This window comes from Calidris pugnax, unplaced genomic scaffold (genome assembly GCF_001431845.1).
Source record: "Calidris pugnax isolate Ruff unplaced genomic scaffold, ASM143184v1 scaffold118, whole genome shotgun sequence".
NCBI classification, from domain to species: Eukaryota; Metazoa; Chordata; class Aves; order Charadriiformes; family Scolopacidae; genus Calidris; species Calidris pugnax.
Genome location: NW_015090855.1, coordinates 3,580,294 through 3,709,280, shown reverse-complemented (window position 1 = coordinate 3,709,280; position 128,987 = coordinate 3,580,294). Strand labels below are relative to the sequence as shown.

General features: G+C 40.7%; 2 protein-coding genes and 1 long non-coding RNA gene across 7 annotated transcripts; all 3 read left to right on the top strand.

Annotated features, from left to right (window-relative positions):
* Positions 1-1,723: 1,723 nt before the first annotated feature.
* On the top strand, positions 1,724-7,811 carry LOC106889049 (1,25-dihydroxyvitamin D(3) 24-hydroxylase, mitochondrial). Its single transcript, XM_014943699.1, has 9 exons — positions 1,724-1,830; positions 2,521-2,617; positions 3,774-3,865; positions 4,559-4,670; positions 6,067-6,212; positions 6,551-6,717; positions 6,896-6,974; positions 7,394-7,588; positions 7,691-7,811. Exons 1-9 carry the CDS (start codon positions 1,786-1,788, stop codon positions 7,799-7,801), a joined length of 1,044 nt encoding a protein of 347 aa, XP_014799185.1. The 5' UTR covers positions 1,724-1,785; the 3' UTR covers positions 7,802-7,811.
* A 115-nt stretch (positions 7,812-7,926) lies between these two features.
* Positions 7,927-10,317, top strand: LOC106889048. Its single transcript, XR_001412246.1, has 3 exons — positions 7,927-8,007; positions 8,117-8,228; positions 9,031-10,317. It is a non-coding gene; the product is annotated as an uncharacterized LOC106889048 (long non-coding RNA).
* Positions 10,318-42,060: 31,743 nt separating this feature from the next.
* On the top strand, positions 42,061-98,816 carry BCAS1 (breast carcinoma amplified sequence 1). 5 transcript variants are annotated; one of them, XM_014943855.1, is made up of 14 exons: positions 42,061-42,178; positions 42,737-42,843; positions 47,000-47,073; positions 47,179-47,260; positions 55,977-56,389; positions 61,958-62,113; positions 62,684-62,728; positions 68,522-68,662; positions 71,863-71,898; positions 72,233-72,436; positions 80,718-80,885; positions 87,762-87,827; positions 92,088-92,354; positions 97,741-98,816. In XM_014943855.1, the coding sequence occupies exons 3-14, from the start codon at positions 47,005-47,007 to the stop codon at positions 97,813-97,815; spliced, it is 1,722 nt and encodes a 573-aa protein (XP_014799341.1). In that variant the 5' UTR covers positions 42,061-42,178; positions 42,737-42,843; positions 47,000-47,004; the 3' UTR covers positions 97,816-98,816. The 5 variants fall into 5 exon arrangements, with proteins under 5 accessions (XP_014799341.1, XP_014799338.1, XP_014799340.1 ...); XM_014943852.1 differs by having other exon boundaries at positions 55,806-56,389; XM_014943854.1 differs by lacking the exon at positions 68,522-68,662 and having other exon boundaries at positions 55,806-56,389.
* Positions 98,817-128,987: the final 30,171 nt, after the last annotated feature.

The window sequence follows — 128,987 nt, the reverse complement described above, 5'->3', positions numbered from 1 at the left end:
CCCCCCCCCCCCCCAAGCTCCACACGGGATGTGCCCCGGCTGCTCGCTCCTTTAAAAAGCTTAGTTTAAAATAAAAAAAATTAGAAATTGCTTAATGAGAGCGTGGTCACGAACGCCACGGAGCGAGTGCCGCTACCTGCCGCGCTGGCCACCGCCCGCCTCCCGCTTGCCCGCCGGTAGCCCCGGGGGAAGCTCCGCGGGCGGCGGGGCCAGGATCCGCGGTAGCCCCCGGGGAAGCTCCGCGGGCGGTGTCGCGGCCGGTGCTGGCGCGGTGCCCTCCTGCCTCGCCTGAACCCTTTCATGAACCGCTTGCCCCGCAGCCTCCCCGGGCCGGGCCGGGCCGGGCCAACCGGCCCCACCTCACCCCACCCCGGGCTCCCATTGGCCCCCGATGAAAGTCCAGCGAGCCTCCCGGCTGCTATATCTATATATACATATATGCGGATGGTTGTCTGTCGGCTCGGCTATGGGAGGCTGCAGCATCTTCCTCCGGCATCCCGCCCTCACCTGCGCCCGCCCCGCCATGAGGCGCGCAGCCCCCGCGCAGCGTTTGCTCGCCTCCTCCCTCAGCGCCCTGCGGCCGGCGGCCACCCCAGCTCCGCGGGGCCGCGGACACCCCCTGGCCGCCCTGCCCGGCCCCCCAAGCTGGCCGCTGATGGGCAGCCTCCCCGACGTGCTCTGGAAGGGGGGGCTGAAGCGGCAGCATGAGACGCTGGTGAGGCGGGATGGAGGGATGGGGATGCTGCGGCCGCGGGGGGCGGTAGCCCCCGGGGAAGCTCCGCGGGCGGCGGAACCGGGATCCGCGGTAGCCCCCGGGGAAGCTCCGCGGGCGGTGTCGCGGCCGGTGCTGGCGCGGTGCCCTCCTGCCTCGCCTGAACCCTTTCATGAACCGCTTGCCCCGCAGCCTCCCCGGGCCGGGCCGGGCCGGGCCAACCGGCCCCACCTCACCCCACCCCGGGCTCCCATTGGCCCCCGATGAAAGTCCAGCGAGCCTCCCGGCTGCTATATCTATATATACATATATGCGGATGGTTGTCTGTCGGCTCGGCTATGGGAGGCTGCAGCATCTTCCTCCGGCATCCCGCCCTCACCTGCGCCCGCCCCGCCATGAGGCGCGCAGCCCCCGCGCAGCGTTTGCTCGCCTCCTCCCTCAGCGCCCTGCGGCCGGCGGCCACCCCAGCTCCGCGGGGCCGCGGACACCCCCTGGCCGCCCTGCCCGGCCCCCCAAGCTGGCCGCTGATGGGCAGCCTCCCCGACGTGCTCTGGAAGGGGGGGCTGAAGCGGCAGCATGAGACGCTGGTGAGGCGGGATGGAGGGATGGGGATGCTGCGGCCGCGGGGGGAGCCAGGGGAGCGCCTGGCACTCACCGGAGCATGTGGGGGGGGGTGTTTCTTTTCTGCGCCCCCCAGGCTGAGTACCACAGGAGGTTCGGCAAGATTTTCCGCATGAAGCTGGGGGCTTTCGACTCGGTGCACATCGCAGCCCCCTGCCTCCTGGAAGCCCTGTACCGCCGGGAGAGCGCCTGTCCCCAGCGCCTAGCACCCGCAGCCCCCGGGGGGGGGTCCTGGGGAGTTGCGGGGGGAGCCGGTGCGGGACAGGCTGGTTTCCGAGGGTCCCGGGAGATGCTGGTTTTGTTGCACACGCTGCTGGTTTGGTTTTTTTCTTCTTTAAGCCTTTCTCTTTTCAACCTGGCTTTTTTTTTTTTTTTTTTTTTTTTTTTTTTTTATTCAATCTAGAGAAGGAAAGGACTGGCAGAGGGTAAGAAGTGCCTTTCAAAAGAAATTAATGAAACCCCGGGAAGTTGCAAAACTGGATACCACCATCAATGAGGTACGGTGCTTTGAGAAACTTTCTCTCTCTCTCCTCACTCCCCTGGGAACCTGGGCAATAAAAGCAGATGAAGTGATCCGGTTTACCTGGATAGCTGCTGATCTCCTATGCAGGGGTAAAACCATGAGTTAACACTCTGAAATCATTCAGGGAACAATAAGTAAGGGTCTGACCAAAAGGGAGACCACACAGAAACCTTTAGTTGGGATTGTCTGTCTCCACAGAACAATATGGGCTCTAGCAAACAGAGCTTTTGCTTATTTTTCTTGCATTCAGTGTTTTTTGCCTTTACTGCTTCATTCTTATGTTCCTCCTGTCAGGGAACACCTCCCTCTAGCTTCTGTGCTCCTCATTGAGTTTGAGGAGCATCTGTGATAAACAGTTTAATCCTCTTCATTGTGAAATGCCAGTTTTATCCCAGTGTCAGACTGAAGCATTTCATCCCTGTGGAGGAAAGCTCAGTTTGTCAGAATACAAGCAGTGATAGCATGAGAGTCATGTAAAAACCAAACACATGTTAACACAGGGGGAAATTGAATCTTGTTCAAAGATCAGGAAATGAAAGTCTTCCTCTATTAGGTGAGATTGTTACCTATTTAAAAGACAGTTGAAGTGTTAAATTACACAGGACTTTTATTAGTTGATGTCATTTTATTGACTTCTTTTCTCCCTCTTCTCTCCACCACTTAGGTCCTGGAGGACTTCATGCACAGAATAGATGATGTTTGTAACCACAAAGGACAAATGGAAGATATCTATTCAGAATTCAACAAATGGTCATTTGAAAGTAAGTTGGGTTTTTTTCTGAGAATGGTATGCACTTTATACCTGCCGTGGCATTTCAGTTAAGGTACAATCAGTGGTGGCTGTAAGCTCATTAGTTCCAAACTATCAGCTACAATACCATGGAAGGTGGGTTGTAGAGAAGCCAGGGGACTGTCAGTAGTCCCCTGCAAAATTCATCAGCAGCTATACAAACTCTTCTGTCTTGTTATCTATGTCTTGTAAAAAAAAATTCAAAAATAGTCATAAATCCAAAACCATTGCATTTATCTACAATGGGATCAGATAGCACATGACCATTTTTGTCCACCTCATATTTGTTAATTATCAGCAGCACAAGTTCAATTAAATAATCCAGTAACAGTGAAAAAGTGCTCAATGTAGACAAGGGTTGGAAAATCCCATTTAAAATGTTTACATTGGGATTGAGAAGCACTGGAATAAGTTACCAAGACAGGAGCCTCCATCTTTAGAAACATTTCAGAGGAACCATCTGCCAGGAATGACTTAGGGCAGAAGAAACTGCATCAGTGGTTCCCAACGAGGAGGAATGGTTGAGTGTAGAGTTCTGCCAGACCTGGCTGCTCATGGCTGACATGACACCAACCTGTGTACTGAGTTCCTTAAAGTGTTTTTTTTTCCACTGTCAGTGGTGATGGCTGCTTATGGAAAGTGAGAAATAAGAAGTGACAGCTTTAAAAAAAAAAAAAAAGAGAAATGGAAAGAGGTGGAAACTTGTGGAGTGTGGGATGCTGCCAGTGTTTGCAAGTGTTTTCTCGCTGTGGAAAGGGCTAGGAGATGCTGGACTAGATGGCCTCTTCAGGACCTGTTTTCCTGCAACTCAGTTCTCTTCAGCAGCTTTGCCAAACAACTTGCTTGCCAGCCCTGCTTGGCAGAAAGACCTTCTGCTCATGTGAGGGTGATCAGTGGTGATTCTTACTTGTGAAGTGCTACTGTAAGGGCATCTAAGCTTGATATACTGCTACTTGGGTCTGAGGCAAACCTGCAGGAGGTGTTTTAAAGGGCTGTTCTCACAGGTGTGTGTCATAGAACAGAGACCATTTTTAGAAGGATAATCCAAGCCATTCTTTGACAATAAATGGTGGACACCATGAACCCTTTTGTTTGTATCGTTTAATGATAATATTGCTTAACAACAGGTATCTGCCTGGTGCTGTATGGAAAGAGATTTGGACTCCTGCAGCAGGATGTAGAAGGAGAAAGTTTGAACTTCATCAAGGCTGTAAAAACGGTATGGAAGAGTCTTTACTGGGGCCCCATCCAAGGTGACACTTCAATGTGCAATGCTAGTACTGACCATCTGACTGTCCCATTATGAAATGCCTAATCTGTAGGGGAAAAAGTCTGTATGGACAGTAGGGTAATCCTGGAAATAGAGTTGTTGGGTTGGTTGGTTAACTTTCTTCTCCCTCTGAGACACCTGTTGTGCAACTCTGCTGTTTCTTGGGAGTGTCTCTTGGAGTTGTGTGAGATTATGCAAATACTCTGGATTTGGAGGTTAGTCATTCCTGCAAGCACACCTGCTCTGTATTTTGCTGCAACTTGGATGCCGATGATGTGTATCTGCCTAATTTTAGCCATCAAAAAGATAAGCATCTAGCCTGGCCTAGTTTTTTAGCTCCATCTTTTGTCAAGGCAGAGAGAGGCACTGCCAAAGGGTGGCTTGTCCCACTCTAAAACAGGTGCCTAAAATAGATAGAATGAATCACCCACTGGAGAAGCCGCCTGTCCTCCATTGGCTGTCCCTAATTTTCAGCTGGATGAGGTCTACGCAGGTTGAGATCCATCCTTTCTGTCCGGGATGGAAAATCTGCCAGAATCTTGATGTCCTGAAAATTATATCCTGCTTTACAGTCTAATTTTGTTCAGAGATTGCAAATACATAGATTAAAGAAAGACTTCAAAAACTCTTTCTCCACCACAGATGATGGCTACCTTTGGAATGATGATGGTGACCCCCGTGGAACTTCACAAGGGTCTGAACACAAAAGTCTGGCAAGCTCATACTAAAGCATGGGATGATATATTTAAAACAGGTTATTGTTTTAAACTCAATTTGTCTCCTTTCCCTTCATCTCTGTTTCCTACTTGGTGGAATTAACTTTCTTTATACTTGCTGCTGCCCTGCGCTGCTGTTAATTGCTGCCTCCAGCACAGATTGAGACACCTTTGCTGCAGCTAACCACAAACCTATTCCAAGCATGGGTGCACTGTTTTCTTATGACTAACACTTAGGTCTGGTTGTGGGGCAATAACCAATCCCTAGGGAAGACCCAGAAATTTGGAAGCCAGCAATATGATGAGTCCACTTTAATCTATCATAAAAGTAAACAGCCAGAAAGTGTATAATCTCTTTAAAGGCAAGGTATGCCAATGAGCAAAGGAACCTCCCTCAAAAGGACCTCAAAGGGAGTTGTTTTCTTGAAACAAGAATATTACGTGCAACAAAAGCCTGTTTGCTAAAAAAAAAAAGAAACGACAGGTGTTTTTTTAACAACCTGGAATATAGTCATAATTCTTAAAAACAGAAGCAATTTAAATGATAAGGTACAGTTTGGCTTTTTGACAAAATTTCCTGTCTACTTAAGATGAATTGGCCTTCAAGGCTGTAAAAATTACTCCAACTCTGGATATGAAGTAAATGTTATATTTTTCAATATTTTCCCAGACAGTGACAGTTGTAGCTAAAGATTAAGGAAGGTTTTGACACTTGGATGATTGTACCACTGAGTGATATATTTCTCTTAGGTATTTGAGTACTTGATACTTCAGAACCTTAGGTCATGCCAGCCACACGTGCACTTATTTTATTGCTTCATAGTTTATGGGTTTTAGGAAAGACCCTTTAGACCAGTTTTGTTCAGAAAAACCAGTTTGACACCTTCACTTGACATGAATATCTCCTTACTAGGAACTGGTCTTAACAATTGGGATATTCATGAGAAAGGGTGGGGAAATATCTAGTCCTTTCTATTTAAAAAAAAAAAGTAGAAATTTGGCATCTATTTCTGTATTTCCCTAGTAAATCAAAGGCTTAAATTTCCCCTCGGGGAGTCTGAGTGTTAAGACTTTGATATTTTTTTTTTAACACCTTGATCCCTTTTGAAAATACAACCTAATAAATTTTACACACTTGTATTTCTGTTTGCTAAATATTTCACTCAATGCATCACTGATTTCCTTTCCTGGTTTAAGAAGACAGAGTTCCTAATAGTTTGCAGAAGCTCCTTCTGTTCAGAAGTGATTTTTGTGACTAAGTTTTCTGTCTAAAAAGTGAAAATACCATTATATATTCAGTATAATGCTCATTGCTTGAAAAAAAGAGCACAGCTTGGTATCTTTTTTCAAAATCCTGCATGTGAGAGATCTTTTTATTTTTATAGTATTTTTAGTGATTTTTCCATTAATTACCTCCTGCTCCTCCCTCCTCAGCCAAGCACTCAATTGACTGTCGACTGGAAAAACACGCTGCAAACCCTCAGGAGGATTTCCTGTGTGACATCTATTCTGGAGGACAACTTTCCAAGAAGGAGCTGTACGCTGCCATCGCAGAGCTCCAGATTGCCGGAGTTGAAACGGTAAACCTGACTTTCCCAGAGCCTTTTAAAATTAGCATCCTTCCAACTCCCTGCTTTCTTCCATAACCTAACCATCACAACATCTGGGAGTGAGCTAATCCCATCGTTGATTCAGTGGCCTAATTGCGAGTGAATTTTTACCTGAAATCACTAGATTCTTTCTTCTGTTCATTACTCCTAGAGAACAACTGGGGTGGCTCATGATCCCTTAGGTTTATGAAATACCATAAGGCAGTGACCAACTGTCACTTTGAACTTGTGTCGCTTTGAACTTTTGGCAACTTCTTGTTTCTGTCACCACAAAAGGAGGTCTTACGTTTCTTTTTGGTTTGTTTCAGACGGCCAATAGTTTACTGTGGGCTTTGTATAACATTTCACGCAATCCACATGTTCAGCAGAAGCTTTTCCAGGAAATACAAAATGTTTTGGCTGCTAATGAGACTCCAAGTGCTGAGAGCTTGAAGAATATGCCTTACCTAAAAGCATGCCTGAAAGAATCCATGAGGTAAAATTCTCAAATAATTTGCAAAAAGCAAAATGATCACAAAGTTTTTTACCACCTAGTGGTAAAAAAATGCTCCAGTATATATAATTTTGTTCACCTTGTTGTTTAAAGTAAACTATGACAGATAGAGGAAGAAAAAATGCTGGAAATTTAACCCATTTTGTTTCTTTCACTGTAGATTAACACCATCGGTACCATTTACCACTCGCACCATTGACACAGAAATGGTTCTTGGAGACTATGTACTACCCGAAGGGGTAAGTCAATTAATTAACTTAGTACAATATTTTGTCATTAATTAACCATCCTGTAAACCATTGAAGTTGGTCATATTTCAGTCTCAAAATGACTTTACCAAAGGACAAGTCCCAGGATATGGAATGAGGAATTCTCATCAAGAATTCCCATAAACTGAAACCCATACCTGCCTGCACTGCTGTTGGATTTAGACAGAAATATTTTGGTGTGCTATTTTAAAAAATTTTTCAAACTTTCCCATGATTTTCTGAGGAAACTGACCTTTTCTATGTATGAATTAATCTTCAGAGAATTACACATTTTCTGAAGAAGCTGCCTCGCCTTTACTGTTGTGTTATTTTTTTCCGTCAACAAGCTGATTCACTTGGTAGCTCGAAGCCAATTTGTAACGAGACTCTTTCTAATGCTTTGTTTATAGACTGTACTAATGATAAACAGCCATGCCCTGGGTTGCAATGAAGAGTACTTTAATGACTGGACTCAATTTAAACCGGAGCGCTGGTTTCAGAAGAACTCAATAAATCCTTTCGCTCACGTTCCATTCGGCATTGGGAAGAGGATGTGCATCGGGCGCCGCGTCGCAGAGCTACAGCTTCACTTGGCCCTTTGCTGGGTAAATACTCTAAAATGGCATTCTGTGCACAACGGCTGGTTGTTCAGCACAATGGGAAGATCTAGAAACCAAAGCATGTTAACTGAAATGTTTGTGTTTCAGCTCATTCGCAAGTACCAAATTGTAGCAACTGACAACAAACCAGTAGAAACACTCCATTCGGGAATACTGATTCCCAGCAGGGAGCTTCCCATTGCGTTTCACAGACGATAAGGTACGTGCATAAGGGCCTCCTGAGTACGAGATTTTTCTCTGAACCTCATTTAGAATTTTCATAGAACTGTGAGTGCAAAAGAACAGGTGTTTTCCTAAGCTTTGACCTCACAACGTGATGCGCTCACGTTCCATTCGGCATTGGGAAGAGGATGTGCATCGGGCGCCGCGTCGCAGAGCTACAGCTTCACTTGGCCCTTTGCTGGGTAAATACTCTAAAATGGCATTCTGTGCACAACGGCTGGTTGTTCAGCACTTATACCAATGGGAAGATCTAGAAACCAAAGCATGTTAACTGAAATGTTTGTGTTTCAGCTCATTCGCAAGTACCAAATTGTAGCAACTGACAACAAACCAGTAGAAACACTCCATTCGGGAATACTGATTCCCAGCAGGGAGCTTCCCATTGCGTTTCACAGACGATAAGGTACGTGCATAAGGGCCTCCTGAGTACGAGATTTTTCTCTGAACCTCATTTAGAATTTTCATAGAACTGTGAGTGCAAAAGAACAGGTGTTTTCCTAAGCTTTGACCTCACAACGTGATGCAGATCAGAAATGGGGAAGTCAAAAAGTGTATACTCTTGGAGAATATAATAGCTGTTATTTTCTTATAACTTCTCCACTGCATTTCTAGAAGGTATTTCTTGAAAAATACCATTTGATTTTGAGCATCAATGTACAGCATTAAAAAGAAAGTGCCCCAGTGAAGGAACAGTACACTGGTAGACTACAGAGTTTAGATAAGAAAACTTGATTTTAGGCAGAAGGACAAAGAAAAGAAATATCTACATGTAAATAGTCATGCTGTTGCAACTTATTTAACATTTTTGGTTCAAAAACATCGAATGTAAGATTTTCGCTTCTCAGAAGCTTATACAAATAAGCTAACGAAATAGATTATTTATATCAAAATTTAATTTGGAAAACTGATTCTTTGGGTTCAAAAACATCGAATGTAAGATTTTCGCTTCTCGGAAGCTTATACAAATAAGTTAACGAAATAGATTATTTGTATCAAAATTTAAATTGGAAAATCTAGAATTAAATCCTTAAATTAGTGACATTTAAATACGGTGAGAGAGATTTTTTTGCTGGCCAACAGCACAGCAAAAATGTCACTCAATGTAATCTGAGTAAGGATATTAACTCCTTTATCTGAAGTTTGTTCAGTGCTATTTGCTTTTAAATAACCAATCACTCTATAGATTCTTTTTCTCTTTAATACAGCTTGCAGAAAATAAATGACAACCCTGCTGCTTCCTTGTCTGAAAAAATATACATCGATTGGGAAAGCCAAAGCCTAGGGTAACCAGTGGAGAAACTGCAACACGTGTCCCTTGAACAACTGCGGAGCCAGAAATAGTACCAAGAAAAGCTCCCATACTGTTTTATTGGAAAAATGTGGTTAGTTCAGCTGTACTTAGCAATGTTAAAAGGAAAGAAAAATACCATGCACATTTATATACCTATGCAAATATACTGATTTAGTGCAGCTGAGGGACTGTACAGGATAGAGCTTGGTAATGAGCTGTGGAGTGTTCTGTACAGTTCTTGTTAGTGCACAGGGAAATTATTACAGCCTCAAGCTGTTCAACAGGCTGCCTTGGAAAGAGCTGTTTTCCAGTTTGTGGGGATTGTAGAGGACACCTGAGGGAACGACAGTCACGGCTGAACTGGCCCAGTTGGCTCAGAGTTGAATCACTCTGAAAAGTCAGTTTAAGGGAAAAGAAACTCGCTTAGTCCTTATCAAATTGCTAATGTCATTAATTAAATTGAGAAGTAAGATGGCAGTCTGTAATAAAGCTAATAACGGGGTTTAAAAATTAGGATACTTAAAGAAGTATATTTTCCCTGACGCTGCTCACTCCCTTAATAAAAGGGAAATAAGGACAAAGGTAGCTAACAGGATTTATTTGTCATGCCTGCACAGTACTTTGATTTGAACTGTGCGGTTCAAATCAATATACTGTTGCAATACTGTGCCTGCCACATACTCTGCTCATATCCATAAAGTTTCATGCCTTCAACTCCCACACAAGCCATTTTATCACACCTTTATTGTCAAACCTTAGTGGTCTTTTATTACATGAAAGGCCTTCTCCATAAATGGAATCATTGGAATCCTATGGGTTCTGCCACTATTTAATGATGGTTATCCTAACAGGATAGTTACTTCATCATATGAGTAACATAAAATGTATGTTTCACAGAACCACAGGAAATAAGGATCATAAACATTTCGAAGAGGTCTATTTCCTGTGGAGATTTCAATACCTGTATCTAAGGGTTAAAGCTGTCACTGCCCTGCACGCAACACCGTATGTTAGCTATTATGGTCACTAGTCTATTTGTCCCATTGATGCAGTTTCAAGTACAGGTTTATATATACAGCCATGAATGGTTATTTTTATTTTTTTTACATTCTGAAATGATACATGTTTTTAGCATTTGTTAGTCTGTCTCCTGAATTCTTTTTTATTTGTTTTCCTCTGCTGTTATATTCAGACATGTACATGTAACTACATTACAATGTGTAAAGCAGTTGTGCATTAGCTGATTCTTTCTAGTCACTTTGGTAGTAGTCAATTTTGTAATAAAGATTTCTATTTTTTTTTCTATAAACAGTCTTCTGTAGTTTATTATAAAGTCTTTGTAGCATTACAAAAACCTTGTCTTTCATGATAGCGTCTTGCAAAAATCTTGCTGTGGAGCTTTCATCCCTCTGCTTAATATCCTCAGTGGGCTTGAACTGGAAATTCTCGAAAACCAAATTACTTTAATTCACTAATGAAAAACTTCTGCTTTATGGTGCCCCCACCCCAAGTTGCTCGATTGTGTGCTATAATGACACCCTGCCTGGGGAATGGTTTGCAAAGCCCAGGTCCCCATGGGAGGGAAGGATGTGCACTGCCCAGCCAGCCCCAGTGAGGTGGACCCTGGCTTGGCAAGTGGAGGGGAGCTGAGCCCTGCAGCTCAGGGCGTTGATGCCAAACTCCCTTTGTGCAGTTGATCTCACCATTCCCTCAATCCAGGCTAGCCCTACTATTCAGGAATGTGCTAAATCCACACCTCCAGCCCCTTTCCCTCTGTATAATCCTATCACACCTCAGTGAATGCTACTTTTAGGAGGCTTTCTGCATCCGAAGCACAGTCAGAACACGTTTCTCCCCAACATGCACAGTACTGAGATCTCCAGGGATGGGACTGTTACATTTGTCTGCCATTAGGACAAGATAAAATCAATATAAAGTTTTGAGGAAGAATGAAGATAGTTTGAACCTTTGCAGAGTCAAAAGAAATGATGTCTATTAAAAAAACCCATCGTCCCAAGCGCTGTGACTGACATCCTGACGGTTAAGCAAAGAGCAAATTTGACAGTTATCAAAACCGCGCTCTGTGCCAAGTCAAGGCTGCCTCCGGCTGAGTGAACGATGGTGTATGAAAACCTGTACAGCACTATGCGAGAATTTTGCTTTTCTGAAAATCATATTGCAATGTGTACTTTAGAGTGACTGGTGTTTGCGCTGCTGAAGCTGCTCTGGCAGCCCGGAGCCCGGGAAGGGTGGGCTGGGAGACCGTAGGTGCTCACTCCTCTGAGTGATCCCCAGGGAGCTCTGGCAGTTCATGCTAAGTGCAAGACTGTGAGGGGAAATTTACCCAACCTGTTACAACTATAATACACACTAAGTCTCTTCTTATAGTATCATAAACTACTATTACTCCATTAGAGCGAATGGAGTTGTGCCAATATGGAACAAATGCTAACAGAAAGTCAGAACTATTCAATTCCAGGCATATCATGTTGCTCACAAATGTTCTGATGATTTAACTTTTAAAGACAACCAAAGAGAAGAGGTGTTATCTGGTTGAACTGACCTTGACAGCCTAGATATCAGCTATTTCGAAATCCTTTATTGCTTCTGTATCACAGGTTATGCTTGCTGGACTGCTTATTATTTTCGCTATTTAAATTTAGGGGACTCAAAGATCTGTACAAGCGTTGCTCTGAGTAAGGTTTTGACCAACTCTGTACAAGCTGAGGTACAAATGTCTGCTCTCTTCTGGATTTCTGAATGTACAATAACCACTGACCTGGAAAATTTTGTTCCGGAAGCTTTGAAGATTTTCAAGTTCCTGAAGTTTTCAAAGAACTTCATTAATCTGCTACCTCAAAGTACATGTCCAAAGCAATTTACCTAGGAAACAGATAATTATCAAACTACAAAGATAATGAGTGACCAAGCCAGACTTGCACATTAAGAAACCCAGATGGCTTTCTTTTTCTCGCATTTGAGAAGTATGAAAAAGAGCATGATGCTTCTGAGATTAATAAATATATATGAAACCTTTCACCTATGGTCAGCTGGATAAATTCAGTTCAGTTCTTTGCTTTTTTGAAATGATTTGCACATTCAGAATTACTTATTAAAAAGACAATGACAGCACTAGTTCCCTGTTATCATTTCCTACAGTCACTCCTCAGAGGAAGATAGATGGATCGTAAAATGAATGGAATTAATTGGCCTCCACATTAACTTTCTCAACAAGGAAGTGAAAAAGGTTCACATATCCAAAAGGAAGTTAATTCTGCTCAGGCTTTAGGCATGTTAGTGCGAGTGATATAGGAAAAGTTGGAGCCAACTAATCTGCGCCTTTTTTTATGAATAAAGTGTGCCAGTTTTCAGGACTGACAATCTGGCATTTTTCATGCATGTTCTGTTCATTACAAGCTGGCTGTGAGATAGGATGCTCTGAGTCACTCTCTACATACTCCTTCCAGTGCCCTGATTAGATGACAGATAATGTGTTCTCGTTTGTCTTCTTCCACACTGAGAAGGATCTTTGTTTACAACAACTAGAGGCAGAATTCACATCTGTGTCAGTGCTGACTTTAACTGATGGGGAGAAATAAACCAAGCTCTGAAAAACTAATTCTGCACAATGTTCATAGCTAAAGTTCATTTCAGAATAAATTTTCTGAGAACAACTCAGCATGTGCTTAATTTAAATATGTAAAACATCAAATTGACCTCAGTGGGACTGCATGTGTATGTGTGGAGTTTGGAATGCATTACCACTTTTTATAAAAGGAGAAAGTTTAACAATTCCCAGCATGTCTTTTGTGGCACACATATCCAAAATTCATGTAAGGGTTGTAGCTTTAGAAGAAAAAGATGCCTTTTTCTTCAGCTAATTGAAACAAAGGGCCTATTGAGGATGAAACTACAAGCAGCCTCATTAATCTCTTACCCTGGATGCGTGTGTTGTTCTGAGAACTTGTGGATTGATATACCGTAGTGTGGGTGGCTGCATTCAAATATTTTTGATGTGTCCTGCCAGGCATGGCTTGGGAAAAACTATGAATATTACATTATGAAACTGAGCATTGTGCTTATCCACGTACATGTATTCTTGGGTATTTCTGGGTATCAGCTTTCAAGAGAGTCAAAAACCACAAAGATGCTAGTTTGTTTTGTGCCAGGGACAGCACAGGTCCTGACCTTTCTGGAGATACTGCCAACTCTCTGCTCTCTTGTACTGCAGCTCAGGGCTGCTCCGCCGCTGCCTTAAATCCCTTCCACACACTGAGGTATAAACCAGGAATACATTTGTTGACACTGAGAAATGTAAACTAACACAAAATTGGTATCGACAACTAGAGAATCAGTACAATTCTTTGGGCAGGGAGGTGTGACTGGTATGGATGAAGACCACACTTGGAACCTGGTTCAATGTTACAGTGTACATTTTTCAAGACAGTGCAACTCTCCCTGTGAAAATTACTGTTCACTTTCTTGTTTGTTTATCCAAAAGTAAATTAACACCTCATACAATACCTATCTTGACCCTATCTTCTGTATTCCGATATTCTTCTTTGCTGGCAGAGACAAGACTACATTGACTTCCATCTCCTGTCCACTGTTTTTGTCTCACCATCAGGACCCTGTGGCTTTGGAACAACATAAAAAGTTAAACATAAGCTATAGTATTTGGATACAGAAGATGTTTTAGAAAGATTTTCATTGTGGGGTTTGGATGGAGCTGAACACTTATGGAGCAATCCTCCTCCTGACAACGAAAGCAACAACAAGACTTCTTTATGAGACAAAATATTTTTCTCCAAGGGACAATGTCAAAACAAGTGTGGAATGGAATGCATTTTATAATCAGGGTAAATTATACTTTGCTTTCTTGGGCATGTTCCTCTTGACAAGTTTGAACTCTTTGCCTCTAATTGTTAAGTGTGTTGAATGAACTCCAGGCACCTCAAGTCAGAGGAGTGAAGGCGGTGGAGGCAGCAGCTGGCAGGGACCACAACAGGGCAATAAAGGGCAACTCAGTGCAAGAGTAACCCCTCATCTTCCCAAATTGGTATGCACGTGTGTGATACTTTACCCTCCGCTATCAACCTAGGTGCCCAGAAACTTGATAGTAAATCAAACAATTCACATCTGATTCATCCTGCTGTTGAACTGTGTTCCACATAAAATCAGGAGATAGGAGAGAAGCAGGGAATAGTGCGGGTCTTGCTCACCTTGAACCCTCACTGCCAGATGGACTTCCAGCACCATGGAGTTGGCTCAAGCTGAAGAAAAGCGTTCTCCAAATTTGATGAAAAACTCAGCCTCGGGCTGCATGGGTTACACTTACCTAGACTTTCAAGTTCCCATATAAATACACTTGTTATCTCAGTTATACCAATGGAAATCACAAATAGTTTTGCAGATGAGGTCAACGCCTGAATCAAGCTCAATCCCATTTGGTTCAGGGCAAAGGTACCCACGTATCTGATCAGCGGTCAGCCAAGAGCCAGCTCAATCCATGGGCAAAGGCCAGCCTCGTCCTAAAACTGGGAGCTGCTTTGATGGCTTTGCAGGAGCGTTCAATCACAGGCTGCAGGTGCCCAACTGCGCTTTGTCAACACAATCATTATGTTGAGGTTGCAAGTTGATAGGATTTAACTGGCTGTCCTACCATAAAGCACAGGAGAAGCCCTCAGCTAGGATCCAAGTTTTAAACAGGACCTGCAGAGCATAAGTAGAATAAGGAAGACCTTGGAAGCAAGATTCTGGGCAGGAAGACCTGAAGATAGTTGGGTTCACACACATCTTTTTCTCGGTTCAGGAGATGCCAAGTTTTGGTACTCCAGAACCACCCTTTCTTCCCTCTGACTATGTTTAAAAGTCAGAGCAATAGAAGAGAAAAGCTTTAAGTATACATTGCTGTTTGTGACACACACATTCAGTATCTCATTTCAATGCAAGCGAAAGCTCCAAAGCACAGTCCACTGAAAAAATAAGCAAAAACCAACCAATAACAAAACAGGAGATATCTTGTATGCAGTCACTGAACACACTGATAAAAATTTCTCAATTAATTGGACACCCTGGACATATTATTAAATTCCTATTGGGAGCTTCCACTGTAGCTTTTCCCTTTTAATGCAGTACAAGAGGTTGGAATACCACAGAAAGTTGGTTTTAGTCATTAAACACTAAAACCTGTAGCATCTTGGATTTTCTACCTGATGGAAGCAGGTTGTGTAGCTTGCAAATTGTGAATAATGCAAAATAATGGTGGGTTGTCATCAAGAAAGGTATAAAAAAGTCACAATTTGCTACAGATCAAAAGTACATCTCCCTAAAGAGAAGTCTTAGAATAAAAATTGGATTTTTTACAAAGAAAAAGATAATATCTGGCCGTTAATGATTTATTTAGGGAAAAGATGTTACCATTCTAAATAACAAGCATCCAAGTACACTTTGCTATTAATGGCAACCAGGTCAATTCAAAACAGTACTCCATACAAATGTTTAGTAAACATGATTTATCCATCCCAAAGCTTGAAAGAAATACAAATTAGACTAAGAATAACAATATTAGCTTTTCTCACCAACTCCCAGAAAATTGAAAGATATGTTACTCAGGATAGATGATGGGAAATTTGGCTCCTTAAGATATCATGCATTTGCTTTTCCTAAGAATATTTAATATTTCAAAGTTCACACCGAAGTGCTTTCTTTTGAAAGGACTGATAACAAGTGCAGGCTGAAGGAGACATATGCCGTGAAGTGAAATATTGTTTTATCAGCTTTATTAAAACCAGAAGCAGTGCAGCATTTTTGTGGAAGCTTCTGTTCAACATACCCGTCTATTAAACACTATTTACATGCAGATTGAAAAAACCTTTTCAGGGAAAGGAAGTGCAGTAGAGTTATAAGCAGAATGCAGGCCCATATTTGTAAGAATTTAATTTTTTTTGAGGCCTCTTCAGAAAGGAAGCTTTCATCATTGATTTAGACATCTAGGCCTTCAATGACATTCACTAGCTGTCGATGAGACTTAAACTCTGTAGCCTCTTCTGAAAATGGAAAGGGCTTGCCATAGAAGCCATTCACACCAATTCAGAAGAATAGATCGCGTAGTTGTGTGAATTTTTTGGGGTGTGGTTAGTTAACCTGCAATAAAAGAGATTGCACCCCAAGGGAACTTTGTGGGTTCACAGACTAATTGTGAGCTGTTGTCCTCCACCCCTCGCATGGTCATGTAGCCTGATCTCTCTCAGCCATGAGACTTTGATCCAGACAAAAACCTTTTTTGCAGGGTTGGTTTTAGTAGGATCAGAGAGCTGCTCTGACTCACCTCTTGGCTACAAAATTGCTGGAGTCAACAGTAGGGAAAATGGCATGAACACGTATCTGGGGGACACCCTGAGACCATGGAGCTAGAAAGGGCAAGATCCCCCTTTTCTGAGCTGCAGCATGGCTTTATGTTTGTCAAAGGAACCACATAACTCTACCTGTAGCTGCACAGCTCAACCCAGGGAGTGATTCCCAAGATCACTGTTGAGAGAAATATGGGTGCTAAATCATTTAGTTTGAGATGCAGACACTCAGGGTCTTAAATATTTAGGTGAAATTAAGGCATCTAAATCCATGGTGATTTCTTTTTTTTTTTTTCACTTTGGATATGCAAGAACCTCTCAGGAACTTTCCTTCTGTTTTGAACAAGTAGAAAAGAAGAATGAATTGCAAAAGATGTCCTTGTTGCTGAACCATGGCTAAACAGATTTCCAGCAAAGGGGCACACTCAGAGGGAAGTCTGGCAACCAACGCATGGGAAGACATGCTTGAGAACATATTCCAGGACGCGGGGTAGCTTCAAATAGAGTTGATTCATAACTCTTGCAAAGTTTTTTTTTTTTGCCCAAAGGCAGAATTGAAAGAGAAACTAGAGAAACTAGGCTCATTGCTTGAGGAATCAAAGAGTTAGCTGTGAGCCAACGGTGCTCAGATATTCACTGCTCACTGAGGGGTGGGGAAGTTTAATTTATATGTGGATACGACTGAATGGAATAAACATTTAAAAATAGCATATTATACTACCTCCAGGTGGAGATGTTCAGGGAGGGATACGGCTGATGCCAAATATTTGATCTGTGCTTTGATCCAACAACAGGGTTCTGGCAGGTGCCCTTAGGAAAACAGAGTACACATTTTTCTGCATATTCAATAGCCCCTCGGGAAGCCACTGTTTCCTCCAAGCCCCTCTTGGGTTGTGATTGGCACCCAGTGTCCTTCACTGGAAAAAGTAAAAGATTTTTGAGGATATGAGGAATATTATACTATATATAGAAGTCAATGGGATCCACGGAAAAACAATAGAAGAAGAAACTGGCAGTTCTGGGGAAAATCAGAGCTCCTGGGCAAATAAAGATGTAAATTCTGTGTAATGGAAATAACATGCTCATGAGGGAAGTTAAAGTAGAGGGTGTTCAGACAGATCACACAGCAATCACTAACACGCCTGTCTCAACAGACAGAAACCAGGTAGAAGAATGATGGGGATTGTGAAAGGAAGTGGATATTGTGTTTGGCTGCCCCAGCCCTCGTGTCGGGGCACAGCCGGTGAGTGGGGCAGCCTCGATCGGGCACGTGTGAAGGGACATGGGTGCAGGACCTGCATGGCACAGACACGTGGGGACAGATAAGCTGCCAAGAAACATGCTTCTATGGTCATAATGAAATGCACTATTCAAAGCATGACCATCTGCTATCTTCTCACCCCTTCCCCAACAGTCTCACGGGATGCTCAAAATTTTACAACAAAGTGGCTGTGCAGCCCTGTGAAGCCACGTGCCTAACACTGGTGCCATCCTCAAGCTCCTTCACTTGTTATTCTTCTTTCTGGGAGGATGTTGTACTTCTGTGCTATGAGTGTTGAAGCTGACAGCTCCTGGTCTTGACACCTGGCATAGGGCTGGTGCCTTTTATGGCTGCTGAAAGAGAATGGGAACTAGGTTTGCTATTTTTTTGAACAATCCTGAAATTTCAAATTGTTTTGTGTTTGGAAAATGAAATTAAATGAAATGACATGAAATGAAAATGAAATTTCTTTCAAAATCAAGTTTGGGAGAGAGAAAATACTTTGGGATGAATGCAAATATTATGCTTTGAGAAAAAGAATCTTCTAGAAAACTTGTTTTTAAAAAAATAGCAGGGCTGTTCAAAGGAATTATGCCAGGACAAGGATTTTTCTTTTAGTCACGCTCCTAACTGGTAGCTTTCAACACTATCATGTCAACAACTCTTCATTTTCATTTTGAAAAAGCATTTCAGGAAAGCTGCCTTAATCTCATGGCATGTTTTGATTTTAAAAAAAGTAGTTCCATCTTCAAACATCTTCAGGCACAGCATCATCAAGCACATTTCAGCAACAGTAAATTGTGTAAAAACTTCGGCCTAAGTCACTCTGAGTAGAAAGTGGCCAAGAAACTCCTGAGCCTGCTTTTAAACCACACCCTTTCCCCTAAAGACTTGTAAATCTCTGTGAGCTATATGGTAAACACTCCTTTACTCCTTGATTAATGATTGCAGCATGAATGATAGCCATCTAAAATTTTGCAGAAGGTGATCGAACTATTGATATTTTGTATGTGAAAGGACTAGGTACGTTATACACCTCCACAGATATATGGTGTGGTATACTTGGTATACTTAGTTCCTTCGGCGCCAAAATTCTGATTGGATAGACAACCTGCCCCCTGAAACCTTTCTCTGTTCATACCATTGAGAAGACCCAGTGAAACAGTCTGTGATCAGATGCAGAGAAGTTTATTAACCATGCCTTTCAGACATATGCGAGGCTGGACACAAACACTGGTTGAGTTAGCAGGAAAAAAACATTCATTGACCTGAGTAAAGGTATTCATCAGAGAACTTTACACTGGACTTGTGTCAAAGGTTGCACCTTTTTTTTTTGGTGTGTGGATAACACTTAAGTCTTCAGAAATATGCAACCATTGCTCCCTTTCCTGCATGCTCTTGGCATGCTTTTGTTTTAGCATGTGCATACAGAGGCAACTAGTTTATTTTCAGTTGCTAATCCAGAGCTTGAGTTTTGCTTATATGATCATAGAATCATAGAATCTTAGAATTGTCTAGGCCAGAAGGGACCTCCAAAGGTCATCTAGTCCGGCCTCCCCACAGTCAGCAGGGACACCCCCAACTAGACCAGGTTACCCAGGGCCTTGTCGAGCCTCACCTTGAATATCTCCAGGGATGGGGCCTCAACCACCTCCCTGGGCAACCTGTTCCAGTGCTCCACCACCCTCACAGTGAAGAACCCTCTCCTAATCTCCAATCTAAATCTGCTCCCCTCCAGTTTAAAGCCATTTCCCCTCGTCCTGTCACAGCAGGCCGCTGTAAACAGGTTCTCCCCAGCCTTCCTGTAGGCCCCCCTCAGGTACTGGAAGGCCGCTATTAGGTCTCCCCGGAGCCTCCTCTTCTTCAGGCTGAACAACCCCAGTGCCCTCAGCCCTCCCTCCCCTCAGCCACTCCCTTTGAGTATGTGTGACACCCTGGATGGAGGACCATACTTTAATTAGGCAGTGTCATTCATGGGGAAAACGTGCCCTCTGAACCATTTCTGACAGTGTGTGTAAAACTTGGTAATATTCTTAGCTTCCATAGAAATCATAAATACTTTATTACTAGTGACTTACAGCAGGCAGATCTTTTAAAATCCCACATAGCAGCATTTGACTCAAAGTTACTTCTCTACTTGCTCAAAAGCAGGCAGACTCTGTCTCCTTTGATTCCTCTCAGAGTACTCTCCTCTCATTTCCCGCTGCACATTTCCAGATTTATCTTGTACAATTGGATAGAAATCGAGGATCCATCAATTCTCACCCTCAGTGCTTATCTCAGCCTGTCAGACGCCTTTCTCCTTCGCTCCTGGATAATCCCCACATGTGTATCTCGCCTAACTACCTACTTTCTAGCATTCCCCAGGCAGTTTTCTCAGCCTGTACCATATCTTCCTTGAGACAAGCTGAGCAAAACCAGGCAGGGCAATGAAGATAACACATTCTGCCCATGTCCATGACTGGACTATCAAATTGTGGCCAGAAGGCTTGTTTTAGCACAGTTATTGCCCAAGCAAGCTTGTGTAGAGGGTGACTGCAAAAGAATATGGACCTGTTGCCATTGATGAATGACATCCAGTAGCTGAGATTAAAAAAAAAAAAAAAAAAAAAAAAAAAAAAGGGAATGTGCCACATAGCATCTCTTTTGATCTTTTTCAAGGAGAGGAAAAATTTACAGAATGTGTCTAGACAAAGTGATGATTCATAATCTCTGCAAAGTCTTGCAACTGCTGGGGGGAGACAGGCTATAGCCAGTATGACTTCTTTCTTCTAGTCCCTTTCTGCTTTTTGTTTTTGTCACTGTTTCTTCCTGAGGAAAGGCATGGGGAAAAATTAGTCATGAGTGTCTGGAGGGATCTGAAGCAGCTCTTACAGCAAGTATTTGTGCTGTTCAGCACATCCCAGAAACAGGAGATTTAACTACTTCACTGTTAATCCCTGAAAGTTCAGACAATAATGAATCAGTTGTAAGTGAACTATAATGTAGCCTGTTTCTTATTAGATTTGGGTCCCGTGGTTGACTGAATTTTAAGATAAGAGAGGCATGACTCCAGGAGTAAGTATTGCTATTGAGATCAAATACCTTTGTATGGCCTATGACTGAATAAACACGGAAGGTGCTGTAGTGGCATTAATTATTGGGTGAAAGTCTAACTATCACAGATTCTTATTTACAGGAGATAAGGGCTGCCGACTGGAAAGCCAGAAAATGACCTGTGCATCTCAGCTGCGAGGAGAAGTCATGAGACTTTATACTCTTAATTTTGAGGTTGTTGTGATGTTTCTAGTGATACATGTGGCAGCTCCTTTGTAATTCCCATGTGATAAGGCTCAGTTGAATCAGCTGGGGCAGCGTATTTTTCCTCTCCAGCAAAAATCCCCACATCTTTTAGGTTTTCCTCACTAAACTGGTTTGACTTGTGCTAAATGTTTTCCTAAAATAAACTGTGGCACTGCTTAGTGTCACCTCCTGAATTCTTTTGTCCTAAAAGGCTTATTTCAAAACTCTCATACTGAGTGAGTCAACCTCAGAGTCAACTGCAAAGGAATACCTGCAGGAAGGTATGGCTGGCCATGCCGTGTCTAAAACATTTTCTGCAGCCACTTTGAGCTCCAGCTGGAGAAAGAATTTCCCTCATGTCAACAATTTGCTACTTACTTGCACTTTGCTAATTGGCTTTAGAGTTTTATGGCAATTTCTCTTTCATTTATCTGATATTGTTTCCCCTGTGCTGACGGTGAACAGTTCTTCAGGCAGAGAGAACAACTTTTGGTTAGTCGTTATATGCTGCAGTGTTCAATCCTGTCTTTCTTGAATGCTGAGAATGTTTGTCAACTTTCTTGTAAGTTGGGAAGCGTCCAAGAAATGTAGTTTTGAGTGGGATATCTTCCAGAATGGGTAGGTTCTCAGCTCCATCAGAACAGACCAAACTAGGGATTACTGCAGTCACAGGATTAATACTGGCAGCTTCATAACATTGAAACTGAAACCTAATACTTTTTTTAAAATTTATTTAGAATTGACTTAACTGTTGCTTTGTATTCATTTTTACTATTGTTAATAAAATACAGTAAAAAACCCTTGAACTTCATTTAAACTCATAAACTGAAAATTAAAAGAAACATTTGCTATATATTAATTTGGAAATACTACCAAAAGAGACATTACAAATTAAGTAGGTGACGCTCACCTGCTTTATTTAACGCGATGTTTATTCTATAGCTTCTGAGGAACTAGCGAGTATCAGGGATCATTGCCTCCAGGGATCACAGAGTTAGTATAGTATGTGTTTTCTACTAAAAAAAATTAAAGTTTTATCAGGATTGGACTTTTGTGTGTCTATTTTTGGCATCCTTCAGTTGAAAAACGCACCGGCTGAACTTGCTCTCCCGACCCTTCCACGGCGTTTTACTATTAATAGAAAAAGCGTTTACTGAGTAACCAGTCTCACAGTGCCTGAGAATACATTCCCACTTTTTTGCAATCAGCTTGTGTGAACTTTCTGACTTAGGATACCCACTTAAAAAACAATAGAGGGCTCTGCCAGGACACCCCAGCACGAAGGAGCAGGTGCCCGTGGTGCTGCTCAGCCCCACGCCACCTGCGGGACCACAGCCTGGGCTGGCTGCTCCTGGGGGCACAAACATCCTGCAGACACAGCCTGAATATGCAGAACCGGGGCCAAATTGCCACAAGATTCCTGCCTCGACGTGTCTGTTGATACAGGAGAGAAGCAGCTCGGGGCTGTCGGGAGGATGGCTCCCAGAGCTGGGGATGCAGGGACAAGTGGCAGATGCAGGCTCACAAGTCTCAACTGCAGACTTCCCCCAGACTCTCTGAGAATCACAGAACAATAAAATTGCTTTGGTTGGGAGACCTTTAAGATCATCAAATCCAACCATTAACCTGGCACTGTCAAACTACCTCTAAACCATGTCCTTCAGCACTACATCTACATGTCTTTAAATACCTCCAGGGATGGTGACTCCACCACTCGCCTTTGCACCCTGTTCCAATGCTTGACAACCCTTTCAGTGAAGAATTTTCTCCTAATATCCAACCTACACCTCCCTGGGGCAACTTGAGGCCATTTCCTCTTGTCCTAACACCTGTTTCTTGGGAAAAGAGACTGACTCCCACCTAGCCACAACCTCCTTTCATCATATTACGAACTGGTTTGGGTCTGAAAAGCAGGGTGGAGTTCATGATTTAAGAGGAAATAAAAGATCCAGGCCATTTTAAAATGCCTTGTTGCACAATGATAATGTGGGTCATGTGTATACACCAAAAAACACCACCATGGGTTATGGTGCAGAAAGTGGGAGTCAGTGTCAGCGTGTGGGTAACTGCCCCATTATAGCCATCTGAACTTAGAAGAGAGGAGGAAAAACAGCAGGAAAACCAGGCCAGGAGAGCTGCATTTATTTCAGAGCAATATATGACACTCTTCTGTCTACTGGTATTTTTACTTGAAAGGTTAAGTGAGAAACAGAAACAGAGTATTTGCTACTCTGTTCCAAGAACAATATTTGAACTAATCCAGCAACTTTGATCACCCGACTACACACAATGTTTATTTGTAAAAAACGCTAACATTTTTCTAAGCCCGTTGGATTTCCCCTTCTTTTGATCTCTACACCCCCAGTTTTCCTGTAAGGGATCAATCCATATTTATGTTCGCATAAGAAATAAGGTATCGTTTGTTTTTAAATTTTCCAAACTGGACCGGATTAAGACATAAATAATAAAAACATATAGAATAACTTGTTGCTCTCCCCTGCTCTTACAAGTTAAACATTCCTTCTTACGGGCACTCTTGGAGCAAGATTTCCACCAGCTCTTATCAGTTCAGAGCACACAGATACCATTCCTTGGGTAAAGGTGAAAAGGCTCTTACAGCCAGAATAGTGGGAGCAGAAGGTTTGGAGTGGCCATGTCTCAGGGCTAGGCTGGAGCCAGAATGAGTTGGCTGATAGCATAATAAACACATGTAGATTATGACTTTCATTTGCTAGACCATATGAACTCCTCTGGCTCTGATCAGTGAAGCAGGAGCCAATTTAACCCTCACCCAGAGGACTGACAGGAGCCCCTGCCTGTTTTGAGCCAGCCCAGAGGACCCCAACTCTCAGTGAGAAAGTCACTGCCAGCTATTTATTAGTGGTGTGTGAAAAAAGGAATGTAGCTACGTGCTGTTCTTTCAAAAGTGGTTTTTTTTTTCAGCTATTTTCTCTGTTTTCCACTTATGGTTTAGTTGATGGCTTATTATTAAAGAAAACTGATCAAGCACAAGGAAATGCACGTGGTCATTGTCACTAGCACCGGCAGGAGGAGGTTTAAGTTACTTTATTTGCTCCACAAGATTCTTTACATTTACTTTGATTGGAAGCTTATGTCTCCATTAATTGTATACCTCCATCTTACGACAACACGCAATATCCCAGATGCACATTACTTTCCAGTTTTTGATGGTAAAAAGGATATGGCTGTCTGTGCTGGAAACAACCATTTCCATTTTCTAGACAGACATCATTAACGCCACAGTAGCCTTTACCTCAAGAGTCTTGTTCTGGAAGCAAGACTATCATTAATTTTGCATGTTAATTCCTTGTTTTTTCAGCTTTCTTTTCAGTTTTCTGCCAATAAAGACAGTTGTGGATGTCTTGTCAAGTGAGCCTTGAATCCAGATCACTTCCTTATTGCACACAGGATTCCAAAAATATTCAGAATCTCACTAGCAACAAAGACATGAAAATCTTTACAGGCACTGTTTTTCCTTTGCCATGCCAATGTTTTGAGAACTGTTATAAAAGTTATCTGCTACAGCCATTTCCTCCTGAATTCCCTACAGTTTCACTGAGAATTTTCTGCTAGAACTGGTTCTGTGTCAAACTTCTTTCTCTTTCACCCTTTCACTCTCACTCAAAGCAGAAGCATCTTGAATCCCCCATCCTAAACCCTGCATTTGGTTTTTCAGTTATGAAAATGCATTTGAATTTTCAGTTATTCTCCCCACCGCCTATTCCATCTACATGTTGCACAAAGTCTTCCAAGTCCAGGTTGTTGCAGCCAACGAAACCATTGGGCAGACAGTGATGTGCAAAAGTCTAGTTGGGGTTTTCTTTAACTTTCTTGGGAAACCTGTTAGAAAAAAGCTAGTATAAAGTGATGATCAGCTCATAGGAACTTATTGCAAAAGTTTGTTCCTCCTTACCAGCAATGAACTTCATGATCTGAAATGGAATATGTTCATTTCAGAGAATGGATGAGTGAGTTTGCCGGCATTATCAGGCTTGCTTATGAGTAAGAGCACTGCCCTTGCTTTCAGCAATCGTTGATCTAAAGAAAAACAGTTTGCTTCTCATTGTTTATCTTTTATTAGACACTATTAAGGGTGGAAAAAGAACATTGGAATTTGAGGCCTCAGAAACCCTGTGCTAATTCCTTGGTAGTGTAACAGTCCATTTTACCAGCTGGGCAGCCCGTAATAGCTGTCGAAAGTACACAAGGAATTTATCTTTTATTAATCAACACATGGCTTTTCCAAACAAACAACATTTTCAGTGGAATTGTCTTTTATAACCAGTCTCAACCTTCAGGTATGCAACAGCTCAGCCTACAACTTGCAAGCAGTATCTAGACCATCAAGACAATCAAAAGAGTACTTGGCCAAGCCTTGGAAATGCCTTTCCTTGGGGGCAATCCGGGAACACAGAGACAGCAGGTTGCAGGCAGGCTTGATTGCGTGGGCAGCAGCAACAGCCCAGTCCTGGCTGCTCCCTTCTCAAGCCTTTTCCCAGCATGTCCTTAAGAATTTGCTGAGTGAATTAACTGCACATCCACGGCGCATCCAGTGCTTCCAGGAAAGCATTGAGTCTTGGGAAAACACGAAATATAGTCATGTAATGTATGCACAGCAAACCTAGCTCACACTGGGTCTACTCTGTGCATGTAGAACAAACACAGAGCACGAATCCCTTACGCGATAAGGGAAAGGCCAAAGAGTGCAGCCCATCCCAACGCTGACATGAGTACGTGACCCACTCTGCCCCACCGGAAAACAGGGGCACTACTGAGTGAGGTATGAAACATACCTGGACTTTTCCTGTGAACTTCAACGCTAGTCATCAGTTAAAGGAAAACTCTTACATTTTTCAGGGATTTTTTTTTTCCTTTTAATTGGAAATTTGGAGAAGAATAAATATAACAGAGGGTTTTTTTTTTTCCCGAAAGTGGCCCCAAACTGTGTAAACTTGCAGGTTAAGTGCTCAATTAAAAGGTCAAATTATCCAAATAGAAAACTGAAGTGTCAGGCAATAATTGTCTACTGGACTCCGTTACCTGAAGAGTTCATTGCACACTGACCTCGTTTAAATATTATACAAACTAGTGGTACGTGGGGTACTTCCTACCAGTTATTTATAACTCTTAAAAATCTGGAGTTAGGAAACTATCAAGATCACTCTTCCGAAGTACTTTAATATGAAATTGCAGGAACCATGGACACAATAAAGATGCTCTTAGAATTCCCAACCAAAATTTATCTAGAAAGAAAGTAGTCCTTGTCACCAAAGACTTATATTTATTTAACACAATACGTAAGCTATTACTAATACTTACTAAAGAAGTCCCATTTTATGAGCCCCCCCCAGCTCTGTGCCCATACTTTTCCTGTGTGGTATCTATTATGACTCAACATTTCAAGCTCATTCTTGTCTTTTGACCAAAAACTCAACTTCTATTTATACTACCTCTGTCTCTGGCAAATCAACAGGGATGGTGATATGTGGTAATCACATCTACTGTAATCCCTGATCAGAACTATTTCAAAAATTAATTCAATTCAATGCTTCATAACCAAGTTTTCACTTTGTAGCTCTTGCTAAAAAAAAAAAAAAAAAAAAGAAAAAGTGGAAAGAAAACTTTCAGTGTCTGGTGGCAGCATTCAATAGCCTTTTGGTTATGTCCACAATAAGATATTGTAGCTCATTTCTCATTTTCACAAATGAAGAAGGAAATATAGATGAAAGTATTCTACTGAATACATTTTCCTCCAATTAACTAGGAGTTCTTGTTGGCTACATCTAAACTGCAGGGTAAGACTGGTGACTACATTCACCTGGAACATCCTGTGGCTATAAAAAAATACCATCCTATGGTGTTTTTTACCGTACCCCAGGGAAACCAGGAAAACAGTGAAAAGAGTTGGCAAAAGTGTCATCCTGGCATGGACCTGGGATGCGCTCGTACATCTAAGAGGGGACTGTTCTTCTCTTTGAGCACAAATCTGAGTGCCAAGGTTGCGCAAACCATCACCTAAAAAACACAACAGCATTTCTATAATGTTATAGTTATTACTATTCATGCACATTAGAGGTGGTCTCTAAAGCTTACTAAAATTTGTGGGTTCCTTTCTGTTGGGTTGGAACATGATTAGACGATGCCTGAAATGATTCTGTCTTTTGCACTCAGCAACCCTGACGGTGCCACATGATACACAGATCCCTTTCTCTTCTTACTTGTGTGTCCCCTCTGGCTGAAGTCACATGCTAACTGCAAAAACATTAACCACTATGTCCTCTTTAAACCCAACTCACTATCAGCAGCAGTGAGGCCATATGCCAGTGTTTTCTGGGAGATGTGGCCTATTTCTGATAAGGGCTATCTAATCACTTCACAAAGTTGAAAAGAGATAGTAGGAACAAAAAACCTGCCAAATATATATTACTTCTCTTTCTTTTAGAAATCTTGGGCACTGTAAGAACACATCATTTAAATACAATGATAAAAAGGCATCCTGAGTCATCGGTTGTATTTGTTGTGAGACCTGAGTGAGTTACCACTGACATATGAGTCACATTAAATCATTAACCCCACCTGAAAATGTCAGCATGGACTCTATGACCCCAGGGAACAAATTTAACAACACAAAAACTTGATGTGAAAAAGCTGGCTTTAGAATGAGGCTGGTTGAGACCAAACATAGCCAGTCCTGTGGCTTGAGAGACAACCTGAGTCATGTCATGGTTTACACATAGCAGGGCCTGGGCTGGACAAGAAGGGGAGGTAGATGCATCTTCAGAAAGTTTCTTGGGCCTAAATCGGACTTTTTGTCCAAAATGAGAACAAAATAATAAAGCTAGAATAGGAAATATTTTGGATGTCCAAGGAGTTATAACAGCCAGTACAGTCATGTCCTGTCCAGTCCATGCTAAAGAGAGACATTTGATAGTTAAAGAAATGTTTAAGTTACTCTTAATTAGCCAACTGTCAAAGAAAAGTCTTAGCTTCTCCTGGATTTTGGTTGTATTTCTTTATTTAAAAGGCAATTAAAATGATAACATGCTAATTATTTTTTAGCTATGTATGTGTACGTCCTTGACCTGATGATACCTACATATTATTTTCACAGCTGTGACTTATGGTTTTACTACAGATGCTAAAAACAGACCTGGCCATGAGTATGTCATGACAAGAACAGCTCTTTTGCAGCCACACTCTCCATTCAGTCACCACAGTCTGTCTATTTTAATAACACAAGGGAAACAGTGTTCATTGTAGCAATGTGAATTAAAAGCAGAGTGTTTAAAAAGATTACCCTTTTTCAGGGGTTGGGAATTAAATAGTAGAAATGCCACTTCCAGTTTGAGTTGTGCAAACATGCACATGCATGCGGTTAATCCGACAAGTTTGTCCTTGGTTGAAGGCAAAATTGAACAGATAAAAAATTCTTTTGCAGGAGGGAGGAAATGGTTGGAAGCACCTGGGAAGGGTTACAAGGCATGAGATTGTATGAGAGTACCCCATTTTGAGTCACAGAAATGTTCAGAAAATTAACAATGAGGTTGATTACCTTGTGACACTTGCTGTCAGCAAGGAAAAGGCAAGGCAAGGGATGGTGTCTTTTCTGTCAATGGAAGTTGCAGGACACATATCATAAACAGTTGTGTAAAGCATGTCCTGAACCTCAGCCCCTTGCTGACACTCAGGATTACAGAATCACAGAATCATGGAATGGTATGGGGTTGGAAGGGACCTCTGGAGATCATCTAGTCCACCCCCCCAGCCAAAGCAGGGTCACCCAGAGCAGGTTGCACAGAAACATGTCCAGGCAGGTTTTGAATGTCTCCAGAGACAGAAATTTTGCCACCTCTCTGGGCAGCCTGACTGAGGACACATTAGGCAAACTCAGTTTCAGACTACCCTATAGCAGTTGCCAAATGAGTCAAAATCCCCTGGTAAGGCGAACTCTGCCAAATTCCCAGATAGTCCAAACCTTAGGTTTGACATTTCAGATGGCCCTTAGCTTGGTGTCAAGGACAGCATATGGCTGAAAGGTGGTTTCTGTTGGGGAAATTATGCAAATTGTACTGGCTTGGAAAAAATGTGTTGGTTTTAACAGGATTTCACTTGAGGCAATGAGTTCTTTCTAGTCCAGAATTCATAAACTCACTGCAAAACAATTATGCAAAGATAAACATGGTGGACAGCTACAAACCAGACCAAACAGGTTTGGAAAGGCAAACTTCCAAAGTCATACCTGTAGGATGAGTTGAGAAGGCCAGAAGTCCACATGCTCTGATTGTAACCACTGTAATGTCCTCCAGGAACTGGAATCTGGATTGGAAGAAAATAATGGACCAAATAATGGACAAAACTGAAGCTTGCTCTAACAGTGGAAGCTTTTGGTGGATACAATAATCTCTTTTGGTGGAAATAATATGAAAGAAAATGGCTTGTTGCTAGGAATGTCCTTCTTCGCTATAGTTTCTAGATGCCAATTATTGAACAATTAGACCACAGAACCATGGGAATGACTATTTCAGGTGAGACCTGATCCCACCCAATGTGGGAGTCAATGACCCCACTGTCTCCAGGAGTGATCCAAGACCTTCAAAGCAAAGCAGGAGAAAGATGATTTTAGCTATGTACCAAACACATTTTTCCTCATTAGAAGTCCCTCAATATCTAGCAAGAGATTGTCATAAATCCTAAAATGTTTTATTAAACACTATTTCAACAGCACATCAGCAGTAAACAAAGTTATCCTGCTTTTTTCTTTTTCTCATGCGGCAGCCAATATCCTTTGAAAGTTTCTGAAATTTTAGCTTCACGTGTGCTGTGGTTCAGCCCTTGCCATTTGTAATGGTCACTGTGTTCACCAACAGAGCAGCATCTGAAAAAAGAAGATGCTAAGCCTAAAAGTGCAAGGTGTGAGGTCACGAAGGAGACAGGTGCGGCAGGAGAAACGGCATTTACCAAACTGATAAACTCTACAGTTTATCAGGGATATCAAAGAGCCAAATGACGACACAGTTATTTATATCTGAAGTATTGCCGTAATGATTAAATCAAAAAAATCCCCAAGTCCGTAAGAAATGCTAGTTGTGATGGCTCAGCTCATGACATATATAACTGACCTTATTAATGAGATTGATGGGGAAAGTGAAATGCAAATCAGACAGTGTTCCAGGCACTCCCCTGTGAGTCACTGTTGCAGCAGATAACATCAGTGAGAAATGCTGATTGCCAGTTTTCCATTCTTTCCCCAGATATTGCTTCCTTAACATTGCCCTTCATGTATTTCCCTCTCTTACCCTGCTGAATGTACTCCTCTGAAGAGCTCCCTCCTGTCAATCATGTGCCTGCAGATCTCACCAGCTTTTGGAGTGAGAAATGCAAGCGTGCGACACAAGTGAGAGTCTGCCCTCTGAGAATCCTCATTTGTAATTCAGAAACCACGCTCCTTCCAGCTGCCTACATCATTCACTTGTAATTAGCAAAGCACATAGTTTCCCAAATCCATTTGCAGAATTTGCAGTAGCGGCACTTAATAAGGGCATTGCCAGACAACAGGCTCCCACTGATTTAGGGCATTCTTTCTGTAAGTACCAATAGTGTTACGTATCTGTCATCACAGCAGTGGAAATAGGGAACGACCTTCTGTTGGGCTCAAATGTTTGGGTCTTGTGCTGCAACGCGTGGGCTCAGTCCATTTGGAAACAGACGAAGGCAAAGGGATTCAGGAAAGGTTACACAGGCAAAAGTGTATTGAGCATGAGCATCTAGCCAAAATCATCCTATCTTAAATAAGCATTAAGGCAAATTATTTTCATCAGGTAAGTCTTACATTGGCAAACACAGTGGGAGGGGAATTGTTCTTAGATGTGAATGAAATTACTTAAATCCTGTGAACAATTTTGGCAAGGAAAAAAAAGTAGGGAAAAGTATTCCCATAAATTTAGAAGTTTTACTTTCATTTTGTAAATTCTTGACACCTGGGTTTTTTTAAATGAATTAGAGTGGGTTATGTAACGCATAGTTTCTGACCAAATAAGATTTTCCAGATGACCTCGCTCATTTGAGGATTTCTTTTTCACTTTTTTGAGAAGTATTTTCATTTTGAGTCACCCCTGAGTAATTTTTTCACTCTTTGAACTGCAGTGCTCATTGTTAAGAGATGTTTCCCAGATCATCTGGTGAATGGGAAAAAGACAAAGGGGTTCCCATCTTTTAGTCTAATATCCCAAATGGAAAACTTTGCTGTCTGAAGGCGTTTTACTGGAAACATCTCTGATTGCTCACAATAGTTCTGAATAGGTTGAACTACTCAGAAATGAGTGTTTGCAACCCAAAGCATCAGCACCCGAGTGCGGTTTTACCTTTTCAGGAAGGTTGGGACCATTCCACAGTGCTGAGGTTCAGCTCCAAAACAGATGCCAGACTCTAGCACGTCTCATGTTGCTTTTTAAATCACAGGGACAGTTTCATTTCTGCCTCTTTTGGTCCAAAACGCTGAGCTCAGTGAGAGACTCCCCGTCGAATGCGATTGAAGGCTGCCATCTGCCGTCAAGCTGCTGAGGGCCAGACCCGCCGCCGCAGGCAGCAGCATCCCTGGGCTTTTCCTGTCAAAAAGAGGAAAACGTTTCTATCAGGGTGAATTATGCCTGGTTTTACATTTCAGAATCATTGCAGCATGGAAGTTATGGAGTTTTATATATTTTTAATTTGTCTCGTGCATAAGAGTTGCCATCATCTCCCTGATTCATAATTTAAAAAAAGCCAAACAAAACCCAAACAAAACAACCAAAAACCCAAACCACTACATCACTGCAAAAGTAGTGTGGGTAGTTTGATAATTTCATGATAGTTTTCAAATAAAATCTATAAGGTAAATTAGCTCGTATACGTGAATGAATGATTTCAGTTGCAGTAACAGCCTCATCTGTGCTCATTCTTTGGTTAAAAAAAAAAAAAAAAAAGTGCTGCTAGGAGAAGTTACAATTTTCAGTGTTGTAGCACCTTCAAACTACAGTTTTGGACTTGCATTCCCCTGCACTTTGTGCCATATAAACACCAGCCCACGTTGTTTCCTACCCTGTTCAATTTTAAGGTGGGACTTAAGGCAATAGAAGAACTGAGCAGAGAGGAATAAAAGGTGCAAAGAAGGCAACAGGCCCCTTATACTTGTGAAAAGAGGTGCTAAAAGTTACCAACTCCTGTAAGTAAGTATTCTTACTAACAGCTGGAGAAGCTTACTGGCAGGAAGATGCTTAAGCCTCTGTAATGGAAGAGGTATTATTTAGTGAAGAATTCATTTCTTCTTGTCTATTTCTCAGCAGAAATCCCAGGTGATATCTTGGCTCTTTCAGAAGGCTGCCTGAGCTTGTAAATACCCAGAAGGCAAAAATTAGAGCGCCTTGGTGCACAAAGACCTTTTTTCCTGTTTGTCACAATGGAGTTATAGAAAGCCTGGCCTCAGTGTTAGTTTTCTTTAATTCATGTGATTTCTCACTAGCCCTGACTCACCTGACAATGACTCAGCTTGTTCAAGGTAAACTTTCATTTTATTGAATTAGCAGGAAAAAAATGATGTGGAGAGCAGCCACCGTTTATTGTACTGCTGTAAAAAGCCTATGAAGTAGCGGTTTAGAGGATAAAGAATAGTTCACATTAGAAAAAAACAAAACAGACCTAACTATGACCAAAAAATGCTTCAAAGTAGAGACCTATGGGGAAGAAGAAAAGCAGGATACAACCAATATGAAAAGGCACAAGTAGCAAAGAATAAGAAATTCATCATTTGATTTATAGCATAAATCCATAAAAGGCTTTTAAGTATATATCAAGCTGCATTCATAAAAACAAGTTAACCTTCTTGTGATCTTTTTGGAATTAAGGTGACATTTATGCTTTTAGTCTTTATGCAACATGTCCAAATGGGCAAAGAAGAGAAAGGCCCAAGAATACTTGAAATGAACTGTAGCTGGGCAGAAAAAGACATCTTGAAAGAAGTCTTAACTCTCTGTTAGAAGCAATAAGAGAAAGGTGTTGACAAAACAATCTCTTACACATCTCTTGTCCTTAAGCTAATCTTACAAGGGCTAGTTTGAGAGAAAGAAAAAATGGTAGGTGGGTCAAGTATTTGCAGTCTGTATTTCATATTTTTAAGGTATGTAAGGCAATCTTCTTAATTGAATATTTTAAAGCTGGACTGCCTGTTTTTTACTGTAAAATGGGCAAAATTCCAGGAATTGTTCAAGAGGATTTTGAGTCTCCTGCAAGAGCACGCTGTGCAGGTTCCCAGTACCACATCCAGGCCCACACTCCCTGTTCCCTTGGTGTGAAACACACACTGGGGCTACCTGGGAGCCACTGAAGGACCTCTGGTCTGTGTGGGGACACAGCACAGTGCCACCCAGCTTAGTCACAACCAGAGGCAGGGCTGGATGCTGGCACACAACGACTGCCAGCTCTGCAAACAGCCCCATCTGACAGTAGCCTCGATAGAAGCTGCCCGACTGTGTGGGCAAGAACTGGAGAGGAATAGACTCTTGTACATTTGAGATCACTGTGCTTTGACCACACCGTCTCACACATCTACTTTTGTATAGTTCCTATTGGGCTGAAGTTCTCTGGCAACCACCCACCCTGTTCTGCTGTGGGGTTTTTTAAAGTACAGTTACTTTCACGAAGTTATATCTTTACTTAGCCCTAATTAGCAGTGTGAGCACCCAGGTGCAGCCACATACACATCGGGGTTCACAGGAAGGTAGGAAGATGTCCCATCCTGTGCTCACACAGACTGATTTGATGTATGCGGTGTTGCTGGCCAAGACATTTCAGCTATTTCCAGGTACTGGTCAGTGTTTTTTTTGCCAGGGGAGGGCTAACTCACATTTCTTTTAATGAGCTGTGCCTAGATCTGTGCTGCACAGCTGACATTTCACCTCCCCGCCGAAGGATTAAACTGGTGGAGGCATTCACTGTGTAGTCTCAACCCAAGCCTGCACTGAAGCTCACCAGGAGACATGCTTTTCCACCCAGAAGGCATTCCCTTTGGCACTGTTCCCAAAGGCAAAGTGCAATCACTCTGTACTAACAAGACCGATAGGTGCTTTCACCCAACCCACATTTGCTTCTGGGCTTTGTTTATCGGATCTATAATGTGCTTGCTTTTGTGAGCGTTACTCATTCAGCAATCACCTGGATGGTTTTGTTGTATGTCCTCAATGTTGATTTTTAGAGGCATGCACAACTTTGTGGTAACTATACCAAGGCACTAGGGATCTGGATAATATTGGCTAGAGAAATGTAATGGGAGAGAATCTTAACGTTTATGACTTTACAAGTCCATGAAATTGAAGGGAATGTTATTTTGGTCCTCCATCTGTACAATGAGCTGGTTCCAAAGAGCCTGACTGCAAAAAGTGTATTTTCAAAATACCAGCAGTCACCTATTCTGCATTAGAAAAACCTCTGTCACAATGATATCAGCACCTCAAATTCAGTTGTTAATATACTCTAGAATATGTTGACAGATTAATGCAACATCCAAAGTCAAACAAATCCTCTGATGCCTAGAAGAGAGGGTAGGAAGGAGTCCCCACCATTTGCCCCTGGAGGAATACCTGCTGGGGTTTTTAACTGGCAGTCAGAACATGACCTCTGCCCTCCAAACCTTGTCTGGGGACTGAATTTTGGGTGTTGGGAGGACTGCAGTGGGGCAACAAATAGGAGAATGTAATTATAACCAGTCCTGAAGGACAGGGAAGGAAAGACTTGGTATTAAGTTCTCATCTTAAAAAAACTGCATCCTAGACATTTTCAGGTTAATTTGTGAAGAAGCACAATTTAACTAGCTATTGAAGAGCGAGCAATCAACAGTGTTTGGCGACGTATGTCTGAAATGGGGAAAGAACGAAAGTTTTTGCATTTCTTCAAGAGTCTGTATGTCTTTTTCTTGAAGCCCAAGAGTAAGAACTTGAGGTTTGGCTTCTCTTTGGACACTTGGAAGTCCTTTTGCAGTAACACTTTAGTGTTCCTTATTGCTCCCCACTACAAACTTAATATCAGAGAGATCTCATGCAGCACTGATCACCTGTGGGAGGAATCACACTGGGAGGTTAGAGCTGAACTGCAGTGTCGGAACTGTGGATGGGAGAAATCTGTACAGCTGCCAGCTTTCTTATGCATAGCTCTCGCTTTTGCTTTTGAGAATTTACAGTATTAAATATTAAATTTAATTATTAAGTTACTATCTGGTAATATCATCCCCTTTGAAAATTAATAATTTTACTGTATTTGAGTATTACTGATTTTACTGATAATGAGTTACAGTTAGACTGTAGATCTCTTGAATTGCAGTGTTAATTCTGAATATTTGATAACCCTTTTTGCCTCTTTTTTACATATTGACAATTTTTACATGTCAATAATTAATTTTAAAAAAAACAACAAACAACCCTATCAATATGTTTCTAAGTGCATTCAAACACAAGCACCACTGCATCAATAAAATTCTGAAATCCCAAGATGCATGCCATATTTTTTTGTACATGAAACAACTGGTTTCCTGAACCAGGAGGATTTACAAGAAGTTCTTCTGTGTTGCCTGAAATTCCTGCTTTGTTTCTCCCAGCTGACTCGTGTCATGTTTGTTATCTGCTGAGCTAATCTGCTGGTGTAATGTCACTGACTTCTGTGGAGCCGTGCTGAAGGACAGGCCTGTTCTGCTAAAGCTGGAAGTTGTCCTGAAATCGAGCTTTAGCTCAAAACAGTCAAGAACTTGCTGAGTAATACAGCGGGGTCACAGGGTTTAACTGGAGTGGTGAGACGGTGGTTTCCGAAAGGGAAAGGGACAGCACAGGAGCTGGCAGGGGTCACATCTGACATTTCAGTGAAAGCTCATCTCCAGTGGTAGCAATACAATTGTATAATATTATCATACTTCACAGCAATTCACTGAAATTAATGTTTCCTTGCATAGTTTAAAGTTTTTATTCCTTCGGTGTACTAAAGTTAGGACTATCCATGCTTATGTTTTCACTTGACAGAAGTTTAACAAATGATATTTTTCCAGGAAGAAAAATTGGCTCCAGCTGTCCTAATCCTGCCGTGACCTAAGGGACTTCTCCTGCGCTGAAGAGGAATATTAACTCTGCACACCGCGGCAGCTGCAGGAATTCACAACCGGAGATGTACGGACTTTTCCCAGATTGTGCCCTGTGAGCATGAAGAATCAAAACAAGGTGCCTAAGAGGACAGTCAAAAATGTTTTTTTAGAAGGCCAAAGAAAAGAAAAGAAAGGAAAATTTGGACATTTTCCTCAGCTCGAAGCCATGAAGGCAACTGGTGGTGAAATAAAGTTTTAAAATCAACACCACGACAGAAAGGCAGGAGCGCAGCCACCACTTCACCTTCACAGCAGTCGGCACCGGGCGTTTGCCAGCCAAAGCCCTCTGCCTGAAAGCTGAGCCCATCCCATCGCCTGGTGGTACAGTTCTGGCTCCTCCTCAGGACAGAAAAGCATCATAGACATGATCCACACGGATCAAGCACGCTCTTAAATATAATTACTTCTCTTACTGCCAATGCTGCTGCAGGTTCATGCTGATCGTGACCTGGCTAGTTTCTGACTTAAGCAAAGAATCAAACATATGGTCTACAATAAGCCTTTTTCCCCTACTTTTTTCTTTTTAGTAAACCAAGCTCCTCACATTTTATATTTCAGGCTTGGGAAGGGGAAGGGTGATGGACTGATGGGGGGAAAGTACAGCCAGCAGGCTTCAAAGCCTGTGACAGCTGGTGAAAACCGTGACCCAGCCTTTGCAGAAGCTGTATTAATGAGGTGAAATATTTAACATAGTATTGTTATCATCAGTGCATATTTGATGGAAACATAAAATGCTCATACAGGAGAACAATTGTGGTCCAAATGCCTGTCCCACCCACTAAAGCACTATGTACACAATAACTCTCTGTTTCAATCCTGACACAGTAACCTTTTATCTGTTCTAGAAGCTCCCACATGAAGAAATAGCTGGTATATACTTTGTAATTCTTACTCTTTAAAAAAAATATAGTGACAGCAGGAACCTGGTTTTTTCTGTGATGGGGGAGGGAGAGACAATAACAGATCACCAGGTTTTTTTCCTGCATCAACACTGTGAACCACTGTCAGCATCTGGATAAATTAGAGGCTGCAATACGTAGTTTGAAAAACCATGTTCATGCTCTTTCTGGTAAGCAGCACGAGCGAATGTTTCTCATTCAGGGTGATGTTTCAGCTGAAGTGAGTGAGCCAAACTCTGCTTTCCCATTAGCGTGAGTCTGGAGGGATTCCATGGGGTTTGGGGGGGTTATTTCAGAGCAAGACCACAGCAACCAAGGCTGCAGCCTCGCTCGCGGTCCCCGCTGAGAGGTTTGGGGAGCATGGTAGTAATTACTGATGATTCTGCTTCCCTGGAGCTCCCCGCACTGAAGCAATTATTCTCTGCTTTTCATTACCCATTCAGACCGCATTGGTTAAATACAAGACAGATTCAACAATTACTATGGACTCCATAAGAGACAGTGGGGAAAATCTACTTGCTGAAAACATAATTCTTCAGTAATCACTAGGAATTGCAAACTGTGAGGGATCCAGATCCAATAAAGTTTAAAACTTAGGCAGAACTTAAGCAGAAACAGTTTTCCCTGTAACTCTGAGTCAGGCATTCCAGTTTTGGAGGCGTGTGAGTTTAGATGTTGATTTTCTTTGTCTAGTGCGAAACAGCACCTGCTCTCTGAAAGATGGGGATGTTTGAGTTGCTGATGTGAAGTGTCTGTCTCTACCTGCACACCAGCTTTTAAGCCCACTTCTGTCCCTGGATTTCACTCCAGGGATCTAGTGTACAGGAATGCCAGCATCTTATTTTGGGGTACATCAATTGTTGAAGCTCCAGTTCTGTAACACCTTCAGTCATTACACTGCCTCGGAGTTTCTGAAAAACCTACTTGATGGTGCGTTACTGAGGTGACTTAGATCAATCTGCTAGATCTGAACCTCAGAGGTCTCATTTAAAGTTTCCTCGAAACACAAGGTTACATCTGAAGACTACGAGTTGCTGTGTCGTTTGCCATCTGCCATCTGCACTGAACTTTTTGACAGGACAGAGTCTCTCCCTTTCTTCTGAAATGACCATGTCAGTGTGCAAAAGCTCTCTCCACCAGGACAGCCTTCCTGGGTACATGGTACCAAAGGATGCATTTGGCCAACATTTTCATCGGGGAAAATTTCTACTGGGATATTCAGATACTATGAAATGTGGTTTGGATGTTCAGGTTAAGCTGAAACCACAGGACGGTGGAAAGCAAGGTGCTTCCGTGGCTCCTGATTGATTTACTGAGTTTCCATGAGAAACAGATCTACGTCACCAACTCCATTTACTTTGGTGTCTGCTTCCTTCCAAGGGTGGCTGGAGCCAAATCACCTATTTCAGACTTGCAACACTGTTGGGTTTCTCATACCTCGGCCTGTTTCTCTGACCAAAGAAGGCAGAAACATCCCCAATTTGCCCTTTCCATGGTCTTCTTGGACAGGAATGAAATTGAACTCAACGAACTTGGAATTTTTCACTATAAACGAAACATCTTTTATTTCACAACTCCTGCCTGTTTATGGCTGTTACTCAACCATCAGCACAGGGCAAACCCTGCAGACCTCAGAGGCTGGTGTGTCCCTTGGGCAGTCGTTCCAAGCCAGCCTGGGTGCCAAGGGCAGGTGGGTCCTGCCAGGGGCTGGCCCGGCTCTGGGATTTAGGTGGCTCCCACGGCTCTCCCTGCTTGGGATCCAGGGTAAATTTAGCAATACAAATGTTGGCTGCTCCTCCCTCATCTGAAAGAAGTAGGAAGTCCATGACTCACTTCATCCATCCTCTCGGGACTGAAACAGGAAAGGCTGAGTCAAAGTTTCATTTGTATTTTGTCTGAAACTGTCGGAATTTGACTGGAGTTATGCCTATTTTTTTTTTTCTTCAACTCTTCTCCTGCAGGTTCCTTCTCTGAGCTCTCACTGGTGCTGCTAAGGGTGTGTTGCTGCTCATCCCTCCTGCTCCACTAAATAAACCTTGACCGTAACAGCCAGATGGAAGTCTTCACCTTAAATTCACACGTCAGCCCTTTTCAAGATTACACATAGCAAAAGGAGATGCAAATATAGACCAATATTAATCCGCTCTTCAATTGTCAGTATTTGAATGGTGTTGGCTCTCATTCTGGACAGTAATAAAAGAAACTGGCTAATCATATATAATCGTTTGGAGCTCTGTGCCATTAATTAACAGGAAGTTTTATGCAGCTGCCAGATGCACAACTGAGTATTTCCTGCAGGGGAGAAAGATTTATTTGGTGACAGTTTCATTACAGATTTTGGATAGAAAAAAATAGCATTTTGATCACTGACAAATTATGAAAGAAGCACACAGTTTCCTCCGCTTTAGGGAGGATTCTCCTCTGCACTGACCATGCTCCTTCCACTGCCATCCAGATAAATAATTCCTGAGCACGAGGCAAACAAAACTCAGTGTGTGCACCTCTGGTCTGTCCTTGGTGAATACATGGGATGTCAAAGAATAATAAAACCAGAGCTGAAATATGCCTCAAAGAATGGATAATTGTCCATTAGGATCACATAACTGGGAAAAATTAAATCGGTATAAACCTCACTCTGATCCCTCTAATTTAATAAGGTTAAACCAGTGTAATCAAAAGAGCATCTCAGTGACTGCACATCAAATTAGCTCTCAGTATAATTGCACTGATGTTGGAGGAGTCACAGCAAAAAAGATATTTCCTCTGATATTTGCTGTAGTTATTTCTGTTGTTGCAAGCGCTGCCAAGCCAGGTCAGGGAAGGATGAGCTACGGGGAGGAGGGGAAGGAGGAACGGCTTTGATCTCAACACAAATAGCCTTGGAACTGTGGAAAGACACATGGGGACACTGAGAGCATTCACATTGCCTGCTCGCAGTAATCCAACTCCGTTGCCAAAATTCAGGGATCAGACTTGAGACAGAAAGCACAGCCCATGCACCATCCAAAGGAGATTTGTCCCCTCATTTAAGCACTTAATGTTAAATGCCCCAAACTAGGCAACAACCTCTTCTTTTTAAAGTATCTACATTTTTCTTCTGCAATTCAAGTCATGAAGGGGAAAAAATGCCTGGATGAATAATGGGAAACACGATCCTGTGGAAAATAAAGGAAAGTGTGCAAATGTCCTTCAGCAATTCTACCATCTGTTTGGGCTCAATTCTAATAGCCTATTTGAGGAAAATGAGTATTTTTATTCTTCTATTCACAGCACATGCCATAAGGTGAAATATATGATAATCCAAATTATTGTTTCCATGATGCACATTAAGTTTTTAAGGTTGAATTTGATTACTTTTTAGGAGCAAATAAATCCATGAAAAGCAAAATATGGTGCAAAATTATACTGAATCTTAATGACATTTTCTTAAAGAAATAAAGTGTTTCTGGGATTAAATATTTACATCTTGCATTTCAAAATTACTTCATGATAATATTTAAGCCCAAGGAGAAAGACCAAAAAATAAATTTAAAAAAAAAAAAGTGAATGAAAACTAGTCCAGAATGGGTGACTGGTTTCACAGCCAGGTTGGTATTTTATGCCTTAACCCACAGATAAGTTTTGTTGCCACCACCACCTGTGCCATCCAGAGACCGTTCCCAAAATCAAATTCCCTGGACAGGATTATGAGACTGAACTTATCGGGCATCATCTGAGTTTACAGGCAAGGATTTGTGATATTGGAGGTGATAAATTAAGGGGAAAATGATAAAAATGCTTGACCCAGCGCTTGAAGACCCAAGGGAATCAGAATGTCCACTCATCCTGCCAGGCACTTTGGGTGTAATTTGAAGCTCTGTTTTCATCTTATAGCTTCTTCATCATCCTCTGAAGCATCTGAGAGCATTCACAGCCACCATTCTTGTTACAAATCTGTTTCTTTTTTCCTGGCTAATAACAGAATTATATTCAAAACCATAAAACAGCACAGAAGTAAAAGTGCCATCCAGATGATGTAAGCAAGTCAATAGGGAAGAAGGTCGTAGGAATTGCAATGGTATTTCAGTTTATTTGAATCTTGAGACACGCACTGTGCAGACAACACACTAGAAACAAGCTTATTAATATATTTGAACACTTGAAGCTGACAGTTGAGTGATCTATGTACACCAGGCTTGGATGAAAGGAAGCCTAAAGAGAACTTCTGGGAACCCCTGGCCTCGGGATATTGAATTAATAATTAAGAAGAAGTTGACAATGTGCTTTTAGTATCTTCACATGGTGGCAGTGTTAACAGCAATGCTGCTGTCACACGCTGAGCGTGGTCTCTCTCGGAGCCTTGTGGCAGCAGCTCCAGCCAGTCCCCAAACTGGTTGCTGGTATCACCCTGTGTGAGCCTTTCACAACTCTTTGCTATCGCTTTCTTGAACTATAAAATAAGGAATTTTTCTGTTGGTATTACAACAGCCTGTGGGAACCCCAGCTGCTGAAACCAAGTTTTATTGGCTGAGGTGGTGTGAAAACTCAGAACAAAAAGCTTTTCCATGCTCCAAACACCCCCAGTCTGAGCGTGGGCTTAGTGACTCACGTCAGGGAGCAGTAAATTGTGACAATAGGTTTAAAATATAAGCAGTTAGTCAGTTAGCACATTAGGGAAGGGTATTAAGATCCACTTCGACTATCACAAACAGTTATGACACTAAATGTACTTCGTTTTTTCCTGCCATTTTGGGAAAAAATCGTATTTGGAAGGGATTTTTAGGTGTTCAGTCAATGCTACAGCTTTCAACAACACAATGTTCATGTTGGGCTGCCCCAAACTCATAAAGTCGAGTGTGCGTTTGAACAGGTTTGGGTGGCCAGGAGGCTGAAGAACAGAAAGTATGTTGAGAAGGGCTTGGAAAGGTAGACTACTCCACCCCTATGTGTGTTTGCACCCAGTGTTTGTGACCACTCCTTGGGCTGATTACAGGAGGCAGGGGCAGGGACAGGGACACGGGCAGGGACAGAGCCACCGGGGCTGGGTGAGCAGCACCTCACCCTGACCAGCTCCGGCTCCCAGGGCGCTGGGTGCCCTGGCCACCCTCCCCCAGGTAACTCCTGCTGCTGCTGCTGGTTTGGCTCTTCTTGGGTTTTGCTTTTGCTCTTCCTCTGCTGCCACTTCTGTCCCACGCTTGAGTTTAGTCCTGCACGTTCTCTCATGCTAAATGACCTTGGTAGGTCCTATAAGTGCTCGGCTTATTTTTGGGGGGCTTTAAAGTACCTAATATAAATTTTCCCTTTGGGTGCACTGGCTTTTTCTGCAAAAGAACAGAAGATTACAAAGATCGGTTTCTACCAGTGGAGTCGGTATTGTTCACCTTCATGGCATTGTTGAACTGTTCCCTCCCTGGAAGACTAGGGAGTGAATGTTTGAATTATTTTGCTTTTCCCATTTGACTACAATGCAGAATGGCTGAAAGAACTGTGTTAAAAACTGCCCCTAGAGCCTTAAGGACTATAATTCTGCATGTCCTGGATGCACAGCCAGCTGCCAGGTGCTATTCAAATTGTTCTTGGGTGTTTCTTGTTTGCCCTGGGTGAGTCATCTCAATCCCTCCTTCTCTTGTCCCTTCACTACTGTCTATTGTGTGTCCATTTCTCCTCTTTAGCCACTGACAATGCTCAGATGTGTTTGTCCCCTGGTTTCATCACACCCAACACGTGCCTGAGTTACCTTTTCCTGCAGAAGAGCAATTGAGAGCTGCACTGAAGGAAGGTAAGGAGACTTTCTAAAACCCTATCCTATTATGAGTCCTTCCTTGGCTCCACAGGAACCACAGCAGGAGCTCTGTCTTTCTAGCTGGACACTGACATGTCCCCACATTCACCTGTTTTCCAAGAGGCAAGATAAAGGGCAGGGATGTACTAAAGGGCTTAGGATCCAGTCCTTGCCCTGTGGCCACGATGCAGGATGCTTTTTGCATGAATTAATGCATGCAAGGTTCTTTCTCTGTCTCTGGAATGTGAGTTTATTCAAGTCTTTCTCCAGCTCCTGCAGAGTGGACGTATCAATCGTGAAATGAGATGCAAAGAGAACTAAGTAAAGTTGATTATTTTTTCTGACATTTAAGTACAACATATGGCAAGCTTTAGTGAGGAATTAATTGTGTTCTTTTTTAATTAATATACGCTACGATGCAGGTGATTGTAATATTGTATGTTACTCAATACATTAGAAAGGTTGGGCTTATCTGGCTTTAGCCAGAGTACACAGTAGATCATAGATTTTGTTGTAATTTTCTCCCATAGTGTTCAAAGCTTTTACCACTCTGCCAGAACGAACACAATTATTTTTGAGAGTGAGAGAAAAAGGAGAATTTCACCAAGCCTTGAGCTCATGCTCAGGGCACATAAGGCTTCATATAAAGTTAAGAAAAAATCTGAAAAATACAACTTTCTTTTGGATTATTTTCTGTATTACAATAGGGGCAGTGAAGCATAATTTGAGAAAGGAACTGTTTGAGAGCTGTGTCTGATCTGGAGGCTGGTAGTTCATGTTCCTTTTTAAACCAGTCGGGCTGCATTCCAGCTGGTCTGAATGAGCCCCCCTCGAGGATAATATCCTTGAAACTTAATCAAAAAATCTGTATCTAGAAAGAGTCTAGTGATGAGAATGAGCGTACTCCAGTTCCTCTCGACTTCTAAGGGGTTTCTTCCCATTTTGAAAAGAAAAAACTTTTGTATCAGGGTCATCTCTTTTCCCTTCTCAATCCCCCAAAATTGTCCTGTCTCTGTAAATGTTGTCAAATCGCCTGTCATAAAATAGACAACTTTACCAACAACACCTCCCAGGTCTAGTGGAGGTTTGCTCCATACTCACAGTTTACTACAGAGAGGAGCTTTGTGCTTCTCAGACATAGAACAAGGCACAAATAGGTCCTGCCTGGTCACTGTATCACTAATAAATAACCATGATTAATAACCAAGACAGAGCAAAAACACCCAATGGAGAGACGAAGTCAGCATCCCAAGGACCAAGAGGTCCTCAGTGGTTGACAATGGCTGATTCTGCCCACCAGGAGCAAGTGCGTGGCCAGATCCTGAGAGCTCCCCAAGACTTGTGGTTCTCAGGAAAGTCACTGCACCCTGGGAGTCCTCTGCACCTTTTGAAAACCCATTCACTTGGGTGGAGATTTTAGCTGGGTGCCAAAATGGGGCTTGGTGCTTAGCTTTTGGCAGCCCATGTTCAAAATGGTGGTCTTCAAAACTGATTGGTGAAAAAAGACACCAAATGAGAGCCTTGTGGGAGCCCCTTATTTTTCCTAAAACGTTCTTTGCTCCATATTTAATAACTTCAGCTTCAAGAGCAGGTGTTTCAAATGAGAGAAAAATGGATTTATTAGTATAAATTAGAGTCCTGAGCACTTTGGGGAAGACGTAACTGTTTCATGTGTTTCATGTTAATGATGGAGCAGGAGTAGAGCTCGTTTACATAAATCTAGAGCCACAGATGGGTGCGATAACACGCAATAGCCTCTGCAGCAGCAATTTCTAGATGCGATGGCAGAAGCGAATAGCTGTGACATTACTTGCTTGGAAACTTGAAACTCTGCAAATCGGATACCATTTTGTATGTGTATATTATTGCTTTTGCTGATACTCAGTTTTGTCTATAGGTGGCAGTGACCTTTCATTTTTTCTGTAAAATAGGGCAGAAGCTTACATACATACATACCTTCCTAATTTTACTAAAGGATCTGGGCCAGGGCTGTGAGGCTGTGTCATTGACTGAACTCTGCACCCAGAGGAATGACCACAGACTTGTCACCTTTCTTCTGTAGCCACTTGACCTCAGCATGACAAATGTGTAGTTGTCATACTGCACATAATGCAAACATCAGTGCAATACAGTAATCAACTACTGTTACAAGGAGGGAAAAGGTCTGAAAACATCTTATATATGGGCATGGTGGAAAACTGCATTTGGTGTTTTGGGATCATATTCCTGAGAGGGTTATGTAGCAGGTTTGTCCCATTTTTAGCAAAAATAGCCTCCGAGTTTTGTCCAGCTTTCTATGAGAGGGAGGGTTCTGGCCAGTGAAAATCTTTAAAAATACTGCATAACTACTATGTGTGTTCTATTTCAGTGAGAATTATAAATTTGATTTTAGAGAATGGGTAATGTCTCTAGAGCAAAATATTCCAGAGGTCAGAGCCCGTGATCTCTGTTCTGTATCAGTTAAAGATAACTTATCTGACGAGAGTAGAGCTGCATCAACAAGAAACCGGAGAATCAAGCTACAAACCATTGCCAAAATAAAATAAAAAATGAATAAAATAGGAATTTGGTTCTCTCACTCCCCACAAATATCTACTGATTTTATAGCACATGTGAAAAAGGAAGCACATAACCTGCAAATATTCCATGCTCTGCTTAAGTTGTCTCCTGGCATAAACCAGGCAGCCTTGTGAATGGAAAACAAAGGTAAATCCTCCAGATTCAACCAGATACTAAATTTACCATTGACACTAAGCAGTAGGATTTGAATCTTGTTTTCTTCTCTTCCGATAGGATAACGCTTAAAGTTGCTAGGAAACAGAATTACATAGCAAGGACAAGAGGCCATTGTACATCCATGGGGAAACGCTGGCTGTTTTCCACCATAAATCAGAAGTTCTGATTTATAGTGGAAATATCAGCTGAGAAGATAAAACCCCTGTAAAATAGCTCTGCACTCTGAAATCAAGACTCAGTCCTACAGCCACTGTTTCTGCAGCGATTCCCAGCAGTGCAGGGCTGCAGTTCATGTTCCAGATTTCAGTCTGCTTTGCTCTTCAACATGTTGCAAGAAATATGTTTGGCCTCAAAGAATTTACTACAGCACAGCAAGCTTGGAAGATCCATAAATGTGTTTTAAGTTTAGGGGAAAATAAAATAAAAAACCAACCCAAACAAACAAACAAACAAAAACTGCAACAGGTTTATGTGTGCTTGTACGTAGGAAGGAGGCTAAAATTGAACCAAACACATTGCTCCTGAAACAAAATTTAAAGAAATCAGTACAGTTTCACTAAGTGTTGAATTATCTAATGGACTAATAGAAACTAACTAGCTGGGGTTGTAGTCAGAGCTATGACTCCACTAGGTATGAACATAAGAAAGCCATTTTAAACTATCTTAGGTCTCAGTAGTGCTGCACCTGTGGCAACACAAGATGCTCCAAAAACACATCCAGGACCACAGATGAATGCTGCGGTGGCTGGTTCAGGTTTTCTTTGACTTGCTGCAGTCACAGAGCTTGAACTACTCAAGGAAACACAGCTCAGTTACTTCTGTGAGCTGTAGCCGACCGGTGAAGCTGTCTAGAGCAAGGCAAATACTTCCACAGCCAGAGAAAATTCTACTATAACTAAAATTCTACATAACTGCAGGACATGCAGTGCCTAATTTTCAGAGTTTACATGCATGATGTCTTTACATGCTGTCTCTTTTCTCTCTTCTTTTTTTTTTTTTAATGAAAGTCAAATAAAAATATAAAACTCCACCAAGCTGCTGTAATTTATTCATATATTTTGGTCTTTTTCACTTTATTCTGCTGCTAACCCCAAGTTACTATTTGCTGAGTCCTAATGAATGCTGCAGGTGTGATTGCATCCAGTTTTCCTCAACAAACAAGAAAAGTTTGTTAGCTTGTACCATTTTTAGTGAGCAGCTGTGAGCCACTATACATAGTTGGGTTTGAGTAAGACTGGTTGGTGCAGACTGATGACTAGGACAGGTGCCTTTGGGAAAGCAGGTGGGGTTGATTAGGAATTTAAAAAGCCTGTCAAAGTCCATCACCATTGGCTGTCTCTTAATTTGAATTAGGCAGTAAATTCCTATAAATGACAAAGAGAGGGTTATATAGGCTTTTTTTTCCTCCACCTTGCAGGAACCATGGGGAATACAATGAGCCTCCCAGAGGAAGCTGAAGAAGACAATGCATGTACAGTGAAGAGCTATCAGGTGAGAAAGAGCTGCCTGCTCTCATCTTCCCTGGTTATTGCATATTGTAGTTTTCAAATGCCATGATGCACCCAGTCCTAAGAACTGTGTTATTTGCTATTTCAGGCTCTATCTGACCCTCCTGACAATATTAAAAATGGATCTGTTGCTTTTGTTCAGACTCATTCTCCTGTAATGAATGGTGAAGGTATGTACTGGGCATATTTCTACTTCTTTTGCCATCAGACAGGCAGAGAGAGGGTTATACTGGAGCAGCAATAAATATTGGTGCACAGTCTCAACATAAAAGATAAGCCTGTGCTTTAGCTCTTACTTGTGAATTAGTATGTGTGGTTTTTCGGAAGCTTAAAAGTTTAAAGCTAACAAAGAGTGAAATAGGAAAATATTTCCAAAGTCCTCTGCAAGCTGTTTGTTTAATCATTCTAAGAATTTGGTTCCGTATCTGGCCAACAAAAAGTTGTTTTATAGACTGAAGACTTTGGTCAGCATGAAGTTTTATAGGACAGGAGTGGTTTGGTGCTGGTCCCTTTCAGGTTACTCCACAAACCTCAAGGTGTTCAGTGATAAACTGTCTCTGCTTGGGCTTGGTGGAGGTGCCTCTAACGGCCTGTTGGTGAGGTTTTGTGTTTGGAGGGGGACACTGAAATGGTGTTTGGTGGACTGCAATAAGAGAGCAGTTCGTGCAGGGGAAAGGAGAGCGAGTTGTCTTTAAATAATAGGGTATCCTTGTGGCTAGCAGGGAGTCACCAAGTGATGTGGAAACTGATAGTCTCTAGGGGATGGAGGAGACTATTAAAAAAAATTACCAAAACCAGAACCAAAACCACCAAGAGGACTGAATGCATTGAAAAAAGTAAACTGGAAAAAGTACCATGAGGTGGTAGACATTATACCTGCAGTAATGTTGTTATAACATAACTGCCTCTGGACTGGAGGTTTTGCAGTGAAATGCCACTTTTGATCCTGAGCTGGGCCTAAGTGGTACCTCCCATATCTGGAAACCTCCCTTGCTCTTTTTAGATGTAGCAGACCTTCTTGAAGACAGCAGAGTACGTCTAATCTGCAGTGAGATATTTGTAAACAAAATTTTACTGTGTCAACATGCGTGTGTTTGAATTCTAGAGAATTTAGGGTATAGCACAGTAATTTATAGAGGTTGATAAGTGACAGCTGGGAATGCAGCATGGCTGACAGCATTATTACCAACAGGTCATAATTTGGTCCTGTTTACCAGAATTACTCAAACTGTGTCACAAGGCTGATGATGTAACCCTGACCACTTCTCTCCTGTTACTGTTATAGGATGTATTTGATATTGCTCAACTACTGTCAGGGCAAAAAGAGCATGCTGCCAGGGGAGACAGCAACTTGCTTCTCTTTGCACACTAATGAAATAAAAGCAGTATGTCCTTTTTACGTGTAAACTGTGGGTGTTAGTGTAGAAGTTGAATAATTGGTAGGGCTATGAGTAAATCACTGCTCAGTAAGCGCATCCCATTTCAGACCTATCTGGGTGGTGGTCACATCAGGACAGCAACTGGGTTTTCCAGTGATCACACCAGTGGCAGGTTGGACCCTGGGCTCCCCATGGAAAGGTGTCTGTCAGCAGCTGAGCCTCGCTGACAGTGGTGACATCTTGAAAATCTGGTGTGAGCTACATGGCTCGAGCATTAAAAATTTGGCTCTGAGTAGTCTTCAAAAATTATCTCCATGTATCCACACACAGTAGTTCTTATCCACAGACATGTGGCTCCCTCCTCACCTTTCAGCACCTCACTAATTTTTCCTTCCACCTCTTGTTGGCTTTGGAGCCTTCTTGAGTGTCATCTGGGCAGCGCTCATTTGGAGCGGCATTCCTTCAGTTCAAGTCTCTGCAGATTGAGTCATGTTAATTTTGCCAGTGTTTTCCTTGCATTGGATTTCTTTCTGTTTTCAGAATACAAAAGAAGAAAAAAAAGAAACAGTTCTCTCCAATCTCTGTGAGGAAATAAAATATTATTTTATTATTCATTGTTAAGAGAACCCTCTCAGCCTGTGACATCCAGTTGAAAAAACTAAGATTAGGCAAAAATAATCAAAGACTGGTATGGCAATATGCAGAGGGTGCTGATTATGGTGCAGAATCTCTGTTCCATGGCTAATTCCTAATGCCATCTAGCTATAATGAGTCAGTATAAACGATTGCCTACTAGAAAACAAAAGCCTGTAACTGAGTGTTTGTGCTGGTGTAAACCAACAGAGTTCTGGGAAGTAAATAAATGCCAGATGATTTACACTGTCTGAAGACCTAAAATATAAGTGTACATTTTAGTCTTGATATATAAAATGAAGCATATGGCATTGTGTTACTTAAATGGATTACCTAATTAATGTAATTACTAAATCAGTTTAAGTAGCAAGCTGAAAAATTGGACTGTTATGTGTTGATATTAACTTTATGAATGTTTAAAAAAAAGAGTTAAAATCATTAACTACTTATATACCACTGAAGTCTCACTGGTTTGTCTAATGTAATCAAGGTCTTGGTGAAATAAAACTGCAAGTGCTGTTTGGAGATAGAAGCTATTCCTATAGAAAATGTAGTGGTTAGTTTTTCTAAGATGAAATAATGCAAGAAATAGTACTGTAATCTATTTTATGGTCATAAAGTGAGCACTTCTGGAGAAGACAAAAGAACTGCAAAAAAGGCAAGTGAAGCAAGAGGATTTTATTAATAGTGTTAGATGTATGTTTGTGGTCTTTGTCTTGTTAGTTTGCATTTCTGTGATTGCCAGTGATCTGACCATGTGCTGTGCATTAAAGGGTATAGTTGATAAATGAGTCTATGAAATCTATATCTCCTAATATAATGAAAAAAAGAACCCAGAGAGTTAACTTAATATGACCAGAGGAAGTAATGTTATTTGGAAGAGCCCTGTCACCATCTGCTTCACATCTGGGTGAGCAGATTGGTGACTGATTCCCTACATTTGCTGCTTCTGCTCAAAGAGGCTGACAGATGTGTGGACCTAGGGATTCTTTCCATGACTTGCCTTTCCTGCTCCTATTGATTACCAGGGCTACAGACACTGCACAGAGTGCCAGCATCCACCTTCTCCTCCTCTAATGCCTTTAAATAATAATGCTGTCCTTACTGCCACTTCATGATGTGTTTTACAAGAAAAAGGATAACAAATTTGATCCTGACTTTTCCTAGTGTTTTGTCTTAGCCTTTTTGAACTAGTGAAAGTACTTGGTGGACAACAGGGAAAGGGAAGAAGGTTAGAACTAGAAGCCATATATCTCAGATTTGCACTACGTCGAGCAGAAATGTATCAGGAGGACAAAATGGGGGAAATGTTCTTTGTATTTGGATGGTAATTACATGCAGATTAAAACAATGACCTGTTCATAAAAAGAAAGATTACACAAGGAAGAAAAGTTCAGTTAAGATGCAACTCCATTGTTCTAGAGGATAAATCTGGTTCAGCAAATTCTGCTTCTAGATGGTGTCTAACAGAAATGCGTGCACTGCAATAACTCTGCGTGCCTGTAAGGTGTGAAACAATGCAGTTTAGTTATTTTTTAAAGAATTATCATTATTATTCTTGCTGCTAGCTTCTTTTCCCCTGTTTCCATTAATTTTGGTAAATCTGTTAGTCAAATAACAATGCTAGTTAACATAGTGAAACAAAATTATTCTTAGAGCATAAATGTACTGTCAACTTCAGTTGCACAGAATAGTCAAACAAGATTGTAAAAGGATATTAGTATTTTTTTCTTTTTTAAAGAAAGGGTGAAAATGTCTTTTTTGGGGATTCTCTAATGCTTCTGAAAACTCAGTCATTTAGTCATCACAACAGTTTTTTGGGGTCTCCCTCAAAAATGTAAGGTATACGTGAGGATCTGAAAATTCCACACCTACTGTAGCATTATGATAGTAACCCAGTTCTAAATAACGGAAGGGGAAATTAACCTACATAACATCTATAAAAATACATTAGAAATGTAAATTAGAAAATTTGTTCTTTGTTGCTAGGTATTTAGATTTTTAAATATTTGCTGCAGTAATTTATTCAGGGCTATCATAATCCATTGTGCTGGCCTACACTGATGGGCTTCTTAGTGCCAAATGTTGCCTTGTAGCCCTTAATGGTTCCTTCACGGCCATTAAAATCTATTGTTTCCATGATTATCTGAACTCCAGGGAACAAGATAATGCTTCAGTAGTATAAATGCATTCTTAAGCAAAATATCTATTTGTAACTGGCTTGTATTCAAAATAGTCAAAGATACTAAAACCATATTTGTAGCTAATGGCTTGCTCAGTTCAGTTGCAAAAAAACCCTCATTTTTTTCTACTGTCAAAAGCAACAACATTAGAAAACATTTTCTCCTACCATTTATTATATGGCATGTTCACATGTTAGTAGCCTACAGAAGAGATGTCTATGCTGAAGACCTTGCCAACTCAAGTTGTTCCTCATTCAACAGCTGAAAGCCAATGGCACTATGAAAGAGTCAGCAAGATAAATGGCAGGAGATGAGAAGCTGCCAATGTAAGACAGCACAGGGACTTATTTCTGATGTTCCCGGAGTGTAAGCATTACCCAGGAGGGTGCATATAACTGCTGAAGGCAGACTAGCAATGGAAGGCTGAGAAAAAGGAGTGTGCTTTAAGAAAGAATCTGAAGGACTTCATTTGGGCAAACCGAGCCTTAAAAATAGATGCCTACCTAGTACATGGCTTAGGCTCCTGCCAGGAGTAAAAGAGCAAACTAAGCTTCAGAGACAATCAGGTTATGGTGGAGGAGGGGGGAAGGCAATCTGGAAATGCTGGACAGAATTGCTTTTGGTCCCACATGAGGGAGTTTGGCTGCCATCTGTTATGTGCCCCGGGATGAGGTCTGGTTATATTCCCACTGATTAGCAAAAGCAAATCAGCTGACAAAAGCTCGGGCAGCCTTTTCATTTATGTTGGACTTGCAGCTCTGAACTTCCTTTCATGTCAGTCGCATCCTCAGGATTCCTGCCTGTTACCTCTGAACAAGTGCTGCATCTTGGTCCCAAACACACATGAAGTAGGTGCTTCACCACAGGCACTCCACACCGATGGCTTCTGAGCTCTGCTGCCTTCCCGTGAGGTTCTGGGTGTGCCAGGCCCCATAACAAATGGAAATAATTCCATTCCTATGTGGTCAGTTCTGCAGCTGGCATGGTCTGCTTAAAGCCTGTGCTCACCTTAAGGCTTTGTCCCTTATAATATTTTATTTGCTCGTTCTGTCTATTAAAACAAAAGCATTTGCTTTTTAAGATTCAGTGCTAGTTTGGCAGACTTGGTCCCTTTGTGTTAGGAAATGTTGTGTTGCTCTTCATCCTCAGCCTATGGAAGTGCTTGAAATGCTAAAGTCAAGGATGTGAAAGGGAGAAAGTCTGTCAGCAATTACTTCTGAGCAGGGAATGTTATTGGCATAACATTGTACTAACCATTACTCTTCTTTGTACAGTTTTTCTTATAAGTCACGGGGAAAAAATGTCAGTCTAATTTAGTAAATTTCAGAAAAAATATCCTTGAGTGTGTTCTTGCAGAAGAGTGACTTGGTGCAGCTATAGTATTGCCTTTCTAACATCCTGATGAAGGGAAAGGAAGGACAAATCTTCTGTAGTGTGACTGTTTTTTGTTAAATACTTGAAAGGAAAGAGCCTGTGTAGTAGTAGTATGAAATGCAATCTCAGAGCAGTGCTGTAAATTCTATATTGATCTTAGTTTCAGAGCAGTTATTAATCTCATTCAGAGCGAGCAGCTTTGATCTACTTGCAGGCCTGGCCTAGAATTTGGGAGGTTTTGCTTCTATTCCTAATTGTGCCTCTGGATTGTGGAATAATCTTGGTGGCACTTCTGTGTCTCTTTAGAAACAAAAATATCGTGCACTTTCCATCCAAATACTGCAATTTCAAAGCCTTCCTCCTTTGGTTTGCTGTGAATATGGCATGAGTCAAACTCTTCTGCTCAGCCCACCACAGCAGTGTCTCCTCTCCAGTGGTGGGATCTGCTTTGCCTGGTGTCTGAGCAGACTTTCCCTAAAACAGTTTGAACTGTTTTGACACACAAGACACGCTGCAGAGCTCATGCTGGTGATATTTTCCAGGTCTTTCATTCCTTCCATGATAATTAGAGATAAAAGGAGCTTGATAGGTTCATGAGCTACTTTTTGCTTGCTTGGTTTTCTTAATGATGAGCTTCTATTCCTATTTTTATACTAAAGGCAGTTTTCCTGTGTTTCATTTTTTATCTGTTATATAAAGCAGAAGTTCAGCATCTATTACAATTATTTTCCAATGGATATTGTTTCTGCTTTCTTTAGCTGAGGAAGTGTTTGCTTTTTTGCTTCCCTCCCAAGTTTCCACCTATAATTAGAAGTGCTTCAGTTCTTTTTTCATATAGTACTACAGGAGGCTTAGGAAACTGTAACTGACACTTAGTGGCCCTGACTGAATAGTTGAATAGGTGGCTGAGTTGCTAGTTATTTTTACCTTTTCTTTGCATGTTGGTATGTTGAAATAGGTGCTCATGAAATATTGCAGAAGAATATTACTGGCAAAGGATTCCTTGCCAGAGTGAGTTATTTTCTTATATGTATAGTAACAGAACACAGGGAAAGAATTTTCTCTATTAGAGTGCACACAAAAGTCAAAATGTCTTTATCTGGATGGAATTGAGGTGCTCTGGCCCCTCCGCATGCCTGCCTATGCCCAAAACACAATAAGAAAGCAAATTTCAGATTAAAAATATTAGAAGTAGAGAAGTTAGGAGCCAGCTCCCTGACAGCTGGTAAAATGCTGGCTGCAGTTGTGAATCTGCCACCACAGTCCTTACTTTGCCAGCTGTTACTTCCACTGCTGGCAAGTATTTAAGTCAAGTCACTTGAGATTCAGGTCGGCATGCTCCGGCTCTTCTTGTCTCTCAGGTTTATGGAAGTTCCCACCTCCTGCTGACCAGGACCAATCCTGAAACCAGGGCCCAGCAAGGACCTGCAATCCCTGAGTTAAGGCTGTGGGGAAGGGGATGTCAGGGCTGGATGTGACCATGGTCCCTGGCCACTGCCACAGGAGGACAGTATCAGCTGGATACAGACCCCTCTTGCACAGTATCTGTTGATGCTTGTGGGGTGTTATGCAAAATCCTTGCAGGAGTGGAAAGATTAGGGTAATTTGGGGGTAATTGGAGTAAATAGTCAAAATCTGGGATAATTTTGCTGTGCAAAGCTAAGGGGTAGCTTTGAAAGATCTAAAAATCTTCTGCTTTCCTTAAAGGATTTAAAAGATGAGAGAGAACACTGGAGGGAGGGTCTGTACTGTGGAAGACAGGCTTCTTGGGTTGTGTTGGTATCTGAGGTTTTATTTCTGTTTAAGTAAAATGTGAAGGGCATAATATTGACAAGACTATTACAATTATCGTCTGAAATAATTTCAATTTTACACTGAAACTGACAATTTTAAAATTCTAATTTAGCAAGCCAGTTTGAGACTGTCAGTTTTTCACAGTTATAATTAAGTAGATCTAAATTCATCCTTGAAATCTGTGGTGATGATTGACAGGGAAATCTGAGAGATATATATATTCTAGCCGAAGTAGGGAAGAGGAGCTCAAGCTGAGAGGGAGCTGTAAGGTTTACCTCTTGACAAGCCTCCTCTTGTTTCCTGGGGTTTCACACCACATAATCTGTGATTCAGTTTCCCAGCCACAAAACAGACACAAGAAAGATTTAATTTTTTTTTGTTTCTTTTGTCTCTTGTTTTTTGTCTTCTGCAAAGCAGGAGCCTCCTCCTGTCTGCATATGCAGTATTAGGGATTTTCACCATCATAATATAAGATCATATCATATCATAATATAAAATCAAAGTGCCATCATAATATAAAATCATCAAATATACTTTAAAGATGAAAGATTTTTTCACATCTAAAGTGTGATGGTCATGTATGTACACAAGGGGGAATTATTTGTGAGAATTTTGAGGGGGGAGAATGTGATTAAGAGCCATATTGTTTGTGGGTAAAAAGAGTCAGAAACATAAGGACAAGAAGCCTGGCTCTGATGTGATTTATAAGTATTCAAATCAGGCTTAGACTAACCTGCAGACAATGGAGGAGGAGTGAAAGTAAAAATTACACTGTGGAGAGTAGGCAGCAAGGCAAGGAACAGCGCTGGAAAAATGAATGAATTAAGTTTTGACTGCAAAGCCCTTTGGAGAGTTTGAGAAGTCAGGAAATTCAATCAGTCCTCACAGTTTCCATTCTTTTTCCCACTTAGCTCTGAGAGGAAAGCATAATATACTAATACATAACTTTGTCTCAAGTTTTATTCATTTTTTTTTTTGCATATCACTTTACTTTTAATGGGAAGGTAAAATATCCTTGGCACATCCACTGGGCTAAACAGTCAAAAACCTGGGCAACTCTCTGGCTTTGGCAGCTGCGAGGGGACTGTGGAGATCATAAAATTTGCACCAACTTCACTGAGGAATGACAGGAAAGAAAATCAGACGGGCAGGTCTGATAGATGAGTGGCAGCTTGTGTTTTGCACAGGACAGCAACAGGGTCCCTGAACAAGCTGCGCTCTGTGTGGTCCTCCTCGAGGCTCCACGTTTCAGAATTAGTTTATTAAAGAGCAAGGTCGCCGTGATTAATTGTACAACCAGTATAACTTCTTTGCTGTGCTGGATAATTGCTGTTTTATGCTTCTGTTCGTAGTGGATGCAAAGGCAAGTGTTGCACGGGATAATGTGGCCGTTTCTTCCCCGAAGACAATGGAGCAGAGCCCCGCTCCCGATGCGGGCGGGCAGAGCCTCGGGAGCGCTGCCAGGAAAGCTCTGCCATCTGCTAAACCCCGCTCTGTCTTCGCGTTTTCATGGTCTGTACCAGGGCGTACTGAAGATCCAGCTACGGATTCATCAGTTGGATCGACGAAACTTGATGTCAGCTCGGAGGCGCCCGGGGTGAACAAAGCACCGAGTGAGAGCGCGGAGGTGCCCGGGGCAGCTGCGCGGGAGGAAGGCACAGATAAAAACCTGAGCCAGGCCCCGCCGGCAGCATCGCTTCACGACATCGATCTCACAGCGTCGGTGACACCTGAGGGAGAGGATGCGGCCGCCTCCAAGCCCAAACAAGTAACCTTCTTTGACAGGATCTTCAAACTGGAGAAGGGAAAGGAAAGGAGCAAAACGCAAATTGGTACCCAGGAGGAAAGTGTGACTCCAGACCTTCCTGACGGACGCATCCCAGGGAAAGAGGCTGCTGGATTACAGAGCACAGCAAACACTGTCCCGCAGGGGAAGGCAAGTGCTTGAGTAGGAATATCCATTTCACTCTTAATGAAACCTCTTAGGAATATTAATAGTGCAGGGCAACTTGATGGTTGCGTGAATGAGTCTTAAAATGATCGCAGGTAACCCACCGTAGGGTGGCTGAATAGAAGTATGGGAGAAGGACCTATGGTGGAGTGGTAGCAGCTCTGATACCTGCCTCGTGACTAAATGCTGGCATCTGCCCTTGAGCTTAAATTCACTTGTATTTTCTCTGAAAGGTTTGGCCAAGGTAGCTGTGTTTGTTCTCCAATTGCTGGGATGATGAACGGCAGCCAACTACAAATGAAAGCAAAAATACTTGAAAGTAAAATTGTTTCTTATGCTTTAGGAGCTTGGAGTTTCGCGCTGGATGGTTTTAAAGAAGTTCTTTAGCATGTTTTCTGCCATCCTTAAAACAGTCACTCTTCTTGAACAATAGCTGCTTGTTGCATACTCTGCATACCAGAATTACGCAGTAGCAATTTTTGCACTCTTAGCTACTTTGATATTTTTTTCTTTCAGTCAAGGAAGAATTGACTTTACAGGATGAGACTGTGATATAAGAATTTAAGTAACTCATCTGAGAGAGTGTGCTAATCAAAGAAAGGAGACGAAAACAGGTGTGAGTTTAGATTCTACACTTCCTACAAAGTTTCATACCAACAAATATACTATAGGAATAATTTTCAGGTAATTAACCACTGAAAAAGTCCATCCCCTGGTTGGGAATAAGTGGCATAACTCTTATTAGTTTCACTGGAGAAGTGCCAGTACACGCTACCCCAGTGATCTAGTTCAAATCCTGTCCAATGTCAGGAGCTGAAGGGAGAAACTAGCTTCAGGGCCCCCTCAACAGAATCTATGTATAAATGCAATTTTAATAGTAACTGCTTTTATTGGCCTAGTTCAGGTTTACAAATTAGGCTGCTGTATGATGCCATTCTTCTAATAATGTAGAACATGGTTCACAAGATACCCAGTGTTTGCACTGACAGCATTGCAGATTATCTCAAAGCCTCTTCAATCTCTATTGTTCTACCTTGTCTTCTCTAATTTATAGCTCCTCACTTTTGAAGATCATGTTTCTTGTATAAACTTATAAATTCTAATATTTTCCTGAAGGTTCATTTGTAAGACTAAGCAGTTGCATTTTTGACTGTTGCTCTTCAAAAGCGTCACCAATCACTAGCAATTCAGAGAGCTATATATGTGCATTTAAAGAATCTGTAGTCTCAACCTAGCAGAATATCAAGGCATTTGCCATGTAAACAGAACAGGGTGAATAATTCAGCATGAATAATCTGTTCAGTGTGTACTGGCACTTTTGTTTGTAACTTATAAGACTGAAGCTTTTCAACAGTTTAAATTCCTGCAGATATTTTTGACTAATATGCACAAAGAGTCAGTGTTGCTTCCCAAGAATTGTTACTTTTACAATCAAATGCAAAATTCATAGTTTCCTATTTTGCTGTGACTGCGAAATACAGCATGTGAATGGTCACAGTTTGTGCTCTTGAAGTAGTACAGTGTGAAATTCTCTAATGAAGTAACAATCTGAAATAGTTTTAACCAGAAGTCAGAGTTAAACATTCGCTGGTTGCAAATAATCATATTGGGAAAGCTCAAGTAAACAAGTGTTTGCAATAAGCAACTACCAGGGGACAGGGCAAGACAATCTATATCTCATTCTGCCAGTTCAAACAGGTACCAGAAGCATTGTTCACTCAGATCAAGCTTTTTTTATATCAATAATACTTAGTTTGTTTATTAATTTTGCGTTCTGCTCCAGTCTTCATATTATACCTCCCCACATCCTGAACCTCAGTAATGGGAATAATCTGGAAATCCCAGACACTCATCAGCTGTAGGTTATGTTTGGTATGTGTGTAAGTGTTTGCAGGATCCTAGCCCACACAACAGCTTTTTGGCGCCTGGGGGCCTGCTTGAGGACAGGTCTTCTCTTTAACAGAAGTGCCTCTACATCTTTTACACGTGTGCTTAAAGCTGTACCACTGAAAATCTTTGAGGGCTCACAAAATCAGGGTTCAAGTTGCTCAGTGTACAGGGGAGAGTGAAATTTTAACCTTCCCAGTGAATTTCTGGACTGTAACTTTTGTCTTTTATTCTTAAAATGTGAAAAGGATGTTGGGGGGAGAGAGAGGTGTTACGGAACTTTCCTGGGAAAAATATATCAACTAAACACTTTTGATATGTTGCCAAACTTGCTTTAACTCAATTTCTAAAACAAAGGCCATGTCTGCCTTAGAGCACAGTTGTCTTCTGTTCCCTCTAAAGTCGCTAGTTTTCATGTAGGATGGGAGAATGACCAAGTCTAATTTAATTGCTGTTACTGTAGTAACTACAAACTGTTACCAAATAATCGTACTAAAAATCCAGATATTGCTGCCAGCAGTTTCTTTTTTTTTTTTTTGGTGGATTATGACTTGTAGTATCTGTAAAAACCAAAAGCAAAGCGAAGTTTCCCTGAATTGAGTGCCAACACAAAACAAACAGCGTTGCTGGTAAGTAAGAGAGAGGCTCCACAGTTGTAGCTTAAGAGCTGCACAAACATTCTGTGTTTGGTGAACCACTCTTTATTTTTGTGGTCTACAAAACTACATTCAGAACACAGCATAATTAAAACAAGGACAGAATTCATGAATTCATGAAGCATTTACTATGTAAGCCAAAGAAAAGATAAATTATATGCCTGAAATGTTTCACTGAGCCATGATTCATACAAACAAAAGTGCTGGCAGGAATACATTCTTTTGATATGTTTTCTAATGACTGAACTGAAAGTACAGTATAAGTATTTAAGGTGTTTATTACCCCTAAATTTGGCTCCTCAAAGAAATGAATTGAACATTTAGATGTATCTGTTAACTTCTCGAAATAACAGCAGAAAGTCAGTATTAGAATTTTTCTTTCATTATTTGCCTCTGGGGCTTTGCACAGCATACGATGCAGTGAACTGCTACAGAGGTTTTTGTGGTTATTTGACTATGGCTCTGAAAATGGTGATGATGTAGGATTCCACATTATCTCTCCCGAATTTATATGCTGATGGCCTGAGTCTGGGCTCTTTCCTACAGCAGTATTCCCACCAAAGTGCAAGATGGATCACAGCACCTATCAAAGTCCAGATCCAAGTTGTATCTCGGTAGCTAATGGCAGCCTGGGCTTGGGAATCTTGGAGTAGGGTTCCTTGTGCAGTAATGGGTCATTATGGGGCCCATTTGTGCTCTGCAAATCAGAGTTTGGGGATTTTTGGGTGGTGGTGGTATGCCTCAAGCTCTGCACAGCCTGCAGCAGCTTTCCCATCTGCTGGGTAACGTGTGGCTTTAGCAGGGACATACCCTGGAAGAGTTAGTGCTGGTAGTGGTGGTACCTGTCATCTCTGCAGCTGTCCCAGGTGGTATCTGATGCTGGTAAGAGCAGATAAGTTCCCTCAGAGCTTAGCAAAAAGATATCTTCCTCCTAAACAAAGTGGGGCAGCCTGAGGCCAGAGCTTGGGCTTGTGCGTGTAAAAATAAAGTTTATTTTTGTTTGATAACATCAAGTAGTGAAGAGTTTGCTACCATCAAGTGCTTCAAGAAGCTAGTTTTGCTTAGCAACATATCTTCTGCCTCCTGCTGCTTTGGACTCTTGCCTCATGTCTTTGTTGCCCCTTTAATATCTGAAATAGAGCCAGCATTCTTCATGTGACCAGAGGTCTTTAGATGGCATCCCTGGAAGCAGGGCTGCTGAAGCTGCCGTGGCCACGCATGTTCTGCATGGGACATATTGTTCTTGGAGCCACTCTGGCCTGTAACTGGCAGCTGGACAAAGTGGTGTGTTGGAGCCTTGTAAAAAACTTCTAAATAGCCTGTTGAAACACTCTGAACTACTGTGCTGTGCTTCTTCCTGGGTAAACTTGGAAAACAGTGGGTGGAGAATCAGACAGAAGTCTGTTCTTGCAAGTAAAACCTTGTGTATTTTAACTCCTTAAATACTGCATGGAGACTGGCCACTCCGTGCTCATCTTTCCCAACGTCAATTTGATCCTCTGAAGTTTTAACTCATTTGTGCATCTTTAGTCTGCTCCTACCATTAGTGACCTACAGAAATGTATATCCTCTGCAAAACCTGCACAAATACTGTTTGCAAATCTCCTGCTACAGGGAAAGGTTCTCAAGAGCACAATTTAAAATTTTCCTGGTATAAATTGCATTGAACAAGTATGTCTAATTGGCACATCAGGAAAATATGCTTGGTGTTCCTTAGACCTCCAGGCAGTCTTTGAGAGGCAGTGATTCAAAGATGCTTTTTACTGGAGACACCTAGATGGGTCCATCTGTTTTATTTCTTCTCCTTTATTTCCCTCTGGAGTAATCTGGGTATCTAGTGTCTTAACTATTAACTTAAATATCTAAACACTATTTCCTAAGTGACCAGATGTCTTAATAGTTGGGAATGATAACTTCTGCTAAAGAAATGTGGCATTGTTATGATTGTCCATTCAATACTGTCTCAAATCCCCTACCAAAGTCGAGGCCACCACTGTGCTAGTCCCAATATACTGCAATAATAATTGACAGATCCAGCCCTGCACTTAAAATGTAAATAGGTACACAAAAGGGAGGAGAATTATTGGGAACTGACTTGGCTATTACTTGCCAGATGTAGAGCTGTTTAAAGATTTAAAAAGGAAATGCTGAATGGGACATGAGGACTTGTCTCAAGCTGCTCTCATGAACAATGGGACATGAGGACTTGTCTCAAGCTGCTCTCATGAGCAACGTTTGTGTTGGCTTTACCTGTGCAGGCTCAAGGCAAAAGTGGCCAGAATGGCAGGTAAATTCAGTGTAAAAGGGTACCAAGCTCTCCAAAACTGGTCTAAGAGGAGGGTTTGTTCTTTTCTCTTTAGAACAGGCCCATGCTTAGATGTCTAAACAGAAACTGAGTATATTACATGCTTGTGAGTGTTTGAGCACTGGAAAACTATTTTTGGGCTCTGGGAACTGTAATTCCAGGAAGAGAGGAGGCTGCTCCATCTGGCTCAGAAGAATTACTTTGGGTTGGTTGCTTTTGCCATTCTTTTAATCTATAACATGCTTGTGTTTGCTAGATAAAAATTATTTCTGGAATTGCAGAATACAGAGTATCGGAAGCAATCTTTGTATAGTACAATCAGACACTGAGCCATCAAAGGCCAAAATCTCAACATTTGTTCCTATTCACAAGTTCAGCCTTGAAAAGAGAAAAGCAGTGTTGTTTGGGATGCCGTGTGCAACTTTACTTGTGTTTGTTATACTTGGTAGCTGAGAACAATGTTCCTCCAACCAATGGCAAATGCTGAATATATTAGAAAAGAGAGAAAAGAGATGTATAAATGCTCCATTGTTCTGAATATGTAGGCTGGAGAAGTATGGTTGGAATTAGGGTTGTGACTCTCAGAGTAACATAATGCAAGTCACAAATGTTACTTTTGCATTCCACTGGAAATTAAGCAAGCTAGGACTGAGGAAATTCTGCCCTCTCTTTTTTGTGCGTGTGTGATTTGTTGGGTTTTTTTAGGAGATAGATGCCTGCAACCAAAAAGACCTACAGCAGGACTCGGCAGGTATCAACGGTCTCACTGTTGAGCAACCTGAAAAGGCAGAGGTAAAAGAAGACAACCCCCAACCAGTTGCTGCAGCAGAAAACTCCGTCATGAGCTTCCTCAAAACATTGGTAAGCTTTTGTCTTTTTGTTCCTAGGCTATGCTTTAAATTGTTTATAAAAATCCTATGTTGGACATGTTGAACTAAATTTACCACGTCCACTGCTATGGGCACTGAGAAGTAATGAAGCTAAATGGGTGCCTTGGAGGATGTCTTGAGAGTGATAGGGATGTGTAGGTACAGTGCAGTTACCATCAAATGATGATGACCTACTCTGGAAACTTCCTCTTTTGCAGAGATACTTGTAGACTTGGAGATATTTAGCTGTCTTAAATATTTTCTGCACGTTGAAACTTTTTGTAAAAGTCTCTAAAAGTTCATTTTTATTGATTAATTGGATGTATAAGCTTGAATAATACATCTTTTGTCTAGATATTTTTCATTGTAGCTGTTGACTTTAAGTTGCCATCAAGAAACATTTATAATATAAACTTTCCCACATGGGGCAGAAAAGTAATATTTGTACTTCTTTCACCTTTGTGCTAGAAAAACCTTCTAGTTTCAAAAGATGAGCTTTCAGATCTTTTCAAAGACTGAGTTGGGTGTGACTGATATTTTTTTTTTCTCAAATATATTTAAGGTCTCCCCAAGCAAAGCTGAAGCCAAAAGTGATTCTGAGGACAAGGTAGGCAGACTTCTCATTCTGTCACTGATCACTAGATGGTTTTGACAGAGGTATTTCCTCTTTGTTGTGTTGCTTTTTCCCCAATTGATGACATAATTTGAAGGAATTTAAAATATTTTTCCCCTGAATAAATTTGAAAGAAAGATGAGCATAAACAGTGCAATTCTTCATAACATGTGTTACAATCAAGATCTGACCTGTAGCATTTTTTGTAAGGTTGATGATGACCTGGTAACGCTTTTGGTTGATTTGAGTAAAATCCTTTGAGTCCACAGAAAACTCCATTTGTTCGTAGAGCTGTGCAAAGCTTCTGGTTTTTCATTTCCAGTAGTGTATATGCACGTCTCCTTTATCTCTCTTAACACCAGCTGGAGCTCCTGGGGGGGACAAGTGAGGTCCCTCTGCTTGTGGCAGCTCTGTGCCTTGGTGGACCCTGCTCCCACTCTCCTGCCCTGTGGTGCACCCACAGCTACTGCTGGGTCCCCCCTTAGGGTGCAGGAGGATGGGCACGGATCAGCTTCCCTAAAATCAAAAAGCAGGAGGAGTTCCCAACAGTTATTCTGTGGGATGCTCCCAGCTGAAGCCCCCCTGTATGGGCTGTGCTGTGCCCAGGGCTGATGGGGAGATAATGGAGCTGCTCTGGGCAGGCTGGGGACTCACAGGGAGGGTTGTCCTTCACTCACCACTCAGGAGTCTTCCTTTCGCATGCAAAGAGGAGAATCAGTGGTTTTCTTAAGCAGGGTGAATTGAACACTCAAGTTGTTCTAATAGAGAGTGTCAGGCTGACTGCATGTGTGTGGTGGTCCCACCAGGAGGTGAAACCCATTGGCTGGACAGGTACAGAACCAGCCTGAGAAACGCTTCTCCATGTAACAGGCAGTTGTGGCCCCTTGCTTTCCTTTTATCAAAACATTTGTTCTTGGTTTCCACTGGCAAGAGGAAACATTTTAGCATCCATGAGCTGTGATGATTCTTTATTTGCCAATTCAGAAAATCTTCATTATTACATCTTTTATTTGTTATTAGAAATATTGAAAATATCAGATTTATCCAATGTATTTTCCAGACTTTAAAAAAAACCCACTGGGGAAAAAGATAAACTGTAAAAACATGAAGTTTAAAACACAGTATTTTAAAATGGAAAAATGTAGGTGTTTGAAGTCTTCTCCTTTCCCCCTTTTTTTTTTCCTGTTAAGTTAGTGCCAAAACTTACAATAGCTTCAACAGGAGCACAGCTGAGATGATTTGTATTAAGCTGCCTTCTGTCTTCTGATGTTTCAGTGGACTACAGGCATATCACTGTCTGAACAACAGGGAACTTCCAGATTAAATGTCCTTAGACATTCTTACAAGTAAAATAACTACAGCTTTTCTTGCAATGTCTGTGATAAATTTCAATTAATGCATCAAGAATGAAACCCTGAAAAACGAAGTAGTCTTTCCATGCAGCTATTAGCCAAAATCACAATTGTCATTGACATTTTTGGTTTCATCCCATTTTTTTAATCCCTTTCATCCAATTCAATTTTTCTGTAGCCTGGTACTAAAATGGTGAAGCCAGTCTTTCCAGAATGTCTGATGAGTACACGGGGGGACACAAATCACTCCCCAATTATAGCTCTGGAACTGAGGTCTTCTAAGGTATCCAGAGGAGGTAGCTATCACATTGCACCATTTCAGTGAGACTTGTAGCCCTTTCAACAACTTGTGAAAAATCCAGTTGTTCAGTCCCGTTTGCATACCTGGCTTTATCAAACACACCCATGTGCTGCTATAGCAGGTGACTGTTGGAGCAGGTGTGCTGTAATTTGGAAACAAATATGCTGTTTGGGTTTGGTTTGCTATCACACCTCTGAGGGTAAACAAATCCAGATGACTAGCAGGATATGCAAACTCATTATACAGGAGTTAAACGGGAGTTGCTTTTTACAAAGAATTTCTTCACCTTCACTATTGTTTTCTTGATATAAAGACTATTTTCACTATATTAAAAGAAAAACATGAAAAAGGTTAACTCGACAACTACTACATAGAAAAGCTGCAGCTTTTAAAGCTGATGTAAATAATTAAACAATGACAATTTCCCCCCTGAGAAATAAGTGAGGCTTCCCCTTTGTGCATTTGGAGCCCTCCTGAGTGCGTGGAGCTGTGCCGTGGTCCAGCTGACACAGGGACCCCTGTGTCTTTGGCTCCTGGTCCCACTATCATTTCGGCTGCTCAGGCAGTTCCTTTGCAGGGAGGAGCTGGGTTTTATCTCACAAGGGCTGGGAGGTTCCCAGTGCCTCTCAGCAGTGCTCTCCCATGGCAAATAGATGAGCTTTCTCATGAATCTGAGAAACAGCTACAGCCCACCAGGGCAGTGTGATCCTTCCCACTGAGATGCGGAGGTGTGCAGCATCAGTGAAGCTGACCTTGGGGTTTTTGCAGCAATATGCTGTCATCAGCGATGGTGGAGACATTAATCAGCTGGCTCAAGACATGTATGCTTTCAGCAGCCTGGGCACACCCTTAATGATTGTCACTCCATCCATGTAAACACAAGAGTTTAATGGGTGTTGAGTCATGCTTCCTTGGATTCATTGATCCTTTCCAAGTTCATACTAACCCAACACAACAGTTGGATCAGATCTGCCCTGGACCATCTATTTGATCCTTCTCCAGCAGATCCTGACTTGTTCCCTCATCACTGTATGGTTGGGAATACTGGGAATAGAACACAGTAGAAAGAAAAATGGCCAATTTTGATGTAACTGGCCACAGCCTCTTCGTAGTACAAAGCCCTTTGTAGGAAGTGTGTAATTGCACTGAATGAAACAATCCCGAGACCAAGATCTTGACTTAATGTCCTCATACGTGTTACATTCTGTACTCTGGACCTTTCCTCCTCACATATTAGTTGTGGGCAGCCACTGTGCTTGATACTTCACATTGTGAATACTGTAGGCTGATTGTTTCTTTGGAGTTTGGGTCTCTACATGTTTTCGTAGTTCCTGGAAATATTTGTCAACTCATTTAGAAGCATTTTACTAAGATGGAAGGTTTTATTTTTGCTTTGTTGAAGTGTAAAAGAAATCAGACTGAAGCTTGTGAAGGGGCAAGCTAATTACCCAGAGGGTGAGCACTTGAGTCATTTTTCATTGAAACAGAACTTCAAAAATTTGTATTTCTCCACTATATATTGGTCTGATTCTTAATTAAATTGGGAACTAAATTGCCTAAGGGAGATCAGAATTGAAGGCCAGGATAGTAGCAAGTAAAAGAAATACTGCATTCTCCTTTGTAGTAGGTAATCAAAGGCATCGTACTGCTTTAAAACCTGACACAGACACTGGAGAGTGAATAATGCTACCCCATATTATTTGTGATTAGTCACATATTATGGGCATTTGTACACTGCTGTTACCATAGAACAGACTCTTGTGTGAACTTGTTTGTATGCTGAAGCTCAGTTAAGCAACCCTGGAAATTTGTGGTTTTGTCCCCTTCCTTTTTTATTATTGAAAAGATTAAAATGGTAAGGAAGGAAGGGAAAAAATTCCTATTGTTCACTAACATAAAAATGTAACCATTTTTCCCTCCACTGATAAATCCAGAGGGTTGGTTGAAGATTAGAAGGTGGGGGGGGCAGCAACAGCAGATTGAGGAGTGATGTTTTCATTGAAGAGGTACTTCAATTATGATTAAAAAAAAATTCCAATGTTGTGAAAAGAATGTAACCATTTTTCCCTCCACTGATAAATGCAGAGGGTTGGTTGAAGATTAGAAGGTGTGGAGGGGGGGCAGCAACAGCAGGTTGAGGAGTGATGTTTTGAAGAGGTACTTCAATTATGATTAAGAAAAAAAAAATTCCAATGTTGTGAAAAAGTAAGGAAGGGAAAAAATTCCTATTGTTCACTAACATAAAAATGTAACCATTTTTCCCTCCACTGATAAATGCAGAGGGTTGGTTGAAGATTAGAAGGTGTGGAGGGGGGGCAGCAACAGCAGGTTGAGGAGTGATGTTTTGAAGAGGTACTTCAATTATGATTAAGAAAAAAAAAATTCCAATGTTGTGAAAAAGTAAATGGAACATTTTAGCAAATGTTACTCAAGTTTTTCCAAGACTTGTAGAAAAGCTATGTATTTGAATAGGCCCACCTCTACCCTATGCAGTGTAATTCAGTCTGCATTGAGCTGCAGGGAGTCTGCTACCACTTCTTAAAAATAGCCTGATATATATTTTTTTTCCCCACATAAACATCTATCAGTGTTACTGTATTTTATACCCCTTTGTTGTGGATTTTTCAATGTGCTGCCTAGTTTCTTAGTTTTAGTCTCTAACACCAGTAGGCAATGATTCCCAAAACAAGTGCCTCCTGCAAATATTCAGAATTAAATTAAAAGGAAGCAGCACTTTTTGTTTCATCACTTTTAGTATCAGTCTCTCACTACTATTTTTCTGATACTTTCATTTCTAACTAATTTCATGAACATTATTGCAAAGTTGAAATATTGTATGTACCATGTATTGTGAATATTCATACCCCTATTTTCCTAAATAATGCATTATGCAAAACATTTTAAAGTTCCTATAACACTGCAATAAAAAGGATGCAAATATTTTCAAAGTTTTATACATCTGCCAAGGTTTTTTTTTTTTTTTCCCCCACATAGACATCTATCAGTGTTTCTGTATTTTATATCCCTTTGTTGTGGATTATTCAATGTGGTGCCTAGTTTCTTAGTTTTAGTCTCTAACACCAGTAGGCAATGATTCCCAAAACAAGTGCCTCCTGCAAATATTCAGAATTAAATTAAAAGGAAGCAGCACTTTTTGTTTCATCACTTTTAGTATCAGTCTCTCACTACTATTTAGGCAATGATTCCCAAAACAAGTGCCTCCTGTAAATATTCAGAATGAAATTAAAAGGAAGCAGCACTTTCTGTTTCACCACTTTTAGAATCCGTCTCTACTATTCTTCTGATACTTTCATTTCTAACTAATTTCATGAACATTATTGCAAAGTTGAAATATTGTATGTACCATGTATTGTGAATATTCATACCCCTATTTTCCTAAATGCATTATGCAAAACATTTTTTGTGAATATTCATACCCCTATTTTCCTAAATAATGCATTATGCAAAACATTTTAGCTGCCTAGTTTCTTAGTTTTAGTCTCTAACACCAGTAGGCAATGATTCCCAAAACAAGTGCCTCCTGCAAATATTCAGAATTAAATTAAAAGGAAGCAGCACTTTTTGTTTCATCACTTTTAGTATCAGTCTCTCACTACTATTTTTCTGATACTTTCATTTCTAACTAATTTCATGAACATTATTGCAAAGTTGAAATATTGTATGTACCATGTATTGTGAATATTCATACCCCTATTTTCCTAAATAATGCATTATGCAAAACATTTTAAAGTTCCTATAACACTGCAATAAAAAGGATGCAAATATTTTCAAAGTTTTATACATCTGCCAATTTTAAACTTACAAGTCACAAATTTAGTTGACTACTCATGAATTTAAATTCATAAGTCTCAGCCTTTGTGGGATTTGGGTTTCAACTTAAGGATATTGTGGTTTAATTGAGTTAACTGGATTGCCCTAGCTTTTATAGTTATTTCACTACTTGTGTGAAAGAAGGTCAGAGGAGAACTGCGTAATTGCAGGAAAACATAATTTGTTGTCCAGGGCAAAAAGGAAATATTTGGTTTTAATATGACATGTATGAGGGTTTGTTTTTCATGAAATTAATAAGAACTTTGTGGTAAGTACTCAACTTGACATGGTGTTGTACAAAAGGGATCAAAAGCGGACAAAGGCCATGGTGGGCAGCCTGCTCCGAAGACAGCGGCAGAATCCCAAACTAAAGGAGCCAAGAAAAAGAAGGCGGAGAGTCCCAAGCTAGGACACAGTACATTTAGCAAACTCTTTAGGCATAAGGTCTGTATGAAACGCGAGCAAGAGCAGAACCCTGAGCAGTAACAGATGGCTCCTGTCACAAAGTTATTTCATTGGCGACTGAAATCAGCATCTGGCCAGCTGTGCAGGGCTCTGAAACTACTGCTGTGAGCGTTTCTGTGCCACACGTTGTGAAAACAATCTTCATCTGCAATGTTTCTCTCCTCATGCCATCTGTGAATTCAGGGTTCTGAAACAATTCCTCTAACCTTCCCCACTACGGGCTTCCCAGTGACACTTACTAATGCTGACTAAACTTCCCTGGCCACTTCAGAATAAAATAAAAGGTACTGACAAACAATGAATTATGCAAATATGAGCAGTGCCTGCAATTGTAGGACAGGTTGAAGAGCTCAGTCCAACTGTAGTTAAGGCTTTATGAGCCACATTGCCTCAACACCTACTGTCATGTGTTCAAAATCAGTGATTTGTTGAACTGCCGCATCGGATATGGCAGAGAAGGTTCCTTCAGAAATAGTTACTTCTAACTGAAAACAAGAAAAGTAATTGTTGATTGAATTCTAAGTTTAGTTTGGATGGAAAAAATTTGGGTTTTCAAGGCTATTTTAAAGTTGTTCAAAAAGCACACGTTTTGTGCAAATGATTGTTTAAAGTATGTTAGCTTTTATCTTAAAAATCCACTGAAAACTTCATCAGCTTTAGTCTCAAATTCCATATTTGGGCATTTCTGCATTCTCTGAAGATTATCTGCCGTGATGTTCTGCGGCAGAGAAGCAGAGAATTGTAGCTTTTCCAGCCCAAAGAATGCAGAGACCCTTCCACTGGGGGAGGAAAGTAATTAATATTTAACGTTCACTCAAAACACCCACGTGGAATTTCTGGTGAGTAGGGGGCTTTATAATCAAGGGCACAAGGCAAAGGGAGTCCTTTAAGATATTTTTTGAAACAAAAATGTTCTTTCCACTGTCTCATATTGAGATAAAAATGTCAGCTGTGTACTACTGAAGGAATAATAATCTTCCCAATGGTTTTAAGTCTACAGTTCTTGCCAACAGCTTAAGGTTAAGATCTCATCTTGTATATACTACATTGATAGTTAATAGTTTTGATACTTAATGCAATTAAAATATGAATCATTGCTCATAATGAATTAGGGCTTTCTGGTAAAAAACAGACCTGGCTAGCACTTTTTAAGAGGCTATTTCTCCAATAAGTCTCTTCTCCAGTAGTTCAAAATCTCACAATGAATTGTTGGGAGAGATAATTGGATTTCATTAAGGTATTTGACAGAACTTTAAAGACTTTTGGTCTGGAATGAAAGCAGTTACCTTGAAGGAATGCAGCAGCACTAAATTTTAACACCAATAAAATCTGTCTCGTAAATTTTTTTCATTTTATACTTTTAAAATGTTTTTCTTGTTTCTACATCTATTTTCACAGCTTTCTTTCCATATACAAAATATGAAAGCAGTAAGTGGGGTATCATTTATAACATATTAAGAATAAAGGAGGTGGATCAAAATGGTGCCAACAGTTTGCTTGTAAGGCTGATTGAAAGGGAAAATTCAAATCAGAGCAGTGATATGACAGGCAATCTCTGAAGTTATCACCTGTAGTTTTAAAAAAAAAAGTAGTTCTGTTCCTCTTTTTTCATTTGAAATGCTTTAGCATGATGTCAACTAGATGAACAGGTAATGAATTCCTTTATTTGAAATGATCATTTTAATATAGTAGTCATATTTAATTTTAAGAACTTCAATCTCCCCTCTGAAAGTTCTGTCTCTGCAAGTCTTCCAAAATGTGTTTCTCAGTGCCTTAGTTAAGAAAAGATTTCCTATTAAGTTAACATTGTCTTTCAGTACTAACTTTAAAGCAGCTTGGGAATGTTGTTTTCAAACAGCAAGGCGCATCCTAATAGAAAGCCGTAACATAAGCTGATGGGATGGGATTTGGCCATTTGACCTCAAAGACTGAGTTTAGATGGCATTTTGGTTCATTTATTCCCTTGCATTGCATGTCAGTTTTGCAGTGTAACTGTACTTATTTATGGAATTCTGACTTGGAAGGGTTAATCGCTTATTTTCAGCATTAATATTGAAGCCAGCTCATGGCATTACATTACTTTTTACCACTTGCTCTGGATCTTGTTCATTAGAGCTAACCGCAAAAAGAAGTTCTTGGCTCCTGCAAAACACCTCTCACCTATTCATTGAAGGAATCTGCAGAGCGTGTGGCAGGCTGCCTGAACCCGGGGATGCCGGGCTCCTGTTTGAGTGTGTGACTTGCTGCTCCTCTCTTTGTACAGCTCAGATATTCATCTTCAGCCTAAGCTATGCTGACTGTTAGGCTCAATAGATACTGCTCCATATCACTGGCCAGAAGAGTTTAGCAAACTGGATCCCTCCTGGCTTTGTGTATTTTAACGAAACCAGTAGATTCAACACTAAGGATTGTTTTTACAAAAGAGTAAATCCCCCCCAATGCACAAAAATGAGTGGATGGACTAAACCAATCTCCAGCACCCTCAGATCTTCTCTCTGTAGAGCTGCATCTCCCATTTCCAAGTTACAAAGCCACTGCTGTTCTGTTCCCTTCACTTCCAGGTAGTCATTTGCCTGTCTTGCATCTCAGAAAGCTAAACCTCATGTTTTGAAGGTGATGTTAGTAAGTCCTTGACGGGTATGTAATTCCCCCAGCAGGAAAGACCCAGCTCTGGCTTGTACGTGTGCACTGAAAGTTACACATGCAGATCCAGCTTAGGGGGAAAAAAAAAATCTCAGCAAGTATCTTAAAACCCTGTGAGCTCTGGCTTGTACGTGTGCACTGAAAGTTGCACATGCAGATCCAGCTTAGGGAAAAAAAAATCTCAGCTACTATCTTAAAACCCTGTATAATTTCTTACCTGAAGAAACTGGGAATTCATATGTAAATCCATATATTTTTAAAGAACAATTTGAGGACTGCAAGCACAGTAGTGTGAGCACAAAGCAATTTAACACAGGGCTGCAACTCTGCTGCAGGTAGAAGGATGGGAGCCGGGAGTCCCTTCAGGCAGCCGTGTCTCTGCCAGAGATCAGTTTCCATGGTTGCAGGAGCCAGGACTTTCACAAACATTCACTAAAAATAAAATAATTTGTGACACAGACAATTCCTGAACTGTGTAACTGTGAGCGCTGACATTGCCAGAGACAGACTTGTCTTTGTGTTTTGTTTCCCTTCAGGCTGCAAAAGAGACCCAACAGACAACCAATACCAAAGTGAGTAGGATGATTCAAGTGATCTGTATGAATAATGCAGTTAAAGGGTAATTATTCTTGCTGTCGTTTTCAGTCTCAAAGACACTGTTTTAATTTCTTAATCAATTAATCATCTCTGTTATGAAGGGTGGGTTGCTATGTAACTTGCTTCCCCTGTTCAAGACATTACTTCATTTGGAAGCATGAGGTGATGCAGCTTGGGAGCTGCACCTTGTTGCTTGCGATAGTGGCCCATTGCACACTTATCTCCTGTACCAGGTGATGCTTGAAACCACTGCAAACATCTCATCCTTCGCACGTTTCCAACAGCCTGTGTGTCTGTGTTTCTTTCTAGAGCACTGAACAGCAGCCTGTTATCTCTGTAAAATCAGACAAAAACATCCCTCCTTCTCAAGAGCCACAGCCAGCCAAGCAGAATATAAAAGCCCCCGAGCCTGTAGCCCAACAGCCGGCAGTGGCCACCGAAGCCCCCAAAGAGGTGACAAAGGAGAAAGCAGCATCCACCCCTATACCACTGAGCAAGCTCTTCCGGAAAAAGGTATGTCTGGATTTGGGAGCTGGTCCATCCCACAGCTCCATCTTCATGCAGCCTCTGGAGTTATTGCTAAGCAGAGAGTTACAGCAGAGCAGTCAAGGCTGTGAGGCTGAGTGTGTCCCACGTGCTACGTGCACGAGGGGTGTAAATACTGTATGCAGTTACGAACACACACGTGAGCTCTGGGTCACATACACACAACTGTGGCCGTTAGACTCCTGCAGAAGAATCTTATAAAACTGCAGTCTTTTAAACCTCTCTCTACTATTTTTGAATGATATCATGGAAGAAGGGGTATTACTCTGTCAACTCAAGATACTTGTTAAAAATCCTTCACAGATTATAGTATTTTACTAAATTGTATCATTAATAGATATATAGCTATAAAAATGCATTTCATTTTTATGCTGTTTGATTTAGTTCTAAATGTCTGAAAACCTGGAATCTAGTGGATTTATTCTTACTCAATTGAAAAAGTCTCATACCAGAGTGGATCAGTTTGGGGACTGAGGTCAATTGCTTGGGAGGACATATTTTTCTTCAAGTTAAATAATGATCTTAACTAAAATTAGGACCAACTTTGAAAATATGGTTCCTGTTTCCATGATCCTCAGGGCTTTATAAACTGAAGGTTTATTCTTTTCTCATTCCATTTAAGAGAAGAGCTGTATTAAACTTTACCAAATCCCTGTATGTTGAATAACTGCTTTCCCGGGCTTCTGTTCAAGTTCAAATCCCAGAAATGAAATGCTTCCAAGCACACAGATGCCGACTGAGCAGCCAGCCCTGCAGCTTCTTTAGCTGTATTTTCTCTACTGGGCAGCGATACTGGAGATACAGTTTGGGTATGCTACTTACATTGAAAAAAAATGAAGGTGTTTAGATATTTACAGAGTAAACATGCTTGAAAACAATCTAAGCTTGAAACATTTGTTACTTGGGACCTTATTTCCTGTGGAACTGGGTGAATCAGGTACTTGGAATGCAAGGAAAGTTGTGAAGAAGTGGGAGGGTTTTTTATATAGTTATTGCTACGGAAACCTTCTGAGTAATCTGGCTTATTTGAAAACAGAGATGAGAAGCAGGATGTATGCTGAACATCAGGATGAAATAAGAAAAAAAAAAAGGGCCTTCTGGCAGATGTTGTACACAGTTTCAGTGTAAAACTGAGTAATAAATCTGGGCTGAAGTTCAGCATTTTCATAATGAAGTAACAAGGTCTTTTGTGTATTTAAGAACAAAAGAAAAAGCATGTAAGAAGGGAAAGTTTTCTTGTAGAAATGTAGTGAAAAATCACTCTGGGGAGGGGTTGCGATTGGTGGTCATGGTTGGTTTCAGAGAAGATAGGAATCTAATAAGGTTTTGGTAAATTTTCAAAACCTTGTTTTGAAAGATTAACCCAAACGAATGTAGATATTTTACTGCTCTGTATAGTGTAGGTTCTGCTCCCAGCCCCCCATGTCATATTATAGTTAAGCTGAACTAGGTCTAGGAAACCACCTGGTGTCTTTTTAACTCTACAGCAATCTTCACGTGAAGTTCTGGCATCTCAAACATCTCAAGGGTATAAACCTTGTAGGAAAATTCTGTCTTTGACTTCTGTTTGTTCATAATGTTGGGCTTAATTTATCCTACATCATCATTAAAATAAAGTTGTTTACATAAGTGGATGCCAAATGTAGAGAATTCTCTACAACTTTGTGCAGGTTATGGTTGTTACACAAATATTAAGGGTTAGTTAAATCACTTACCCAAATGCACTCAACTACAATAGTGTGTGAAATCTGAGTTTTAGCTTTGGAATATGAGGCCACTTCTCCTTAGTTAGAAATTCTTGAGTCTGGAATTATCCTGAGACCAAACATTTCTGCAAGATTTCTGCAGCAGGAAAAAAAATCTGCCTGCTTGAGCATTGAATCTTTACCTATAAAAGGGTGATGTTGCTTTACTGGATTTTCTTGACAGAGAATAACATATTTCCTTTGATGAAAGACCTTGGTGACCTAGTCAGCTTGAAGCTGGAAAAAAAAAAGTAGAGGTGGTAAAATAAAAAAAGTCCTTAGGCTACAGGTTAGCCTCAAACTCTGCTTGGTCTGTCGTGGTTTGGGGCTTGTTTTTTCTTTTTCCTGCAATGATTTTTATCTCTCTTTTTCTGGCACCCTTAATGTACTGCCTTTTTGCTGGGACAGAGAATTGAAGCTAGCAACTGTTCCAAATAGGTGTATAATTCAGTCTTGTGTAGCTTTTCCTTTTGACCTAATAGCAACCACAGCACTCAATAGATCCAGGATTCAGATCTAACTTCTCTCTTTCCAGGCAGTCTCTCAAATATCTATCTTCTGATGAGCTTTCACTTCAAAGTGAAGCTAATGAAGTGCTTGTCAACACACTGCAGTTAATGCTGCTGCTCTGACTACAGATTAATAAATATGTAAAAGAAATAAAATCTTTATTCAACTCCCCAGATGTAAACCACCTTGACTGTATTTGCCCCACTTCCTAATCAGTCTGCACAAGAATTTTCATAGCTATTACTGAAATGTTTGTCATACTAGCACTTTTTTTTTTCAAATACTATGGTGTATTAGTAGAAAATTACAGTCAGTAATTTCAAATATTTGTGTTGGAAACATGGTTTTCAAGACCTTGTAGATATCTGATGAGGGCCGTTCATTTATATCTGATCAAAGCAGAGGAAAGTAATTGAGGGATAATTATCTTTAAAAGTGGGTATATTTTTAAAAACTAGAATTTTAAGCTGTTGCAATTCTGTTGCCATACAAACACAGAAAAATCATGCCCTTTTAACTGAGGGGTACTTATGCACTGATAATGCAACAGGAAACTGGTTAGCTATTAAGTGAAGCAGAATAACACCTTTTATTGCTGAGCCAGCAACCATACTCTCCCATAAGAAAGCAAAGATAAATATTTGGGTGGGGTGTGCGAGATAAATGTTAAAATTACCCAGGACTTATCAAGTTCCCTTGTATTCCAGGATAGGAGCAGGTAAACTGTTCCCATCCCGTAATACACTGCCTATTGAGTGGGATGGAAGGAGTTTCAGGCCATTTTTTTAACTGGGTAAATGGATGAAGAAACTTGAAAGAGAATTCCCTCTGGTTGAAGGAGTGAGGAGGACAATATGCAGTGGGCTTTTGGGGGCTGTATCACAACCTGACTGTTGGCACAGCTGCCATCCTGACAGCAGGGAGGGGCCTTCACCTTCTCAACCCAGTGAATAAATCCAGTAGGACTTGTGAGTCAGAACCACGCTGCTGGGCTGTTTGCAGATCCGTGTGGTTTTAGCCATAAGCTGGCAGTGGCTAAAACTAACTGGTTAATGGTCTGAGCTGTTACAGCTCAAGATCAGCCGAGTGGCACCTTCAGGCAGTGGCTGCAGGTCATGGGGACCTTCAGGGTGGAGGTCTGAGAGCATGTTGATGGCCAAAGCTGAGCTACCTTAACTGCAGCAACCTCTGTCATCTTTGCATTGGCAAAGAAGGGCAGGAAGGTGGGTTAAAGCCTCTCTAACCCTCTCTGCTTCCTGCCCGTGAGTCTGCGAGCAGCAGGAACAGATCTCAAGCATGACTGCTCTTTTAAGTGGAAATTTCTTGAGCAAAAGGTCACCTCTCATCTACACTGTTAACAAAAAAGAAAAGCTGCTTCATGAAGAAGCTCTGACCCAGGAAAACCAGCAGAAGCGTTCCTTAAGTCTAATGAAATGCAGTGGAGGGAGCCAGTTCAGACTCCAGCACAAGATCAAAGCAGGGTCTAGTGTTTACCTCTGTTTTGAAGAAAGATGCAGCGAGCAAAAGGAAAACTCTCACCAAAGTTATCCAGCTCGCAAAATAAGTTACACTCTCATAAGGTAACAATTTGTACAGTCAGGATCTAAGAAAGTGGTGTAGTAATGGTTTACCAAAACTACAGGAGAGTTTCTAAGATCCGGAAAGAGAACTAAAAGGGTAGAGACAAACTTTCTACCGTGTTCAAAGTAAACTTATTACTAGAAGAAAATTAGGGACAGTCATTGAAGAGACAGAAGGCTGCTTCCCAAACATAGTGAAATAGAGAGCCTCGTAAAATACTCTTATCTTCACCAGTTGTGTTTTATAAATTAAAATATTATTTTGAAAAAGAAAATGAAGGTAATTCTGTAATAGGAAGAACAAAGGATGTTGCTCATCTAATTTCTTCAAAGAAATGTATATTGAAATGTTTTCTGAGCTTGGCAGAGTGCCTTAAAAAAAAAAAAGAAAATAACCCAATAGCACTTCTGTCTCCCTGGTGCATAACAGCAGCAGCTGCTGACTTAGGTTGAATTTGATACAATCAAAAAAAAAGAAAAAGAAAATAACCCAATAGCACTTCTGTCTCCCTGGTGCATAACAGCAGCAGCTGCTGATTTAGGTAAAATTTGATACAACTTGTGTCTAAGGAAACTGGAGGCAAAATTTGAACCTATGAATCCAGCAAACTCAGTTGATGCAATTTATAGGTGTATGAGGTGATAATTTACATTTATGAGATCGCTTACACATTAAAGACTCAAAGCTGATGGAGTGTATGAGGTGATAATTTACATTTATGAGAGCGCTTACACATTAAAGACTCATAAAGCTGATGGAGCTAGGCTGTTTGCAAATTATTATATACAAACTGCAGTTTCCTCCCAAATCTAGTACAAAACTTGATATAATTTTTGCTTTTTCTCCCAGGTGAAGTAAAAAAACTGAAACTGAGCCTGTTGTTCTATAGAACAGTTTAGGTTATTGTAACATCACTCAAAGTTTATTGACTTTATCTTTGTCAGATTCTTCCTATTACACTTTCAGTTCCTGCCAGAAACACCTTGGTGATTCTCTTGAATCCAAGAGAATTTTCCACAAATGGAAAATTTTCTTCTAGTTTTCTAGGGGAAACAGGAATAAAATATTAAAACTCTGCTCTTAAAAGTATATCAGAAAACCTTAGCTGGGAGGGGGTTTCCCTTCTACTGAAAGACCATGCAACAGGCATTCTCTGCACCTCTGAAGTACACAAGATACCATGGCCATGTGTCATCAGTCTCCAAGAAACTGCCACCTTGGTCAGTCTTACTTGAGATGATTTTGTAATGTCTCTAGAGTTTCCTTTTGTCCCAACATATCTGAATACTCTGATCTGATTGCACAGAAGTTGTGGAATCTCCAGCCTTGAAGCTGAGCTTGAAAGCTCAACTTGACAAGTTCCTCAGCAACCTGATGCGACCTGGAGGTTGGACTAGGCCTCCAGAGATATCTTTGAGATTGCAAAATTGGTTAATTCAGCATTAATTAATTCAGTCTTACAGAGGGAGATGGATATACAAGAATGATTCCTGAAGATAATTACAAGAAAATTATCATAAAGTTTTCAATAGCAAGCCTAAGATCTCAAATAAGATTAACCTGTAACTTCTACAACAAGTTTGATATGCCTAATAGAGTATCAAATTTAAGTAACTGCAGTGGAACATTGGATAGCTAAGTTTAAAAAATTTAAAAAAAGGTAAAAATTTGATATACTGCAGGAGGATTTAAACTTTCCTAAGGCATCCTATGGAATCCATCAAGAAATGTACAAAAAAAATCACTGATTACCTTAAACAAATCAATGTCTCTGAATAGTTGACTATCACTTAGCTCTTTATTTAAATAGGCAGTGCATTTTGGAGTTTAGCATTTCGCCCCAGGATGCATTTATTATCAGGAGTGACACTAATGCCATTGCACAGATGTAGCCCGAGAGACAAACCTCATTTGGGTTGCAGCTGTAACAGTGCAGCAGCAATATGTAATCCCAAACTGTAATCTTTGAATGATGAGCTCCCAGAAGCCAGGTTGCTGCTTTATTGAGCCACTGTTTCAATTCATGCAATGAATCATTTCCTTCAAGCAAATAGATGGTGAATTGATTATATGTATGTGTGAATAGGCAGAAATATAGATTAAAATTATTATAGATTGATTATCTCAAATATGTTCATAAATATAAATTAAGTCTACAATTCCATGGGGGAGCGGGTGGCGCTGCCCTCATCTCAGGCAGCAGGGGACAAGGAATATTTATTCCCTCATCATTCTTTTCCCTCTACCCCCAAAATGTTTATTTCTTCTGTAAAAGAGGAGTAAAGAACAAAGCAAAATCTCTCATGCTGCCATAGAAGTCTATGGTAAGTCCTTGTCTTGCATGTGGTGTCCCCCAACTCAAAGAGAATATGATAAAACTAAAAGGTATAATACTTAAAAAAAAATGCATAAATATATTGCATGGCTTCTGTATGAAGAACTACATAAATTAGGATTTTTACTTTTTTTGGCTCAGAGAAGAGTTGGCAGAAAGCAAGATGACAGCAGCAAACAGAATGACAATGTAGGTGAACTGGAAAGATCAGACGTTGCTCAAAATAAAAGTGGTAGAGAGTATCAAATGAAATTATTTGGTGATAAACAAAAATAAAGTACTTTCTAAAAAAAAAAAAGCATACTCTAGCTGTGGAATTCTTTGCCACAGGATGCTGCTGGGTGTCAGAAATTTCTGTAGGGAAAATATCTATCAAGGGCTGTTAAAATAAAGATGCTACATGGCAATCACCAGGTTGAAGACAACTGGACAAGAATGTGAGGGCAGTAGGACTGAAAGCTGCTGCTGGAGGAGGCATCCGTCACTCACCACCCTGAGTCAGGATGTGGGTTGAGACAAAGCTTTTGTGTTACCTTTTAAATTGTTCAGGTGTTCGTGTGACTAAAATTAATTCGATCAAAATAACTATGAGTACACATTAAATGTCAGTACACATAAAAATTGTGAAATATAAGTAATTGAGATTTATTTACAGCAGTTCCTTCCTACAGTAACCATAGTATACACTTCAGCTGTGCCTATGCTGTAGTTTTAAGCAGCAGCATGTGTTGAAATGTCAATATCTGGGGTAACTGCTTCCATTTAATGCTGTATTGGAGACTGAGGGTGTAACTTACCCTGCTTTTATAACATCTGCAACAGGCTGCAAATGATAAAGGGCTTGTTTCAGGTCAAATTACCTGGTCGTTAACATAATGACTTCTCTTTATGGCAGAAAGGAAGGTATTTCTTTATACAGTTACAGTGGGATGGGAATGAATTAGTGGTTCTTGAGGGCACAGAAGAATGTTATTTACCCGGGCAGAAGAGTCAGCCAAGGAGGCCAGTGTTCAGCCTCCACCTCCTCCAGCAGCAATGGGCCTCCTCTTCCTCTGTTCTCCGCTGCAGATTTTGTTGTTCATGTTAACACATTGAACACTCCCAGGATAGCTTTGAGAAGGGTATGGACATGCAGGGCATTAATCAATAAATCTTATGGGGATCCATATTTTAGAGGAATTTACAAACTACATGCCTCTGGTTGAAGTACTATTATCATAGAAGGAACTTTCTAGTAATTCACAAAAGCTCAGTGGGACCCAAAATCCCTCTCTAAAGGCAGTGGTGGCAAACCCAGCAGCTTTTCTTCAACTCAAATGAGGGTCAACTCTATCAAAGAGGGTGCCTGTGACCTATGGGATTAGGTAAAGTAATAGATGAGCTACTTAACCACCTTGGACCTCAAGAAGTCATTTATATCTTTGTGACTGGGAAGAGGGGCCGGCGCTGTGTGACCAGCCCGAGAACGCTGTGGCTGGGATGCTGCCCTTCCAGATTTCACTGAGAAGGGTGCTAAATAGAGTTTTAACAATTAATTAAGTCCATGGTGTATGTAAATTACTTGAGCCTATTCTTTTGTTTGTGTGCAACTGCTGGGTATGATCTTTCTCATGTTTACTGCTTGTACCTGAGCGTTATCTACTCACGATACGTACTACTGTGTCAGTAGTTTTGTTCAAGTGCTCTCTTTAAATCATAATCAAAGATAAATTATTGTGTTTGGGAACTGGAACTGCAATTCAAGAAAGGCTATTTCTTCAGTTTAAACAAGTGCTTAAGATCCTACCAGCTTATATACTTTTTTTTTTTTTTTAATTGGGATGAATCCAATTCCTGAAGAAACCTGTGCAGATACAGTGATGCTGAGGGTGCTTTCGTGCCATGTTTATTCATGATGTACCTGCTCACTCTACTGCTGAAGCACTTTGATCGTAACCTCTTAAAAAAAAAAAAAAAAAAAGAAAAAAAAAAAAAAGAAAAAAACCAAAACAAACAAACAAAAACCCAAAACCAAACCTCACCCATTAAGCCTGACTATTTTTTCCACTTTCTTACTCTTTGCCCAAAATAACCCCAGAACGCATCGGAGGAAGCAGAGATCGTGAGCAATGAGAAAGCCGACGTGTCTCTAGAAGCTGTGGCTCCCGACAAAGACGAGAGTAAGAGCCCAGAAGCCGCAGAAGTGAAACCTCGAAGGGAAGAAAGTAAAACCCCCAAAGCGAACCTGAGGAGGTTTTTCAAACTGGTAAGAGGGGGGCTCGCTTCGAGAGCTGCGAGCGATGTCGTGTTGAAACTGGGGGGGGGCGGGGGGAAGGTAATTATTGAAAAATCCTTTGAAAAGAAATTATTGAAAAACCTTTTGAAAAGAAATGTCCGTAAGAGCCCGGCAGCGAAGCTGTGCCCCTCCCAGCGGTGTCTGTCTGTGTGTCACCCTGTCGCTTGGGGGGGGGGGGGGGGGGGGAAGGTAATTATTGAAAAATCCTTTGAAAAGAAATTATTGAAAAACCTTTTGAAAAGAAATGTCCGTAAGAGCCCGGCAGCGAAGCTGTGCCCCCCCCAGCGGGCGCTGGTGTGGCCCCCGCGTCCCCTGCCCCCCCCCCGCCCCGTCGAAGCCGCCGCTCCCCCCGCGCGTTTGGTGTCCTGCACCTCCCTCTGGCGGCCCCGCCGGGAATAGCCCCGGGGCTCCCAGGGCTGACCATCCTGGGCAGATGCTCCTGGAGGGAACTGGCTACTATTAGCCACGGCCACATCAAATGTCCCTCCACACACCGTTGCACTTGCTTCGGGGAGTCATATTTTTGGTAGTGAAACCTTTTTTGGCAGTTTATGTAGGTTACCTAAGCTGGCACATAAAAGGATACAATTGCTGCTTTGAGGATGTTACACAGTAGGTGGAAAAAAATGAAAGGCACAAAGTAGAATCTTACTCTCCTTCCCAGAAGAAGACTGAGGTGATAACATAGAATCACTGAGGTGATAACATAGAATCACAGAATCATCTAGGTTGGAAGGGACCTTCAAGATCATCTAGTCCAACTATCAACCTAACTCTGACAAAAAAAACATCACTAAACCAGGTCCCTCAGCAACCCATCTTTTGAACACCTCCAGGGATGGTGCCTCAACCACCTCCCTGGGCAGCCCATTCCAGTGCTTGATAACCCTTTCCGTGTAAAAATTTTTCCTAATATCCAACCTGAACCTCCCCTGGCGCAACATGAGGCTGTTTCCTCTAGTTCTGTTGCCTGTGGCTTGGGAGAAGGGACCGACCCCCACCTCTCTACACCCTCCTTTCAGGTAGTTGTAGAGAGCAATAAGGTCTCCCCTCAGCCTCCTCTTCTCCAGGCTGAACACCCCCAGCTCCCTCAGCCTCTCCCCATACGACTTGTGCTCCAGACCCCTCACCAGCTTTGTTGCCCTTCTCTGGACCCATTCCAGCACCCCAATGTCTTTTTTGTGGTAAGGGGCCCAAAACTGGACACAGTACTCAAGGTGGGACCTCACCAGTGCCCAGGACAGGGGGACGATCACCTCTCAAGTCCTACTCCCCACATGGCTGGTATCATCTTGTGGTTCTAGGTATGAAGAGCTATCCTGATGGATTTGCATACAAACAACAGCCAGACAGCATTCCTCAGAACAGTCTAGAAAAGCGGCCAAGAAAGAAAATAATCCAAGCCTAGAACTAACCCTTCTCTAATTAAAATATAGCAGGCCTTGAGGATTTATATTGCAGTTGATCTATTTTGGCAAGGATTACAAATATGTATGGAAGATTTCTATTCTTAATCCATGCTGTTTTATTTTCAGGCAGCTACATGGTGTGGGTGTTAGAGTAGCTTATACATTAAAATGTGAAAAACACAGTTTCTTTTAATGGGATGTAACCAGTAGCCCAGGTTGTCCAACCTGTCTGCTCATGGGTACATACAGCTGGGAACAGCCATTTCTAAAGTTTGCTAAAGATTAAAATTTGTTGTGGAAGGTACATGCAACAGCCCAAATCCTGATTTATTTTTTATTTCCAAAAGGTTGATGTTCCTTCTATTTGCAGTTGTTTGTTAGCCTCAGCCCAACCCGTGATGGGCAATTTTACTTTTTGTTCTTCAGGGTTACTTTCCTGCATAGGCACCCTGCTGTATTTGAGGATCCAAGCTAAAATTTTTAATATCAGCCAAGAATTGTGCAGCCAATGTGCCTTTAATTCCACGTAAGATTTAAAAAAATTAATTCATTTGGAAATACCTCAACCTTGTTCCTAAATCTAAGGAGATTCGTGGTCATCCTGCACAGAGGCTTGTCACCATGGCACATGCTAGGCATGCAGAAGGTGACTCAAGAGCAATGCATATCAAACACTGCCATCTGTGGCAAACATGACTTCCAATCATGTCACACTACCAAAAAAAAGCACTGATTAAAAAATAAAGCTGTTCCAAACCCATCTTAATCACCATGGAAGAAAACAGAGCTGTATTAAAAGCGGTAGATTTTATCACTGCTCTAATCCAGATTTTGGCCTAGAAAGATGGACCTAGTACGTAGGCAAACATCTACCCACATGGGAAACAGAATTGTATGAACTGCATAACTTATTTTGCAGCCTTTTGAAACCCTTCATAGTCATCTGCTGTACTTTTGGCTATCAATTTCCAAACTGATCCTGGATTATTTTAATGTATTTATTGTCCTTGAAGTATGTCTCAGGCTGTTTCCTCTGAATAACTTTTGGATTCCTGGATCACTGCTGTGCTGTTGCACAAAATCGGAGCTATTTATCTGCCCTACACCTTCATGCCATCGGGTCAATCAGTATTTCTGATTCCTAAGGCAGACAGAAGGATGTTAAGCCACTGCTGAACAACTAGCTTCTGTAAAGCTAGTGGTGAGTGCTGAGAATGCACGAAATGTTTAAAACTCCCAACACAGGCTTGATTTTTCTCTCAAGGAAGAGGGAGGAAAGCTCCAGGGCTGTGGGGCCAAGAGCTCTGAGATGAATACTGTGGAGATGTCTGGCAGGGCCCTCTCTGCTCAGAATAACTGTACTGGCAGCCTGGGCACTGGGAAGTATAATTTCCACTCAGAAAAGGTCTATTTCCACTGTAGTTTTCTCCTGAGGTCTGGCTGCCCTACAGTAACAGCGATAAAGTGGAGGAGTTCCCGAGCCAGCTGTGCAATAGCTTGATCACGTTCTGGTGATCTGGAACGTCCAGCATAATTCTGGTACTGTGGAGCTCAGAGTGGAGTAATTCGCTCATTTTGGGGGCCTGCCATTTGCAACCTCCCCAGTCCTCACGCTAATGTCATTAGTCTGCTGTTCATACTAGTGCTAGTTAATTTTAAGGTAACTTAGACATGCAGCTCTGGCCACAGCATGAATGTACATTTGAGGAGCACAGCAAAGGGCCTGACATTAGACCATCAGCTTGTGCTTTCTACCTGTGTGAGGAACTCCATCCTTAGCACCTCCTACCTGAAGTGCTGGGGATAAAATGATGTCTTCACCTGGTGGCATCTATTCAACCTCTTTCACTTGTAAATCTGGACAAACACCAGCCAATGCTTAAATGTACCATGTGGTGTTCCACCTCCTGCAGGTGACATTGGGGCAGGAGGCTCCTGGAGGTGTGGAAAGTGGCATCAGAAACCATGCCATCCATGTGATGTGGGTCACTGACTCATCCAGCAGGTCCTCTCGGCCCACTCCTGCCTTGCTGCAGATGGAGTGGGCCGTGAATTCTTTTAAGACAGGATCTTTAAAAGCACAGGTACCTATGGTCTCTGAAACAAACCATGGGAAGGAATGTGGCAGGACATCCCTGATAAAACCCAGGCTCCTGTTCACTGATATACTTTATTGTTTAGTCTCCATTCTGGCAATAGACAGATTATTGCTCTGGCTGCTGGAAAAGATTGACTTCTAATTTGATTATTAATATGATTTTCTACTGGGTTTCTCTTCTGCCTGCAGAAGATGATCCCAAGGTATTCTGATACCATCCACGATTACGTTACACAGGTTAACCACCAGGCACCTAAAAAAGGTAGCTTATCTTCTTTGGAGTCAAGCCTGAGACTCAGAAATTAAGCTTAGTTTTACTTCAGTCTACCCTGAACCTCGGAGAGGTAACTCCGTTATTGTCCATGTGCCTCAGTTTTGGCACATTCTGCTCAGAGGGCATGAGCATGGGCTGATGGCAAGCAGACAGTTAGACCCATAGTGCTATCATTAACACTGTTGACACAAGGATAGCTGCTGTGAGGGCTGGGAGGAACTCACTCTGGAAAAGGCAGGGTCTGTCTGGAAGGCTGCCTGCTGACTTGCTCGGGACGGATGTCCATTCTTATTTGTGATTAATTGTTTGCAATTGCAAAGGTCACAGAAGTCATTGCTGTGGTTAAAATGGGAGAGGGTTAACTAATGCTACAAAAGCCATTGGGAAATTATGGAAAGATATGAAGTATTAGGTTAAAGCCCTGTGATTCAGAAAGAGATGAAGAAATACCACTGCTCTTTTATCTAACTAGGCTACACCTACATGAAGGTGAAATGCTGGGCTGCCAGTTGAAAGGCACTCATGCCTCATCAATGAAAATCAAATAGCTTATTATTGACAGGGTGGGGTCCATCAGACCCAATGCCGACATCTTGGTAGAAACAGCTACACCTGAGCTGGTCACCCCAGGTTCCCTTTAAAGGCACCGAGCAGAGGTGGGCAGGTCTGAGAGCCCGGTAGGATCTAGCACATGGTCAGATGATGTGAGCCCTGAAAGTTCCTGCTTTTCTCCATAGAATACAAACAGGTGCAAAGCTAGGTAAGATAAATCCTTTCAAAATGTCTGCTTTGAGATATTTTGTGGAGATAAGGGTGTAAAATGGCATTTTTAAATCAGAATGAGCAGAATTACCAACTGTAAACTGAGGCTGTAACCTTTGTCCTCAGCTGGGAAGTTGACTGGCAGCATGATTGGTCTAAGACAGAGTACAGTCTCTACAAATAAAAATTCCTATTTCTGGATTAATGAAGATGTTCCCAATGAGAATATATCTTTCTGGGATAAAAAAAAAAAAAAAATATTTCTAAATTATCTGCAGTGTCTGTGCTGACCTGCTTCCCCAAATAAATAAACTTGTACATTATAAACAGCATTTGGAATCAAGAGTAACTGTTTTAAGTTGTCCCACCATAATTATCCTTCCTTATTTGTGAAAATGCAATAAGTCTATTGCTTTTACCCCCCCTTTCTCCATTTAAAGATAAGCAGATCCACCCTTATTGCTGCAGGAAGCCTTCAGCAGCAGCAATCCTAAATAACCAAAGGCGAGTTGGTCAGCAGTGCTCTAGAGAGAAATCCTCATGATCATTATGTACACATTTCACTGACGGCAAGAGGGAACTCTGTCTAGGCAAAGACCTTAAGGTCTAATTAAAGAGAAAAAAAAAAAAAAAAAAAAAAAAAAATAGTATCTGCTTTCAGGTTAGTTTTATGCTAAAAGTTATATCCAGACCTGCTCTTGATTCTACCACAACCTCTCCATTATCACAGAAAACCTTCCTTAAAAGAAAAAAAAAAAAAAAAAAAAAAAAAGATGGATTGCTAAAGGTTGGGTAAAAGCATGGGTTTTTTCTTTTTTTTTCTTTTTTTTTTTTTTTTTTAGAAAAAAAATCAGTAATAAAGTGGTTGCTGTTATGGCATACACTTTTTTTTTTTTTCCTGAAGGCATTTAAAGACTTACTGAAATAGAAATGCAAACTAGATCTTATCACAATACATCTTCATACACTCTGGACTGAGTTTCTACCCTGCGATGTTGAGACAGACCACACTGTGCTTCCTCCCCTCTGTTTCTGCAACCTCTTACACAGATAAAGAGTCACGAGCATAAACATGCAGGAGACTGAGCAGTGGTGTGTTCCAAAAAGAGAATTTTTTCCCCCACAATTTGTGACAAGTAATGAATTGTCACGGAGTGGTTTAGTTTTCTGTCATGCTGCTGCTACATATTGATTTTCTGTGGGTTTATAGGAAAATCAGAGAGCGAAGCAGGTCCTTTCAATAACACTGTACATAGGATCAGGTTGATACTGTTGTGCTTCAAGTAACAAACCTACAAGCTGCAGAAAACCACAAATCCGCCCGATCTATCTTTAGAACAGAAGTCACATCCTTTCATTGTTTTCATTGAACTTATGCAATGAAAAATGACATTTAAATTTGGGCACTTTGAAATTCTGGAGTTTATTTTATGCTTTACTGCTAAACTCTGTGGCTTATATGGTACTCTGGATAATATCTCATTGAACCCTCTAACACACTTTTTAATGAAAAATGTATTTATGTTTCTTTTATATTACTAATTGTAACTAAACCTTAATCTAATTGTCACAAATCTTGTAATATTTACTCATTGAGCTACTTTTGTCAAACAGGTTTTTCTCATTTTTAAATCTAGATAGAAAGAGGGGATTGTGCCTTAAAAACATATTTCAGCTGCCAGTGCTGCAGCCTTGGGCTCTGCTCTGATTGTCTGGGCTGGGAAGAGTGGGCACCAAGAAGGGCCATTACTTAGATGTAGACAGAGAGAAGGCAGAAACTGGAAAGCAAAAATTGCGAAAAATGGATGCTGATGATAAAATATAAAAATACATCCATAAAGCTGAGTGGATTTTAATTATTCACGGGATATGCACTTAGTATGATGGTTAAAAAGAAAGGAAGTCCCACTAGATCTTATAAAACAGATTTGCCTCGGAAAAGCAAGCAAAAGCTCTTTCCTAGAAAACTACAGTGGCCGGGCTGATAGCACTGTTGTCTTTACTGGCTGATATGATCTCTGGTCCACTGAGAGCTCATTCATATTTCTCAGGCCTTAATGGGAAAATTGACTTGCAAGAGACAATCACTTCACATAGAACAGAACTAGCAAAAATCTACCTTGGGGATGTGCGTATTTCAAAAATGTTGGTAGAGTTTCTGAAATGTCTGGTTTCATTTTAGTGTTGTAAAGAGTACCCTTAAATCAAACCTTGCATTTTTTTGATTCATGTGTGTTTTCGTATGGAATTAATGCCTCAAACAGGAACCCAGTTAGAAGTTCTATAATCCTTTGTTATTTTAGTCAGTCAAGGGTGATGGAGGGACAACCATTTCAGAAGAGGTAAATGGCCCAAGCCCCAGTCACCAAGTAAGTGCCTGGATTTTTTCATCTTTTGGTGATGGGTTACTGTCCCCTACTTCCATACAACTCCAGACTTTGAAATGTGAAAAATCACTGACAGAAAAGTGCTACATGCTCCCTGAGCTTAATATATTTACATCTTTCTTTACTTATCTATTTATTTTACCTATTCATACTATTAAACAAGACTTTAAAGGGTCACTATTAGATTTACAAAAATGCTTTTTTCCAGCTGTGTTCCTTTTCTTAAAATAATTAGTGGTTTTATGTTCAATTTTATTCCTATCTCTCGCTATTATTATACTTTCTCCGTGTACCTTGGCTTAGGCAGCGAAACTCAATACACACAGCTAGAATAATTTTTACTTTGTTGATTTACTTGTCTCCTGAGGAAAAGATCATTTAGGTGGAAACTCTGTAGAAGAGAAATGAAAGTGAGAATGAAAACCGTTCACTGTAATTTAACAAAAGCCGTGAAAATATTTTTTCTTATTCTGTTTTTGTTTCTCTCATTCTATGTTCATAAAAGCTAAGCTGAAACTTTGGATGTGACCTTTACGTTATATTCTTTATGGCTTTAAAAATGTTTTAGAAAAATCACATTTTCATTATAAATACACATATTGTTACTTCTTCTGAGAGTCAAACCCCCATCTGTTGCAAGTCAAAATTTCCAGAATAATTACCTTCAGTAATGAGAGATAAAACACAGGTTCTACCCATACACATAAGGTTTCCTTTGCTCCTGAGAGCAAAACTAAAGTTGTATTGAAAACTGACATTTCAGGATTTTCTTTTATTACTTCCTTTTTTTAATTAATAGTAAAATTACTTTCTTACTCTTCCTATTTTCATGATGTCCTAAGGTTAATCTTCATGAATTATTTCTCTAAAAGCGTCCCAAGTCTTGTCTTGTGACATTTATTCCTTATTCATACAACAGCTTTTTGAAATGATCTGGGTAAGTAACTAAAAGTTACCGTCCTAGATTTACCTTTTATAATTTTATTATTTTAATTAGCAGCCAGTTTCCTCCTATTTTTCTTAAGTCGGTTTATTAGTCTTCCTTCTTCTCTCGCTCACACTGGTGTAAAATAGCATAGTATTGCAAAGAAGAGCTCAAGGAAGACTGTATCTGCTGTTGACTTTTTCCTTTTTTAGAGTTTCTGTGAAATGATCTCCTTAAATTATGCAATCACATCTCTGGAATGCTGTGATTCTTCTTTGCTTTTCATCACTGCCATTCAGTCTGCTGCAGAAATGCATTACAACACTGATCCAAAATCTGCAGAAATTTAGGGGTCTGACTTTTGCCCTTAAATAGCAGCCTTGGCTTAAGGTTGCCTCTAATGTAACGGGGAAAAATACTATTCTGTTAATCTTTTTTTTTTTTTTTCTTTTTTTTTTTTTTTCTTTTTTTTTTTTTTTCTTTTTTTTTTTTTTTCTTTTTTTTTTTTTTTCTTTTTTTTTTTTTTTCTTTTTTTTTTTTTTTCTTTTTTTTTTTTTTTCTTTTTTTTTTTTTTTCTTTTTTTTTTTTTTTCTTTTTTTTTTTTTTTCTTTTTTTTTTTTTTTCTTTTTTTTTTTTTTTCTTTTTTTTTTTTTTTCTTTTTTTTTTTTTTTCTTTTTTTTTTTTTTTCTTTTTTTTTTTTTTTCTTTTTTTTTTTTTTTCTTTTTTTTTTTTTTTCTTTTTTTTTTTTTTTCTTTTTTTTTTTTTTTCTTTTTTTTTTTTTTTCTTTTTTTTTTTTTTTCTTTTTTTTTTTTTTTCTTTTTTTTTTTTTTTCTTTTTTTTTTTTTTTCTTTTTTTTTTTTTTTCTTTTTTTTTTTTTTTCTTTTTTTTTTTTTTTCTTTTTTTTTTTTTTTTTTTTTTCAGTGGCACTGTTAATGTTGAGAGAGTAAAAGCAATCTGTCAGGTGCAGATCACCCTTTAGAATAAGAAACATTAACATGTTTCATTATTCATAGGCTTCACTTTGTATTTCCTGAGCTGCTCCCATCAATATAAAATATGCCAATTTCCTGCCTTTCAAGGTTAATATGAAACACCTCAAAGAGATTATCTGATTGGAATTTTTTTTTTCTTATTTTGCCTGGAAAATGTATTATGAATATATTTTTTTTTTAAAGTGTTTTGTTTGACTAACATCAAAGGCTCAAACCTGCTCACAGAAATAGTCCTGTTGCATCCAGTTTGGGTTTGGCTGTAGTACTGTAACTGTCAGGCACCCACACAATCAAACACGTGTGGTGAGGAAGACTCGACTCCAATTTTACACCTGCAGAATGAACCCACAGATTTCACAGAGAGTTAATAAGGGTTAGAAGTTGTTCTGGCACCTTTGAACTCGGCTGTATCCAGTCTCGTAGCTGTATTTGGGTGCTGTGGTTATTTTTGCCTTGAATGCGCACGTTTGCAATTGTACCAAAGAGAAACATTTCAAAAGTGAGCTGAGGCAAAGAAGAGTAAGGAGGATCTTGTCAAACTAACCGATGGGTTCAGCAACAGAGAGCTTCCCGTCTGGTAGTTCAAATGAGTCAGAAAGAAAGAGACAGAATTAAATGTGGGTTCGTGAAGTTCTTCTGGTCCCTGTGCTGGGTGGGAGAGCTCTGGTGTCGCTTGGGCACTCAGACGTGCAGCCCCAGCAGGTCCATCTCCCCAGGCGAGGTGAACAAGGTGCAGGTAGTGTGTGGTGTCTGAGCAGCCCCAGGTGGCAGTCCTCTACTCTGACGTGATGGAATTGGCTTTAGTAAACTCTTGACACTCAGATGGTGCCAGACTAGGGTGTATGGGGCTACTGACCACCTGCATCCCCAGGTTCCATGTGCTGTCTTCAGGTATCTCCTGCAGCACTCGAATAAGGACTATCTTCATCAATGCATTTTTTAAGTCTAAAAGCAGACAAACCCAGGTGTAAGCAAATATATACCCACGTATCTCTCTCCTTTGGAAAAGGAAACAGTTAATACAAGCACACATGAGGATTTAAGCTAACTTGTCAGGACTGAATGTATTAAATGGGTGCAGGCTCTATAATATAAACATTTTTATATTTTTTTTAAGATAGGGTGGGGAAGAAAGGTGAATTAAGTGAAAAAGGCCAGTGGTATTGCTACCCCTCTCATTCTTGTTTCCCCAAAATTAAAGTGGCTTGAGGGTTTTGTAAAAACAGATATGAGAGGTGTATTTGCATTCTGTTTCTCTAGAATTTCTGCTTTCAGGTTTTCCTCTGAAATCATGATGTCTAAAAATGTATTTGTTTTTAATGAAAGCTAAGCTTGTCATGTAAGTGTATAACCCTAGGCCTTTAGAAGATCATCAAATATTTTAAGACTAACGGTAAAATCCCCAAAGTTGAAAAAATTACACAGCATTAAGCTGTAGGCTGTGCCCTGAGGGCAGATGTAAGATTTCCAGCTCTTCAACATGGCAAGTTTGTGTGCTATTTTAATAGCTATGTTAATAGGTAAGGCAATATGGTTTTTTGCATCAGAAAAAAAGAAAATCCCATTTTGTAAACAGACTTGCTAGCAAAACCGTATCTAGTCATTTGCTACTCTGCAAACAGTGACAGTTTCATTGTCTTATCCTTTGTTTGCCAGATTTGATTTTTCTCCTGTGAACTTCAAACATATCCCTTACTTGTCTGAGTTTCAGAATCCTTTCCTTTACTATAAATAGGTGCTCTGTCATCGTGTTTGTCTTTGGAATATTTGCTATCTCTTCTTTTCCACTTGTACGTGAAATTTTCTATGATGCTGTGGCCTTCCATCACCAAACTCTGTGTTGTTATTTTTTTTGGTGAAGGGTTGCAGTTTTATGGTGGAGTTGTTTTTATCCTTTGCTTTATGGTGTCTTTTACTTCTTTTCTCTCCCAAATCTTTCCCTTGCACTTTTTGGGTGCTTTCACAGCAAAAGCTGGGGGAGTCTCAGTTGGAAGTGCATGCTCTTGACTCTCTGCATCTTTCCATGTATGATCTCTGTCTCCTAAAAAAGGTTCAGCATTGACATATACGTAAAAAAGCAGGTCTATGCAGGGATGGTTTGATCTTGCAGTCTTTGCTCGTGTAAGTAATTCTATCAGCTCCCTGGGACTCCTTCCCTAAGTCAAGGCTGCAGGAGTTTGTCCCAAACTCTGGAAATGAAACTGTGTTGGACAGCAGGATTTCTCCCTGCCAGGTGGCCTTTCATTTTTTAATATATTTATGGATCGCCTTCCAAAAATGTTTACATTTCACACTAAAAATAACCATTGTTTGAAACTGCTTTAGACGTTAAACTCCACAGAGAGGCCAGTTGCCCCAGCTGAAAGTGAACCTGTGGGCCAAAAGAGCAAAGAGAGTTCAAAAGACAAGAAGTCTACCGTGGAGCTGAGCAAGCAGAAAGGCAGCAAACAGGAAACCAGGGAGCAGCCAGACTCCAGGGAGCAGCAAGCAGCCGAGACCGACTCCATCCAGAACGGGGGAGACGCTTCAAAGGAACCCTCCTTCAAGAAGACAGAGAAGAGGCAGTCACTCGGAGGGTTCTTTAAGGGCCTTGTACGTTAACTTGATCTTATCTTTTCAGTCATTTTTCAGCTGATTTAAGCAGCCAGCCTGCGAGCTGTTAGCCATGCGAGGTTCGTGCTCAGATGGAGTGCAACTTCACAAGCAGCTTGCAGGACTAAGGCCAAGCAACAGCAAGTTTTTTGGGCAAAGGCAAGAAAACTTGAGCCCCAGGGTACTGATTCACAGGCAGGTACGGTTTACTGTGGGAGAGCTCTAATTGTTCCCACACCCCTGTTTGAGAGGTTCATGCCTTGGCTACCAGGATGACTCAATTGTTTCTGTAGTAAGTACTGAACCACCTACAAATTACGGTGTGTTTATGAGGGAAAAGTGGAGGTGGTGCCGGTTCACCAGAGTAACACCATGATGGTGGTTCAGCTGCTGCTTCAGAGCAGATGGGACATCTCTGCAAGGCGGGAAATCCCTGCAAAGAAAAAATCAAGGTAGACCACTGGGTGGGTGGGAACCAGCATAGTGGTCACAAGATAAGTGTCTTGCGTTTGCTATCAATTATAGACTACTTAAAGCACACAAGACAATGCACATGATACTTTTTCTTCCTGATTTTTTCTTTTTTTTTTTGGTTAAATCTTACCCTAAATTTGCTATGCCCCCTTCACTGAAACCTGAAATGTAGAAATGAAAGAATTCAGCACACTAAAAATCACAGTTGGTGTTAACGATGCAACTAATGGTTCCTTGGAGCGTTAAATAGATAGAAACTTTGCCCCCAACACCACTTGTCCATGATCAGGGGCAAATGTAGAAAGAAAAGCACAGGTTAGAGCTGGGACTGCCTTTCGAACAAGAGGGCAGATATCCATTGTATTTTATAAATCAATTGGAAGGATGCAGTTTGTTCCTCTGTCCTCGAATTGCCACACCACCAATGAATCCATAGAGCCATAGGGGCATTTTTAGCATCTTTTGGAAACCTTCTGTGCTTCATCACAAGTTTCAAGTGATTCAAAGAACCTAAACACATTTGGCTGTTACCTGTAACAATTCCTAGTGAATCTGGCTCCCCTGAGAGACATACAACTTTTCTTCCTTCCTCCCTACCTTACTTCTAAGGCTGTCAGGAAGGAAAAAGAACCAGGCAATCTCCAGGTCCAAAAGAAGAAAAGTCAAGCAATATAGATTGAAATGGTAATGCAGAGTTGAAAATTAGCCCCATTAGGACACCAGCTTAGAAAGTTAGGCTGCCATGCAGACCAGTATGACTCATTTAGAGGCAGATGTTTTTCCACATCATAAGAAGTGTTTAATTTGCACACATTTCCCAGAATTACTATGTATCCTACAGAGCGCAATTTGCATTACCAAAATTATTACATATTAGAAGGGGAATTAAGAAAAAAAGAAAAATAACTTTCTGCAATATTGACTAGCACCAGTTCAGCCACTTCTGCTTTCAGTTTCACCCCATTGTTCTGGGGCAAAATCCTGATCTGCTGTGAATCAGTGGGATTTTCCTGTAGTTTCAATGAAGTCCTGGAGCTCACCTGGAGTAACTACCAACTTGCATTGGCTTGCACTCATCTTGGCTCCCAGGGAAGTCGAGAGGAGAAATCTTTTTGCTTAGCACAATGTGAAAAAGCCAGGGTATTGTTTTATATGTAGCTGTGAATTATATTAGCTAATCAAAGTTATGCATGCTCATGTGCACTTTTTTTTCCTCATCCCCTTTGCCTCCAAATTCTGTATGAAATTTCCATTATGCATGTGTGTGACATCGGATCCACGCTCAGAAGCATGGTGTGTAGGTGTTGTATCCTGCGCTGGGTATTGGCAACCTCCTCCCAGCAGTGAAATCAGGAGTTCTGTTACTTAAACCACTTAAACGATGGCAACAGATCTCTTAACAACAACTGGAGGGGAGGAAGACAGCCACATTTTTCTGGCATAGGTTATCTAGAAATGGAGCAAATGTTAACTACCTCTATTATTTCTGGAGATAATTGAGATTTGTTTCTCTGGTCTGGAGTTTTGTTGAAATTAAGCACTGACAGCCCTCCTTTGTCAAAATTCTCACTGTAGCTGCTGTGTGAGAAAGGGCTTGTCTGTTGACAATTGCACTTTATTTTGTATGGTGTCATTCATCCAAGCTGTATCCAAAAATCTTTCATAGAGTTTAACAATAGACACAAATTTAGAATTATTCCAGAAAGGGAGATATGAAGAAGTGCAGAGAAACACGCTTTCAAGTGCGAGTTCATGACACAGAGAGAGGCAGGAAAAGTGTTTCTGACTCAAAGTGCAAGAAAAAGCTTTTTGATCAAGAGAGAAGATTGTGAAGAGGTAAAAAGACCTTTTGGGGAAAAAAATGTAGAATATACGTAGAGGAAGTAGAGGCGTTCTGTGAGATATTTTTGCTTGCTCAAGTAGCATGCCAGACAGCTTGGCTGTATAGTCCCTTGTCTTCTGTTGCAATTACAGAGACCAACAGTATTCCTACAGCTTCCCTCTCCCATTAACAGAAGATAGCACTTTAAAAAAAAAAGTAGTTTTTGATAACAGTATCGCTGATTTGGTCAGTTTATTCTGCTTTTGAACTGGGAGAAAAAAATCAACCACAAAATTGAGGTCTGTGTATGGAAAATATCTCTCAGAAAACGACTACCTCTTTTTAATACCCCTGAGAAGATTACCCACACCTGAGAAACCTAGTTCTGCAATGCTTCTAAAAAAATAATCTACACATCTCCTAGGTGATCATACTTAGTCCCAGGAAGGTGTGATCATTACTGTTAAAGTATTAGATAACACACAAACCAATGCCAGAATTTCCATTTCAAGATAACATCTCAAATATCTGTAACAACTCTGCAGAAATATTAAGCTTCATGCTGATAAAATGGAAGCAGGAGATATTTAGCAGGGGATGCAGCAGGCCTAAGTTGCTCACGTAATCTGTGCCCACCAAGCTCCTCCTAAATTCTGGTGAGCTATTTCAATAGCAGCTATTTTAGCACCACTCTCCCGAATCTGCCGATTCCTCTGGGAAAGGGCACGGAGTAAGAGGATGTCATAGTGCAGGAATGCAGCTGATGAGAACACTTCAGTTCAAGCATCTGCTCCCAGTTGGGCTGACAAACGCTGAAATTTTCGATACAAATGGAGCCACTTAGGCAAGCAAACAGTGTTATGGCCTGGCTGCATGGTTTTAGCACAGACGATAAGGTCCAGTGGTTGTTCCTATGGTAAAAGAGATTCATTTATAAGCCACATAAAATGCAAAGGTATTTAGTGAGTCTTAGAAAGATTAGATTAGAAAGAAAAAGAAAAAAAAAAAGATTAATTACATTGTTTTCTGAGCTGGAATAACTCATACTTAAGTTGTCAGAAGCTGGGAGTGCTTAGCATGTGGAAACTATTCTGACCTATTCTGATTAGAGTATCTGCTATACTGACACTAAGTTCTCCTGAGCACAAGCTGGAAAAAAAAATATACTCCCATACCGTGACATTCCTGTGTGTGCACTTTAAAGTGCTCTGCCCGAAATAATATGTTTCAGCTTAATTGTCACAAATGCAGGCAACTTCCACGGCAGTGAAAGGGGTTGTGCAAAGTAACTGAGAGCAAGACGTGAGCCGGTGGTACCTGTGCTTCTGAGGGCAGAGCTGGAATTTGTCTGTTAAAAGGGCAGGAACAAAGTTCTTTCTTTCACACTGGGCTTGGAAATTCCAGTTTAACAAGAATCATCTGCCAGTCTCTTTCAAAGCTTCCTGCTTTAATCAGCAACCACCTTGAAAATGGGTGCAGCAGGGAGACCGCAGTACAAGCAAATAACATAGGATACTTCTGCAAATGTGCTAAATGAGTCAAAATGGGGATTATCTCAAATGAGTTCCCACTCCTCCTCCCTCCAACCATTTACAGGAAGAATGGCAAATAGTATCATCTTGTTTCCTAAATCAGTCTAGAAATGGCTTAATATCTACATACATCAGATAGGAACAGCTACGGTCGACAGACTCCATTGCTCTTGTAACATGGGAAATCTTTTAACTGATGTGTAAGTTTCTACAGTTGCTGGAGAAATTTGGAATGACTAGCTCATTTACTATTGTTTGATGGATATTAGAAACAATTGCATTTTTTTTATGTGTCTTCTGTGTGCTGCTACATGTAAGTGGCCACAAAATTTTATTCTGTTCTAGACCATCTTCCAAAATCAACGTCGGTGTAAGCGGAAGCAAACCCATTGCAGGCAGCTGGGCTGCACAAGATTACACATAAGACAGGGGATTCTCTTGGTGCAATGTGATTTTTGGCTGCTCTTTCTTATACTTAGATTTTCAAAGGTGAAAAGTTAAAAGAATATCAATGAGGTAGAGTCTAATCAGTATAAAAAACCCCACTGTTTTTACTTCCCTGAAAGGGATGAGGAAGTTGAGATCTTTCACTCTCCAGGTCTGACACAGAATAGCCCCATGGTGACCTGAAGTGATGAGTCAGGTTTCCAGTGTGAAACACACTGTGTGAAAGGACAATTGGCATATGATTTTGCATGGTTCCTATTGTAGGGAAAGCACAGAGCAGTCACCTTTAGCTTCGTCATGCTGTTTTTCTGTTTAGCACATAATGGTTTAGGCATCTGGCTCCAAACAGCATTGGCATCCTATGCAGTGTTAACAGTGACCTCTGAAACAGTGTTTGTGGATCCATTTTGCTGTCATGTTCTGAAGTTTCAATGGCTTCAAGGCCAGTAAAAATTAGGTCAAGGCATCTTAAACTCATGCCAAGTTTTTATCAATTACTGGTCAAAAAATTAGTTGGTATAGCTAGATCTATGCATTTCCTTCACCTAAGCCGGATTAGTGTCTTGAACTGGTTCCAAAAAACAGAATTGTATTTGTAGTGTAAAACAGCTTTATCACCCTAACTCTATCACCAAATACCTGTCATGCATGAAAGTATTTAATGTTCTTTTAACTTAGAGCAGACCAAGGCTGGCCATAATACACTATTAATCATGCTTGAAGGACTCTTAGCATGGTTTCAGTGAACCGTTTAGGCCAGGGAAATTTTAGAGAAAGTTATGCCAGAACTGCTATACTACAAGTACACGGCAACATGTCTCTGATACGTTAGTCCACTTTCTAAAAACAATTACTTTCAGTGCTGACTGGGAAAATTATAGTAAAATAACCAATACATTTAGGCAAAGTCGCAGGCAGTAGCTTTCTGGGGTTGTCATGATGCAGATGGTGCTCATATACTTATGCATATTAAATAAAAAGCAAATTCGGAAAAGCAGAAAGGTGAAATGAGTGGAAAATATCTGCTAGAAATACACTAACACATAATCCCAGCCTTAACTGTCCTGAAATATTTGACATTTTTTATAAATTTCTGTATTTAATTCCACAGGGCTCCAAAAGGATGTCTGATGCAGAAGTGCAAACAGATCCAGTGTCTATCCTACCTGCTGGGAAATCCAAGTAATGAACACAAGTGGCTGCTGGAGGATCAGCAGCTCTCTGTAACCTCCCTTGCAGTAGAGATGACTCATTATTTTCCTTTACACGGCTGTCATCAAATGCCTGAGGCTAAAGCAAACATTGGTGTATCATTTAAGGTATATCATTTACAGGGTTTGTTCATTAGATGTTAGAAAGCAACTCTAAGGATCATCGAGCAATGTGTAGTATATTTAAAGAAAGGTCATGTGGATGATTTTAAGTCTATAGAGGGTAGAGTATGTAAGGTAAGAGAGTCACAGTGAATTAAATAAATGGCAGAAAAAAAATGCATGTGACAAAGGAATGCAGTTGGTGCAGCAAGGCATGAGCAACAAATCCTCAGCTTTAGAGAGCTTTAAAGCAGCCAGGAAAAAAAAAAAATCTCCTTTGATAAATGTTATACTTAAATGTAAAAACAACCAAGACACCTTTTGCGGTTTTCAATAGAGCTGAAATTAGTAAAAAGTCTGCAGTATAATAGAATCAGTGGTTATAAAGTTATGCTTCTTATTGGTTATTAATGTAAATTAAAACGCTAAAACGCAAAGGCTTTCTTTACATGATTGAGACAACTCTCTTGTGTTGGTGAGGTGGGATAACAAATTAAAAACTATTTAAGGTTCTAATAGGAACACAAGGGGGCACCCGCGTCCCCGCCGTAGTCCTAACGCCAAGGCTGTACCAACAATCCTGTTATTAATGTTTTTCAGATTATAGGAAACTTAGTTGTTTCATCAGATATTTTGTAATTAATCCTAATAAAAAATCCAAATCCAGGCACCTCCCTGTTTCACAAGACTCCTGTAATAACTGTCGTTAATAAATTTTACAGAAAATTAAGATTTCTGTGATTTATTCAGCCCTGGGCTAACCTGACAGGGAACCGTGGTCCTGACTTTTTAATCCACACTAGCATCTGAATGATTCAGTACTGTATATTTTGACCTCCTTATGATTAAATAAATGCTTATCCTTTCAAAAAAATAATTTGCTGCTTTAATCTTAAAACAAAGTTTGTTATTTACATCCCTGTTTTCTGATGATTGATGTGACATCAAGGCACAAATCAACACACAAAAACTCTGCCTGTGAAGTTAATAGCTGTCATTCTTTATTTAAGTAAAGATTTCAACTGGGAATCAAGTGAGAATTCTGTAAAATCTGCAGAATTACATTTCTAACTAGTCATAGACGACAGACGTAAAAGAACCTTTTTTCTCTATACGAGCCCTTGTAGGTAGGTATTTTTGCACTGGCCTCTGCAAACCTGTGGATTTGCAGCAGATGACCAAAACTTGCTGGTGGTTCTACACGCAGAGAGCAGACAAAAGGTCCTTTAGTTATAATAGTACTTTCTGTTCTCCTCCCTAGCACAATGGGCCTTTGATGACATATAAAATGATATCAACCAAGAGTGACTGCTTACCGATTCCAAACCCGATTCGTAACGACCTACTTCTACATCTGTGTACGACCGGCGACTTCTGTGCATCCCTATTTATGGTAGAAAGAGAGAGGAATCAGGCTTGTTGTATCCAGATTTGGTCCAGAAAAATGTCTTGGGCTTTGTTTATGCTACAAGATACACAGCTTTAATCAAATCAATGCATGTAAAGCTATGTACAGTGAGAAAACCACCACAGTTACATGCTGGTATGAAAGTGCCAGATGTCAGCATAGTGCCATAGTCAGTCTGAGTGTTATCAGAAAAGAGGAATAAGCTATCATGCTGTTTGCTGGCTTCATACGACTGTAATTGCCTCTGTATTAGAGTAGTATTTAAACAATTTCCAAATAAAAATACACTCTGGCTAATTAATTATATTATAAACTGTATATATATATTGCATGATAGACAGTGTAGGTATTAATATTATATTATGGACGCATCAGGCATTCTGTAGCAGAGAACAACTCTTCCTTAGTCTTCATTTTAGGAGCAGGTCTGCATTTATCAAATTCTGTGTTCCTGGGGCAATTAGGACTGCTGACCACGTGATCTGACCGTATCACTTGGCAATGGGGCTAATTTCAGGAATCAGGAAATCCTCTTGGCAGAAAAACAAGAAAAACAGTAAGTTTGGCTGTGGATGCCCCTTATGCCACTGAGCATTTATTGCAGATGAAATAACGGTTAGTGTTGGCACTGCCTCCCACGTAGAAACTCCCCATTTTGTTTGATTCCTCTCTGATAATAGGAACAACACAAGCTTTGAAGAAGCGAGTCAGCCTTCTCATAAAGCAGCAACACATGGAGCCCCAAGAGGAAGAAAGGTCTTAGGAGATGCATCCACAGTTAAGTTGAGCTTCCGCATTCCACATGCCATATAAGAAACATAAAAGTACAGCTTTTATGTTCAGGCCCGGTAAAGCTTAACAAGTCATTTGGAAATCAAAGCTTTGGAAGAGGCTGCAATCCAAGACAAAGGAAAAGCGAAGCCAAAGCCATACATTGCATTTAGACTCTGTTGTCAACAAATAAGCTTTAGTTTTATGAGTAGGATCTTTTGAGGGGAACTGAAGCAGATCAGACTGCTTCAAGGATCTTAAGGTGTGTTCCATGCAGGTATTTTGGAAGAATTTTAAGAAGTTAATGCAACCTTATACATATAAAAATCCCAGGGAATGGATTAAAACTGCTACTTTTTGTGTAAGAAATGCTTCCCTCCCAGGGACAGATGTTTATCCGTAGGTGCACCCACTCCTGGGTGATGTTTTGGGCTCTGACATGTCCCCCTGTCTCTGAGCTACGCTCACCATGGCAGCACGGGGCGGCCAGCAGCTCCACAGGTTTTCCTAACCTGGAAGCAAATTATCTCCCGTGAAAGGATATCTGAGCTCAATTGTGCTTCTCTGGAAGCTGTCCAGATGTTTAACTCCACCGCATTTCAAGAAGGTTTTTATAGATAACTCCTGGCAGAACTGCCCTGCGCCAACTCTTACAATGCGCAGCCCAAGCAGAACAATGTGATTTCCGGTACTAAACAGTCCGCTCATTAGTTCTACATGTAACCAGCAGCCACGAAACAGGTAATTGCACTTTAGCAGCTATTATTTATTTGGTGTAAGCATTGTCTACAGACTCTTGAATTAAAAATACCCCAAAAGCCTGGTGGTTTTTCGGCCTGCCCTGTCCACTGGTTGTCTTATGCCTGCCTCTGAGGGGGTATCTTTGAGGGGGCCCTGTTGGAGGCCATGGCCAAGGCAGCTGAAGCGAGGCCTGGCCAGTCTCATCTCCATGGCCAGGCCTGTGTCCATGGCCAGGTCCATCTCCATGGCCAGGCCTGTCTCCACATCCAGCTGACCACCCGGCCCCAAATCGCCTGTCCCCACAGTGGGGAGTGGGGCTGGCAGAGTTGTCACACTTTCCCCTACATTTTAGGAGACAGAAGGAAACTGAGGCAGCACTGAGGGCTGGACCTTGCCCCTGTCTGTGTTTGAGGACAGTAGGTTTGTGATGGCTGCTGTGACCCTGCCTGGCTTTTCTCTGGGGCAGGGCCTGTTGGCAGCCACAAAATGGCTATGAAGTGTAATCAACTGCTTGGCAGGTCCCAGAAAGAAAGACTTTGCTGCATGCAACCCATGGGGTTTGAAGTGTTGCCTTAAACACTGGTGCCAGAGCAGTGCCAGATGTTTGTGTGAGCAGGCACCACACCTCAGCACCCATGACTCCCTCCTCACACTTTCAGATCCCCTCAACCTCCTCCATGAAAGCTCGGGGACTGAGGAGGAGTTTCTGCAGGTCTGCAGAATATATGCCTGAGAATATAATTACAGTCTCATTCCTGCATAATAGGATCTTTAGAGGTTCCTGTTGGGCCACTTGTCTACTGAAAGCGTTTGTTCTGTTCAATTGTGTGCATCCATCGATCATGTTGTATTTGCATTCCCAGTGAGGTTTGCAGAGCGATAAACACTTCTGAGAGTACCTAGAAAGTAGGTACTCCCTGTTAACTATGCCAGGCCTGTAGCTACCCCAGTCTGGTGTTAAGCTGGAGCAGCTTTCCAGTTGGGAATCTGAGTAGGATCTTGCCCCTTGTAAGTATGAGATTCTTGGCTTTAGGAGATGAGGGGTTGGTCTGCTCACACTGAGACCAGGATCTGACATCTAAGGGAATAAACCTGCTCGCTCTGCACCCAGGGTTTAGAACATGTTTTAAGACTACCTTAATACTTTTGTATATGTAAATATGTTTATAGCTGACTTTGAGGTGATTTACGCAACAAAATCCATTGTTTTATACATAGAAAAGATAACACAACAGAAGATAAAGGGTTAGTGCACAGGTGAGTTGTGGCTGTGGAAACTGACCCCATTTGTGAGGTTAGAGATGGAATAGCTCTAACTTGAGTATACTCATTTGAGAATATCAGTGAAGAATCTGGATTTACTATAGGCTCCACCTCTTCTGGATAACACACCCAGGTCTTTACTGGCAACTTCAGCAGTTTAGCAGTTCTGAGAACACAAAAACAGGAAATTCTGCAGCAGCCTTGACGGAGGCTGAAGATGCGTATAAATTCCTTAAAGATTGTATTATTTTCTCAAAACAAATTATCAAAAGCCTTGAAGAAGAATAAAACCCTTATCAGCAGTCTTTGCTTTTACTTAATCATTTCCTATTAAATTTGTCACCTACTAAACTGCATAGGAAAACTGCCTCCTGCACAGGAAGCATAAGTGATTTGACTTTAAACCGGAAAGGTACAAAGTCCAAATTCCTTCTTTATCACATCCCACTGTAAGCAGGTGATGCAGCATTCAACACTACCCCTTCACCTACCTTTACACAGCATAAGAGTAAGGTCCTTTATGATTATCACAATGCATGGGGAATGATAAAGACAGACCCTGGACACAATCTTCAGGACATTTAAAACAGGATTACAATTTTGCAGACTCATCTTTGTTGTGGTACTTTACAAATTTTAAGGATGTTTGTGATTACTTCATTAGAGTTGTTTGGAAAACATAAGGGAAGTGAGGATTAAGTTGCAGAGTTTTCACTTTTTTTTTCTGTCAGCAGTTTCTAGTCAATTGAAGAACTAGATTCTTAGTTGGTATAAACTGAAATTGTATTACTTGAGTAAACAAGATTGAAGTAACCCAGTATGTTAAGACACTGTCATCACAAGAACCTTTCTTTTTGCCGCTTTTGAGCACTGGCAGTGGCTATCGTAAGTTGAAGAAAAGAACTGCATGTGAAAAAATTTGCTTTTAAAATTGACCTTGCCTTTGAAGCAATCTTTTTTCTTTTTCTTATTTTTAACCACTGATTCACAGCATTGGAAAAGCATATAATTACCAAATGTCCTGTTCCGACACAAATAGATTATATAACCTCTGATAAGCAAAACACTGATGGAAACATGAACATATGTCTGTCTGGTAGAACTGAAAATCTTCCTATCACTCATTCACTTTAGAAGGCCCAAATCAAAACACTGCTGTCACGATTCCTCTGCAGGCAGGTTGTCACAGAATGCTGCATTCAGGGAGCGTCTCCCTTCGAGGGCACAAACAGAGGGTTTGGAAGAAAGCGTGGGATTTTGCCAGCAGCTGGCTTCAGCCTCCACCTGTGTGAGCTGGGAGGGAGCGTGGGTTAACAGGGCAGTGGGCAGCTCTGTAATTTGCTGCTACAATGGGAGGCTTGTAGGAACAGCAAGAGTTTAGCTTGCAGATGTCTTGCTGCCTGCTTCTGGTCCTGTATCTGTTCCTTCTCAAAGCCTTCTCACTCAGCCTCTGCACAGGAGACCATAAATTCCTATCTCGGCCTAGTTTACACTATTTCTAGTAAATATATGAACATAAGTGCTTGTTGCCACCACTCTGGAGGTGATACCACATTATGTATGAATGCACATCATGCTTTGTTGCTCAGGAAATCAGGTTCATATAAACATCTAGATAAACAGATACCTGGTGAGTTCCTAAAGCCTGGTGATTCTCACTGAAAGTACTACAGGAGACTTGTAGAAGTAAACCTGTGCTAGCTCTTCAGCTAAAGTATTTCACAGCCTTGGGTATTTATCACTGTAAACTAAAATCTCCGGGTGTGACCTGAGATGACTGAAAGATGTCCTCTCGCTCAGCTGCCAGAAGAGTAGGAAAGCAAGCAGGTGGAGACAGTAACCTCTTCCATGTCTGCAGCACAAATTAGCAGTCATCCTTCATCAAATTCAGCAATCCAGGCTAGATAATTTTATTAGTACCTATTTATTGACACAAAATGGCTGTATATATATACAAATCCCCAATCATGGAGCAGAATCTGGTTTTAGATGTTATAGAAACAATTCCCTGTAGCCAGACAACCCATTAACATTGCACACTAGAAGCATTTTGGTGATTGCAGCTAAGTGCTTGCAACTGTGCTAGAAGAGCACCCCTGCCAGAGACATGAGCTACACAAATGTAATTCCAGTGTGACTAAATTCATGCTAAGGTTTTTATCGATGTTGTGACTATACTTGAAAATAATTTTTGGCTCCCTTCTCCTTTCCTCTTGCCTCCACGCAATCCTGCCAGTAAAACTGCCAAGTGAAAGCAAGGTTTTTGTCTCCATCAATCTGCTGTTGTGGTGGGGTCTACAGGTCCCACAGAGAGCAATCAAGGGTTAATTGCTGCAGTGGTGTAAGTCAGCCCAGCTGTTTTTCATAGATGATTTACTGAGAAAGTTTAAGCTCCTTTGAAAAGGATTGGGAAGGAAGATAGAGCTAGCACATCAGCTGATAGAAGAAAGGCCAGGTTTGGACAGGACCAGGTAGGATGACTGGGATTATTTTGTTGTCTTTTCAATCTGGACTATGTGCTTATCTGTTCACATGGAGTCCATTTATGGCCTCCCAAGGAGACATCAGTCTTTGCTAAATTTTTCTGGGTTTAGTATTCCCTGGAGTTTGTGGTGTGATTTGTCTGGAAGTGCTGTGGCAGTGCCTTAGCTCAAGCCCTCCTTAAAACCCGACCTTTCAGAATTGTTGCACACCTGTAACCTAGACAAGTGATATGCTCTCCCATCTTTTTGTTAGAAGCCTAAATGTGGATTTAGCCACCTAACTTCAACCCTGAAAACATGAACAACTTTGACCTTCATCAATATTTATTTAAAGGTGAATGGCAATGCTAAAGTGTAAATTTACTGAAGCCCAGAAGTACATAGGAATATTCATCACAGAAATAACAAGTTTACTTTCTAGAGTTGCCTTTCCCTGTAAAATGCCGTGGTGTTTTGTAAGTAGGGGATATGTCACTTAGCCTGACTGAGAGACCCAAGCAAGGCTTGTATTGAGTATCTTGGTGAGAGAGAATGATGGTGGATTTTGGCACATCAGCATTAGAAAGCCTGCCTGTGCCAGACAGCATGAAACACTGTTTTTTTCATATGTGCTCTATAGTAAATACATCTTTAGTCTATTTTTATTGGGTTAATCTTGCACGGTTTTGTTTGTTTTGTTTTCCTTTCTCAACAGGCAAAAATATCTGCATATCTTAAGTTTGTAGTCTATCTTGATTGTCACAAAGCAGTTTACTAGAGTGCAAAAAGAACCTGAACTCTGTGGTGTGTTCAGAGTGTGGAGGTGTGGTGTTATGAGGGTTCAGGCAAATCTGCCTTCTTTCATTGTCCCTCGTCACCGTGTCAGTCATGATGGCTCACCTGCAGTGATGTAATATAATATGGACACTGAGGCTTTTAACAAATGTCACTTTGAAACAAAGCATGTGCTTTTAGAGAAAGTTGTTTGTTTTAACTGAACCCAAAATTAAGCATTCATCATCTTGTCTCCTGTAAAGCATATTGTTCTAGCTTGGAGAAAACTAACTGTATGCTGCAACTGGAAGAACTTAGAAAAAATTACCCTCTTTTCATCAAGTCTGTGGCTCATTTTTGTAGCGTCAAGGAAAAAAAAATAAAGTAACTGCTGCAGACAGGGTAAAGATGGTAGTTACTATTCCTAGGCCATTACACAAGAGTAGGTGCTTTCAACTACTTGGAAACAAACATTGTACTAAAATTACTACTGGTTACTGGCAGAATTACTTGTAAATGCCTATATTCTAGGATAGAAATAGTATTTAGGGTTTTGCAGAAAGTGTTCCTTAAGCTTTTTGTTCACAGACATATCTTTGTTCTTATGTCCACATATTTGCCAAGAATTTCCTAAGCAACTAATGATTATGCATGCTTCAATTTTGGGGTATTGGGCTTATAACTTCTCAAAGAACTTAACCTTTTATGAATGCTGATTCTCTGGCAGTGACATATTGTAAAGGTCACCCCAAATTGACATTATTAGCATGCTTTCAACCTTCTCATTTATTTTGAATTTAGTCTCCCTAGTTGATTCTTCATGAGACTGTAGTGTTAGTTCCTATAAAAGTTGAAAAATATGATGTTAGTTTGGAGTTGGATTTGTAAGTTTGGGGACAGCCTGCTATCTGTTTCTACATACTTTTTTTTTTTTTTTTTTAATATCTGACTTCCTCTCAATATATTTAGTTGATCATTGCCCTACCAACAAAAGAACATGAAGTACTGAAGTATTTCTGAAAGATCTCAGCTTGCGATCTTATATAAGAATAAAAACTGATGTGAGTAATCCAGTTATCATCAACAAACATCTCAGATATTTAAAGTGAGATCCTTATTCCGGTAGTTAGTCTGAATTTGGATGTTGCATTTAACTGTCTATAGAGGAAAAAAATTATTCTCTGGCTGGAAACATCAGGTTTTGCAAGTTAATGCAATGTCTATTTTCAAAAGAGACTCCTCCAGTAAGCTAAGGCATTATTGTTCCAACAGTTATTTGTAGTTCATAGATGTAATTGGGCTTCCCTGCATTAAAGCCAGATATACAGAAAGCACTGAAATAACTGCCCAGCAGAGGAGGGGAGATTGTGGTGCAGTGACAGCCACAAAGGCCACCCTGAGGGCCTTTCCCTGTAGATGGCTGTTCTACTTGTAGCCTCCTGGAAGTGCAGTGTGAGACAGATGGACACTTTATACACCACCTCTCGCAAAGGGGCCAAAATGGGGCTGTGGGGCTTATCCTCTGCTGCTTGTGGGAGCTCACAGCCTGGGACTTCCATGCTGAGTGGAAGACCCCGAACCATGCAAGGACAGGCACTTCCCGGAATAGTATGCAAGGAACATGTAGAAAGATACATTTATGTGTTTGTTTAATTTCACTTTTCCCAGTGTATATTACCTCTGAGACATTTCTTTGCAAGGCAGGGTTGGTAACTCTCCAGGGGACAATGTTTCCAGCCTCACCATAGCCCCAATTCACATGTGGTTGTTGTTCAAGTGAGGTATGTCCACGCTTAGGAAAGACAGACTTTTTCTATTTTTTTTCCCTCTTGCATTTGGTGGGATATTTAACTTTCATTATCAGAACTAGTCCTGAGCTGTTTATGATTTAATATCCGGCCCACGAGGAGGTTTAGGCTTGGGCCAGATGATGAACACTATATAAAAGCTGATGTCGCTGCACAGTATAAAGAATCAGCTCAGGTGGAAAAGGGAAGGTGCGAAAAGGGAGGTGTTCACAATGAAATGGACTTGCAAACAAGCTGCTGCAGAACCATATGTACAACCTGTTCTCAGCAGTGAAATATTAAAGATGAAGCAGATAAAACAATCCTTGGTATTGAAAATAAGATTACTGCTTTCATGCATGTGTATTAGCACTGCAGCCCTTTCCACAGATGGACGCTATTAAAGGGAGTAATCAAATATCAACATGTGTTTCATACAGAAAGAGATCCTAAGCTAACTGGCTAGCAGGAGAAATTTTGTATGTATTTATTTTTATATTAGAAAGATGACTATGATTTTAAGCTTTTTTTTTTTAGGCTGATACTGTGCGGTTGATCTGGTGGTTACTGGGAACTTGATGTGATCCTCACCTCAAGTTCCAGTCTAACAAATGCATGGTGCGTGTCTTTTAAGAAGAAGTATAATGTGTAAATCTGGTTTCACACAAGGTCTTCACCTTCTGGTAGGTTTCAACATGCACTAGGGTAATTTAGATATCAAAAATTGACTTGTTTTTACTGTAATTTAATGGGCATGCATCAGGATTACCTACACTGACTTAAGCAGAATCACAGAGTGCAGAACAGATGCAATACTGCAAATCTTGAGTGGTGCTCGTCCTCTCTCAGTGTGATAAATATTGCAGCTACGTACTGAATTACTGAGCATGTGACATTTCTGAAACTGATTCTGGACATAGCAGGGGGAAAAGGACACCATACACAGATTTGCAATCGTCACATCAGTCTTCCAGTGAGTAATTGCAATCCCATCCAGCTCTATTCAAGCTGTACAGAGCAGTCTCCTCCCCTGCCTTCCTGGCAGAAAAACAGACAAAATTGTCACTTCCCCAAGTTGCTTCCTCATGCGGCAGCTGAATCCCATCTCCGTCCAGCTCTCCTGTTATGGGCTTCACTTCCCCAGTGCCTTTGTGTCTTATGAATGCTGTGTGACAATTCCTGACATGGTCTCTTCAGTAAATCTGAAAAAAAAACAAACCTCACTGCTGTTATTACAGGAATTGAAAAGTACTTTCCCAGAATTACATATATTTTTAACCACCAGCTTATCGAAGTTTGCTGGTTGAATTTCTGCTAAACTCCTTTTTTTTTTTTTTTTTTTTTTCTTACATAGTCCTGCTGTTCTACTGTAGTTAATCTGTTTGTCTATAATAATGTTAGGTTTGTTTTAACTTTTATTGAGGCGGTTGATAAGATCCTGTGGATTCCTAACTCAGTAAAATACGTGTCCCCTACGATTGCATATTACACAGTACTTCTTGATCTTGCAAATTCACTAAATGTCAGCACATTGGTACCAATAAAACTGTACACACAGCTTTTCTAACAGGGCAAGAATGAGTTGTTCTGTCCAAAAATGACTGTCTGAAACAGATTTTCCATGAACTGTTTTGTCAGTGTGTGTGCGTGCATGTACACACATACAATCCTGGCATTCCTAGGACCTCATGGATTAAGTTCCCATAAGCACACATGATATAATTTCTTCCAGGACCAGTTTCATGTGGTAATGTCATTGTTGCACAACTGCTTTTCTCAGCTTTAAAATAAAGACATTAAGTACTAAATAATGAAAAGTTTTCCTCCTTATCTCCCTCACTCATTTTTTCCGATGTGAAAGTTAAAAGCCAAAAATTAGAAAGAAAAAAAAAAAGTGATCTTCTGCATCAAAGTGCAGACATTACATTAAAAAGAGTTTCATTATCTCCCCCTTCCCCACCCCCAAAACAGAAGTTTTTTTCAACATCCTGGCTCGTTCCTGCTTTCATAGCAGGAATATGCTTTTTGGCATGTACCGTACGTTACACTAACAACCCAGCCTGCCAACAATTTAATAGCTCTGCTGTGTGATTATAGTTTTCGGGCCGTACCCACTTTATTGACACAGTTTCCTTTCGCTATTGCTTAATATCACTTCCCTCCTCCCTCTGCCACCCCTTTCCCTCCCCACCCACGCCACCAGCCTCATCTTTCTCTCCGGTGCCAGTAGAGGGCACTTGGACTTAGTTTCTCGGACATTTCAGTCGCTAAAACTATTCAAGCAGTTGCACTTTGCAGGTTGGTTTTGTTTTTTGTTTTGTTTTGTTTTCCCTTGTCGTCCCATTCATAGAAACCTGGAAAAAAAAAAAAAAAAAAAACCAAAACCCAAACAAACCAAAACCCCAAACCTAGATGATCAAATTTTACATAGAGATCAAGGAGGGGAGAGTGGTGCCTGTAGGTGCTGGTGTGCCAGGGTTGGGGATGTCACTGCAGGGGAAGGCACTGGGGACACCATTTTGGTGAGCTCCAAGTCATCTGTTTTCTTTAGGAGGATCTTTGTGATCATGGAGGGAGGCTAATGAAAGGGTCCTCCAAAATGTTTTCAGAGCAATTTCTTCACAGCGGTGCTCTGGGTAAATAACGCTTCTGCAGCCTCAGCGAAATGGTGGCTTATCCTAACTATAGCTTAGTGCTGAGCACAGGACAACAGTGCACACCTCCAAACCTCCCTGCTCCTTCTTCTGTTTACTCTTTGATTTTTATTTTAATTTTTTTTTCAGGATTTACAGTGCAAGCTGAATGTTGTGCCCAGTAATTTCTGTTCAGGTTTTCTGTTAATCCTACCCTCCTTTACAAAGAATAAAGCAATGCCACTGTATGGTTTAATTCTTAATATTTGGCTCGGGAGAGCTCCTGCTCAGCACTGTTCAGGGATCACTGGAGATTGGGTTTCATTCAGTATCTTTTCTGGGATCCCACTGACTAAAAGGTGATGTGAGAGTGGGGCAGACAAAAGTGTCGCTGAAGGGGACAGGGGTGATGATAAAGGGGAAATGAGAGAGCTCTGGCTTCATCAGCTGCCTTGCAAAAGCTGATGTACTTAGGACAGAAAAAAAATAATAATATGCCTAAAAATGTATCTATGCACAGTGTGACATGAATGTTAAGCAAGTGCCACAGAAGTGCTTTTAAATTAAAAAGAGAGAATAAATGAGAATAAGTACCTTGTATATGAAAAGACATTCCTCATTCCATTCTGTCTTTGTTTTCCAAATGCAGAAGAAACAAAAAGAGAGATTTGGTCGACATTGTAACACGGAAGTCACTTTTTGTGCTATTGTGGATGTGTTATTGTTCTTCTCTTACTGCCTTGTTCATATTAAGAATGAAATAAAAACAATGCTAATGACGAGAGAGGGACAAAGCCTGTGCTGGGACAGATGGCTGTTTGAGAGGAAACATGCTTACCTGTGTATTTTACCGCACTGACTTGCAGAAAAACTGTGCCGTTTACTCTCACCATATCCTTTTCAGAAAGCAACTTTCAATTTTCTGCTTAAGACCTACGAAATCTATTACTGTAAACCATTCCCTCCTAGCACTGCCATCCAATTGGGAAAGCTGTTACCTAATAGAGGTAACTGAAGCACGTCTGGTACAAAATATAAATAGGGTTGATGGCTGACAATTGCACACAGTTAAGAAAAGCCAACTGATTTGTGATTTACATCTGTCACGAGCGTATATACAGTTGTACAGTCAGTTGTGTGCTTTCAGTTCACGTATAAGTCAGATAACTGTATAACTGCTTAGTGATATAATTAATTGTCTAGTTACATACATAATTAATTAAATACTGTATGCAGTTGTAACTGCATAAGTAAAATAGGAGTGCAGTCATACCTGTCACAATAGGCTGAGCTTGGACAGACAGCTGAGCTATTTATGAGAAAGCCTTGTGTATACTGGGACCAGTGAGATCCTTAGCTTGTCACATGTAACCTCAGCAGAATAACCACTGCAGAATCAGTCACTTTTAGAAGGAAGTGTTCTTATCCTGCAGTCTGCACCGGTTCAAAGTATTCACAGTCCCTGCCCTAAGCTGAAGCTGAGAAATTGTTGCCAGCATTTCCGGTATTATTTCTAGTGCAAATTCATCTGGGTTAAAAAAGCACACTCAGCAGGACCTGTGTAGAGTTTGCGTTATCAGTTATGTCCTTTCAGCATAAAGGAAAATTTTTAATTTCCTACTTTCATTATAATTCGGAGAAGGCATCGTCTTTGCGAAATATCTCGGTCTTTTTGTACAATAGTTCACACAATGGAGTTCTAGTTTGTGGCTGTGGCTCTTAGGCACTATGGTATTTCCTGAGAGTGAAAATGGTGAAACTCTTCTAAAACTGACTAACACATATTTCAGTTTAATAATGGAAAAAGTGTATTCTGAACTCTCCCTTTAAAGATAAAGGATGATTCCTACTCAACGTGGTGTCCTTCCTGGTATTTGGTGTCAGCATTCTGGTTCGGGCAGATATGAGTCATGGATCCAGATCAAATTTTCATGTAAATGAGGCAAATGTTCAGGTTCTTTAGTTGGTTCTGAACAGCATATCATTGCACTGAGATTTCTTTGGTGATAAGTGTTTGAGCCTGTTGGCTGAAACAATTAGCAGTTTACCTTTAATCACAACTCACAGGTTAACAGAGAAGTTATTGGAAGATACTTAGATAACAGAAAAGAAAAAAAAAACTAAATGTAATTTGAGGTCCTTGTGCTCGCAACTGCTGTGTTTTCTTCCCTGGAAAGTTTGGTATATATTTCTGCCTCTCCATGCATTTGAATTTTATGATGGACAAAGACCTAGTTACCAGCCCCAGAAAGATTATTATTTAAATTTTTTAACAGTCTAGAAAGAGAATAATAATTTGTCAGTTGGCCTAGTAAAGAGTATTACACTTCCCTGTAGTTTTGCCTGGCGTAAGGAAGGGTGGAATAACCGGCTTAGCTGTTGCTGTTGCATTTCTGTCAAGCAATCATTATCAGTAGTGCCATTCCTGTAAGTCAGTCATCCTCTTGGAAGGGCACAGGTGGCACAGGCTGGAGCTCTGAGTTTTTGAAGTGCTTGGGGACCACGGGGCACCAGGATGGACACAGGCTTCTGCTTGCACTGCAGGATGATGTGTACCTGTGTGCAAGGGCCATGGATGCACGCCTTCACCTCACTGAGCCTGAAGAGTTGCTCCCCCCTACAAGGTCTGGGTCAAGTTGCTTATGGGATTGGCCCTAACCCCCTTGCGGGCAAAAGGAGCCAGGTTGGCAGAAACCTTCTTGCTTTTGTGTTCAAGTTAATTGATTTCAGGCCAAATGAGCCCAAGGCGGCCATAAAAAGCAGCTTGCCATCAAATTCGAAGATGGCAGCAGTGAGTGGGGACAGAGACCTGCCTGTGGTTTAAGATTCAGTGATAAGCTACTTCCAGCTTTTTCTCCACAGGGAGGTATTGATTTATTACGTAAAACGGGGAGTGTCACCAGGGTGAAGCTGGTCAACCAGCATAAATCTAGCTTATATGCTTCCCTCTCAGTGCTCACGTACCTGTGTAGTAAAAGCTGAGGTTAATAAGACAATAAGAAACATAGTGAGAAAGGGCGTATTTTCAGATAGTGGGGTTATGGTCAGAAACGCACTATAGTGAATGAAAGCTTGAGATAAAAAGCACCAAAAAAAAAAAATGCACATTGTACACTGATACACAGTATTTGGTCAAATATTTGTTTGCAGGGCTGTCAGAACTTGCCAGGCATAAAAAACCAAAACAAAAAAACCCCACACACCACTTCACATCTGCCACTGCTTGACAAACTACACAGTGTTTCTTTGCTTCTAATAAAGATCACACAGCAGCTAATACGCTATCAAAGCTTAAAGACCAAATAAATGCAGCGCTTACCTCGGAGGGCCTGTGCCCTGGTTTTATTGGCATGCGGAACAGAGGCAGTGTCGTGAGAGGCTTGTGAAATGCAACTTCCCATGTGCAGCAATGCTTTTTGAACAGATTTTCTGAAGAGATATCTGTGTTCTTAGAAAGAGCATGTTTGTGCTCTGAGAAATCACATATTTTAGGCTTGTTGATAAAACTCTGGAGAGAGAGGGAGAAAGAGAATACTAAAAGAAGAATGATCTACCGAGTACAGCTAAGAATGTAGTTTGCAAGGTACAGGGTAGTTTATTGGAACCAAGCGATCAATATTTTGCAGGATGATTTATTCTGTGAAGTGGAAACAGGGGTTTCTTCTTCAAAGCCTATGGAATAACAATGGCAGCCAGAAACGCTGATTCTGGAACCTGATACATCCAGGAAGATTTGGGGATCTATACCCAGTCTGCTTGCAGTGACTGATAACCTATCCAAAAGCTCCAGCCTGTTTGTGTCAGAAGCCGTTGGTGCTGTCTATGTCAGAGATAGTCACAGAAAGAGAAACTGCTGATTTTGTTTCCACACAGAAGACGTTTGAATATTAGTGTGCTTCAAAAAAAGAAAAGAAGAACTCGTAGTATCTGCAGCAGGGCAAGAGACGCTTACAATGTCAGTGAGAGTCAAGTTTGGGTCTGGAATGTGCAGACTAGGCTGAATAAAATAAGCTACCCAAGTCTGAGCTGCAAGAGCCTCAAAACTTTCTCCTTCTTCACTCCAAATATTGCTCAGTGTGACTTGCTTTATCATGAGATACTTAAATGCCTTAAACTTAGGCATTGGGTAATCTGTTTAGATAAAAAGTGGTATTTTGTAGAATGAGGTAAAATAATCTACTCACAGATTTGATCACAGTCATCATGAATAATCTAATTTAACCCTTTTTGGGTTTTAAATCACCTGATTCAAGTCTATGTGTTCACCATGATTCATCGAATAGTTTGTGCAAATAAACCGTGTCCTGTGATTTTTCCTATAAACAGTCCAGGAGAAGGTTCATGTTGTTCAGTTTTTTGTCACGTGACTGGCCACAAGTCACATTCTGTTATTTCTGTTTCCTGACAGAAATAAGAGATGGCAGGTCTTTCAAACTATCTGATCTATTATGCAAATAAAACCCCAGCTTTTGAGAATTGTCCCAAGAACACTTTTCCTTCTGACTGTTCAATCGATATGTGTTTTGCACCAGTACTCGTCATGGAGCTGCTTCTCCTCAGCATTCTGCAGAACAGAGATGCGTGAATCTCTGCATCTTTGGTCTAAAACCTACATCAAAACTTGGAAGCCAGACAGTTGTTCATTTGATGTATCAACATGGGCCACCTTCTTCATCTCCCTGTAGAAAGGCAGTTTGAGGAAGACTGTACAGCTACATGCAAAAGTGGCTATGTATTGCTGCACTGGCACTAATTGCAAGCGCTAATATAATTTAAATTAAACACTAAACTGTTTGTGCAAAGGCCACAGCAACGTTACAGCCTATCAGACGATACAAAAACAGTACCTTTCAATTGCAGTGGGTGTGTTTTTATGGCCCTGGAATTATGGTCTATTAGTAATTGAACCAAAAAATAAAAAAAGTAGTACAAATAACTGATGGTTGAGGAAGAGATTTAAAACAATCCCACGTTCGTTTCCTGTAGCCTACATAACAATTCTTTTAATAATCTCAGCCATATTGTTTAACGCTGGTTTAAATGGAAATGAAAGACCACAAGATAAGATCACACAAAAAACCAAAGTTCACTAAAGTAATCCCGTGTCTTCTAATAAAAAACATTTTTAATAAAGGTATTTTTAGTAAGAAGATACTTGGGGAAAAAAAGCAAATGTTCAAGGAATGTCTGTCAGCAAACTCACAGTCGTTTGACAAAATCATATTTGCTGATTGTAGTTCACTTACAGTTACCTTTGAAAATGAAGGGGGCTGAAGGAGTAGGGAGAAGATGTACATCAAGCACAACCCATCATATAGAATAGATGTCAAGTTAGAAGAATAATATATATATTAAGTTTCCATTTTAAAAACCTATGAATTACCAAATTCACCAGGCAGTGTGGCACGTACTCTGTCGCTTACTCTGCAGCAAGGGGTGTTCCTGGAGGTGGCAGAGTCTGATTGAATCTGCAAATTGGATAATTCACCCATAGGAAATCAAGAGCTGATTATATGCAGGACTCTTGGAATCAAAGTGCTTTATGAAATCACATCAGTGTATTCTGTTCAGGTCAAAACCAGAAAGATTTGACAAAGTTACATTTCAACTACTTTTAAGAGAAAAATAGGGTATTTGTTTTGACTATTAGTATTATGGTTTAGACTACAGTTCTGTCTGTTCTAAAAAGAAAAATATACATTTTTCAATTCTAAAAATGTGAGACTTTTTCAACATTTGGAATAAATCTGATAATTCAGTATCTCTCAACCCAAAGTCAAGTCAAACTTTCTGCAGAACAGTAGTTTTATTTTCCGGTTTTAGGTGTATCTCGGCGGCTAAATTAATTTTGTTACAATTACATTAGAACAGAATACTGCCACTTAAAGCTACAGTGTATGAAGTAAATATTTCTAATTTTTAGGTGAATTTGCTAGTATATGAGAACTACTGTTTGCACAGATTTGTGCCTGTTCAATGGCCGTGTTCGTTACTGTTACAGCAGGATGGGCTTTCCTGGAGGTGCACCAGAGTAGCTCTGTCTCAGTAAGACAATAAGAACGACCACTGTCTGTTTCCAAATTCCCATTTGCTTTCAGATGAAAGCGCATTTCATAATTATGAAATTGGCCATGGGTAATTTCCAGCTGCAGGTATTTTGGATGAAGAAAGGGGATTTCTGTTGCTATAGCTTTTAGTTTTGTGGAGCTTGTTTGAAACAGTCGCTTTCATTTTAACATTTAAACAGAGAGAGTTACCTGAAGTATATAAACATCACAAATCATCACAGCAAACTTAACTGATTATGTGAGGCTTTGATGACTAAATTGGATTTATACAACATAAATATAATAAAACAATGCTAGCAAACTTCGATATTGTGACAAATCTGTAGGCTCTGAGTGTAAATCAGTATATGCCTCAGTTTATCTTAATTCAATACCCTGATTTTAAACAGCAGTTTCTACTGGGCAGACTGGATGTGCAATCTTTTAAATTGCTATTTTAAAATAAAAAATGAAAGATGTTTGGGCAAATGGTCTACTTCCCTGTCATTTCAGGATTCTTTTGTCCTCTGGACTTGTGAGTTTATTTATATGAGAAAATAAGCTGTTAGAAAATACGTATTTAACTTGCTAGAATAACCCTTCTTTTGGATTAGGGAGTTTTATTCAGAGGTCAGTATGTCAACACCACTGTACAGAAGGAGAGTCTGTAGTGGACTTCATTGAGTGTTGGTCATTTCTGCATTTCAGGATCAAAGATCTTTTGGGATAAGGTCTTTGTAGAGAAGTTGGGTTGCTGGTGTGTTTGGGATTTGTGTTCTATTTTCTTTACTTCATTTTAGTCGGTTGCACTTTCAGAGTAGAAGGGACTATCAATATTGTGCTTGTCTCCTAGTGGAGAGACTTTTTAAGGGATACAGTTTTGCAGCATGTCCTAAAGATGCTCAGACTCTGGATTTGCCTGATCTCTTGGTTGAAGACCGCTGTGTAGCCAGCTCCCCTTGACAGAGAAAGCTTTGTCTCTGGCTCTCATGTGCTCCATCCTGAGCTTTGTGATCTGCATTTTCCCAGCGGGGCACAGCTGTCACGGTGACTCATAGACTGAAAATCACTCTTTGATGTAGCTGTGTCTCTAACCATGTAGTATGTTCTCCAGTTCCTTGTCCAGTCTAGTTTTAAGTGATTCAAACACCACCCCTGTTAGCAAAATATTCCATAGTCTAGGAGACTGCATTGCTATTCAGTCTAATTTCATTTCAGCCCACACTATTTCATGGCAGTCTTTACACACGTCAAATATTTTAGGGTGTTAGCATATCCTCCCTTAGTCATAGTTTTACCAAAGTACATGTCTTCAACATTTCTGTTGCTTTTTTTCTTGGTTTTTTTTTTATTTTATTTTAAATGCATTAATTTACCCAGAAGTTTCATTATTTTTCTGTTTCCCATGTTAATAATAGAACCCTATAAACAGATGGACATTGGAGGGGGGGAGGGGAGAAGGGGGAATTTTTTTTAAATCATACTGAGCTTATATAGAAATATTAAAATAAACTCAGCAACAAAATAAACTTTCTTTAATTGAAAGGATTAAGGTTTTTTTAGCTAGAAGGCTCTGTAAAGATTACAGCAGTTGTGCAAATTAAGTATGGGGTTTTTTGGAGCTGTTTTATTTTTTTGTTTCCTTTTTTTTTTTTTTAAACAATCCCCTCCCTGTCAGTTTAGAGCTCCTTTCATTGGTTATGTATGATTGTATGACTCTAAAATTAGTTGGTGACTTATGTTATTTTTTTCCCAGGGTCTTCTATGGTGATTTAATTTTGCACATTTATGATTTATGTGAAATTATTCATTATGCAGTTGACCTTCTGTGAGACAATAAATTGCCCCTTTCAAACAATTGACTGGCTTTTGGAGTGTAGTTAAGGCTGAGAGAGGAGTAAGCAGATAATACTGAAGAGACTGGAATTTTAAACTGATATTAGGATGGTCTTTGAGTAGGCAGGAGGCTGGTGCAGGCTGCCCTGCCTTTCCTCCGTTGTCTGGAACAGTAAGTGTTCAAGTGCAGTAACGGTACTTCCTGTCAGTGGGAATTGTTCAACAGCTGATCACTTTATAGAGTGGAAGGGCAGGGGAAGGGACTGAAATAGCTGGGAATAGGAAATTCCTGCAGAATAGAGAATAGAGAAGTAAAACCCTAAAAGGCCTCAAAAGCGAGTAATTGAGGAAGATGGAGCTGCAGTAGCTGGAGGGAGTGGCTTCTCTCACTTTTCAATTAGTTCGGTTTGCTGGACTCTCACTGGTGGGAGTGATACGATCACGAATGGAGACACTGAGATGCAGAGTCCCACTCCGCAGAGTTACACATCACGTGTCCAACACACACACACACACACAAAGTGATGCATTCTTCTCCCCACAAAGCCTTTCTTTTTTTTTTTTTTTCCTTCTCTTTTTCAAACATTGAATTGTCAATTAAAAATTGCAGTATTTTTTTTTTCAAATGGTTGGGGAAATGCTATTTTCCAGTGGGATATGAGATGAAAACTTTACAAGCTGGGGGAGGGGAGTAACAACAAAGCACTTATTCTTCCCTTTCCCCTCCCCCAGTAGAGGGAGGAAGCAGAGGAGTGGTAGTAGAAGTAGGAAGAAGAAAGGAATTAAAAAGTAAAGAAAACTTGAGAGTGGAGTAAGGAAAGGAATTTAAAGGGGAACGGTTCACTTTTTAGCGAATCTTTGGAAATAGGGGTAAATTTTGTGAGGTGATGAAAACTCTGGACTTTGCAAGCCATTTTCTTTATTTTTAAGCATATGCTTTGTCCTGCTGATATCAGTTTAGTTAATCTGATTTATTCCAACTGAAGGTGTGGCCCAAAGGTTTAGGATAAAGCACAGCTGAGAATATTTGTGTAACATCCTCTCTGTTCGTATATCAGGGGAGAGGTAAGTAACTTGGATAGTTTCACTCGAGAGGTTTCATAACCTTTAAGCTGGGTGTGTGCTGATTCAGTATGGTAAAAGCAGTATTCAAAATGAGTTAAGCTTTGTGTGTTGCATGCTATTTTCTGAGGATTAGTCCAACCACCTGTTACTAAAACATGAAACTCAGTCAGCAAAAACAATTGCATACCTTTCCAGATGCACACAGAAAGGCGCACCTTGGGTGAAATAATTGCAGAGCCAAGAAAATTTTTATAGGGAACACATCAGCTTTTGTCTTTCAACACGAAGCATTCCCAGCAGCTCTCCCTCTATGCCAGCTTCGCATTTCTGTGATTTTTATACTCTGACTTCATGCACACACATGTGCGCACACACACGTGCACGCACACACTCACACAAAACCTACTGCTCGCCGAATCTTCTGTTTGATCGCAGTTGCCCTGCTCAGGCTGCAGATAAGCCAAGATAAGCAAAGTATACGTTACATGCTTAAAAGCATGTTCTGTTCCCGTTGTAGATGTATGCACAACATAGGAAAAAGATATATAATATTGACCAGTGTGCTGACCACGGCGGGGAATCTTTGCTCACCAATTCTTCTCTTTTAAATCTTGGTTCCAAATACAGAGATCTTGTGTTTTGGTTTTTTTAATTACTCTTGAGAACAGCTGGCTTAAAAAGCAGGGTTTCCAGTTTGCAGGGATTTCTTTCCTTTTTATTTTTTTTGTGTGTTGTTTTTTTTTTTTGTTTGCTCACTCCTTCTGAACTTGCTCAGGGTAGGGGGGGATGAAGTTTTCCGAATGCACTGCAATCCAGCCCCCCCCCCCCGGGCTCTGCAGCCCCGGGAATTGACAAGAACAGCAGTGAAACCGCCAGGGAAGCCAGGCTGGGCCAGCAGCTGCCCTGGCCCGGCTTGGCTGGGCTGGACCATGCCCCAGCCTCGGTGGCTGTTCATCAAACCCCAGGACGTTTTAAATAACATGGTTCAGGCTTAGCAAATTGTGATTATCCAACAAAACCTCGCTTTGTCAGAAACTTTCTGACCGGCTTTACTTTTGAGTAACTTTCTACATCTGACCCAAGAGAGTAAAAGCCTCAGCTTTCTTGGGGCAGGGAGTATATAAATAACTGATAATGCATGCCCAAAGTTCTCCCACTGGGATTAATAATAGTACATAAATATTTATAACAAAAGTGAGTTGTCCTTGAATTAGATCTGGAGACACCATTCAGTTTTGAATGGAATTGAGCCTGCTTATACCACGTTTGTATTTGGGTCTGAATTTCTGTTCTGGGAACTATTAAAGCAGAGGCTCTTTGGCCTCTTATGAATGCAGCTCAGTAACAACACTTCTGAAAGCTAAAACTGGAAAAGTTCCTCATTCCTTGTTCCTCATTACAGGGCAGAACACTTAGTTTTTGACAATGACCTGTGCAAGCATAACTGCCTGTTTACTAGCAGTGTCTGAAAACAGTTTTAGAGCCTTTGTTCATGTACTGAGCAGCTGGAACAATAGGTAGGTGTGTGAGAAAGCAGCAGCTACGCTCTTCCTCATTCACTCCCTGTGCTGGCAGCGCTGCAGCAGCCATGCAGAAGACGACGGTTTGCAACACCAAGTTGCTACTGGCTGTGTGGCGTCAGTTTTGCTCTATTCTATTTCCTTAACAGAGAGGGTTTGGGTTAAAAGAGGAAACAAAAATGCGCACCCATTCCTATCTGAAAACCAGCCTTAGCTCCTGGTGGTTCTTTTCTTTTCCTTTCAAAACACGAGCAAGATTAAAAATAAAGAAGTGTCAGTGTGCTAATGTTTCAGTTTATAATCAGTTCACAAATGGCAGGAAATTAACTGGCTTTTCATGAACATCTGTTCCACTTCTGGCTTGAAAGGTTGGAGGCAAATGCTATCTGTCAAATTTAATAGTGAGCATCAGTAATAAATATACTTTTCATTTTTCACACATGTACCCTCCCCCATTTCTCTATTAACCATTCAAAATAGTATATTGTAGCCAAATGCATTGTTTTCTTTTCCTCTTGGGTTTTGTTGGGGGCTTTTTTTTGCGGGGGGAGTTGGGGAGTGGGGGGTACTATATGCCCTTAATTAAAAGGACAATGAAGTGCCTCAGAATAAGGATCAGGAAAAAAATTGGGATTACAGTACTGCAATGCTGTACACCTGCTGGATATGTTATGAGCTAGTATAACAACATTCATCCTCAGTTCTTCTCTGGTGAAATTTTCCTTTTTGAAAACTTCATAATGGCTTGGGAAGCAAAGTCTCCTTTTACTAGTATTATTTATTTTTAAGTGACTTGAGAAACTAAAGGTCTTGTTGCTGTAGCAACAGTCTCTATGGGGATGTCACAGCAAAGTAACTTTATTTAATTCACCTTTTTGTGCCTAGTGTTCTCATACAGCCAGGTTCTTCAGGCTAAAGTAATAGTACTCTACAGGACAGGTGTAACTCATTTTGCACTGAGCTTACTTTTTTAAGGTTGATAGGAATTAATGAATATCTAACCAATCTGGTAGGTAGTTTGTCCCCCAGGAGGGACTTTGCTACCGCTGCGTTGCCTCACACTGGGACTGGAATGCCTGCACTTTGTGCTCTTTTCATTGCTGTTGGTACTGTATACTAGATGTTGTCTCTTCTTTTTTAAAAAACTGACAAACATCCAGGATTCCTTGTTCACTACTGCGAGGTGATGGGGAATTCACAAGCCCAGGATCATACGGAGTTTGTAACAACTGTGCTTTTCTTGGTTCCCTCCAGATACAGGACTTAAAATCCTTGGCTGAAAAGGCATTAGGATATCTACATTATGCTTTCGTGACAGTGATTACTCCTAATGTTGGTTTCAGTTCTGATTCAAAGAAAAGTCACTCTGGAGAGGAGAAGCTAAGTAAAACCTCAAGCAACTCACAGAGTAGACTGCTGGGTTTTGAGCAATCCACAGCTGAAATAGAGAATGACAGCCCAGATAATGCAACAAATGGCCAAAAAAGCACCAAAAGCTTCCCAGATTCCCTCATGGGGTCCAAAGAGGAGGACATTAATCAGGACAGACAGAGGAATCTGTAACCAAACAGGTTTGGCCATTACACAAGAATACCATGCAAACATGAAACCAGAGGAAAAGATCTTTATCAGCACCTAGCATGCAAAAACATACAGAAGGGAAACTCAAACAGTATTATGTGCTGCGGTACTATGATACAACTCCAGATGGATGTGTTAGCTTGTTTTCCCTCATTACTGGCAGTAATTACTGGCACCACATTGAACATTTAGTAAAAGTACTTGCCTCAGTCTGCTTGCTCGGCATCAGAGCTGCTTTTCCCACTTTAACTTGACTTGTAGTAAGACTAGGGCTTTATGGGGCAAACAGGCCAAACTGAATCAAAGGACTTCAGAATGAATACATTTCTTTTAAGAAGTGTTATAGGTTTTAGAAAAGTTGGTACATGCTGCCTTTAATGATACATTGGGGTTAATGCTAATCAGCAGTGCCATAAGGAGAGCGAAAACAAGGGGAGAAGACTGTTTTGATATTTCAAAGTGAAGCAGGTCCCTTAAATTACCTATATAGCTGATGTTTCTTTCTGTTTCTGCCCCAGTGAGAGGCACACTGTGCTCATATTATCCATGAGAGCACTTTCTTGATTTACCTGTTGTCTTTTTCAACACCACTTTACTTAGACTTTGCTGCTTCTTACTATCACCCAATGTGACTGTGGCTGACAGTGCAGGAGGTGTGCCAGGGGAGAGAACTTTGACTGTTACTTCCGTCCACCTAAATCCATTGCAGGAGCCTAAGCACTATGGAACTTATTCAACTGGGGGAGACTTTATAAGGAAATTTTGTGGTGGAAAGGAATGGCACTGACAAAAGGCACTCCAAAATAATGGTCACTGCCATAGCCCTTCTCCTCTTCATACCAAAAGGCCAATGGGACTACACAGCCACCAGGCTAGTCCCATCAGTCTGGCCATATTATTATGTCTTATCACTGCTTGTGCTATCACTCCTCAATACTGCCTGACAGAAGTTTAAAAAGAGTGGAAGTCATTTACTATCATTCGTCTCTAAATTCCCAAAGCTTTCTACAAAACTGGGGAAGAATTGTCCTCGTCTGACATGTGGGAAGCTGAAGTGGAGCAGATGTGCTGAGAGATAGAGACTTGCTCACACTACCGTGAGCAGAAAGCTGTAGCTAGGAGTCAGGTTTCCTCAATTCCTTGAGCAGTAAGTGCCAGGTTCACATAGTTTTTAATTATTTTTTTTTTTTTAACTGTTAAGGAAGGAACAATGTACTGCATGGTTGATGACATATATCCTTATTCAAACAGATGCACAAATCCGGTTTAATGAAAGGAAAAGCAATATTGTCTATTAATGAACTCCGAATAATTATATTATGCTCTAAGCATTGAGTACAACAATTCTCACTAGGGGGGGGAAAATCATTGGGCAAGAAAAATAATTGTCTCACTAGCAATTACCATTAGAGTATTAAAGAAACTGATGTACTTATAATTAAATAGTCTCTCTGGAAGCTTTTGTTTCTAATAAAGTGCTCATCTCGTGAAGTATCATCAAGAGTACAGTAATTTGATTCTGATTACGAGTCTTTACCTGCTTACTAGAGAATTGCTTGTAAATATTAATAATGGATTCCCACCATGGGAAAAGCAGGTAAAACTGACATTCCCAAATTATAAAAAAATAAATCATTAATGCCGTGACTGCCCTCCTCATCCTGGTAGCTATGTCTTCACGGCATCAAAAGCACATGAGACCCTGATGACAAATTATGTATCATGAAGGAGCTCTACCACGTTTGTTCAGCCTCCAGTTGCACCACACGGTCTGATTAGCCCAGCAATGGGAGTGACATTCACCCTGTGCTGTAGGGTGTGGAAGGCTGTTAGTGGTATTTAGCTTGGGGACTGATTTGTGGGAGCTCTTCACAGGTTTGCTTTCAGTCTGTTAAGAATGGCAAATTAAATGCTTTAAAAGAGAAGACAGTTAGGAGAAGGATGTAGGTAGACATACAGAATTCCCAGTTCTGGGGCCAGTGGTAAGAGAGCGTTACAACATGCTGTTTTTTCTTGAGATTGCACAGTTTAGCCCTTTGAAATTGTGCTTTTTCATTTGCTTTTTCTTATCAAGATGGACTATCTTCCTTTGCAGTCTAGTGTTTACACTGGTGATTCTCATTACCTTTAGCTTTTTCACTTGCAGGTGGAGAATCTTCCAGCATGCTATATAATATCACCATAACCTTCCTGGTATATTGGGTGGATGGGGAAAACCCTCATCAATAAATAGTTTGGGTTTTAGTTTTGCTTTGGCCAAAAGTCCAATGCAAAGCTACAGTTTCCACCATTATACTACCATTTCAGAAATCCCAGGTGCTTCAAGACAGAGAACAAAGTCATTTCTGCATATCAAAATGCCACTAGGTTTCTACAGCCATTCTCCAAAATGGCAAGGCACTTATTCCACTTTCTAAATGTATCACAGTCTCCTATGAATATAACTTTAGAAACTCAGGGCTCTGTAAATTTGCTCCTGAGTTTCTGGTGTGCCCCAGCACAACCAGTTAGTTCTTGAAAAACACCACAAAAATAGTGATAATCTTGTAGTTTCACTTTTAGATACAGCAGCTAATAGATCTGTAGCATGAGGTGTGACTATCCTAAGATGAAGCCTCATATGGAGAATTAAAGAGAATTTTTTTGAATAGTGAGTGTTCCTATTATACCAAGTTTTGTCTAAAAGGCAGATGACACATTCCCTGCCTCTGCACACCTCTGCTGTCCTGTGGCTGCCCAGCTCTTGTGGCTGTCATTTTCTTTAGACACTGCCGAACACTTTGGCATTGATATGATCAGCACTTCACAACAGAAGCCCTTTATCCCTGCCATTAATAATTTTGCTAAGTCACTTTATTGCAGTTGGTGGCCATAAATGCGGAATAAGATGCTGCATTTGTCCCTAAATGATCTCAATTTATGATTTCATATTGTAGGCTGAGAGTCTACTGGTCTGCCTTGTCCTGTACTGAGTATGGCCTTGTGAGGCTCTGAATGCCTATATTGTGCTTTATTTGAAAACCCGTACCTGAGAACTCATGGAACAGCAATCAAAGAGACACACTCTGATGATGGGGGTTATTACGCTGTCAGCCATTTAAAAAGCTCTTTACAGAAAAAAAGCTTATTGAAAAATAGGCAAAAACGTGAATATTTGTCTGGTTTTGTGTGGGTGAGAATTTCTAATGAGGGTTCCAGAAATTTTTTTTATACGTCTTTTCTGTAGATTTTATTTCCCCATCTCTTACATGTGTTTTTTGCATAAAATTAACACTAACCTTTGAATCACCCACATCCTGGTATGCATCACCACATTTTCTGTATGAGACAGAAGAGAATCTTTACTTATTATCAGACACACACAGAGTAATAATTTGTGTTTTTCTCCTCTTTCCTTCTGAAAAGGGCAGTGAGATACCTGTACTGGAAAAGTCTTACACAAAAACTTTTCTGAGAAAGTACCGGCTATGGAACATGGCATGCTCTTCATTCCATTTAGTTTATGTGCTGTTCAGATAAAATTGTTCTTTTAAAAAATGTAGTATTTCTCCAATTTCTTCATTTTCTCACCTACTGTAACTGCTATAGAAGCCAAAACAACCTCTGTTGAGCTGTAGTCCTCCCCACCCTGTGCCCCACATTAGTGTTGCAAACAATTGCTATCTTTCAAGCTGCCATGGTTTTCATGACTTTTGTACCGTTTTATGAAGCTCTTTGTATTTAATTTAAAGCAAGATTGCTGGGACTGAGACATCTTTTTTGTTTCCTGCTTTTGTGTGTGTGTGTGTTATTTATACATGTTTCTAGTAGTGCAGAGCTAAAAGGAAAACTTAAAAACATGAAGCCAGGATATACAATACACTCAGAGCGTGATGTATTTTTCCCACACTGTGGAGCTGGGTCAGCTCTGGGTTTTTTCAAGCATCTCAGCAGGTTTGATGTCTGCTCCCCCTCATCTGGGTTGGAAGATCAGTTTGCCTGGGAATACTGGGAATAGTTAACTTATTTAGACTTCATTTTACTGAATCTTGACCTATAAGCTTTCTCCAGTTTGGACTACTTTAGGCTAAGATAGCTAAGTGTTTTAAGCATTGGAGCAGTAGAAACTAAGTCTACATTTACACCAGAGTGAAAGAAGAATAGTATACCAGCCATTGCTGGTTTTAATTTGGGTGACACAGGCAAACAACGTCAATGTGAAGAAACAGCAGGAAGAAAAAGTACTCTAATTATATTCAGGATACTCTAAAGCATTGCTCTTCTTCCTTTACACACTTAAACCTGTTCTTCCATCCATGCCCATCAGCTCTGTTTCCAGCTGGAACCCCCAGACTCAAGGAAAGAGTCAGGTAAGGCCAGAAGGGTGTTAAGTGCCCGACCATGGGATCTGCCCAGAGGAGCTCGGAGGAGGCCTGTCTAACCACTCACACACACAGCCTGGGAAGGAGATGAAAAGATAAATGCTTAGGTAGCTTTTCAGGATCTGTGTCGAACTCTCCCATCTGTAATAGAGAGACAGTAGCACTTATTTGATGTTAACACACTTATGCAGAAGAGATGTAAAAGTACTTTATGGAAGTCTGCACTTGTGTAATTACAGCTACTGTAGGTATCTCTTTAAAAAGCTTTAAAAAAAGTTTTCAAGGCTGAAAAAAAATGAAGGTACGAAACATGAGTATTCTAAAGGGTGTTAAGTGCCCGACCATGGGATCTGCCCAGAGGAGCTCGGAGGAGGCCTGTCTAACCACTCACACACACAGCCTGGGAAGGAGATGAAAAGATAAATGCTTAGGTAGCTTTTCAGGATCTGTGTCGAACTCTCCCATCTGTAATAGAGAGACAGTAGCACTTATTTGATGTTAACACACTTATGCAGAAGAGATGTAAAAGTACTTTATGGAAGTCTGCACTTGTGTAATTAACAGCTACTGTAGGTATCTCTTTAAAAAATTTTTTCAAGGCTGAAAAAAAATGAAGGTACTAAACATGAGTATTCCATAAAACGTTACAACCCACCATGGAATTTCAGAAATTTCATTTTATCCAGAATACAAACAAAATAGGGGGTGGAGTGTAAAGAACACAGTTTTTATCTCCACAGTCCCCATTTATGTGAAGGGGGAGGTTTACAGCAAAAACAAAACCCAGTCCCTTTGCACTCACAAATTGCTTATGTAGAAACCTTAAACTCTCATTTGTAAACCTTTTAATGTTTTGGAAAAGGGTGTTCCAGTAGTGTTTTTGCACTAAATTCTGTGTCTGCCCACAAAATAGATACACATTCAGTCCAAGCCGGTGAAAGGCAATCAGAAAAGAGCACCCAAGATAGTTAAATGAAGTCATTCTGTCTGGAGCTGGGAGAAATCCCTTGGGTGTTGCAGCTCTTCTAAGAACCCCAAAGCTTTTTGTCAGTAATTCAGCACATACCTGACCAAAACGAAAAAAAAAAAAAAAAAAAAAAGTTGTCTGACTGGTTTTGTTGTTTCAGCTGTGCTGAAGCAGGGGAAGCAAACAAAGCTTTAGCATTTCAATTAAGTTTCAACTCATGATATTTTCAAGTAAATATTTATCAGTGTTGATGCCCTCTGAGTAGCTCAGTTACAGCTTTTTATATTTAACACGTTGTTTGTTGCTAGCAGAAAAAAAAAAAAATAATAACGTGGGTATTTCTCGCAAGGAGGAAAAATGTCATCCCAGGGTTCCCTCCCTTAGTACTTAAGGCATCCTGGTGGCAAGGAGAATAGTTGTTTTCTTGTCTCCTGTGCTGGAATTTGTAACTGAAAAGGGGAAGTTTCACATTTATCTTTTAACACTTGACCAAATCAATGACTTGTGATATCAGAGCTTCACGATCTCAATAGAATTTGCAGTAAATGTAGGTTATTTTTTTTCTGCCTTCAGGAAGTGGGCTGCCAAGCACTGAGATTCTTTCTGCTCCAATGATATAAACAAGCACCAAAGGAAGTCAGGTCAAACTCTCATCTCTTCCTTTCTGCTCCACACTGTCATTAAGAAGAATAAAGTTTTGATTCATTTTGCTGCAGGTTTCCAGCTGAATTTAGCGGAAAAACAGGAATGCATTTTAGTGTTTTCTTTTCAATATTTTCAAAAGGTCTTCCAATTAACCGGTAATAATCCCAAACACAGCATTCGCAAGAAGCTGTGGGTTTTATTGTGACTTGGCAACTTCAAAGTAACAGCAGCCGTGAGATTATCCAATTGCAATTCTTGGCAGCAGCTGTTAAATCTTAAATTGCTGAAACATTATCTCCGATGCAGTATGATAGACCCTAGCAGAACTGTATGTAAACTTACATGGACAAATTTGAAACTCGCATCCTTTCATACTCCAGTAAAACTAAAAGAAGTTAACTAAACGGGGAAAAGGCCTTAGGAAAGTAGCGATCACCAGACAGCATGGAGACAGCTTATCTCTTTGATCAAGAGATACTGGTTTTAAATCACAGGTAAACAGGCTTTTGAAGTATACCAAACTATTTAATCTGTAACCACGAACATAAATTATTTTTCCCCCATTTTAATCAGGAAAAGTGAACATTTCAGGTTGGAGAGAAAGTGTCTTTAGCAAGGTGACCCGGTTATCCTGTGAGATTACGATGTGTTTACCACACCCGCTCTAGCAAGGCACTAAAGACACTTAAATAACTAGAAAAATACTGACTGTATAGAAGACCTTCATAGGTGTGCCTGCAAAATCTAGGAGTGGCTTTGATTGGTATTTATTCAGCCCAGTTACTCAGTTGCTGTGATTACCACACGTGCTGATGTTTTTGTATTTACCTAGAATAGTTTAAAATCTACTCTTTCTGCAGAAGCAGCTAATCGTTTGGTGAGAGACAGGCCTTGCAGAATAGAGAGTCCATGTGTAATGTTTCTTATCTCTTTGAGTACATTTGCCTCTTGATATCCCTCCCTGTGCATCCTTTTTGGAAACATTGTAGTTAAAAGTAATGAACAATTGCTTGAAGAAAGAAAAGCTAAACGTAGTTAAAGTTTGAACTGGCCTTTATTTGCATGCATATAGCACCATTGAAACCTCTTTTTCTCAAAGATGTTTAAGTTTCCTCCTCTGAAATCTGTGTATATAGAAGTTCAATTTCTTCTAACAGCTTGGGGGGGGGGGGGGGCAGGGGGGG

What these genes read in the sequence shown, in the direction of transcription:
- BCAS1 (XM_014943852.1), top strand. Translation starts at nt 47,005, where the DNA reads ATGGGGAATACAATGAGCCTCCCAGAGGAAGCTGAAGAAGACAATGCA. An exon ending in TCCTGTAATGAATGGTGAAG is followed by an intron (nt 47,261 to 55,805) that starts GTATGTACTGGG and finishes TTCTGTTCGTAG; the next exon opens with TGGATGCAAAGGCAAGTGTT. An exon ending in GCAAGCTCTTCCGGAAAAAG is followed by an intron (nt 72,437 to 80,717) that starts GTATGTCTGGAT and finishes AAATAACCCCAG; the next exon opens with AACGCATCGGAGGAAGCAGA.
- LOC106889049 (XM_014943699.1), top strand. Translation starts at nt 1,786, where the DNA reads ATGAAACCCCGGGAAGTTGCAAAACTGGATACCACCATCAATGAG. An exon ending in TGGATACCACCATCAATGAG is followed by an intron (nt 1,831 to 2,520) that starts GTACGGTGCTTT and finishes TCCACCACTTAG; the next exon opens with GTCCTGGAGGACTTCATGCA. An exon ending in TGCCTGAAAGAATCCATGAG is followed by an intron (nt 6,718 to 6,895) that starts GTAAAATTCTCA and finishes CTTTCACTGTAG; the next exon opens with ATTAACACCATCGGTACCAT.